At 41.5% G+C, this 141,533-nt stretch overlaps 11 protein-coding genes across 17 annotated transcripts; 5 read left to right on the forward strand and 6 right to left on the reverse strand.

Annotated features, from left to right (window-relative positions):
- Positions 1-4,437: 4,437 nt before the first annotated feature.
- Positions 4,438-5,739, reverse strand: kcnj12a (potassium inwardly rectifying channel subfamily J member 12a; the record flags this gene model as incomplete). The annotated part of the gene is made up of 1 exon (XM_083993858.1): positions 4,438-5,739. The coding sequence occupies one exon, from the start codon at positions 5,737-5,739 to the stop codon at positions 4,438-4,440; it is 1,302 nt and encodes a 433-aa protein (XP_083849984.1).
- Positions 5,740-40,676: 34,937 nt separating this feature from the next.
- On the reverse strand, positions 40,677-44,261 carry lyrm1 (LYR motif containing 1). The gene is made up of 5 exons (XM_083993781.1): positions 44,183-44,261; positions 42,643-42,814; positions 42,488-42,548; positions 41,219-41,250; positions 40,677-41,122 (listed from the first exon to the last, which is right to left on the reverse strand). The coding sequence occupies exons 2-5, from the start codon at positions 42,799-42,801 to the stop codon at positions 41,009-41,011; spliced, it is 366 nt and encodes a 121-aa protein (XP_083849907.1). The 5' UTR covers positions 42,802-42,814; positions 44,183-44,261; the 3' UTR covers positions 40,677-41,008.
- A 398-nt stretch (positions 44,262-44,659) lies between these two features.
- On the forward strand, positions 44,660-51,594 carry dcun1d3 (defective in cullin neddylation 1 domain containing 3). Its single transcript, XM_083993703.1, has 5 exons — positions 44,660-45,027; positions 46,135-46,215; positions 47,058-47,108; positions 47,259-47,811; positions 49,528-51,594. The coding sequence occupies exons 4-5, from the start codon at positions 47,372-47,374 to the stop codon at positions 50,069-50,071; spliced, it is 984 nt and encodes a 327-aa protein (XP_083849829.1). The 5' UTR covers positions 44,660-45,027; positions 46,135-46,215; positions 47,058-47,108; positions 47,259-47,371; the 3' UTR covers positions 50,072-51,594.
- A 233-nt stretch (positions 51,595-51,827) lies between these two features.
- Positions 51,828-67,470, forward strand: katnip (katanin interacting protein). Its single transcript, XM_083994722.1, has 28 exons — positions 51,828-51,922; positions 52,506-52,635; positions 53,676-53,764; positions 53,979-54,154; positions 54,584-54,696; positions 54,781-54,882; positions 55,050-55,199; positions 55,451-55,691; positions 56,007-56,138; positions 56,325-56,476; positions 56,790-56,896; positions 57,195-57,291; positions 57,393-57,602; positions 58,162-58,299; positions 59,267-60,131; positions 61,307-62,077; positions 62,188-62,396; positions 62,688-62,766; positions 62,846-63,023; positions 63,117-63,282; positions 63,578-63,744; positions 63,840-63,904; positions 64,333-64,443; positions 64,953-65,092; positions 65,182-65,283; positions 65,930-66,090; positions 66,699-66,784; positions 66,875-67,470. Exons 2-28 carry the CDS (start codon positions 52,612-52,614, stop codon positions 66,931-66,933), a joined length of 4,890 nt encoding a protein of 1,629 aa, XP_083850848.1. The 5' UTR covers positions 51,828-51,922; positions 52,506-52,611; the 3' UTR covers positions 66,934-67,470.
- Positions 67,471-68,811: 1,341 nt separating this feature from the next.
- Positions 68,812-71,117, reverse strand: cox6b1 (cytochrome c oxidase subunit 6B1). Its single transcript, XM_083993699.1, has 4 exons — positions 70,939-71,117; positions 70,036-70,149; positions 69,551-69,651; positions 68,812-69,076 (listed from the first exon to the last, which is right to left on the reverse strand). The coding sequence occupies exons 2-4, from the start codon at positions 70,139-70,141 to the stop codon at positions 69,023-69,025; spliced, it is 261 nt and encodes an 86-aa protein (XP_083849825.1). The 5' UTR covers positions 70,142-70,149; positions 70,939-71,117; the 3' UTR covers positions 68,812-69,022.
- A 1,537-nt stretch (positions 71,118-72,654) lies between these two features.
- Positions 72,655-78,607, reverse strand: fam234a (family with sequence similarity 234 member A). Of its 2 annotated transcripts, none has more exons than XM_083994359.1 (12): positions 78,385-78,607; positions 77,375-77,676; positions 77,167-77,277; positions 76,866-77,048; positions 76,361-76,485; positions 76,039-76,171; positions 75,416-75,548; positions 75,185-75,328; positions 74,899-74,980; positions 74,659-74,811; positions 74,462-74,564; positions 72,655-73,969 (listed from the first exon to the last, which is right to left on the reverse strand). In XM_083994359.1, the coding sequence occupies exons 2-12, from the start codon at positions 77,643-77,645 to the stop codon at positions 73,758-73,760; spliced, it is 1,650 nt and encodes a 549-aa protein (XP_083850485.1). In that variant the 5' UTR covers positions 77,646-77,676; positions 78,385-78,607; the 3' UTR covers positions 72,655-73,757. The 2 variants fall into 2 exon arrangements, with proteins under 2 accessions (XP_083850485.1, XP_083850486.1); XM_083994360.1 differs by having other exon boundaries at positions 77,375-77,679; positions 78,385-78,521.
- Positions 78,608-78,987: 380 nt separating this feature from the next.
- Positions 78,988-86,420, forward strand: luc7l (LUC7-like). 5 transcript variants are annotated; one of them, XM_083994672.1, is made up of 11 exons: positions 78,988-79,208; positions 80,611-81,390; positions 81,699-81,793; positions 81,956-82,054; positions 83,412-83,522; positions 83,658-83,801; positions 83,918-84,094; positions 84,239-84,327; positions 84,435-84,464; positions 84,557-84,718; positions 85,190-86,420. In XM_083994672.1, the coding sequence occupies exons 4-11, from the start codon at positions 81,959-81,961 to the stop codon at positions 85,308-85,310; spliced, it is 930 nt and encodes a 309-aa protein (XP_083850798.1). In that variant the 5' UTR covers positions 78,988-79,208; positions 80,611-81,390; positions 81,699-81,793; positions 81,956-81,958; the 3' UTR covers positions 85,311-86,420. The 5 variants fall into 5 exon arrangements, with proteins under 5 accessions (XP_083850798.1, XP_083850799.1, XP_083850800.1 ...); XM_083994673.1 differs by having other exon boundaries at positions 80,611-80,681; positions 80,992-81,793; XM_083994674.1 differs by having other exon boundaries at positions 80,611-80,681; positions 81,033-81,793.
- A 343-nt stretch (positions 86,421-86,763) lies between these two features.
- LOC311002636 (epidermal growth factor receptor kinase substrate 8-like protein 1) lies at positions 86,764-96,343 on the reverse strand (the record flags this gene model as incomplete). Its single annotated transcript, XM_083994051.1, has 19 exons — positions 96,232-96,343; positions 95,391-95,443; positions 95,118-95,276; positions 94,856-95,005; positions 94,638-94,714; positions 93,287-93,399; positions 92,931-92,986; positions 92,702-92,831; positions 92,514-92,602; positions 92,358-92,432; positions 91,075-91,223; positions 90,564-90,708; positions 89,844-89,908; positions 89,646-89,754; positions 89,313-89,438; positions 88,931-89,087; positions 87,871-88,036; positions 87,523-87,655; positions 86,764-86,850 (listed from the first exon to the last, which is right to left on the reverse strand). Exons 2-19 carry the CDS (start codon positions 95,418-95,420, stop codon positions 86,764-86,766), a joined length of 2,016 nt encoding a protein of 671 aa, XP_083850177.1. The 5' UTR covers positions 95,421-95,443; positions 96,232-96,343.
- Positions 96,344-99,569: 3,226 nt separating this feature from the next.
- LOC311002619 (sodium-dependent neutral amino acid transporter B(0)AT2-like) lies at positions 99,570-110,021 on the forward strand. Of its 2 annotated transcripts, XM_083994033.1 has the most exons (13): positions 99,570-99,805; positions 100,788-100,989; positions 101,487-101,644; positions 102,022-102,142; positions 102,261-102,436; positions 104,633-104,743; positions 104,838-105,079; positions 105,516-105,699; positions 105,801-106,002; positions 106,834-106,993; positions 107,095-107,257; positions 107,492-107,639; positions 108,492-110,021. In XM_083994033.1, exons 2-13 carry the CDS (start codon positions 100,788-100,790, stop codon positions 108,509-108,511), a joined length of 1,887 nt encoding a protein of 628 aa, XP_083850159.1. In that variant the 5' UTR covers positions 99,570-99,805; the 3' UTR covers positions 108,512-110,021. The 2 variants fall into 2 exon arrangements, with proteins under 2 accessions (XP_083850159.1, XP_083850158.1); XM_083994032.1 differs by having other exon boundaries at positions 107,492-110,021.
- A 5,997-nt stretch (positions 110,022-116,018) lies between these two features.
- On the forward strand, positions 116,019-125,850 carry LOC311003027 (vesicular glutamate transporter 1-like; the record flags this gene model as incomplete). The annotated part of the gene is made up of 13 exons (XM_083994689.1): positions 116,019-116,080; positions 121,037-121,289; positions 121,609-121,727; positions 121,829-121,943; positions 122,056-122,143; positions 122,382-122,468; positions 122,910-123,040; positions 123,511-123,660; positions 123,793-123,925; positions 124,432-124,542; positions 124,702-124,829; positions 125,295-125,364; positions 125,555-125,850. 13 exons carry the CDS (start codon positions 116,019-116,021, stop codon positions 125,848-125,850), a joined length of 1,743 nt encoding a protein of 580 aa, XP_083850815.1.
- A 2,896-nt stretch (positions 125,851-128,746) lies between these two features.
- Positions 128,747-133,045, reverse strand: LOC311002316 (uncharacterized protein). The gene is made up of 8 exons (XM_083993645.1): positions 132,949-133,045; positions 131,947-131,985; positions 131,575-131,802; positions 131,185-131,469; positions 130,772-131,053; positions 130,435-130,668; positions 130,142-130,261; positions 128,747-130,044 (listed from the first exon to the last, which is right to left on the reverse strand). Exons 1-8 carry the CDS (start codon positions 132,980-132,982, stop codon positions 129,518-129,520), a joined length of 1,749 nt encoding a protein of 582 aa, XP_083849771.1. The 5' UTR covers positions 132,983-133,045; the 3' UTR covers positions 128,747-129,517.
- Between the last annotated feature and the right edge of the window lie 8,488 nt (positions 133,046-141,533).

Here is a 141,533-nt window from a genome sequence, read left to right on the forward strand (position 1 = left end):
CCATAGTGCAGGCCCAAAATATCCAGTGTTGGTTAGGCTTTGGTGAACCATGTTACAAGAAGATCTAAAATACAGACACTATGCAATAGGGTTTTTGCACAGGAAATATTTGACTTGCCATGTCCGGAAACACACATGCCATTAATGACTCTCTCTATTCTGTTACTAAAATGTCTCAGTAAGACATGACACGATGCTCAATACCAGGACCCTGAAGATAAAGGAACTACATGGAATTCAGACATCTTTTTTTTTTTTTTTTTTACAGCTGTACTGTACATGTCAAAATGTCTTTGGTGAAAATACAGAGTGAGATTTAATACTGAAAAAAACTATCAAGGTTGCCTCAGGTCTGAGGTTGTAGGGAATAATGAGCACTCTGTGTTGTTTTCCCATTGATCTTACAAAGTCAGCTGCAGGCCCCAGTTCAGCAGGGCCAAAAGGCCCCTGGCCCTGCTCGTTGTTTGTGTGTCATAGTGATTAATTGATTAGCCTTCTTGAATAATTGGCCCAAGAATGGAGAATCATCTGACTGTGGTGACATGAATCTTGATCTCTCATCTCAGACAACTACTATGGTGATGTATTACCTCAGCTACCACCTCATCCATCGATTAGTCTACAGTTTGTATCGTATTTGCATTTCAATACAGCTCACGCTTGTGGACCACTTCCAACAAAAGAGAAAAACTCATATTTCTTCACAATTAGTTTTTAATTTAATAATTTAAATGACTTTAAATTAAACTCAAAAGCCCAGTAGACATTTTGCTGGACATAGGAAGACTTCTACAGAGGTCAAAGGTTTTTCCAATCATCCCTTTAAGAGAAATACCTGTTAAATCATGAGCATCTGTGCTGAAATGAAAATGAAACAACAGAAATTAAATCATTGAAAACTGAGACAAGAATCAAATTGTTGCCTCTCAAAAGTGATTTCATTGTAGTACTCTGATAAAAACAGATACATATTGATTGCTATATTCTATCAAAAAGAACTTTGTATAAAAATAAGCAGGTTTGTTCAGCCTGTCTGCTCGCTATTATAATTTTCACAATGTTACCATGTTTTTTACACTATGAACTTATTTGTCTAAAACTTTTATATGTGTTTCTTTTTAAGGGCTCAGGTGGGCAACATCAAAGCTAAAACAATCTCTGAAAAAAAAATCAAAAGAAAGTATTAAATTATGCAATTCAGTGATGCAGCATAGAAGCTTTTGACGCTTCACCTTTCTTTACCACTGAAATTTTGTGAGTAGGTGCAGAGGCTTCACACATCAGTGTATAGAACCTTCTCAGAAGGCAATGAGCATAATACATGTTTATGGTTGGTTAAAGAATGCTTCACTTATTAGACAATTTTTTCATTACACCCTACAATACTCTAAAAAAAGCAACATATAACCAAGGGAAATCATGGAGTCAAGCATACTGCTAGAGTTAAATGACTGTTAGGAAAATATTAGTCATTGTGACCAACAAAACAACCATTTTATGGTTCTCCTTTTTGTTTTCACCAAATCCTGTCGGTTGCAGTCTTTACACATATAGAAGATTTATGTGTGAAAGTTAACTGAAATTGTTTCAGAAGGGAATAAGGGATGCTTTTAAAATGCTATTGTCCATGCGAGAAAAAAAAAGTTGTCATGCATTACAGTTTTGTCTGATAAACTACTGTGTATAATGATAGCAAATGATTGAATCTACAAATACAGCTTTATGTTTTTGTGGATTTTCTTTTGACCTTTGATTGAACATGGATTTGTTTGAATTAATATATTTAATTAATTAGTAATGTTTTAAATCTGTAAAGAGACTGTTTACAAACATATTTTTTGGCATGTATCCGTTTTTCAAACTAAACTGTTTTTGGAAGAGGGAACAATCACTTGAAAACTTGAGTCTGAGCTACACTCTATTACTTTGGTATCAAATCTGAGTTAAACATCTGCACAGAGAAATCATATGCATACCAGTACAATAAACACTAAAAAACGTAGGATCCTTCTCCTCACACCCCTCCTTTTACTGGTTATCTGTGAATCGAGAATTATAAATATGCTTGTTCAGTATAGAAAATCATTAAGAATATGCTAGGTAAAATTATTCTGAAAGGTGTGCTTCAGTGTTTATTGCTTCCATTCAGACATTGGTCCAGTGTCGTAACTGATCATATTAGCATATTGCTAAATATGTGTGCAGATGTGGGTGATGTTTGTAGATGCAGAAGGATCAATATGAGGAGGGAAAAAACAGATGAGCTACTTTTTCTTTGTTGTGCTGCTGCTGGATGTTTGGACAGGAATGACAGTAATAACAGACTTTTAGCCAAAGATAGTCTTATACACATGAATAATTGTACTTACTTAAGTATGTGTTTGTCATAGATTTCTTATATTTTATGTTGTCTTGTCATTAATCTATAAACAAGGTAGAATTTGAGATACTTGCCCTGTTAGTGGTATAGAGTAACAGAGTAACTAAACTGTAGCCAACTGTTGATATAAAGGGAATAGGCCCAGCTAATGTAAATTGGCTATGCCTGGACAATTCTAACCTTATTACCATAACGTGCAAAGGGCTGTAGACACATTTGCTTTTATGAAGCTTGTTCTTTTAGTATTTTGAACGGATTTGTATTTGGTGGTTAATCGCACGTAGACCTGGCTTGGTGATAGGGCCGCTCTTATACCAAAGAAATGCATAAGAAAAAAAAATCATTCATGCTTTTTACATGTGCACATTAAAAAAAAAAGTTTAAATTTTTTTTTAGATATATTTGTTCAAATTATTGTGAAATATATTTAATTAACATTTTTCAAGCAGTTTTTCTAAGCATTAGGCATTGACTCAAGCAATGTCATCACATAATTTCATCTCACCTACAACTCAGTAGGATTTCTGTCCCCTGATACAGTTAACAATATGCATAGATTTATTTTTGAAGAGAACAAAAACAAATTGTGATCAGTTTGTGACAGACATTACTGTGCGTTCACACCAAAAGCTTCCAAAGCTTCAAAAATGCCAGAAGTCATTTATTTTCAATGAGAGCCCGGCGACCTGAGCGACCAAAGCGCCAACTGCCGTCAGCCGCGCTTCCAAAGCGTCACCCGACAAGAAGTTAAATCTCGGTTTATGGTAATTAGCTATGACGCGGTTCGGCCGCAACCAGTCAGAATAGAGGTTATCCTTGGGCTCCTTTAAATGACCACCATGATCAAACTTTGACATCAGTCACGTGAAGAGCAACCAAAGTGGTTAGAAATATTTTGCCACTTTGGAAGCTGTCTTGTCTGAAGTGCATCCTCGGGCGACTTTGCCTCATTGGAAGCTTTTGGTGTGAACGCACAGTTACAGCCTTAACTTCCACATAGAATGGAAGAAAACTTTTTAATACTCAACATTCAGGTTTTAGTTCAACAAGACTTTAAGGTGCATTTCTTCGTGGGGTTACAAAGTACAGATTGCTATTTTTCATGTATTAATTTGATCAATGCAGACCTTAATATTGCACCCTGTATCTTGAAAAAATGAAATCTTGTGAAACAAAAAAATGTTTATCATCGTTGGTTGTCCACTATTTGTGCTTTAGTTTTGTTTTACCTGACTTCTAACAATATTTATGGGACAGTGCAGCCAAATCATGATGTTAGCAGCAATGCTCATTTATGAGAGAGGGTTAAAACATTAGGCATTAAGAGATTTTATAAATAGTGTTTTCTATACAGTTATATTTCTGTTCGACATTCCTTTGTGTTCTTTCATAGTGCAATTCATTTCGCCTATTCTACCTTCATTGGTAGATTTTGGGATCAGAATGAAGGTGTTGATTTATGTTGTTCTCAGTGGCTCATGGTCAGATGTTTTATCATGGCTCATTGCATCTTAAATCTACAGTGCATGAATTTTCAATGTGTCACTGAACGCAGGTCCAGCAGATTACAGCAACGCAAGGAGAGCTTAAGAGAAGCCTTGTAACACTATTATTTGTGCCCAAGAACAAGTGGAAATAGCAACTTCTATCTCTGAGAGGTGCTTTTGGAAACTGATACTGCACACAAAACATAACTTACCTAAGTAATGTATTTACACCTAAAATTTGATTACAAGGTTCTTGTCATAATAGTTTTTGATGCTCTATCATTGAACACGCTTAACTCAAAATGACCATGTGAAAAAAGATTCAAGTTTACATGAAGGAAGAAGGTCTTTCTCTAGCCTTTTCCTTGATTGTAGACATTCCTCACCACAATTTCTAAGCTGTGTACTCCTGCTTTCCCCTTTTCTTCCAGTTAAGTCCCTTTATTGTTGTCCTATTTCTTTTCCAATCTTTCACAGTAGTCAGCTTTTTCCTATGGCACTTTGCATTGTTCTGCATTATTACCCTTGGATAAAGTTATTGAAAGTTGACCCTGGGTCAATGGGCAGAGGTCATATTTCCGACTCTCTACGATATGACCTTTGATCCAGTGCCCTGGTGGCCTGTAAGCGTTCAAACTCATGTCGGCTGTTCCGGTCTGGACTGAGATTCGCCAGTGCCCTGCTCCCACCACCTACATCCTCCTCCTCATCATCACGGTTTAGGAAGGCCAACTCATTTTCATAGCAGAAGGAGTTAGAGCTGGGGACTAGGAACTTGTTCTCCACCATGTCCTTGGCACTGCAGCGGGGGGTGGACGGCACCTCGTAGGTTTTGTGAAAGTGAGAGTAATCCACCTTGTACAGGTTCTTCTCCTCAAACAAGACTGGCTCGAACCGGTGTCCCCAAAGGATCTCAGAGGCCAAGTAGGAGCTGCGAGCTTGCGTGGTCATGGCAGTCGCTTCAACCATCCCCTCCAAGATGACGACAATCTCAAAGTCTGATGTTTCCAAGTCCTGTTTGCTGATCCCAAAAAGGGGACTCTCCTCATCTATCTCATGGAGAATAGTTATGGGTGAAACTAAGAAAATCCTGTCCAAGCCTTTATCAAAGCCCACATTAATGTCGATCTGGTCTAGAGGAATATATTCCCCCTCATCAGTGATCCGAGGTTTTATTAGCTGTGCCCTGACATGTGCTTCTACGATGTGGCTCTTGCGAAGATTCCCTACCCTCCACATGAGGCACAGCTTTCCATCCCGCATGGCAATGACAGCATTGTGGCTAAACAACAGTGTTTGTGCTCGCTTCTTAGGCCTTGCCATCTTGGCCATGATGGCGCCAATCATGAAACAGTCAATGATGCATCCCACTATGGACTGGAAGACCACCATAAAGACAGCCACTGGGCACTCCTCAGTCACACAGCGGTAGCCATAACCTATGGTCGACTGCGTTTCAATGGAGAATAGAAATGCAGCCACAAATCCATTGACTTGTAGGACACATGGAGTGAAGTTGTCATCTCCAGCTGGGTTATCCAGATCACCATGCAGCAAAGCAATGACCCAAAAAGCTAAGCCGAAAGCCAGCCAAGAGACAACAAACACAAGGGTGAAGACTACCAGCATCCATCGCCAGCGAATATCAACACAGGTGGTGAACATATCAGCCATGTAACGTTGTGACTTGTCGTCCATATTGGCAAACTGCACATTGCACTGGCCATTCTTTTTGACGAAGCGGTTGCGGCACTTGCGGCGTGTGTGGATCTTGCCATTGCCAAAGCCGTTCATGCCATGCATGGTAGTGAGGCGGAGGGCCTCTTCCTCAGATGACACAATGCTGTAGCGGTTTATCCTTCCCACACTCATGCTCCCGGCGCCACCTCCAGCTGCAGGGTCAGAGCAGAAGGGCAGGCCAGAGTCCCAGTGTGTGATCGTGGCCCCTCACAGCTTGATCACCGGCTGAGCTGCATTTTAGTGAGTCATTGACAAGGAGCTGGGTGGGAGCCTTGTGGTTTAATCCAATCCCTGTAGAGCATGTCAAGAGAGAACAATATGAGCATTTTTCTGTGACATAATGGTCAAACCACAACATACCTGCCAAACAGCCAAACATGAAAGCTTTTAAGGACTGAATGGCAAAACATTGTTACATACAGTAGGTAACACTCACACACAGATTTTTATAACTTTCTCAAAAAGAAGCCTCCTGATGTTAATGGGTTATTACACAGCATTAGATGTCCATATGTTAAAGCCAAAATGAAAAAATCACCATCGTCACTAATAGTTTTTATGCTCTTCTTATGTAATATACAGTAGTGACCGCATCAAAGAGCTAAAAATGCACCCAATTAACTTGATTTAGATTTTTGATATGTTCTGACCTCTAATTTTCAACAGTTCCTCTTGATTCCTGTCAAAGTAAAAATTATTTTAAAATTATTAGTATTAATACGATTATAAGTATTTTTATATTAACAGTACCATTGTTTATTATGAGTCCCTAATTAGCTATTATACATATTATATTTATAGTATTTTTACAGTTCATAGTTCTTTCCTTATTTTTGTCACCTCACATCCCCTCTCTCTGCCATCTTGGTCTCTTTAAACATCACGACTCAAAATCCAATTGGCCCTCACTGAAGGGTCCTCATGTCTTTTGATGTCGACTGGGTAAGTGAAGAGCTGGCCTCACAGCAATCCACTTCTGTCACATGGCATTTCCTGTGCTTTTCTCTTTCAAATTATAAAGAAGGTTGGCAGTAGAGACAACCTAAGTCATCACCTACCAGATGTTTATTATTATGTAATGGAAAAAACATGAACAAGAGTCTCTGCTCGTATCTAGTTAGGTGTTTAGTGCCTGTCATATTTTAGACCTACAAGTGATAGGAAGAGGTATCAAGTTAGTTTTCAGCATGTCTTGGTTGTATTTATAGTTTATCAGCAGCATGCCATGCAGTCATCATACATCAGCAGACAAGCTGCTCTCTGTCTGTTTCTTTGTGGCCTATGTTTGCCGTGGTCCTTTCAGTACAGTTCTTATAGAGGGTTATATATGTATTTAAACTCTTAAGGGAAGGAACTCGGTGCCACCGATTGCATGGACCTGCAATTCCATATGCTACATATAGGGATGGAGTGAGGACTGTTTATTTGACCTCATTCTGTACAAATTGCAGTACTATTAATCATGTCATAGGGTGCGGTAAATTTATTGTGCGTTCCCATGGTACTCCATACAAGTAGGTAACTGATTTCTCTCCTGTGTACTGCCATGAATGACATACTCATTGTAAATACATACTGGAAATTAAGTTTACAAGAATGTAACAAGATTAGACATACAATTCACTTTACAACATAAAGTACGCACTAATTGTGTATGTGTCAAAGTGTTACATGGCTGTACAGCTGACAAATGATTGTCTCAGTCAGGCGGCAGATAACATGGCCACTGTGCTGGATGTTGAGCCTCAGGGTCAAGGAGTTTTACCCATGGGAAGTGGACTGAGGCCCCTCTGGGTGCAGACAGCTTTTATCGCCTGGCCACATCCGTTCTGTGTCCGCCTGCCTGATTTGGGCCCTAAAGACTTGACGGTTCACTCATGTGCGCTCCCAAATCCCAGGTGCCCTGCCGTCTGCCACACACTCACACTAACTCCCTCATCACTCACACTCTTTCAGGTGGAAGTTCTCCTGATCTGCAGCCAGATTACCTCATGCACAATCCTAAATTTGTCCTTTAGGGGTCAAATGCATATCTGTGATCAGGAAAACATACTGTAGCTAATTGTTATGTTCTATTTTTATACCTCCAAAGTCTTTTTTTTCTCTTCCCTTTGACAATATATTCCCAAAAGAGCGTAGCCGATAATGCAAAAAATATTGTTCCTACCACTCCTGACCAGATATGTAAACATGTTATTATGTAAACAACACTAGATTCTGTCTGATCCTTTTCAATTATGTCTACCACTTGATTTTTACTTAGACAGTTTAATTAGCCAGGTTAGTGTTGGTTCATCTATGGAATGACAGGTGGGCTTTGCTGATTGACATGGTTACCACACTGAGTATGTTATGTAACTGAGATTCATCTTTCGCCTGACTGTCTTCTCTACATATCACATTATACATCTTTCTCTCCACAATTCATGCATGACCTGAGCAGCCCTACACGGTGCACAGTCTCCATATCACACTGTAGTCGTGCAGTGTCAGGTGTCAAGTGAATTGGTCAATTGAAAGTAAAAACGCTCCTGTGTCTTTGTAGTCATTAGTACTTGAGAGATTCAATAGAGAGCTTTTGCTGTAGGTGCATGGAATTTTTTTTTTAACGGAAGTTTAAAGACAGCTTGGTGCTTTAACATTAATCTTTGTCACCAGCTCTTTGGCAAGTACAGGTGAGAGGCGAATAGCTTTACATCTTAACTCTTAAGTTAGAACTTAAACAGGGGAGTATATTCACGTAATTGAAATGGTGTTTATATGGACAAACAAATAACCTTTTACTGGCACAATGTGTCTTTTTTTCAAATAAAAAAAAAGGGATTCAAAACAAGGGATTGGAACCAGCTATTACCCATAGGACCCACAGGATTTAACAAAAAAAACTACTAAACCTTTCTGCAGCTGTTAAAAAAGTGTAAATATAGTTGTTGTCACGCATTTGTCCTTGTATTGAGACAAGTGTCAACCTGCCTGAAGTGATAACACATTCTAATCCTGTGTTTTGAATTTGGTTTGACCTTTTTGTTTATATTGGGATCACAGATTATGCCTTTAAATTGTTAATTCCTGTAGCACTGCACCACTACCATGCAAATCTTACACTACGGGCAGCATTAAATGACAGCTCAAAGGGAGGTCTTTAATTGTGTATTGTTATTGTATTGCACTTGGAGTATAGAGTGCATCCATAACCAAAGAATAAGCATCTTTGATTCACAAGGCGGAACACAGGAAGTGATTTGCGTTACTGCCAATAATTTCTCAAATAACCTTTTGTGACCTAGTCTGCTGTGTGTCCTCTTGGGGAGTTGAGAGGAGCTACTAGGGGAGATGATAAGCTTTCAGCTGATTAGGATGAATAGAATGAATAATTGGATGTGCAAAATAATGGAGGGGATTGGGAGGAACAATGAGGTGGAGCGGGAGAGGGTACTTCATCTCAAGACAGGCATGCAGGAAACTGAGCTCAACCACTACGATCCCGGCCCACCTCCCAAGGCCATTGTGAAGGAAGAGTCGAGGCTCAGGTATCATTGTATTTTCCTATAGCTCACCGTGCGTAAACTCATCTCATCTCAAGTGACCTACAGGTATTTTCCTATAGAAAGGAACACCACTTGACCATGCAGAGATGCTGCGTGAGTGGCAGTGTCTTGTACAAGGTGTTTTTTTAATTGTTATCTACAAATGTAACACAACAATTGGTGACAATTTGCATTATTTCAAATCCTGTTAGACAAAGAGACAATGTAGAAATATAAGAACCAGACAGTAACCAACCCTGGGGCCTGATAGACTTGGTATGTAGGCCATCCCCTGTGCTGAGATGCCAGCTCAGGTGATTGTTGAGAGAAGTGGTAGAGAGAAGTGTTCATAAAAACCTGAGTCACCTTCTCACATTGTTAGAACAGCTGGTATAATCTATGCAAGTAGAACAAAATCTAGTTTTTTGCTAGCTGCACCTGTAGCTTTTCCACCGTTCAAACACCTGGTTCTCATTGATTGATCATTCCCACATGTGAGCTTCTCTCTGGGCTTTTTTGATCTTTATTTGTGCAGTTTTTTAATTACTTGTACCCATTCACAAAGGCTGAATCACCCATATTAAACCTGAACTCTGTAATTTCCAATTTTAAGCGACACCTGTTGGTCAAAGCACACAAGCTTAGATACAGTCTTGCTCTATGTTGTACATTAAATCATACGAGAGTATATATAAGATGTTTGCTGCGCGTTTCCTATGATATTGCATCTTTTTTTCTAAAAGATGTTATATTTTGTGTTTTCACTCAGTCCTCTTCATGGTAATATGCTCTTTGGATAATAAAAGTGAATCAAACTGAACTAAACTGAGATGAAAAGCAGGATGAGGTCATTGAACTGTCAGGCAATGTTGCATAATATTTATTCTCCTCGTCCTCTCCTCTCCTCTTTTGTACCTTCACATCAGTCATCTCTTTATACGCTGATAGAAACATGTCCTACTGTACCTGAAGCAATAATTTATCCATTAATACTTGCCCATATCTTTCCTCCAGTATTGTCATGCTAAATTAGATTCTATTCTTAGTTATCTGATATAACACCTGCTCAAAATTAGGTGCCTGAAAAGCGCTCAAGTGTTAACCAGCAGCTTTGCTACCAAGGTTGTTTGTTCAGTTCGAAATGCAAAGTTGTGCTGCAGAAAAGTGTTGGTTTCCATTGATCGGATTTGTGATTCTGCTGTCACCAGGAGATGAGGTGATATTTTCATTTTTAACAAGGAAACTATCATTGATTTGTCAATTAATTGTCAACAATGAAACTGCTGTCGACTGAATAATTGATTATTTGATCATTTCAGCAGCACAGCTGTTATGCAATGTGCTGTAAATCCCCTAACTCTGCTTTACTGTCTTAGTTAAAAAGCCGTGATATGGATCAAGATGACGTAGAGATGGAAGCCACGCTAATATTGTAGACTCAAATTTCATTAATTTCAAGATATCATTTTTGTTTTATCTAACTTGTAATCGATGCCTTTCTCTTCCTTCCACCTTGATTTCATCTGTTTTGTTTTAAACCTCCTGGGAGATGGCAGCCTGTCAGTATCAGTCCATGATATGAACAGGAAAGGCCTTCTTCTCCAGTCCAAAATCCAAGTTAAGTTAAAGACTTAAGGTGATTGACCTGCAAATCCACATCAGCTTTAAAATATTAAAGTTAGCTGTGTTCTACAAAGATGCTTTTCTGCCCTACAAAAGATATATCAGTAAACTTACTTCTTTTTTTCTTTTTTTAGCTCTGAACCCTGATGCAATCAATTAAAAAGCAATTAGTGAAGACTTGAACTTATGGTGTTTACATTAACATCAGGTGCAGAGGCAAGTAATTACAGCATTTTTAGAGACGTGCTTCGACAAAAAGATGAGGATGAGTAAGGTCATCAAATTTAATTTTGCTGCAACATTTGCAATTAGTTAACCACTCTAATCTCATTTCGAACGATTCTATGTGCTGTCTCTGAACAACTGGTTTAAAATGAATATATAAATTGATAACAATTAGACGTCTGATTGAATTTCAGTACAATGACTGAGTGTGCTCCACAGGGAATGCCTAAAAGTACACAGTCATCCACTGCCACTTTTGTAACACCACAGACCAATGACATCTGACGAATATTGATGTGACAATCATTCTGCAAGTTTGAAGTGAAGTTTTTCTGTCATTCTCTTACCTTTATTTCCACCTGTCCTCCACCAGCCTGCAGATGTAAAAGGTTTTATCTTTTTCTCTTTTTCTCTCCAAGTGTCCCTGTTAGCCAAACTGAGGCATTCTCTGCATCTGCCGCGGCAGCTGCTCCTGCTTTGTGTGTTACTCTAACACTGGAGAAAACCACTCCATCATCTTCAGCACAAGGCACAGACCCCCTTTGAATTTCTTCATCCTTGCTTGATCTCTTGTCTCTCTCTTTTTCAGGAGCTGTTGCGAGCGCAGATGAAATGCAGCTTTGACCAGGCTGAATCACAGCAGAACCTTGGGCCAAGCCGCCGCCGCTCAGTCAGCGCTGGATGTGCGAAACAGGTGTGACACGTTTAATGAGGACTATCCCAGTAGAAATTCAGGTTTTTGTAACTCCATCTTCTGAGGAAATTTCTTCAGCTCATCCTTTATCTCTACTAACATGAAGTCTACCCTTCAGATTTCCCATAAAACTGTACAATGCTACCTCACAGCTTATTAACTGAATAGCTCTCTTTATCAATCTTTTGCAATCTGATCTACTTGGACTGCTGTTCTCTCTCTCTCTTTCTCCCTCACACACACACACTCTCTCTCTCTGTCTTTCTCACTCTCGCACTCTCTCTCCCCCTGACTATTTCTTGATCGCTCTTTCCCTCCCTCTCTCCCTTCCTCTCTCCCGTGGTGTCACAGAAGCTGCCATTTGCAGCCTCCCTCCTTCCCTCCCCCTCCCTGTCTCTTTTCTCTCCTCCCCTCCTCTCTTTCTTTCTCTTGTTGTCTCTCTCTCTCCCTCCCTCCCACATCATGGCACTACCAGTTGACAGCAACTTGATGCACAGACGTATCATTGAGAAATCACAAGCATACAATCCTCTATTGTATTTGATCACATGTTAATCAAAAGTAAATGGAAACGACATTATGAGGATGAAAGGCTTTCACAATGACTTCCCACATAAAATTAACAACCCAGAATTTGCTGCCTTTTTGAGCCCATCTGCTCTGCCTTTACTCAGTCTTGTTATACCACCATTTACCCTAATAGAAAAAGGCTGTTTTATTAAAGATCCTCTGTTAATGCAGAGCAAATTCACCTGGCCTTTGCAGCATCAGGTGAGAATATTATATGTTGCACAGCTGCAACATGACCGGGCCAAATCTTTCTGTATCTTTTTGACCTGCAGTTGCTGTAATGAAAGACACTTATGTGTGCTGTGCAGTGTTTATCAATATATCATGCTGCTGGGTGCACTGTCTCAGTGCAGAGTGATGCCTTTCACACTTGTCACCAACAACTAATCAGCAACAATTGACCTGAGGATGTGGGTATATGTGCCCATATGCATGTGTGTTTGACAATATGACAGTCTAGCCACACCAGGACTCCTGTGTCAGATGAATTGAAATTGAAGTATGCCACTCACTGTATTAGTCAGCTCTCGTCTTTCATTATATTCAGTAGCACTGATCAACATAAAGTCTTGACGGAGAAACTGCTTCCAGTTTTTTGTAGAGGACTGTAGGTTTCACCACGCCTGCATCTCTGAAAAAATTCTTCCGTGTCTCTGGTTTTTGCCATCAGTTGTTTTTTTTTAAGAGCGAGCCATAGCTTTTTCCCCATCACCAACACTGTTGAGTACATTAGCGTTACCCTTGACAGCTTCGAAGTGTGACATTATCCTCAGAGCTGAGTGCCTACTCCCCTTTTCTCACGTCTTTTCAGGGAGCCGGTCATCAGTCAAACGCTAAAAGAGATGACAATTAGTAAGGGAGGGGGGCTGAAAGAGTGAGAAGTTTCTAAATACAGCCATACTGGCTCAGCCCCAGCTTTATCACTAATGATTCATCAGTGCAGGAACTCTCTCTTTTTTCTCTTTCTCTCTCTGTGCGCCTATTTTTTTCTCCCTTGCAGCCTCTGATTTCAGACTTCTAAGGGTGATTTGCAATAGCCTGTGTGTGATCATCACCAGGCTATTGTGTTTGGCCGAGGACGTCAACTAATGGAGCTCAAAGCGTCCTTTTAAAGCGCCTCTCGGTCTGTGTCGGCAACAGGCGCTGTACCGGTTCCTGCATAATGTAAGGCTGCGCCGCCATGGCACTGCGAGCCTGGAGAACAGTAGATCACAAGGTTCACACATCCAGACTGTAAACCTCATTATGTAACTGCACCATAATCACAGGTGGCAGCTCACATATCCTTTGCATGTCTGTGTCTAAATGAAAAGGTTTTGCCTCCCAGGGAGATGGCTAAGTGGGATTCGCTGTCGCTTCCATGGCTACAGGTATAACACATTTCACTATTTTCCGACCAATAAACACCGGCAGAAACGAAGCAAAGAGAGAGACAGATGAAGAAAGGGAGGAGGTTGTTGGTCAACTAGAGGCTGTGGCTTTGCCAAAGCCACTGTGAATATGACCCGCCAAAGACAGAGTGTTTTGGAAAAATAAAACTGAGATCATAAGCATTTAAAGACAAATTATAGGGATAGAATTTTTAAAAATTTAAATTTTATTTTGCTTAAATTGATAGATTTTAAAAGACAACCATTTTATAGTTTACCTCCATTCAGTACATCATATCAGGAGTGGGTTTTGATCTGCTCCAGTCACTAAACATTCACAAACATCTCTCTAATCCAGCCATTTTGCAGCACTTGAACTGAGAGGCCTCGGACAATGCAGTATTGTGACTCTTTTGCCTGTGCGGAAAAAGTAGTTCAAGTTTACTGACCAAATGGGAGCGCACCTGAAAACAGATTAACCTTTGAGATGAAAACCTCAAAGTGAAATTGGAAGCGAGAAATGACACACCCAGGTATTAAAACAGCAGCTGAGCAGAGACAGTGAAGACAATAGTTGGAGATCTGGCTCTGCTCTTGCCAGTTGTATTCAGTAAGGTGTAATTTGCATTAATCAGAAGGGCCCTAAGAATAAACTTTTCACAATCTTCCTGGTGATAGTGATTGTGGCATTTCATTTTTTACTGTGACGCTCGCCGAGGGCAGACACTGCACAGGAGCTCTATTGACTTATTGCTGCTGACAGCTCAATCTCTCTCCATCATAATCAAGATACATCTTCTACAGGGTTCTGACACACAAAGTGAAGTTTGTACCAAACGCGTGCTACTTAAGTTATGCTTGATACTTGAGGTTAATGAAATTAGCTTATGTATGTTCTTAATTAAGACAAAGATTAAGTTAGGGGGCTTTTGATAATGTGATAGATAAGACAAAGACTGGGTGCGACTTGACCAAATTAAATGACTCTCATTCATGACTCCTTATTAAAGATGGATAAATGAATCAGTAGTGAAGTATTTAAATAATGAAAACCTCTCTCTGTTTTGATACTTAAAAACCACAGTCACGCACTGTCACTGAACCTTTCTCCTTTCTGCCTCTTTACCTTTCATCTTAACGAATCATTTTGTCTCACACAAATGCGTCCTTATATTGAGTGGAAGCCCGGAAGAGCTCTGAACCCCCCCCACCCCCCTCCCTGCTCAGCTTGTCACTAAGAACCCCAATTACATTATTCTCTGAGACTCCTGTCTGATGCAGCTATTTCAGGCTTTGGAGCCATTCCTGTTCTGTTCATTTTTGCAACTTCATTTCTTGTCAGCAGGGATTAGGAATGTGATATTACTGTACTCACACTGGCTGAAATAGTTGTGAAAAGGCCTTCTTGTTCTTGGACCCAGCTGGTTGTTGGTTAGCGGGGTAATGGAGTGTGTATGTGCGTTGGACAGTGTAGAAATAACATCTTCCATAAACTTGAAAATTACCCTGGATATGAGCATAAAGCCTGGATTAGTCTGTGTTGGTTAGGGTTGCATATGTATATCTATTTTCTGCTATTTTTATTTGAATGATACACTACAGCCTCTTAAAAAAAAACATCACATTTTTGCGTGGTTCAGTTAGGACTGCATGATGTGCAACACTGTGGATATCCAGTTAAAAAGTAAAATGTTACATAAGAAGTGACAGATGATTGCTGGCTGTTGCGCAGGACTGTCATGACTCAGGATGGGTAACTGACGCTGTATATCTCCTGGTGAATCTAGAGATCGCATCTTTGGCAGGGACAGACTGAAAAAAGACCTGGGTTTGTAGAAGGTATGTTATCTCTGGCTAGAAGATGTGAGACTGTTCAAGTCAAGTGAACAGGATGTGAAATCTGCTTTATTTAGTCCGTCCCCGTCCCTGAGCAGACTCTCAGTTTCTGTCCCATCTCTGCGCATAGTTATAATTAAAGTGATCATCTCTACTTAGTGGAAACATCTGCCACTGACTTTCTGTGCGCAACTACTTTGTTATTATTCTTGTTCAACTGTTTTGTAAATGTAGCCATAATATTCTTTCGCATTTGTCAAGGATCTTGGTTTTAGTTTGTCTAGTTAGTTAGAAATGTAAGTCTCCAGAATTAATTCAGAGAAGCGCTTTGAAGATACAGGGAATGATTAGAAGTAGAAAAATGAACCTTTGGTATGTGTGTTAGCCCAAGTTCATTTCAGGGCAGCCTTCAGACTGTCAAATTTTTAAGTAAACAACATCACAGTAGACATTTCACAACACCTATTACTCTATTACAGTCACAGGAGCCACGACTGCATGTGAGGACAGAGACGGTTAATGCGTTTACATAATGTCTCCTACAGCTGCACTTAAAATCCCTCTGACTCTCAGCCTCATTCTTGGTGACTGGTGACACTTTGAGTTCATGAGATGGTTCACGATGACGGAGGTTTGATCCAATGGACGAGTAACTGAATTCATCTTCCACACTCTGTCACACAAATAGAATATTTTATATTTGATTGTTTATTCATTCATTTACATTATGTTTTTTAGCATTCCTATTAGGTTACACTGGCATTAACTATCCACTAACCTTATGCAAAGTTTTTGCCAATCTCCCTTGACTTTCCTAATTTGACATCTCTCATTGACTGACAGACTCACAGTTTTTCCTTTTTTCCCTTTAGAAAGGTGAAGCTGACCTGATAGTAGATAGTTTTCTTTAACTTTAATTAATACTGTCTTAGTTTTTAAAGTTTTAGGCAGTCATCTTGAAAGAATATCTTCTAGATTGGATAGACACAGTGACATTTGATTGTAATGACGTGTAGAATCAATCAATCAAATTAATGAAAAGTATGAATATCAGAATCTCTAGTTGATTTCCACTAACTCACTTCCTCATCATACAAGTCGTCTGTAGGCCTAAGATCAGAGAGGTCTCCTGAAATATGAACTATCAATACAAAGTTTTGAGCTCTCTGTTTATACAAGTGTCAGCATGTGGATTATAATGTTTTAAGCCTGAAGCCTGTCGTTTTGCTAAGACTCTTTATTCTGTACATTGTTGTTTGGACCACTAACAGTTGTCAAACTGATAACACATTATTAGTCAAGATGAATCTACTCTAAGATTTCATGTAGACGACCATGGTGAGTGACACATAAGTGTGTGTGACAGCAGATTAAGGCCTATTCTAGGGAAGGATTGAAGAGTTGCAATTTTCCACTTAAGATGCCACTCAGTGCAACTCAGAAGCTTTTACTCTCGGTACATATAACTCTTGTGCTTTAAGCATTTTCTGTTGATACCTGCTGCTCATAACCTATTGCCCCTTGTGGGATTAATAAAGTTGTTTGAATGTGAATTTGAATTACAAATGTACAAAGTTAATTGAAACTTCTTCCATATCAAAGAAGTCTCAATCTGGTTATGGAGCAGCACTGAATTTGAAAGTCAGTTTAGGAAAAAAAAAAAAGTTTCCATGTAGACTGAAACCTTGCATATACTGTTTACCATGCCTGAAACTTGTATCCTAGCTTTCACAAGAGGTTCATTACCTAATGTGCTGTGTGGTGCGACGCTGGGGGTGGCAGTGGGGTTCACCATGTCCTCACCTTGACAGCACACCGAGAAAAGCTCCTGTCTGCCTTTCCATCGACACCCAGGGGGTGAGAAAATTAATCGGCTCAGGATCCAGTGTCCTTGCAGCCACCCCTCCTTTTGACCCTGACCTCTGCCTCCACGGACCGTCCCTGTAGTGATCAAAGCCCCCCCATCTTCACTTGGGGAACCACAGGTGCATTTACATTAAATACTTATGTATATTTCAGTGCAGTTTTGCGGCACTAAGACTTTACTTTAGACATTCTGCTTTCCTGCCACTACCCTTCAAATTTAATATTGTGCTATTCACTCCTATATTCATGTTACAGTTATATATCTTGCCTACTTTGCAGAATAAGATATGGAAAACATAGGTTTCTAAGATTGTATGCATTACTATAACTTTCAAAAGAAGCAATAGTACAAAAGAGATTCTCAGCGAGCTACATTTAATGCTAATTGAACAATAATCATCAGTAATCATAATCCAAATTGTAATTAAATATACTTGTCTACTATAGACTGTTATAGAGTGCTTTAACATAGGTTAACTGAACTAATCTGAATGCTTCTTTTAGCTTTGTCTTTCCTCAAAATAATAAAACAAAATCATCATCTGTTAATCATCAGGCTTTTATTTTTACGCAGTCAACACCATTATGCAGAAAACACAGAGACTTTTTTTTAAAGACGTTCAATCAGAAGCAGGAATGACGTGTTCATTTGTAAAAAAAATAAATAAAAAAAAACACAAAAAACTATTGCTTATGGAGTCATGCATTGTTTATGTGTTGATTTGAGGTTTTTAGATTATATTTGTACTGTAAACAAATGTGACACATGATTCTTATCACTGTAATCATCTCTTCATGGGGTTTAAACCAATTAAATGAAAGGAGAGATTGTTTCTTCACCATTTTAGGATTTGAACCATTCAGGTGCTATTAATTTAGACACATAAAACTAAGGGGAAATGAGGTTCATGGTTTTTATTAAAGTCACAGTGAGCTCCAACAAAATGTTACGACTAAATGAGGTAATGTTTGGATGGAGGAATAGCCGCTCACCTGATGTTCCTGTTGTGCTCCTCTTTTCCACGTGACATTATGTCTTCGCAAGTTCATTATAACAGATATTGTCACTCATGACACATATTAAACCTCTCTGCTGAACTGATTATGTCTTCAGGCGCTCCGGACTCCCCCTCCGCCTCTATAGCAGATATTTTCCGGGCTGCTTTCGCACAGAAAAAAAATACCAGACACCCGTGTTATGTATTTTCTATTGGTACGACCACCTATATGAAGGACTGTTTGTCACTCATCCAGTTAATGACTAATAGATGGTGTTTTCATTATGGGTAAAGCTTTGTCCAACAAAGAAAATGGGTGAGGAATATACTAACAGGACATGCAATCCTCATTAAACTGTTTTATATTCAAAGTTTATACATTTATTGCAAATTAGCTCTCTTTACATGGCAGAACGGGGACAGTGAGCCGGTCAGCCGGCACAATGTGTCTTTATCAGAGCTACTGTATGTGTTCCCTCATTTCTCTGTTCCCCTAACCTTGATTGTTCAGCTGCAGCGTGATTGGACAGTTCCTGTGGATCCCTCAAAGTTAGTCCCAAGATAGGCACTGGGCACAATGTTGTGCTCGAGAAGTTCGACAAAACCAAGAGAAACCAGGCCAAGAGCCAGATTACATATAGCACAGAGAGATGACAACAAACATGGCAACTTTATGCCACACGTCTTATCTGAAAGCTTCGGAGTAAAATATTACAAGTGCTTGTTTTTGGCTCTGTCTGTGTGGGTGTGTGTACATCTGTTAGAACTTATCTTCTTATTCTGAGCTTTCTTCATATTAGTTTGTTTTTGCGCTCAGGAGAGTGTGTGCAACCAGAGCTATTTGTAGCAGGTCTGACTCCCTGGGAACCCATCCTCCATCTGTCGATTCCTCACAGCCGAGCCCAGAGAAGCCCTAATTTTACCCTAAATTTACCAGCAGCTGACCCTTTTTCTAAGTGGCATCATAGACCCCATTATTTCCAAGCATCAGTCTCTAATGCTTTCTTACTCTGTCCCTTTCTTTCCTACCAACACACACATTAGGACCAATCTTTACTCTCCGTATGCTCTTTCATACACTCAGGCACAGTCACTGTCACACCTACACACACTCATCTGTAACATTACCAGAATAGACACAAGACATAAACAGCAGATTTGCACAAGATGGCTGAGAGCATTTGAGAGTCAAAGTGAACTAAATGCCACGCAGAAACGGAGGTTGAAGAAAGGTTCACCAGTGTGTTGTGTTATGGCGAATGTGTTGAGGTGCTGAAACAAAGCCCTGTGGCCTTGGAAAAATGAATTAACCAGTGGGGCATATGGTGGTTTTTTGCAGGCATATGGTGGGCTGCCACTTGCCCCTTTAGCTTGGGGCCTTTTTGGAGAGATGCTACAAGATGCCATTCATAAGACTGGGATAAGAAACTCTTCTTTAGAGCTGGAATAAAGAGGACACGCCAGGGACTGTGAGCTGCAATTTTTTTTAAAGGTGATTTTACGTGTTTCAAACCTTAAAGGGATAGTTCAACATTTTGGCAAATTGGCCCATTGCCATAATCCCTATAGTCATAGCAGTAGGTTCGTTACCTTTAATTGCCGGTGCAAGCTATTTTTAGAACGGCAGAGCAGAGCCGTGAGCTGCTCAGAGCTACGCTACGGAGGCTAATGGGATTTCTTGGTTTCCCTCATCAAACTCATCAAATACACAATCCAACAACTCCAAAACGCTCTTGTGGACAAGTTGTGACCTGCACATTCACCACGCTATGAGACAGAGTTGTTTTCGAGGTAAATTCATGCAAAACCGCTGATGCGCATTCCTGTCGGGGGCAGTTTTTCGGCAAGCAGTCTCTGCATTTACCTCGCAAACAACTCTGTCTCGTATTGTTCCGTTACTATCTCATAGCGTGGTGACTTTAAAGTTTTTTTATGATTTGAAATGAATGGCATTTTGAGATGAATTCAATGCTGAAGTTTTGTTGTTTTTTTACGTAAATTTAGTTTGTTGACAATATCTTGATTTCAGCATCCTTTATACTTCTGATACAGTCCATGTCATCAAGTTCATGTAAAGACATATCCCTCAACGTCAGAGTGGTAGTATTAGTTGGTGCCGTCACTGGAGTTTTCCAGGTTGGGCCCAGTGTTGCGTGGCAGGAGCTGATAGCATGGCCATAGCGGTGCCGTTGCGTCAGCTTTATTCTCCACTGAGGCTTTACACTAATTCACTGCATCCGATCCCGCAGCAAGGCGCTCAATGGTCCCGCTCAGGGGCTCCAAAGGCCAAACATTTCTCCTATTGTTCCCTTGAGAGAGGCCGGATTTAAAGGGACGGCTGGGGAACAGGAGGATGTTCAGCAATTTTTTTTTCTTTTTTGAGGGGACTGCTAGTGTTTATATGGACGAACTCTACCAAAACGTTTAGTCAATTGTTAGTGAAATTTCTGATAGTAAAGTGCACGTACCTGTGCGTGCGTGCGTGCGTGCGTGCGTGCCTGTGTGGGTTTGGGTTTGGGTGTCACTGACCCAAGGTAACCCAGTGGGATTCGCTCTGGCTCTGTTGAAGATGAAGTTTTGAGTTGCCGTCCCTCTTTAACACCTCTCATCGTGGGCGTGTGGACGAGAAGTGAGAAATAGACTGAGGCTGTGTGAAATTATTAAAAGTCAGTCCTCATTTTAGTTGTGGGAGTCACAGTGTTGGGAGTGAGGATATAAAACACAGCTGAATTCATGATTAGGCAGCATTTTCCAGACCTGATTGGGAACATGTCACTAGGGCAGTGACATTAGCCCTTTTTAATTAAGCCTGTAAGTTGACACATTGGTGTTAAGTGTAAGGAATTTTCTTTAAAAAAACATGTGGCCATATGTATCACTATGATTTATAAACAACTGTCAATAGCATATGCATCAGAGAGCCTATGTATAATTTTCTCGCACTTTTCAAATTAATTTATTATTAAAATATATTAAACTATAAGGATACTGTAAATGTAACAAAGAAAATGATGCAGCAATAGAAAGTCATAATCCATATACATGGATTTAATAATCTAGTAATATTGAATTAATTTGTGCAGTAATGTGTCAAAACATGACCTAACATGGAATAGATTTTAAAAGTTTGTTCGACCCATGCTTCATTATACTAGACACTTCAGAGATGGAGGACCAAACTTATGTAACATTTAGCTTTAGTGCACCTAATCCTCTGGTATTAAAGCCTAAAGCTGAGCGCTCATAACATTATCCAACTCAGCAGACACTGGGATGGGGTGCTCTCATTACAGCAATGAGCCTCCTGAGTGAGCCCTCATGTCACCATTAGGTTCAGAGCTGCAGCAGCGTGAAAGAAGAGGTGCAAACTGACAGTCACCAGTCTTCTCTATTACACTGATGAGGAGAGCCTCTTATTAACCTGACAATACACTCGTCAGTGAGAATAGGGACAGAGAACACCCTCTGAGGTTTGTCTCACCTGTAACTCCATCTCAGCCTTTTTAAACTGTCATCCTCCTGTTGCATATCTGACAAAGTGATGTGATGCATATGTGTATCTCAGGTGCTGGTTTTAATGAATTACTGGGCCTACAGTATATCAGTCAGTCCCAAAGCCATGCTTTATTTCAGTTTTCATTGTCATTGTGGATTGTAGTTGATATACCATAGCTATTTCAAAGTTCTCATGTTGTAAAATGAAAAACAAGGATCTCTGTTCTTTAAATCAGGGTTAATGCATTATGCACATTTCTTTTCATCTATTTTTATATTTTTCTGCCACAGCACCATTACGTATCATTGTTATAAACATAGCTTTATTTTTGCATTAAGAAAAGGGCTATGTAATCTTTATTTAGTCCTAGTTATTTCTCTTTCTGAGTCCATTCTCATTTAAATCAACCATGTTGTATGGCCATGTTAGGATTTCATACAACATATAATCACAATAAAGAATATTATTAACCCTGCAGTGAATATGGTCCGATGATTGAACAGTAATGGTACCCACAAGCCTTTGCCAGAACGACATCTCCTGCTTATTATTATTATTTAAACCCTGAAGTGTTAATAGACAGCAGTAACATGAATGGGCCACATAACCCCGTCTAGGATGTGCGATATTGTATAGAATTTCTGAATGACTATAGTTCTGTTCTAGCTCATGTAGTAGTCTCTCCTCCTGATCGTTGTCTGAAACAAAAATCCAGACTTGCATGCAGCTCTTTTTCAAAACCTTTAGTTTTTGTGTTAGGGTGCTACTAAGCTGCTGCACAGTATCCAATCGCCGTGGGATTATTCACTGTGTTGCATCAGAGCTTCACAAGGCAATAACAGTAGAGGACAGGAAGATCCCAAGTGGTGATGCTTCATGCTCTCATTTTAGAGGACTTACTTTATTTTTGGCTCATTTGCCACACACAAGAGCTCAAGTGGCTGTGCCAATAGCACTGTACAGTAACCTCAGTGGCCTGGCCATTAATGCATGACAGATAGAGCTCGTTCTGCCGTGAAGTGTATGTCATTGTCATCCACAGTACTATCAGCTATGTTGACGTAGTACAGATAAGAAACCAACCTTAAGCTAAGGATCTTAAACACAAGATATAAACATATATAAATAGTGATCCAATCTATAACCAGTTCATTAAAGCTTTTGCTCTGATGCATTTTACCTCTCAAGTTACATGATTTTCTGTAATACCCAGAGGAAGAACTGACTGTGATCCACATAATCAGCAAATTCCCATACATTTGGTTTCACATCACATAAATATAGGCATGCTGCATGTGCCACTAGTTGTTTCAGGATTCTCACAGCTTTTTTTGGAAGCTGTTTTCATAACAATTTCACTTTTTATAACACTCACTGATGCTGAAACATGTCCAGCAAGAGCTATCTTAGCAGCCAGGAAATTGAGCGTTTAATCTTTCAGCAACTGGAAACGATCCTCTAATTACTGTAATTGGCTGGTGAGGAAGCGGGTGTGGTGGCATGGAGGAGCCACGGTGGCACCCTGATCACCGGCCTCTGCCTGTCCTCCGAGCGTCATCGCCTCGACTGCTTCATCACCTCCAACCATTCTATCCTCCTGGATTGTGTTTCACCGGTCTGTTCACCTCCATCCCCACTGACGACCTCACAGGGTTTCTGCATGTCTACAGCAGAAGACCCAGTTTTCTTTCGAAGCTTGATCCGTGGAAGTGATGTCACAAAAGTTAATAGGGTATAATAAAAATATGTATCCTTATATTTCAGGAGAAATTTCATTTATTTCAATGCTGTAGCTATTCAAGGTTGGATAACATTTTTACCTTTACCTATAGACTGAAGCTATACAGACTTGAAGAGCAGCAGAAATGCATGGATGATTGATTTTTGACTATCTCCTATGGGATTTGGAAAGGAGACCAAAAACACCAAAATCCAATTCATTAATCAATCACTTAATCAATACAAAACGAATACTCAGCTGTTGTCCCTTGCATTTCTATGATACTATTATAGTGCAGATGGATCAATAAAGGGAGGAGATTTATAGAGGTTAACAGTAAAAAAAAAATGTGAAGTAAAATTGGAACTATTTCTGTTCTGTTTCTCCATCATTATCTCTTAAAGGGACATTGTGTAACTTCTCCTGTTATCTGTTCACTAAAATCGATTATTTGGTTCAAAAGTATGTTTTTCATTAACCAGTAATCCCCCCCATCAACAAACTGAAGTGTTCCTTTCAGCTCTGAATTTGCCGTTCATATCATTCATATCTACATGGAGCGGGTAAGCTCGGTGCTGGCTGCCATGTGGTGTCTCCATGTTTTTACGTTCAGTGGCAGCGTGACGGTAGGAAACCACGGAAACTCAGCGGAGACACCGGAGCTGTCGGCTCAGGTCGAGGTGGCGTCTGTGAAAAGTCACCGCGGTAACGCAGTGAGGAGGAATGGAGCGTTACACTGATGCTGCATTCACCTGCAGTCGGACAGACGGCCGTCGGTAACAAACCAATTTCCACCATTTTAGTCACAGAAGTCGAGAGAAAGAAGGTAAAACGTGGGTCAGGTAAACAATACGACATCGCCATGACAACATATTGTCACGTGTATTGTTTTGCCTCGTGCTGACGGACCACTTGTTTACATAGAGGCTTGTTTATGCCGTCCGTCTGCCGTCTGCCCAATTTCACGTGAATGCAGCATGAAAAATACGATTGAGTTGCTTGCGATATACAACCGCAACGCTAGATGGGAGTAATTCCTACACAATGTCCCTTTAACTTTACAGTAATTTTGCCCCAGTTGTCACCAACTCTTTCCATTAGTCCACCAAAGCGGAGGAATAAAGCAATCACCTCTAGGCCTGTGTCATTCACTCCAAACTCCCTCATAACCCAAGAGTTTTTTTGTTGTTTTTTTTCTGGCGAGACAGGACAGTTTCGTTTAGCAGTAACTGAGGTAGGAGGAGTGCGAAGGAGAGCCGACAGTGTACGGAGCTGTCAGCCCGGCTTAGTGTCAGGTCCTGTACCGGCCGTGCTGAGCTGGTGTCACAGTGAGTCTTCGAGGCAGGGCACCAACAGAGCGCTGACACTCCCAGGACATGCGGCCTTTTCCCAACAGTCACCCCAGACTGCTCTCTCCACTGGACGTCGCATGAGTAGTCATTTACATTTTCTGTGTAAAGCAGTCAAGCATAGCGTCATGCAGTAGATCCTTACTGTAATATTCTTGTATTTTTCATCTTTTTGTTGGATTCTACATCATTGGCGTAGTCACTTTTCCTCAGCCTCTGCCTTGTTTTCCTACAGTAATTGTTATCCTCTGTACATCTCCCACAGTGTCTCTCAGTTTCCTCCTGTGGCCGGGTGTGAAGTCTGCGCATTCGTCTGAGGATTACATATGTACTGGAGTGAGAGATTTTTCAGTTGAGAAAAGCAGAGTGTAGCACCCCTCACTGAACGCTAAATGTCTTTTGGTTGCATTGCATCATGGTCTCCTGAGGCCTCTGTCTGTAGATAGTTTGGTAGCTTTAACACATCTGTGATGGATTTCCCCCCTCATGGGTGTGAACTTTGCTGAAACCGCCGCTCTCGACTGTTGCTCTCGCTCATTCATTCTGAGGGACTGACCTTTATGGCGGATGTTTGGATGGATGAGCTGGTGTCTGCTATCCAACAGGATGCCATGTTGTTTTTGTTTGGCCTGTAAAAGAAATATTTGTGATCCATAGCTTTTTTATCAGCCAAATATTAGCGAGGTGACTCAGGGTGACGGTCACTATACAGCACTTTACAGTAGTACAGTGTTATGCAGATATTCATGGTCTGCACTGGATGAAGCACACTGACTTCACTGACTGACTTATTCTATCTACCACCATGAGCTTGACATTTGTGGTTGTAATGTCTCTGCGTCTGTTGGCTAGATTGACATTCATGTTCCCCTCACGATCAACTGTAATAGATAGATAGATAGATAGATAGATAGATAGATAGATAGATAGATAGATAGATAGATAGATAGATAGATAGATAGATAGATAGATAGATAGATAGATAGATAGATAGATATACTTTATTGATCCCAAGCTGGGAAATTACAGTGCAGCAGCATTACACAGTGACGATAACATATAGGATAAGAATATAAAGAACAAACTATACATAATAAAATAGCAATAGCAAATACAATGTAATGTACAAAAGTATATACAACAAATTGGAAGTGTTGATTTTAGTGCAAAGTAAAAAGTGTAACTTTGTGTAGAAAATAAAGTGCGCAGTGACTGTAAGTTATGACCAGAGTTTTTTAGCTGTTATTATACAGTGTGATAGCATGTGGCAGGAAAGATTTCCTGTATCTGTCCCTTGGACAGCGGAGCTGGAGCAGCCTGTGGGGAAGGTGCTCCGCTGTCTGTCCACTGCGTGATGGAGAGGGTGCTGGTCATTGTCCATGATGGATAACAGTTTATTCAACGTCCTCCTCTCCACCACGGTCTCAAAAGACTCCAGCCCGAGTCCCAGTACAGAGCCACCCTTCTTGATGATCTTATCAGTGAGATTTGTGATCGTTTAACTTCTGGTTTGGTGCCATCATCGAGTCAGTTTAATTTGTCCACTGTATTGATTTGTGACCGCAGACCCACAAAGCTGATGACATTCCCATTGACTTGAGCTATACTTAGAATCTAGCACTATTTAGCATTGTAACACTATTTCATTGCACACTATGTCAAGATGGCGAGCATGATAAACACTTCACCCGCTAAACATCTGCATGTAAGCACTGTTACTGTTAGCTTTGTTAGCCTCACAGAACAACTAGCTCTAGACTCCTAATCTTGTCAGGTGCTCTGAGGACAGGTCATAAAATCATATCACCCACCTGTTAAGCCCGAGGGGCTGTATTGTTGCCAACTTTTATAACAAATGTTTTTTTATATTGTTTTAATACTATTTACATAATATTTTTGTGTGAGATTGTTGAGAGCCTTTTGATCACAGTATGATAACCCTAAAGTAACATGTGGCTGCTGGTTATTTCTAAATTGATTATAAACAGTGTATTTTGGCTGCAACCTGTTGGCCTGAGGGTTTAAAAAAAAACTTAAACTGCTAAATTGCTCTCATAATAATCAAAGTCACATTTTTTTGTGGTTCATTTGCCCGTCTGGGTCCTCTGTATTCCTCCCGGCCTTTTCTACAGGGAACATCTAATCAACTGCTGCGTAATTGGAGCTGTGTTAAGATGATCTGCAGGAGTAGGACGTTGGCTCTAATCACACACACACACACACGCACACGACTGAACTGTAGCGCCCTGGCAAGAGCAATTATCACTTCAACACTGGTACCTTTGGTTACAATGGAGAACAGCATGTCCACAGGGAGACGGGAACTCTAATAAGATACTGTACATTTTCTCACTTTTTCACCTCATAACCTTTAAAAGGAGCATAATTATCCAGATTTTGTGGTCTTTTCTTCTGTCCGGTGTAAAGTCCCCACTGTGGAGCTTCGTGCTTTGTCCCGTCAGACACTGGCTCTGCAAGTACTAACATTTATCAGTCTGGATTTGGGAGGACGGAAATATTTATGGTGCTCTATAGCTGAAAAAACCTTGGAAGAACTTTTAATTTTGTTTTCTATTTATCCTTTCCCATAGCAATCTTGCAGCCTATTTTTGAGGAAGAGCATTCATCATTCATCTGACCTGCTTTAAGCTTGTTTGGTTTGCTTGCCATCATTTTGGTGATAAAAACTAGAAACCAGTAAGAGCAGGTCAAACAACTTGTCGCAGTTATCTGCTGCTTTGAATGAAGTCTTTCAGGAGCGTTTGGATTCATAGCAGCAGTCAGCCATCATGAGACTCTGCAACTGTTGGGCAATTGACCATTTTCACTTCACTGTGTCAGACAGATGTCGTTTTCTTCCCAGTTTCCTTCCTTTCTTTAAATCCAAAATGGGGTGTCACTTTGTGTTTGTTCTTGTCTCCTCCCTGAGGAATGATAAAGTGCTCTGTGCTTTTGTAAACCTCAGCGCTGAGCATGCAACTGGCCAGCAAAGTAATACTGCACTGTCAAAGAAGTGAGAGTCCCAAAGTACAACAGGCCTTTCACTATTTTGCAGGGTCAGTGTGGAGTCCCCTCTTCTCCAGCTGCGCTGGCATTAAATGAAAGCTCGGTCAAATGCTATCAGGCTACATCTCTGAATCACAGTTGACCAGGATTGACTCCTGTGTCACCAGGAGGGATTTATTTAAAACTGCCTGATAGATGAGATTATAGAGCCAAAACAGGAAATTATAACCACAATATCAGTGGTGGAATTGAGCAAGATATGAAACGCCGAAGCAGATAAGACCTGCTTAAAGCACAGGTAAACATTCACACTCCTTTCCTTTTTTATTACAGATTGCCCACATTTGCCATCTGCTTCCTCAACGCCTGTTGTCTTTTTATGGACGCTGGTTACCTTAGCCAACGGCTAAATGCTGTTTGTCTCATCAAAATGCATGTAAATCTGGATACCGTCGCTGTAACACTGATGATGTGTTTCTGTCTGGCAGTTATAAAAAAGGACGGACTCAATTTCAGTTGTGAAAAAAATGAAGGTGATGTAAAAGATGTGTAGAGCTGAAGGAAATGAGATTTGCTCTGGCTGCTACAGCCACTTTGTACTTGTATTGTTGCCATGGATCTGATATTGAAATACTTCTCTCGTGTTGCTGTAAGATATTAAGATACACACTTTATCAACCTTTTTTTTCTACTGAATAAATCAAAACTCCATTACTGACGTGTATGGATCTGTGATTAGGCTCGCAGCTACTGAACAGGATTAGTCCTCTCCTACTCCAGCTCCTGTCCATTTCTTTCCAATCAAGCTATCTAATCTTATTACTTCACTAATTAACTGCAGCCGGTGATATTTTTAGTATCTAGGTCAGCCTGGTGTCCCTATGACCTGTGTGGACTGGCTGGATTTGTGAAGCTGAGTAATAATTTGTGACATTTTGATACAAATTAGTGTCCGATTTGCTTCTGTCTGCTGCTGATTAATGCAGTTCATTAGATATCAAACCGATCATCAGTTTAAAAAAAAAAAAATGAAAAGCTAAAAAAAGAAGTCCTATGGCATGCTGGAAGTGACGTGCTTAGTCACCTTGATTGACAAGTGATCTCTGGGGGGATGCTGGGGGGAAAAACACCACAACACTGAGCCACAGAAAACGTTTCCAGAATGAGATAAAAACTGATAGCTAAACAATTTGCATTATGTATTTGTTTAGACCTTGTTTCAGTGCTATTAAAACAAAGCATTGACCTTCAGGAGGACATGTCTTTTGTGTCAGCTAAGAGGCAGTCTTTCAAGGGTGATGTGAAGCGACAGGAAGGATCACCACTGACCTGCCCACACAGGAAAACATCCAGTCCAAAACCCTTCCTCTGAGAAATTCTACCAGTCTATGAAAGTCGCACTAAAATGAAAAAAGACAACTTTGTCTACTAACGACATACATTTTATGCAAGCATGTGATTCCCATGCTCTTTTATTTTTTTCTGCGCCTTTCCATATTAAGCACAATGTATTAAATAAGGGGTCATTCACTTCTTTTTCCACGACAGCTCAAACTCGTCTTGATGACATGTGCCTTGAATACATAGTGCTTTTTAAAACTGAATATGAATGAACCTATGCTGAGTGCCACATTCTCCCCCTATAATAAATCTTACACTGCCCCTTTGCACTGTGTGGGAAGCCATATTTCTGTTGTGTGTTTGTATATAGTCACTGTGAAACACTGACCTCATTTTCACACCAAAAGCTATATAATTAACAATTCACGTGTTTTGTTTTCCTCATCTGTTACACATACCTTACTTTATGACCACAGTAATAGTTTTACTAATGTTGAAAAAGACTGTTCAAAACCATATTATCCTGCCGTTTAATACGTTAATCTACACAGTACAACGTAGCTGTAATGAAGATGAATCTTCTGATTCTGATTTAAATGCCTAACCGTGAATTGTTAATCTTCCTACTCATGGTGAGTGTTTTCTCAACCACGCTCTCTTTGTCTGCTCTCTTAGCGCTGTGCAATCACACTCAAAATGAATCATCCGCCACTCCGAGTGCATTGTTTCTGACCAGGTCACCCGCTGCACCGGCACCCGCTCCATACCCAGCCTGAACCCTCCGACCGAACCTCGTCCCCGCCATCGTCATCCTCTGAGTTTGCACTAGCTGCCTTTCTCTCTCTATTTATAAAGAATTAATCCACAGGTGAAGAACAACAAAATGAGATTCCCTTTTCTTTCTAAAGACACACAAAAACACAGCGATGACAGAATAAAAAGGCTTTTGTATATGCAACACTCAAAAAAAGACAAAGCTCACAAGAGAAATAAGCAATGAAACAAGTGTGTGTCTACTTAGGAAAATGACTGTTTATGGGGTAATGAAATGTCTTTAATGATGTAATAGCAAACGATGTCCTACCTGATTACTATTTTTACATTACCCATTAAAATGTATTCATGTTTTAGCTGTTACCACTCAACCCTCTTAAATCGACTACATCCCAGTTCTACTGTGAGGACACCAATGTGACGGATGATTTACCAACAGCTATTTAGGTACTTTATAAATTTAGAAGAGCACATCATTGCCTTGTCCCTCGTAACAAGGCATATGTAAAGGATGTGCAGAAGATCACACTCTGAGACCTGTGATTATTAATTTTCACTTCCAGATGCTCCCTGACACCTTGGAGGGGGGAGGGAGCATGGCTAGTAAGGAGGAACGGCAGTACTGAGCATGGCTGACATTAATTTAGTGTGAGAGTGCGTATAGGAACACATGGAGCAACACATGTGATCTGTGTGTTTGTATTCTGTGTACCAGAGTGTGTGTGTGTGCCTTGTGTCCATGGTTTCCCACTCTGATCACAGAACATATCATAGACTGATCCAGATGGAGCCTGGACTCTTTATTCTCCAAGAGGAGATTCCAGCTCTTGTTACCACACTGACCATTCGACACTGGTCACTTGAAACCCGGCACCCTCAGCCACCTACAACCAGCCGGCTTCATTTGTCACTTTCACCACATTCACAGTAAACTCTACTACATATACTGCATATCCTGTACCTGCAGGCACAGCATGAAGCACAGTTTGCCTTCCTGAGTTACAATGACAATTTATTAATATTATTGTAAATAACTGCTGCAACTAAGATTCATTATTTCTCAGTGGCACCACAAATACACATTTTAGAATCACACTTAAAGGGATACGCCAACATATTTTTTTGTGTCTTGCCTCACTCCCGAGTCCATGACAAGCAGATAGACACCATCCTTTCGACTGTGCGTGCAGTAGGGGTGTAAAGGTATACCGTACTTCGGTATACCGCGGTATTGTAAAGCCACGGTGGTGACACCGTGAGATTTCCAAGCTCACGGTGACGGTAATTAGCCTAATTAATTATTTTAATATTATGCAGCGCTGCTGCATAATATTAAAATTTTGGGAACTCAAAACACACACTTAACTTTCACTGGAAATAGCTCGCTCCTTCGTTGGTTTCTCTTTTTTTTCCCCTCTCACTGTGACCGTAATTAATTAATTATTTTAATATTATGCTTCGCGGCCGGCGCAACCTACACGTTGGGAACTCAAAACATTTCACTTCATATTCACATGCAAGTCGGCCGGAAATAGCTCGCTCCTTCGTTGGTTTCTCTTTTTTTCCCCTCTCTGGAGCTCCCCCACAGTTCTGGCAGCCTCACCGGTCTCTCTGCACCGCGGCGCCGCGGAGCTCCAGGCCCCGGTCTTCCTGCTCCTCTCCCCCAGACACAGCACCCTGTGGCCGGTCACCCAGCGCGAGGAGTCTCCCTGTAGCATGAGGCTGTGCTAATGGCTGCTAATGGCGGCGCTGCTCGTACCAGCGGCCGCCCGCCGCGGTCCCGTTGCCGGGGACGACGACGACGGCAACTGGCATCGCCTCATCACCGGCAGCTGGTGCACAGCGGCGGCATCGGGGCTGGCGCCGCCGCTATTAGTAGGCTAGCGCCGAGCACAGCCTCATGCTACAGGGAGACTCCTCGCGCTGGGTGACCGGCCACATGGTGCTGTGTCTGGGGGAGAGGAGCAGGAAGACCGGGGCCTGGAGCTCCGCGGCGCCGCGGTGCAGAGAGACCCGGTCAGGCTGCTGCAGCAGCGGTGCTGAGTTTATGTTGAACAGGTTTTAGTGTGGAAGTTGTGACTGTGAATATGACATTTTACTCCACATTCAAAGCCGCGTTTGGTTTCTGCAGGCAGCAGCAGGCTTGTTGCTTGCTCCGCTCTGCTCTGTGAGGGGGGGGGGGGGTGGGGGGGGGGGGGTTTGTGTAACGAGGAGGGGGGGCGGGCCATACGAGCTCGGAGGGGGGGGGGGGGGGGGGGGGGGGGGGGGGGGGGTGAGAGGTGCTTTTTTTCAAAATTTTCTCATCCTCTTTCAAATCGTAGACCATAGTTTTAAGTATAAACCAAATATAAGTTGTATTACTTTACATAAAGCATGTACTTTAATTTTAATACCGTCACCGTGAAATACCGCGGTATACTGTACTAATACCGTTACCGTACCGTACTGTAAAATCCCATACCGTTACACCCCTAGCGTGCAGTAACAAACGCTGGAAGTGCATAGGTAGTGTTAGCCTGCCTCCTACCCGAGCCGAAATCAGCAGTCAGAAGCTGATTTAATTTTAGCTCTAAACTCTGTAAATATATCACTTTATCGACATTTCAAACATGTTTAGGTGAGAAAGTAGCCGTTTAGATCAGCAGTGTGTCGTTAATTTGTCTAAATACCAGCTGTTTACAATTTTGTTAGGACGAATTCGGCGCTACTCAAGCTAGCCGTTGTGACCAACGCACTTCCGGTTACTTTCACAAAATAAAACACCCGTTGCCCTTTACATACAGAAAACCATGACAATAGAATTTGTGCTTTTACTTTGAAATAGGAAGCTAACCTACCCTCGATGTAGCTAGCTTGAACCAAAATAAACCGTTTTTGCTTGAACCCTCCGTTTTCACCGATCTGGTCCCGTTACCGGCATTTGATCACTCAAGATGCCTTACCGGAGAGTTTTGTCAGCTCTGAGACAAAGATCAGCCCGTTTAGAGTTGCTGAGTGTCTCTGATGACTTTAGGTGGAGGCAGGCTAACATTACCTATACACTTCCAGTGTTTGAGCTAAGCTAATTACGGGCGATACGGGCTCTCCCTTGTTACTGCACGCACAGTCGAAAGGATGGTGTCTATCTGCTTGTCATGGACTCGGGAGTGAGGCAAGACACGAAAAAAAAAATGTTGGCGTAGCTATCCCTTTAATAAAAAGCACTTTCTTTACTATAAGCCAGAGCAAAGGGAAAATGCAGATTACACACCCCTCAATTAGACAGTGATGTACATGACACAGGATGTGACCTTCTGAATCAAAATGTGCATTAAACATGCATAATCACGCAGCCTATCACTCTGCACGAAGCAATCCCCACCCACAGCTTCTTTTCCACCAACTACAATGAGGAAGGTTGTGTTTCCTGCAACGGCTGCCAGTGGTCATGGCTCCTCTGCATCCCTGCAGCTCGCTGTCTGGCTGGCTACACTTTTTCCATTTTTGCCTGATGAGGTTGGTGCGAGCCGGGCCTTTCAGTGAAGCCGTCTCCTCACTTTCACTGCACGGTGCTGAGGCACTCTGGCTCTCTGCCCTGCCAGCCTCCTCCTCCTCCTCCTCCTCCTCCTCCTCCTCCTCCTCCCTCTGCAGCCTTGCTTTGTCTCTGACCACCCCACCTACCCCAAACCCAAACCCCACCCCGCCCCCCCCCTGAGGAGCCACAACAGCGCTCCATCCAGCGAAGATGTAAACTAAGCTAGCACAACACCAACACACCCTCCTCCATTATTCATCTGTCCCCTTTAATGAGTTTTCCATTCACCTTCATGCATCTACCACAATTAAAAGAAACAATTATTGTGTTTGATCACTTTAATTTGCTGCCTACAAATGCAACTATCCTCCATGAACTTCTCTCCCCTGTGTTTAGAACAGCATGGAGCGCGAAAGTAGTAAATAATGGGCCAGAAAATCCAAAATGAAGGAACATTTCTCAGCAGATAGGGTGCCCTAAGATCAACAGCAGCAACGTGCAGAAGACGGGTAGATTTTACTCTTATGTTCTCATTTATCTCTCAAACCTAATTTTACCTCGTAAGCAATTTATTCACTCTACAGAAACCAAGCTGTGTTCTTCAGCGCACCCCTGCAGAAGTGTAACATTCCTGCTACCCTGATCAAATCTTACGGAAATTAATTTGATAATTAATCCTCCTCTGTGACCCTCTTCCTTTTACACTAAAGGACTGTCTAAGCTTTCACTGTCGTGCCAGGCCAAAAGATCGCGTGTCAATCACACAGATAATATGTTTGTTTACATACCATGATCATGAAAAGGAGGCCAGCTAAATATTTGATGGCTTCTTCGAGTTACCCAGGAACAGTCACCCTGTGACCCAACACTCGAGTTGGACCTCAGCACATCCAGTCATTGTTAAACACCTCTACACAGCACTGGCTCACATTTGTGGGCACATGACTCTGTTTGGCAAATAATATAAAGCACTCTCAGGCTTTGTGCTCCCGCTGCTCTCTACGCTGGCCACAATTATGACTCTCAGCAACTAGTGGTCCTCAGCGCATCAAGTATAAACTCATTCTGCTGCTGCTGTGAGAGGTGTTTATTAAGAGAAAGAATAAGAACACAGAGGAGAAGCGCGTGGCAGCTTTCCATTAAATCCTCTCTTTAAATATTTAAAATAAGGTTGATATCTTAGGTGCTCAGTCTCGTTCATCATGAGCTAATCGACATCCCATCGCTCCTGACCTCACCTTGACTCCCTGACACACTTGCATACACTTCACACACTTTCCGTGTAGCATCCCAATGGACAGAGCTTAGCCAAGCATGCATCAGCACTTGTCTGCGCTCTCCACGCTGCGGGCACTCAGCAATAGTCGCTACACTACCCGAGGCAACTCGCACAACCACACACACACACACACACACACACACACACACACACACCTCAGTCCTCTTCTGATCTCAGAGCAGCTACTCTGTGAGCTGAGACAATGTGAAAACGTATAGTTCAAAAGAAGACAAAGAGAGAGTGGGACGAGAGCTGGAGATGTGACAAATGCCTGAGGCAACACAAAAGGGCAATTAACTGCTTAGTCATAACAGAACATCTCATCCTGTTATTGCTTATATTGTGTCAGTCCAAACATACCATATCAACTTTGTCTGGTCTGTTCTGTTGTCACTTGTCATTTGTCTAAATCATTGCCCTTTCTAGACTCTGTTTCTTTACCTCAAGTGGGGTCACAGAAAAAGTTATTTTCTTTGAAAATGCTACTAATGACTTAATTGTATCAGTGAGATATTGTATAATATAATGATATCATTTTTAATGTTTCCTAATGAATGAAATATGGAAAAGCTGTGGTTAGTGTTTGCTGTATTGTTTTCATTGGCTTGCTGCGTGCAAAAGAAGCCTATGAGTAAACACGGGTAATAGAATTAGCACTGACTACCATGTTGATATGGTCTGTTTAGGTTGAGTGTTTCATCTGTGCAGAGTTAAGACATAGAAAGAAACCAAAGAAATCACTCCATCACAGAAAAATCCCCATGAGCCTGCTGAGATGTATTCAAATCTCAGAGGCTTCAGAAAATCCCTGATTGCCTTTTTAGATTAATATATACCATGAGTCTGATGAGAATGATTGCTCGTAATTGAATCACTGGAGCACCGTTCTAATCAAGAACTGACAATTATTGAAATCAAATGTGCAACAAAGAGCTACAATCGTGCCTTTTACATCAGAAAGCATGAAAAGGCCATACAGGTCTTTACAGGCCGCAGAACAGCAGGAAGTGCTGCAATGTTGTGGCTGTGACACTGTTGAAGGTAACTTTCTGCACCAGATTAGAATACAAAAGGATTTAATTCATTGGCCTCCAGTAATATAATACTGTATGTTAAGGTCAGTACAGTCTGTTTGCTTTAAACCTGATTAGAAATGATATGCCGTGACAGCAGCACTATTATTTGCCTTATCTTGCGTGTTTTGACCACAGTGTAGAGTGAAAACAAGCTTGATATTTATTTAATGATGGCTCAAGCTGTGTCAAGACAGCCGATAATGTGATCTGCATCAAAGCATTAAGGCAAGTTGACCAGGTAAGACGAGGAGATGGATTTCCCCATTTACAAGCATCTAATTACCTTATCTTAGCTCCTTAAGTACAACATTAGATGTCTAGCTACTGCAGTATTCTTAAACCTATCCTTTTCCCTTTTTTTCTCCTACTTCCACTATTTCTTACACCATATATCCCCCAGGGTATCTCCAAACCCCCTAAATAATGCACACGGAGTGAAGGGCTTAAAGGGGCTATATGATGGATCACTTTGCTCCTTCTGGAGCTGTTGTATTCTTCTTGTACTGAAGCTTATTTATCATTTCCATAATGACACTGCTCTCAGGTGAATCTCTAAATATATATATTTACACCAGACAGCCTCTAAAAAGAACCTTTTTTTTTCCATGATCCAGTTTATAGCATGTGACATCACAGTGGAAATAGGTCACATGCCTGCTGTGAGACTTTCAGATGGAGGTGTGTAAGGCTTATCAATCACCAACAAATTGCCAAAGTTGTACAAGTTTTATTGTTGAACTGACTTTTATTGATCTATAATGAGTCATGATGCAGACAGAGACAACTTGAAATCATCAGGGGAAATACATATGTTTTAAGGAAGTAAGTCTAAATTAATTTGCGATTCAATCTGATCTTAAAACTCTTGTTTGATTTTTGAGTAAATATGGCAATCACCTTTTCTCATCCACATATTGATTTTGTTTCATTGTGTTTTGTTTCAACAGTATAGATAAAGATAAATATACACATACAAACACTTCATGAGGTTCATCCATTATTTTTGAATAAATCTTTGGCTTGCGAACAGAGAAAGCATGCCTGAAACAAACTGAATATCCTCATTACGTCTACTTATTACTTATTTTGACTCAATAAGCTTCTAGTGCAGCAGTATGGAACAAAACAGATAAGAACACAACCTATGTTTATAGAGTTTGCATATGTTGGAGGGCAGCTAGAGAGTGTTGCATCTACTGTGCCATGTTGATATTTTTACACATAGATTTTTTTCCTAATGCAACTTTTAATTTGCTTCATTAACACTTGTGCCTGTAAAATTTAGTAGTGAAATATATCACACCAGGTCTTGTACTCTCATGTGTCATAATCTAAAGCCTTAGTAGCATAAGGATCACAGTTCGCGAGCTGTAACATTTCACATTCAAATGAATCAGCAGGCTTCCACACAATGTGTACCAAGCACTTCTTACATGTCTCTCCACAGAAGCAGGTGACAGTGTGTGGTTAGTAACAGATGCTTCTGCTCCTAGCTGTCACACCCTTTATTTTACACCGTAAGACAATGGAAAATAAAGGTCTAGAAAGTTTATTTTTATATATTCTCTAGAGGCAGCTCTGTGAGGCTGTATATAGACACAGTGGTGCTTTTAGGTAGATGGCCATAACGATAATACTTACAGGCCAATGTTGCAGGTATAATGTTGACCTTGTTGCTACCCACACGGAAAGAACCTATAGGTTTTAATATAACCTATAGGTTTGAATATATGTGACATACATAAAATTTGCCATTTTCATATATATGCATATATGCTAAAATATATGGTGCATGCTGCATATATGCACAGATAAACTGCAAATAGGTTTCATATGCGCTTATATCCTCATGATGATATATTGCACATATAAATGAAACCTATATGCAGTTTATCTGTGCATATATGCTGCATATATGCACCATATATATAGCATATATGTGTATGAAAACGGCTAATTTTATGTATGTCACTATTCAAACCTAAAACCTATAGGTTCTTTCCGTGTGGGTAATTAGCACTGCATACATAGTGCAATGTGTCATCTAAATAAGTACAAATGTTCCTTGCTTATATGATTTAGTTTAGAGAGAAGTGACATATGTACTGTAATCTGTCCAGACATTCTGTTTGTACCAACAGAGCAAGGTTCTGTTCAAATTAATTAAATATCATCCTAGCAAGAAATAACTGAGTAAGAGAGGAGTCATTGTGAAACATGAAATGTTCTATATGAATGTATAGAGTGAGTCACTATTCAGCAGTAAGGTTAAGACAGTCTACTGCTGCAGCTGCTCTCCCATCAGTGGTCAATTATTATTGAGGACAGTCATTTATCACTGAGGCAATATAGTCTCTGGAGAGAGAACAGGGAGCAGCTACAACCCCACACTTAAACTGGGTGTATTTACTGTGCGTAAGACAATTATTTAAGTCTGGAGTGGTAATAAAATGTGACACAGTCCACAGAGGAGCAAACCGAGGGCTTGAAAGACTTTTTGAAGGCAGGTGGAAGTAAGTCATAATCATAGCTCAGTTTAGGATAAAGCTGGTGATTTTTTTTTAGGCCATTAGGCTTTTTTTTTTTTTTTTTTTTTTTACATTGCACCAAGTTCGTGTCATATTTAATGTCACCTGGTTTCGTTACAAGATACATCCTTCACAGAGCAAAGCCTGTGGTCCACTGACACTGGTAAAGCCCAGTCATCGCTCTAAGGAGTGAACTCACTGAACTACCACCGAAGGCCTGACTAAGTATGGTGTGACCCCTGCTGGATAAAGACTGTAGGGAGCGTTTGCGACACCTGTAGTGATGATGAACCTCTGTTTGCTCACTCTTACTGTCATAGCACACTTAACTGTTCCTCCTTGATCCGCCCTTTCTGGGTTTTCACACCATGTGAGACAAAAAGCACATTTCTGTATTTTATATATACGTATATTTTCACCCAGTCATGTTGGTGCTCAGAATTAAACACAATAGTCTGTCTTTGCACTGGTTCATAGGTCTCCTGTTTGTAGAAAGCCTACATTAGCCGGACCTGATGTTGTTGCAGGCTCGTCTTCCCTCCGTGTCTCCTCGTCTGACCCCTTGTCATTCAAGAGATTACTTTACAGACAATCTCCCGTGAGGATTCCTTTACAAACCTTATTTTCTCTGTGCGTCACTTATTAGGTCCTGTAGCACTGTGTGGGGCCTGTGACGGCATCACTGAAACAGGAGCCACCATATAGTTGGAGAAACTCATCAGTACTTCTTGATTTTATGTTTGCATAGGTGACAGATGACACACAATATTTTCCCTCTCTGTTGTCCTTTCTTATATCCACACTGCCCTCAGCAGTAAGAGGACAAACTATCATCTATATAGGACATGTTAGCTCCATGTTAACCAAGGCCATTTCATTCAAAAAGGGCTGTTCACTTGTGAAGACACCACAGTCCACACGCCTGAGGCTGGGGTCCAGTGTGTCAGCCCCTGCACTGACGTCACCCAGTGAAACATGCACCCTTCAGTGTTCATCGGGCTCCATCATGTGGCTGAATGCAGGTCAATGTGACGCTGGAGGACAAAGAAAATGCCCTCAAAAAGTCCTACAAGAGAGGAGGCTGTGCTTGTCAAGTTGACTCAGTCTGTGGTGTAGAAATGAAAACGATCTGATAAAGTCTACATGCAGCGCTGTATCACAGAGAGAGAACAATAATGAACTGTAAACTGTGTGCTCTGCTGAGATTATCAAAAATGTTTGCTGATCCACATTTTTGATTTTCCACTCACTGCTGGAAAGTGGAGCAGAACATAAAATATACTGTAGTCCCCACAGAGAACAGCAGCTACAGAGGGCTTTTCAAGTACAACTGGGATGTAGCCAACTCACTGAAATGTGCCAGTTGATTTAAATAGGATCCTATACATCATTCTGGCATTACCTGGCTGTTGAGACTCCTGACTTAACCTCTAGTTTGGTTTTCACTCTTTTACTAGTTTAGGGAACAACTTAAGATAAACAAATATACAAATTTAACTCTCTAGCAAAATCAGTTGGTTCTTTTTTAAGGGCAATTTGAATGCACATCTCATAAAACAGGAGGAAACATTATTTTGCACCAATATTCACTTGTATGCAAAATGTAGTGTCTCCTGTGGTAAATACTGAGCTCAGTATTTAGTAAAAACATGACTCCGACTGAATACGAAGCACAGTCTCCTCCTGCAGGTCAGTATCACTTTTTGATTATCATCTGAAAACCATTTCTGCTCTTGATTACCATCTGAACTGAACTAAGCTGAACTGTTTCATTTGATTGAAACAGAAAATGAAGGCCTTAAGTTTGAAACTAATTTACGATAAATTAACTAATAAAATTCCATGACAATTATGCAAATAATGATATGATCAAAACCTCCACAGCAGCTAATATATGGACTTAATATTAACAATAGCAATATTTTAGTTACATGTAGTATCACAGTTAATATCACAGGGTTTTTCTCTCCAGGTGTTTAACTTGTTTTTTCCTGTCTCTTATCACAAGATAAACACTTTCTTCTTTTTATTTCCGTCGTTCTTTCCTCTGTTCCTGTTTTGTTGCCTTGCTGCGCTGCACTTTAAAAGTCTGTTTCATGTTGCTGATGTTGCACATGCCGGGGGTGAATTACTTTCAGTGTATCCCAGAAAACCTCCATTTTTTTTATCAATTCACAGACTTGCTATTAGAGTACACTATGAAACTTTAAGACAAGTTTGTTTTTCAAGCAATTTATTTGATGCTAATGTTTGTGTTTTATACAGTTTGAACACTAACACTATCTCTCTGTGATTACATTTAATATACAAAGACTGTGAAGAACATTTTTTACATAGAAAATAAATAATTCATTTTATATTACAGGTCACACACTAACAGCCTTCCTGAGCTGAACATAAGCCGACACGCCTCAACTACAATGAGACTGTTTAAACATTTCACAGTAAAAAAAAAATGACAATGAAAATTGGCTCTTTCCTGAATGACAGATGTTCTTGCATCGGTGAGTGCTTGCAACAGCTCAACCCGTGAGATCAGCTTGTGACTGCACTCTAGTTTCCTGTCCTTGGTAACTTGAACTCTGGGAGAAGATCGGCGAGATCAAGCATCAGGTCTCGTCATGTGACTGTAAGTAAATTGGCTTGGCCTGCTTCCTCAGGCGCTGCTGTGCTCGCAGCTTCCTGCCCTTCTGAGTTGCCAGTCCCAGTGGTGGTAAGTAGGTCTACAGGAACATTCAGAGAACAAAAAGAGTCAACAAAATGTATCAACACACACAATAACCTGGAGAAAAAGGAAGTAATGGTGAATGGTAACTTACAGCTCTGGGATATGGGTTCCTGTAATGTAGACCTGCAGTAAACAATAATGTTGGAGGAAATTAAATACATGATATGAAACTTGAAAACATGTTATTCTTTCAGAGTAAATGCCATAGTTATGGCATGATACTAGGGGTGTCACAATTACTTGTTTTCACAATTAATCGCGGTATTAAACGCCACAATTAATTGATCGCAAAGATTCCTAAATACCGTCACTTAAAAAAAAAAGATCATGTATGAACCGTGTTGGCAGATGTGCGCCAAAGTAAAGGTAAATGCACAGATACTGGTCCATTTACCTAACGTAGCATTGAATTGGTAGGAATTTAAATGCTAGAGTGTCATTTGTAATTATAAAAAAAAAAAAGGTTAAAATTAACTTAAACATTTGGTATCGATGACACTTCCCCTGGCGGATTAATAATTGGTCATATTTTAATAGATATATTTTATAATTAGTAATGTACAGTATATTTTAACTATATTTGATCTTACACATTAATAGTGTTGTGAAAGTAATTAATGCATAATAATCGTGATAATCGTAATACCGTGATTATTTCTCTGACAATAATCGTACCAAGAAAATCTGTAATCGTGACATCCCTACATGATACCCAAGCTTCTGATTGCCTTGGTATATTGATTATTTTAGAGGTATTAATTAAATCTTATTTACTCCTTACAAAAACAGTTTCTAAATATTTAAGTACCCCTCTGGTCCAATTATAGCACCCATTAGATAAAAAGTTGTGCATGTGTTAAACTGAACCAAATGAAATGTTTTTTCTGACAAATAAGCATGCAAGAGGAAAAACCAGTGATTACAGAGGGCTGATATTTCACTGTTTACAAAATAAACCCTTAACATGTTGATGGCTCTGTTTGTTTTAGCTTTTCCTTTGTCAGCAACTATCAGATCAGGTCAGTGGTTTACTGTTTACCCACGCTCAGTGACGAATACGTTATCACCCTGTTATCAAATATTACTAAAGCAGAAACAGCACTTGGCTACACCCTCAGATTGAGATCTACACAGCAGCTTTGTTCACCTAATGAAAACGTTACAGCAACTGTGTCAGCTAGTTCATCACGTCAGCACCTGTCAGATGTTCTGCTGAATTTAGGCCACCATACTTTACACCAAACTTTAGATGTTTATCAAAAGCTGCAAGGCTAAACGAAACACAAATCATAAAAGATTCTGAAACATGCACAGGATAAAAGCTTAGTCCAGAGTTTTGTAAGGAAAAGTTATGTCTCACCTATTTCTATCCTTGCCTCACATTCTTCTAAACACTTCTTTATAGACTCTTGATCTGTGAGCTGAAAACAAGTTCACAGAAGAAAGGATGAGTAAAGCACACTGTCATAAAACCACTGTAAATTCATTTCTGTGAACAGATATTGTTGTTCAAACCTGCTGGTTTTGCCTGAATAGAGACCGGGCCTCCTGACGTATGTACTTTCTCTCGGTCTCTGTGTCACCTGCAGCTCTGCTCTCTGCCTGCCAGGTTCGGGCGATGCGAAACACCCGCATGTACAGTGACAGCACCGTCCTGCGAGTGGAGGCCGTCATCTGGGATCCAAATCTGAGAAAACAACACGTGCAAGTATGATAAACGAAATAAAGCTCAATGACATTACAACCCAACTTGTTAAAGGGATAGTAGCATTTTTTTAAAGTGGGGTTGTATGATCTACAAATAGCCCCCAAGTACTTTAATTGCAGTAGCAGACTCTCTGCACTCCTCCCGTTAGCAACGCCAGCCCATAGCCCTGCCCAGAGATTTACAACATACATTGTTGTGAATGGACCCAAAGAAACGGCCTATTATAGCGAACAATGGAACTGTGTAATTTTTTTCACGTAAAACCTCTTTTAGGCCGCGAAAATAGGCCGTTTCTTTGGGTCCATTCACAAAAAATGCTACTATCCCTTTAACAAGTTCAATTTTGTATGTAATGTACTCACTCAGTCCCAATGTCAGTTTATACCTCTCCAGTCAGACACTGTATCATACAACAGGCTTCAAGTTTGATACCACCTTGCTGGACAGCTCTGCCATGACACATGTATAACCTAACAAATAAGGTAAGTTATATTATGTTAAAAATATATTATTTTCTTATTAGCCTTCCCATTATGTTTGATACACGCACGGTAAACATGGCAGCATTATGATTTATTCTACAAATCACAAAACCACAAAACCAACCATTGCTCTGTTAGAATAATACCAGAAGGGCCCAGGTTTTCAGTCTTTGAGTTTGTAGGGATTTAATTAAACAGAGCATTAGTAAATATACACATTGTACACATTACAAACTAATATTTAATTAATTTAAACATTTCCTCTGTATGACAAAACCACAGCATTTAATAACAGAGGATGTGGTTTTGTTGAAACTGTGCTTTGAATGTGCAAATTCCCCAACGCATCTGCAAATGATCAAATTACCAACTCGACTTGACATGTGGTGAATCAAGGACATTTGGGGCCCCCTGGAAGTCTGGGGCCCAGGGTTCAATAATACTTTTACGGGGTAGTTATCCAAAGAGTTTCCATCATTCAACAGTAGATGTCACTAGAACCAACACAAGACTATTGCCCATACATAATTGACAGTTACATGATCGAGAGGCAGGTATTAATCGTATACGCCACAGTATATGTGGGTGAAACAGAAAGAGAGAAAGTTTAAAGGACGTTTAAAAAAAAAAAATGTTACTGAGTTTAGATCAATTACTGTTTCCCACACATCAGCATAAGTTGTTAGCATGAGGCTAGCTCTCCTTGAGCCCTCTCCCACTGGCAGCCACAGAAGAGTATCTGCAGCTTCACAAAACGGAATAAAACTAACCACGGGGTGAGAGGCTCGTTCACATGGACGACTTGAATCATCGTCACCGCTCAGTGTGTTTACAATTTGACTGACAGGACAAAATGTAGACCTACCGACAGTGTGTGAAGAAGAGGCTAATTCACCAGCAGCTTGCTAGGGCAGCAAAAACACACTTGTCGCCCAATGATGACGTCTTCAGATGTTGCAAGGAAGGGAGAAAAAAAACGAAAAATAAACTCATAAACATAAATTACTGAATTTACTCTTTGTTTTACACAAAGTTGCGGATGACACGGATGTTTTAATTACTATTATACGTTTATACAAATTAATATCCACAGAAGTTTGCGATTAGTTATAAAGGGGCTTTCACACATTTTCCAGTGTTCCGTATTATTCTCTAAAGGTTCAGTAAAATGTCATCGTCAATACACGTGCTTCAATAATTGATTCCGTTACAAGTCATCCATATCTGGGTGTACTGTTGTAATTACAACAACACATCTTAGGTAAAAAACGAAAAATATTTAGTTTTATCGTTGCCACCGCGGAGATGAAGATCAGCTGTTGGAGGAAGTGATGCAGGAAAATGCCCATAATGTAGCTGCTCCACTCAATGACTAAAAGGGGGAAGCACAAAGAGCCAGACTGCTGTGGTCCGAGGTGGTGGTTTAACTCTCTTCAAAGAGCCAACACGGTTCAGAGGCACACTCGGGCTGCTGGCTTTCTGTTTGTTTCTTTTACTCTAAATGCGGCGGCGAGAGAGATTTTGGATGTTGAAGTTTTTTTGTGAGCTGCTGCCAGCTACAGTGAAGCTAGCAGCCATCTGAGTTAACGCGACGAGTTTGCCTCAGTTCGCCTCTCCTCTTGGCCAACCCTACCAACAACAACTTAATTTTATACTGGCATCCCCGAGACGATGTACATCCAGCTTCACACGGGATATTTTCCCAGAAAGGTAAGTTTTCTTGACGGGTAAAAGTTGTGGTTTTCCCTGGGTGTCTGAGGCGAGAGCACCTAGCTTAGCTGATAGCTAACTTTTAGTTACCCGAGCTGATGCTAGCTAGCTATGGCGACGTCGCCAGGGCCAGACACTTTACATGTAAATGGCCCGGCGGCGATGATGATGATGTGTTGGTAATGATCGATAACAGCTTCACAACCAGGACCTTCTGGGTGAGTGAATGATTAAAATGGCAGGTGTGAATGATTTATTATATCACTGTTTACATGGCATTTTTCTAGTGTTGTCCAATGTACTCACTTGATTGTGTTTGTGATCGCCACTTACCAAAGAAACACAAGTTGACAAAAAAAATAACGTGAATCCTAGCTAACGTTAGTTGGTGTTAGATATCTGACTTAACTGAGACAGTGCACTGACAACAATGGTACAAATATCACACATCCGTATTCTGGCTAAACTTATCCCTGACTTCGGACTGGCATTTTAAACTTAATGAGCACTTAGGTGTTTGCTAACCTAGCATGTTAGCTTGCTGAGGACGATAATTAAAAAACACCCTAATTAACGAGCAGCAGGCCTTAGCACGACCATCAGATATTAGTAATGTGAAGTTCAGACTGATCGGCCCAGTGAGAGATTTGCCTCTACATGCCCAGTACAGATCAGTCATCCAGCCGATGATGAACATAGATTTTCTTTGTTAATGGCTTGACATGATCAGTTTAATGAAAATCATCCAACAATTAGTAGGTTTCAGAGGAAGGATACATGAGAAGCTCGAAAAGTTTTGGATTTTACAGCATAGCTCATAGAGGACAAAGCCACCCTGTGTCCTGTGTGAGGACATCTGGACACCTAGCTTTCCTGACCCCAGAATCACAGCTGTACAAAGCTGTACACAGGATGTTTTAGTATAAATTCTGTCTACTGAACTAGCCTCATCAGTGGTTAAAAATCTGTGGTTATATAATCATGTAATAAGGCAAACTGATGTATTGCTCAAATTACACATTCATAGCATGTTGTCTGAAATAGTCCTGCAGGTTGGGATGAGCTATCACTTTCTGCTTATGATGACAAGATAATGTGTCTTTTCAGCATTACAGATGTCAAGGTCACAATGATGGAGCCGAATAAAAAGACACTTTCGGCTGTGGCTAGTGCCATCTGAGGAACTGTGTAAGTAATCTCCCCAAGAGCCACTTCATTCATAAGCAAACACTTGATCAGCTTGTACGTTTAATGGGTGTAGATGTGACAGCATTATGACTAATTGTAACAATAGGCATCTTATTTTGAGCTGTGATTACTCACTTCTTGCCAGGCCAGTGATCAGTTTTGTATCCTCCCCTCCTTAAAAAGTAAATAATGTTATTACCTGCCTATTATGTGCTTTGCACATTAAGTTCCCATTCTTTCTTGTATTATTTCACTTACCAGACTTGACCTCAGTCACCGCTTTGGTGTTCATTATAGGACGGATTAGAGAAGATGTGCAATTTTACAGCAATGTTACTTCATCTTTTTCTCAGCATGCAAGAAATTGACTCATGTGGCAATGTAGTCATGTTTTTCTTAATTGGAAAGCTGTTTATTAACAGCCATAGTGTCCCCCTGCTGCACACTTGGCCACGCTTATCCACTGTTTTCACTGCTGGGATGTGGAAAGGGAGCAATACTATATGAACTGTTTATTGTAGGATTCAGTAAAACTCTTACTCTCAACATGGACTGAAAGATAGTTGTATAAACACTCTATGCAGATCTAGTACATATGGTGATTGTAATCTAAAAGACAATAAAGCAAATAAGTGAAGTAACAAAAAAAAGTAAAACCTCAAACGGTTCATACTAAAGTTATGTACTTTTCCACGTATCACAACACCATCTCTACCTCAGTGGGTTTCTGTGGTTACCAGTCCCGTTTCTCTTTTTATTTGTGGGAGTTTCTATGGTAATCTTCTGCATGTAAACACTGTGTATATACATATATCATTTTTTCTCTCTGCTCTTCTTTACAGGGGTTTTAAGTCTAGCAGAATAAGACTTGGATTGTGGCAGATTTGGCACAGGTAGCTTAATTTACAGACTTGTAAATGTTCAGAAATTCCTGTTGTTTCATTTCTGTATAATGAGAGCCACAAAAATGTGGATCTTGCCCTTTTGATTGTGTGCAGAGCTACACCTCATGATAATAAACATTATACTTTTCCTCACCTCAGGCCTGAGGGTATGTTGAGGCATCTTGCCAAACCAGAGCAGAGGTGTGTAGGTGGTTCGGACGGGGACTGAAGGCGGAAGGAGGAAAGAGAGACGAGGGACCAGGGAGGAAGACATGGGCCAGTGTGTCACCAAGTGTAAGAATCCAACGTCCTCACTCGGGAGTAAGAGTGGAGATAAGGAGAGCAGCTCCAAGTCCCACCACAAGAAAGGTGGCGGCGGTGGTGGGAGCCACAAAGAAGAGCCCAGTGCCCCATGTAGCAAAGCCACCAGCGAGCTGTCGAATGGCACCAAGGCCTTGGAAGTTACAGTGGAGACGCCTGTCATTCCAGCAGTGATGGGGGAACTACGCAAGGACGAGTTTCAGGATGGAGACGGGCTGTCATTGCCGCGCATCGAGGAGCTGTTCTGCTGCTACAAGGACGAACAGGAAGATGCCATCTTGGAAGAGGGCATGGAAAGGTTTTGTAATGACCTGTGTGTGGACCCAGCAGAGTTTCGCGTGCTTGTTCTTGCCTGGAAGTTTCAAGCAGCCACCATGTGCAAGTTTACAAGGTAAAGTGGAGTTTTGATGGATGGGTTTTAATTAGTATCAAGGCAAACCTGCATAAGCATGAAATAGTAACTGACTGGCCTGAATATTTTGACACCAATTCAAATATTTCTTTATTTCAGATTATTGAAAAACATAAGTTTGACACCTGATCATGTGCAAAGTGCAAACCACACATGAAGATGAGCACAAATGTATAAAACTTTTTGTCAGTGTAACCATGTGGCCTAATGATTCCGGCTTGATTGCTTTGTTGCATCTCTATCTTCACTGACACTAGAGCCAGTAAAGATGGTCTTTGACAAATTAAATTAAATTGTAGATTCCTCCCTTGAATCATTCCCTGAAAATGAAGAGAATTGTAGCATCACTGGTCACTGATGACATCCTTGACACAAAATTACATCTACTGTATTGTGTCCCTTGTGGCCCACTCACATCACCCACGCATGGATCTATGTGTGATCTTGATCTTCTCATTGAGATATTACAACCCTTACCTAATGCACAGCTCTGCAGCAACTGTTTGTGGTTTGAAAAGTCAATGTGTCTTTCATCCGTGAAGAAATTCAGGTTCACCACATCCCTAACGTCTGAGCTGTGAACTGTGATTGAACTTAAAGAAGACAGTCCAGTTTTCTTTTCACCAATATAAGACTGTTAGCACTGAAACACATAGTTTCGAAACTACATTGGCTCTACTACTTACAGTATATCTACACATCAGGGCAGCTGTAGACATGTTATGAAGTCAGATTGTTGCCACATTTCCACGAAACCAGCATCAGTCAAGTTCATTAGTCACTCCTGGATGCTGCCAGTAATCAACGAAGGGAAAAAAAAGTCATTTTTAGATCATCAAGAAAAGACACATTTTAAAATTGACCACATCTGTCGTAATTTGTTCCTGGTATAAAAAATTTTAAGCAACTATTCTCTGATGATGCTACCACTATACCATCATATCACTCTTACTCATCTGGCTGCTGTATAAAACCGCAGCAGCTGCACCTCTCTGACCTTCAAGCTCTTAGTCTTTCCACCTTCCACCCCACCTCACTAACTTAAGCTTTTCACCTTATGCCCACACTCGTATACACACACTGTCCCACTGCCAGGAGGGTCAGGTGGGGGGGTCAGAGGAAATGGATCCTGCCCTCCTCTCCCACTCAGATGAATAGAGCTAGCTGCTGGCTGGGGCACTTGTCACGGCTCCCCCTCTCTGATTTTTAACTCAGCACTTTTCTATCCAGAGGCTTTGGACAATACCACACTCCGGTAACCAACATGTTTCATTGTCAACCGATGCTTACTGAAGCTCTTTATATTACATTTGACTTTGAAAGCCTATATTGTTGTGGGGCTCAAATAACAAAGTATATTTGCATGGGTTGAGGCCCACAACACTGAAGCGGAAATAACATTTGTCAAAGTTAACATTAAAAGCAGGAACAGTTTTCACCACAGTTTGTAAATGTATTCCTTAAACGGTGATGTTTGTAGTGCTGTTCTAGACAGGCGGCCTTTTGTTTGTGTTTGAATGACTTCACAATGCCTTATTGTTGCTTGTGGTAAATTTAACGATTGGTTAGCTCTGGTGCTGCTCCTTTGGCTTTGTTGTACAGCGTAGCATGTCTTTTTGCCCCTGGGCCACATCGTCTTGAGGGAACTGATCAAATATATTTCTAATGTCCGGTTCTGTTTGGTTGCATCATCAGGAAGGAGTTTGTCGACGGCTGCAAGGCCATCCAGGCAGACAGCCTCACCGGCATCTGCTCGCGTTTCCCGTGCATGCTGCTGGACGCCCAGGGCGAGGAGAACTTCAAAGACCTGTACCGCTTCACCTTCCAGTTCGGCTTGGACGCCGACGAGGGCCAACGTTCTCTGCAGCGCGAAATAGCCATCGCCCTGTGGCGACTGGTTTTCACCCAGGACACACCTTCGATCCTGGAGCACTGGCTGGACTTCCTAGGGGAGAACCCCTCAGGTATTCGGGGCATCTCAAGGGACACGTGGAACATGTTCCTCAACTTCACCCAGGTGATCGGGCCTGACCTGACCAACTACAGCGAGGACGAGGCCTGGCCCAGCCTCTTTGACACCTTTGTGGAGTGGGAGTTGGAGCACAGAAAAAAAGAGGAGGAACAGGCACTGGTGGCAAAAGAGGAAGAGGGGAGGTGTACTGAGACAGAGTGTTCTCCTACCACAGATAGACTTGAAACAGAGGGAAGCCGCGGCTCACAGACATGGGGGGGCCACTGACCAGGAAACAAGAAATATTTGTAAGGGAGGGAAGGATATGACCTGTAAGTGAACTGTACATCTGTGAATCATTGGAAGAATATTAGTATTACCAATACAGCTGTTCATTTCGCTCTCCTCTTCTGTTGGGGTGGGGATTCCCGCTTTGCAACTTTTTTTTTTTTTGGTTTTTGAAAGGGCTCTAAGAACTGTTATGTTTTAAGCACTTCTATTTAAGTTATTGTTTTATTTTTTTTCTCCTCCCATGTGTGTTTTTAGTAATTGGACTCGTGGTCCATTTTAACCCACACCTACCTACCATAACATTGCACATTGCAGTAAGTAAAAGCTTGGTTTCAAAAGAAGAAAGCCATAACCCTTTCCCACAATTATCACTTAGATAATTCTGACCTGATAACACTGCTGATATGTTTTGTATAAAGAGATAGTTAATAATAAATAAGAAGGGAAATTTGGTCATCCTGTCTACAAATAATTTCTTACTACCAAAACATGAGATTTATCAGAAGGGGCAGGGTCATTGGAATCATCTCAATTGGACTAATTTAGTTGTGTATGCTTTTATCTTGCAGTGCTGTGAGGATGAATTGGTTGCACTTGTATTGCCTTCTCACCTGTTGGCCTGCAATTACCTGGCAAACAGTTATAGATTACAATTGTGTCTCAAGGGCATTTTATTTTTTGAAAATGAAACAAATTACGTTGACATTTATATCCTTAATTCAGGAAAGTTGCAATATCCATTGAAAATCCATGTTGATTTCCGTAGTAACAGACCCACCCTCTCTCCTGTGTTGAGTGTTTTTGAGTGCTACTGGCACAGTGAGCAGCTTAGCTTGTTTAAGCGGCCGGCTGTGTTCCCCTTGGACCTCTAGCATCTACCGTTTTTGATGTCCACCTATTTTCAAGAAGCGTACACACCACGATGATGCTGGTTTTTTCTCAAATGCCTCATGATCTCATTTTAGGAAGTCTGTAACATGACAAATTGGCTAAAGCAAGGTCTTGGTCATTTCTGCACAGAAGATGCTTTAACCTGCATTACATTCAGGAGCATTACACTGGGTGCCACACAGCTTATATTGTTTACCTTCAGGAGTTTAAAGAGTCTTCACATCCTTGAAATGCTATACAAAAAAAAAAGTGTGCACACACGAGTAATGTTGACTGCTACTGGCGATGGATGTTAGGATTGCACAAAAAAAACCAATGGCATACTAAGTCGCTATACTTGGCAACGCTTTGCAGAGAGATCGATGTCAACCACATTATTTCCATTTTAAACCTTTTCCAAACTGTAGAGTGATCTAAAGTATAGCCTAGGGTGTTGTAGGATGAGTGAGTGATAACTAGACATGCTGGCTAATAAGTGTCTGTGATATGGGTCCAGTGTGATAAGAGGCTTGCCATAACCGGATCTGTTTGGTTTACATCTACAATGATTTTATTTCAGACCCCCCCCCCCCCCCCCTTGTCCTTTTTTTTTATATAAAATGTATTGATTTATAATAATAAAAACAGTGTTGAACTTTGACTGTTGACCATGGAAATACGTGTGGTTACTTAAAAGGATGTTGCTATGCTCTTTCTGGCAAATGTGAGTTGCATACCATTGTTTCCAATGCTCCAGAAGTGTGGTTCATCAGCAAGGTCTGTGCAGACTTGTATGGAGGCAGCAGCAGCAGCAGCAGCTGGCTGAGGGGGCGTGGCCAACACCGATGCGACTCTGTGATTGGAGGAGAGCTATCCTGGTAACCAACCAACACAACACGCTGGGCGCATGAGAAAACAGAAAAAAAAACTCCTTCATTTTAAGGCTAATGGCTAACGGCGAACCATTTTACAGAGGTAGTAAGTATTTTTCTTATATTTCTGAGAGCTGGAGTAAAGATTTGACAAGAATAAGAGATGTAAAAGTCAGTTTTGGTGTCCTTTAACGTGAGCTAGTTGCATGCTAAGCCGTTAGCCTTTCAGTTTGTTGTTAGCGTCAATGCTAGCTCAACTGAACTGCTGGGTGGTTTGCTAGTTTTGCCTCTGTTGCTAACCCGAGGAGGTAAAAAAAAAAAAGTGTGTTAACCGATAATCGCAAAGGGAACGGCCAGAAAGCCTAAACTTGCTCTATAAAGATAACATTGCGAGCAGTTGCTATAAATTTTAGCTGCAAATGTTGTGCAATTGAATATGCCAAACGGTATGGACACATCTGTAATCTCCCTGCGCGAGTACTCGTGTCAACTGTGCATGTAGATGTTTTGAGCAAAACATGGCAGAAATAAGATGGATAACGTTTAGTTCTGAAAATACGAGATGTGCATTTGTGTTTTGAACCGTCCAGGAGGGTGGGATGACATTTTTTAAACGACCTGCATACAATGTGATGTAGGTGTCATGCTCTCAGTTAACCTTGGGGTTTCTCATCTGTGTCCCTCTGCAGTGGAAATCAAACGTAACACAGGTTTCAATGATATTTGCCAAGAACTGTCGACTCGCTCCAAAACATGGGATAGTGTTATGTGAACAGCATCATCTGCAGCCACACAATGGATGACGAGGTATCGCTTTATGTAAGCTGCCCCGGCCAGCAGTTTTAATTTCACATCATCTGTCATTTTACTTGATATGAGGCACTACAGTATCAAGTAGCTCTCTTTTAATTTCCACGTCATACAACGCAACCTGCGCACACCACATTTTCCAGCAGTGTCTCGGCTGTCACTCTGTTTCTCTGTACCCTCCCTGTCACTAACAACTATTTTCTATTTCCCCCCTTGGATTTCTTTTCTTTGCTTCTCCTCTGCCCTCTGACACTGACAGATGCTGTAGCCTAGTTGACTTATAGGCACTAAGTAAGGGCTTTGTTATTACTTTGTTCTCTTGCATGGTGATTTCACTTGGTTTAAATGGAATGGCATGAGCTGTAAGTGAACATGCTGTGCAACCAACTGATGCCCCCTCCAAGACACAGTTATCTGTCCAATTTATCACGGATGAGGGTCAAGACTAACACTGTTAGACTGGAGCAGGCAGACATCTAATTTTAGTTTTTATCTAGTGATGTCTGAACAAAGACTGGCTGTTGTGATAGATGTATTTTTACATTAAATAAATGAATGCTAATATTAAGCTTTTTCTCACTGGAATGATGGTTGATATCATAGATGTATTATTGTGGAGTGCACTCCATATATTAGGCTATACAAAGGCACAATAATGCAAGATCTAATAGCTCTTCACTCTGTATGAGTGAGAATGAGCCTGAATTTGACAGGGCATGTGTCCGATTCTGCAAAGTCTTTATAAAACTAAGAATCATAGACTGCATCCACAAAGGCATGCATCTGCATCCCAACATCATTTAGGTTTGTAGTGGCGTTCTCAACTTCTGATCTGATTAGTTCTCCATAGATGCACCAATGCTTCATCTGTTCACAATTGGAGGAGAAAAGTTGTTTGCATACATTTTGTAATGCACTGGATAAAGTGATTGTAGTTTGTGAATGTGATTATATGTGCAAGAATTAGATGTATTGTGACTGTCTTGTCCAAACAGCTGATGTGGACTTTCCTGCTTTGGGTGTGTGTGTGTATGTGTGTGTTCTTGAAGGAGAGCAAGGCGTGCCGAGGAGAGAAGCTTGCCTCTGCTGTGGATGACACTCTGGATGAATATTTAATCGCCCTCCAGCACAAAAACAGGTGAAGTGTGAGCACAGGCTGGGGAAGGACAGATTAGATTTCACAGAGGAGGCACACAGCTCCTCCATGACTTTCCATGCTACGTTACAAGAGCACTGATTGGTTGTTTTTTAAAATGTGGGACAGCGTTAGAGTTACAGTAGCCTCAAGCATGAGACACACCACCTTTTATATTCACGATTGTTTGAGGTAGTCACCAGTTTTCCTTCCTCAGGATCCTTAAGCGCCTTAAAGTCAAAGATCCCAGGGAGATTGAGTTGGAACGGCTTGAGCAAGGTTTTTCCATTTATCTGAACGGAGCCAATGCTGAGGCCAATAGGAAACAGCCTAAGGTCTCCATCCACAAGCCTGTCGCCTCCACACCTACATGGAGGCCTTCACGTACAGCAGGTACATGTATATTCTTCCCGGACCAAAATAAACCCACTGACACTCAAAAGTAAAAATGCTTATGTAAGACATCATCATTTTTTTACTACTGTTGTGCAGAGGGGACATACTACATATTTCTCCTGACTGTTTAGTCATTTTTACAATAAAATACTCTACGCTTCTGTCATCCCAGGACCATATGGAAACCAACTAATAGCCACCACTCTTCAGCTTGTAGTTCACATGGCATGTTCCCATGCTGAGTCCCAGTGAATAATGATAGTGACAGTTGTAGCTGGCAGCCAGGTTTTTTTTTTTTTTCCTTTTTTGCTCTTCCTCTATGTGCTGTGGACCATCTGCGTCTGTGAGTGTGCGTTTCTTCTCCTCTGAGGCAGTAGTCTGCTGCACGCCGCTCATGTTCCTTTCTGTGCTGTGACTCATCGGCAGATGTCTGTAGAAGTGCCCACCAGTTAACTGATGATAGCCGTAATCTGGAGCAAACACACAGAAAGAGGAGCCACACTGCCCCAGGAAAGGTCCAGAGGAAAGAATGGGTGCAGGTAAAGGCTTTTGTTTTCTTCATGTTTTTAACCCTTGACTGTGTAAATCTTGTATTGTGTTAATACTTTTTGTTTTTTATGCAGAAATCTGTCAAAATACGAACAGAGGAAGGACCAAGTTTGCAGATATCTCCAGAAAAGCACTACTCTGAGGATTTTGAGTGCTATGAAAGCGTAGACATGGAGGTAGAGTGAAGACATAACAATGCCTACTAAGCCTGTATGTGTGTGTGTGTGTGTGTGTGGGTGTTTTTTTAGAGGAGGGGCTATTTGTCAGATGCAGCTGTCTGTACTACTTAGCATCTCTCTATTTCTGCAATTTCCCCTTTATCCAATCACTGTGTTCCATGCAGAGCTCCAGCCCGCGCTCCCCTCGTAGTCCCTGCTCCCCGAGGGACACACGCAAGGTGTCGCGCTCTTTCAGCTGCAGGCCTGAGAGCCAAGGAGGCCAAGCAAGCCAGGAGCACAGTGAGAAGGTGCTTCTCAACCTTGAGGAAGTGAAGGTGAGCGCATATAGGAATACACACACCGTTTCATTTCATCTTGTCAAGGTGGCATGTGGTGAAGTGAATCATGTAAATTAGTTTGAGTCTCCTGGCTGTTAATTTATGATGGTTTTTCAGTGGTTGTCTCACAAATCAAGGGAATACTTAAAGTGTCTGCATGCGTGCGATCTTGAGTGTGCGTGTGTTTGCTGCCACAGATGACTGTGTGCATGGATGGCTGCGTAAACGCTGACCTTTTTGCAAACTAGGTTCTGCGCCGGAGCCTGGAGGTCAGCATGCGGCGGAGCAACCGCGGCTCAGCGGGGGAGGAGTCAGATGAAGAGTGGGTGGAGGAGCAGATTGAGAGGGACGAGAGCACCGAGAGTCTGGACGAACTGGGACTGCCTCTTTCATCCTCCAAGTCCTCCTCTAACCCTCGACCCAGCAGCTCCCACAGTCCTTTCGACTCATCGAACCTCATTGTCCTCGACTTTGGACCCTCCCCTAAAGGTAGGTTTCAGCATCTGCTTTCATGTGTAAATCTGTTATTGATTTTTTGAGTTGAGTCTTAATGGTCCATAGTGGTTCCGTCTTCACCTTATCTGCTTCATCAGCACTGACCGGTACACAAGGAGAATAAGCAAGTACATGGCTTTTATTGAACTGTAATACTACAATACATCATGTGCAAAGCAGAAATAGTGCAACACTTTTAGCCTCTTAACTGTCTCCTGGTAATAACACACACGCAAATGTATGATATATAAAATGGTCAACACTTTCCTTAAGACATATCATAGTTGCTCACTTTCCCCATTCCTGCAGGTCGCAAGATTGAACGTTCTCTATCTGCAAAAAGGAAAGAAAATACAGACAACTTTATACCCACCAAGCCCATGTTGGTGAAGAGCAAGACACTGGATCAGCCCCCTTCAGATGAGAGCTGGGATATTCAGAGTACGTCTTTTAACATGATTAGAATATAGACAAGGCAAAATAATCACATTTAAAAAGTATAACCTGAGAGCTGAGCTCTAAAATCCAAAGACTGCCAATTTGAAATATAAGATCTTTGAAATACGTGTCTATAAAGATTGCATAGATGCATAGCTGTTGCTCAGAGATGTGTGTCTCTTGCTTAAGGGCCAAGAAGTCGAGTGGAAAGACCCTTGTCAGCGGCCAGAAAGGCTTCTGTTGAGGAGCGAGATACAGAGGAGATGGCGTGCAGGGTGCGCCAAGCCATCCAGAGAGAAAACGACCCTGTGCAGAGTCCTGAGCTCTTCAGCCGCAGCACGGTCTGTCTCCCTTTGCCTTAATACACAAACAAACATTTTACTCCATGATGAGATATTCTACTGTATATCTACCACCAGACTTTGAAATTGCTTTTGACAGTGAGGGTTAGGGTTAGGGGTGATCCAAAACATGAGAGACTCAAGGGTATTTTTCACCAGATTTCTCTTTTCACTGTTTTCACCAATAACTCTACACATGCACTCTATGTGCTTTTGATTTTAATACAACAATGTCCTGGATTTGGCTTCCATGTAAACCCTGCCCTATAAGCTTATTTATCTTTCTGATCTATTCTGTTTTCTCTTCATCCAGGGCAGGGCACACCACATAATAAATGGCTTAGTGCACCACAACACCCACGACAAGAACGAGAGCAGTGTCACGCTGGCCATGCAGAGAATCACTCTGATGGGGCCCAGGTATGTTGACAGGCACTCGTACACACACACACACACACACAGGTGTTGTAGATACATAGGTACACTCTGTCCTCTGGGCAGAAGGACACCTGGTACTCTTGGTAATCTTGTACATCCTGGCAGAACAAACATCATAATGCGTGCAACGCAACAGATGTATCCTGTGTACGCTCTCTGACCTTGAAGATTTATTCATCAGTGTGTCTATCACAGCGGTCAGCCATCCTTCACCTATAACATAAATGTCAGGGACGACGGGCGAAGCAACGCGCCTGAGGTTGTCATCCTTGTGTCCCAGGCAACAACAGAAACTGCTGACAGCCTTGGAGAAACTGGAGGTTGGACCCGGCTACAACATTTCTCAGAGTGTCAAAACAGACTACAGCAAGCAGCCGGTGAGTCAATAACACTCTGGCACAGTTGAGTGAATAATCCTGATGCAGCTGGGTGTCATACAGACAGAAACACATGTTAATCTTTTGTGTTGACATTGCAGAGAAGGCAGCCCTCGGCGGAGGTCACCCCTGCATTGTATGTTACCATGGAGATTCTCTCAAACTGGGGGAACGCTCTGCAGGTCGGCCTGACTGAGCTGCAGTTCTTCTGTCCCCGAAACAAGAAGCTCTATGTGTCGCCTCACGACCTAGACATCAGGAACACAGACTACCCCGGGAATCTGGGGGTGCTGGTCAATGGAAAGATGAAGGTGAGTCTCTGCTGCCTCAGCAGAGAGTCTGATAGTTGAATTACTTGTAACCTATAAAGGCGTAAATTAAATCTGTATAGAAAATTAAACCAATTCAACTCTGACCTTGTGAAAATCCACACCTTGTCTAGCACAATGTCTTTTCTGAGTGCCTCTCATTGCCCTGCATTCTTACATATTTGCAAAATTTTATTTTGTAGTTTGATCATGTAGATTGGCTTCACTTAGTAATGTGATGATTTCACATTGTTACATGTAATTCATAATTTTACAAATATTTACAGTCTTTTTTATTTTGGTTTGCAATAGATACTTTTCCCAGAATTCTATATTTAAATTTCTCTTTAGATGATATTAAAACATGTCACAACAGATGTTTTCATGATTCCTCATTATGGCAACAGGAGAGGCATTAATGCTAATAACATTAATGAAGGCTCTGCTCTATTTAATCATCCCTTTAGGCCATGACAGTAAACATGCAAGCTCAATAACTCAAGCTGAAACATCTAAAGGGGTTGCACTTGTCTTTGCTCTGTCTGTTTTCTATGGTTGACAGACCACCAAAGAGCGTCACATGTGGACGTGTCCATTCCACCCTCCTATCCAGCTCTACTTCATTATCAGAAACACGGAGCGCTCCCCAGAGTTTGGAATATCCCGCATCAAAATCTGGAACTACAACAGAAGCCTCAATGTATGTGGTTTTAAAATATATAATTTTCTATATGTTTTTTTTCATACTTATAAAATGCTGTATTGTGAAATGACAGTTGTTAAACACAAGTTCCATCTGTCGCAAACACCCTTTGATTTACCCCTCCCTTTGAGATCAGGTAGTTCATTTCCATGTCTGTGGCGAGCTCATAAATCCTTCATCCTTGAGCATTGTCAGTAATATACCGGATGAGTGTTTTGGCGTGGCTACGGCAGGGGTGTGGTTCTCTTTAAGCAGTGGCTGGCTGAGCTGCCAGTCAGTGTGTCCAAATGTGGAGCAGGAGGAGATTAGCCCCAGAGGATTAGTGTTGGTGGGGGGGGGGGACGTGGGCTTCTGCCTCTCAACCTCAGTCCCATTCATAGTGGGGTACAAAAACCCCATCGGCTCTGGTTCTGTGTTACTTCTGTGTGTCTAGAATGACATGATGACTTGAACCTTGAAGGTAAGGAGCTGTTGGTGGGAAGTAGGTTCTAGTTGGTTCTCTGTCTGGAGGATCAAGCAGATTTGAGTTGGTTGGGCGTCAGCCATTCCTTCATGGCAGCCATGACTTGGGATCTGTGAGTGTGCTAATTACTGCTAGCTTGGAGAGCTCTTAGTCTGTATTTAAGAAATATAGGTTAGTAAATCATTGTGTGCTTGACTGTATTTGTATATTTATCTATTTATTTATGCTTATGCTTTTGGTAGTTATGGTTTGTTTTACTTTTATCATAATTGTAATCAGTCTATACTAAATACATTGTTCAGTGTACAAAAGATGTTAAATTTATTTGCATCCTGAATTGGTTAAATACAGTATGTAGAATGTTTTTTTTGTGTGGATTTCAGACATTGAAATCTGATTTATTTGAGTATTTAGTAACATTAATGTCCAGACAGTGTGCAAGTTGTTATATGAGGCTATAAGTTCAAGGAACAGGTGATTAATGCCCTGTTTCTTTTCCAGGAGCTTGACATCGGTGCACGGCACATTAAGCTGTACCTCAACAGCACGTTGGTGTTTGAGGGCGAGCTGGAGAAGGGCTGCGGCAACCAGGTCTTCGACTACAGCACCACCATCGATCTGCAGGATTTCCAGGTCTCAGACTCGGTGTTCTCCAGCCCCGTGTCTTCAGGGCACAACCTGCGGGGTGTCAGCCCCCAACGCCATGAGGACAGGAACGGTGGAGAGGGCGGCGGCACCCAGCGACACCACAGTTCACATCTGCAGCAGTCGGATGCAGCAGGCCAGGCTCTCATAGACATGCAGGAGAAATCACATACACCGCTACCACCGATCGCTCCTTCGCAAGTGGGGGTTTCATCCTCTTCCCGCCGCTTGTCTTCACAAATGAACTCTTTCGACCTGTCTGCCTCAGAAGAGCCCCTCTCTCTCAGGCAGGAGGTGGTGCAGCCCGGGCCCATGGAGCAAACCGTCACCACCCAGCCGTCCTCCTCGCGGGTGGCCCCCCAGTGGCTGCAGCCCCTGAACAGAGGCGCTCCAGAGGGCTGCGAGGTCAACAGGGAGAGGCCCCGATGGTTAGTGCCTCAGCATTCTGCCGAGCCCAAATCGCTTTCGGCCTCGTCCTCTTCGATGCTCCCGGAGCTGCCTTGTAACCCCGGCCGGGTCTGCAGAGGGACGGAGAGGCCGGTGAACGGGGGTCAGTGGAAAGCTGACTCTCTGGAGCTGGGCTGCGACCTGCTGGATGAACTCGGTGAGCAAAAGACCGACAGACCAATCAGCGGACGGAGGAGCTCATTCCGAAGCAGTGGAGTCACCTCTAGGCTGATGGATGACCAGCACCTCAGAGCTGCAGCACTGTCCAACACAGGTAACCAGTGCCACTATCTATATATGAGGATGAAATACTGAAAAAAACAAGAGATTGAACCTTTACAAAGGTTAAATAATCACACCTTTTATATGTGATCATTCATATGTGATTCTTTAACCCAGTGGTTCTCAACGTAGGGTCCAGGGTCCTTGAGAGGGTTCAAGGGGGTCCCCAACTTTTTCTTGAAATTCTACCACTTTATTTTTTTTGTAGAAAATCTTTAACTTTTTTTTTAGAATCTTTTTTAACCACTTCTTCCTACAAATGTTTAAACATTTTTGGAGAAATTGTACCACTTTTTTCCAGAAATGTCTCTATAATATTTCCAAAAATTCACGCCATTGGCCCTAATTTGAATGTACAAAAAACGTTATTCAGTCTCAGAACAAATATTTGTGTATTTCTGGTGTTTGCTTGAATATTTTGTCCAGTGGCGGTCCGTAGTCTAATTTGTGTCAATTAAGGGGTCCTTGATGTAAAAAAAAAAAAGGTTGCTTTAACCTTTTTGGTTATTTGTGTATTTTCCTTTATAATAGCAACCAATCAAATTATTTACATGCTGTCACACTTTGAAAGTCTATATTAGAATGATTATTCATTCATTACGTACTATCAAACCTTTTTTTAGTAATTCCTTCATGAGAAATCAGAAGATACACTAATCAAAAAGTCTATTGTAATTCTTCAGTATTGCTGTAAGATTGAGGCTTTGGTGTTTGCTCTCTGGGTCATGTGGTTTTACACGTCACCAGTGGGGCCCTGCATGAAGTGCTGCTTTCTCCGTCTCTTTTAGATGTTGATTTGTTTGTTTTGAGACAGTCACCACATAGAGCATGCAGCTGTGGGATGAGGGTGGAGCATTATGTGATTCCTGTCTTTGGCCTGGTTGACAGTCTTATCTAAGGGCCGGGTGTAGGCTGACATAGGGCTCACACGTCCAGGGTGTATCCTAGCAATATGTTCCATGTGAAAACGCTTTATAGCAAGTGAAATGGTTATAGTGAGGTTTATTCAAAATGGGTTCTCGTGTGAAGCTTTTACTGCTAAGGGATGAGTGTTTTTCAGATGCACAGAGCAAGTTGTGTCCATTGTCTGATGATACGATCAGAAGGACTGTCTTATTTCATTCGGCTTGAATGTAATTAATTTGCTCATGTTTGTGTATTCTCCAGAAGAGCCGCTGTCACTGGTGAACACTAGCAGAAGGCAGAGTTGCTCCCGGGCCCAGCTGCACAGCCAGCAGGATGACACCCTCATGGAGTCCTGGGACTCTCTTGTTAAATTCAACCAATGCCAGCGTGGACGCATCTCCAACATGGGCTTCGAAGGCGACATCTTTGATGAGTTCCTCCAGCGTCAGGGCCGCGGTCCGCCCACCGTCCCGGCCAACTCCTCCCCCATGGCGCCCAGGAGCCCCCTTTCATCCTTGGCCGCTCAGGGGTCTCTGTGCGAAGGCCCCGATGATGATCTGACCATGGAGCGGGAAGATGAGTTTGAAATCCCAGTCCTGCCGCAGGGTCAAAGACTGGTCATTAACATCTTGTCCACATGGGGCGATCGCCACTACGTGGGGCTCAACGGCCTGGAGGTGTTCAGCTCCAGCGGAGAGCCTCTTCGACCCGCTCACATCCGCGCCGATCCTCCAGACATCAACATTCTCCCTGCGTACGGCAAAGACCCGCGTGTCGTTACCAACCTGATCGATGGCGTTAATCTCACTCAGGATGACATGCACCTTTGGTTAGCCCCATTCACCCCTGGTCGGAGCCACACCATCTTCCTGGACTTTGGAGCTCCATACCAAGTGGCCATGATCCGCGTGTGGAACTATAACAAGTCACGCATCCACTCTTTCCGAGGGGTGAAAGAGGTGGAGATGCTCCTGGATGGCAGGTGCATCTTCAGAGGAGAGATTGCCAAAGCCTCAGGGACCCTGTCTGGAGGTACGTGAACACAACAGCCTCACTGTTTTTAATGCTGCTGCTGCTGCTGCTGCTGGAGTGTGTTTTCATCAACTTTTCCCCTTTTTTTTCTACTGCCATGGTCTTTTCAGGGCTGGACCAGTTTGGGGACACTATCCTATTCACCACTGATGATGACATCCTGGAGGCCATGTCTCGTTATGATGAAACCTTCTTCAGTGAGGGAGAGGGTCCAGAGAGCCTGGTATCCGAGGAGGAGCTGCAGAGACCACGCACCGCTGACGGAGAGGGAGAAGAAAGACCCTTCACACAGGCCGGTTTCCGAGAGGAAGACCTCGCTGTAAGAATATGCTTTTACAGAATTTATTTTTATCATCTTTAATGGATTTTAAATGCATACAGCACTGCGCTAATTTAGGCTCTATTCTTCACTGTGGTGTGTGGCTACCAACCAAGACCCAGGACATTAAAACCATGTATTCAACTAAACATTTCGTTGTGTAACAATAGGAACTATTTCCATAATGCTTGGGAATAGCAGCTGACAGTCTAACAGGCAACAAGAGTAGATTAACTGGCACACCAGCATCAGGAAAGTGAAGTTTAAATGTATCTCTTTGCTTATTTTTAGTTGAAACTCCACCTGAATCCCACTGTGAGCCAGTCTGAGGAGAACATGGAACATATTCCCGGGATGTACACGGGAAAGTGTGAGTGCATTAACAACATGCTGTCATCACATGCTCTGCGTCTTTTGATAGTTCCAGTAACCATCTCTCTTCCTTTCAGGCCTTAGACTAGAGCTGCTGTTGACTTGGGGCGACTCCCACTACATGGGCCTGACTGGACTGGAGGTTGTGGGGAAAGAGGGCGAGAGTTTGCCTTTAGACCTCAGTATGGTCGCTGCCTCACCCAGGGACCTCAACGACCTGCCGGACTGTGGACATGACGTGCGAACAATTGATAAGTATGTCTAACACTAAATCAACGATGCACTCTCTTGATAAATCTAATATTACAATCAAAAGCCAGACTCTTTAACGTCTAACTTCATTATCAGGCTCATAGATGGCCATAACATTACCACTGAGGACCAGCACATGTGGATGATCCCTTTCACCTATGGAGAACCCCACACCCTGAACATCACTTTCAACAAGGCCCAGACCATCGCTGGACTCCGTATCTGGAACTACAATAAGTCTCCTGAGGATTCTTACAGAGGGGTGAGACACTTCAGACAGTTTTTGTGAACATACTGCAGTTTTTAAAAAAAGGCTAAAGATTCCCTCAAAATAAAACTAATAATAATATGAGTGAACAATGTGCACACTAAACTGTAAAACAAGAAAGTATCACACAGTTTTTGTTGTCTCATGTGGTTCCAGAGATTAATGTATGATCTTGAATGAACCTGCTTGGCATGGATTAGTGATTACCTCAGGTTTTTAGATTTGAAAGATGAAACGTTCTATTCAGAGGGAAATACACAATAAAAAGAAATCTCTGTTTTTTATTCAGGTGAAAGTCATTCATTTGTTTGTGGACGACGTTGCCATCTCCCCATCGGAGGGATTCCTGATCAGGAAAGGACCGGGCAACTGCCACTTTGATTTTGCACAGGAGATCCTCTTTGTAGACTACCTCCAGACGCCCACAGACAGCAAGAGCGTCGAAGACTACCACAAGTACGAGACGCAATTTGCATTCACCCGTGCTCCCGTTTCAGGAGAAAGTTTAGAATTTCATTTACTAATTTATGATTTTGTTGTTTCTGATCCAGAGGAAGCTCGAAGAAACAAGAGCAGGCCAGCATGGACTATGAAGCTCCCATCATGCCTTGTGGGTGTATCCTTCTTGTAGATGGATCAGATTTGTGGGTTCAGGCAACATTAACCCATCTGTATCAGTTGCTCTGGCAACAGCACATGCATGGTCTTTTTTAGCTGTGAAAACAAACAACAGGCTGCAAGCTGGAGGAGGAAGATAAGTAACAGAGCTGCACCCTGTCCTTTCAGAGCACAGTAATATGAAGTCAAAGTGCAAAACTCCTCTAAAATACCAGATAAGTTTATAATAGTGTTGGGTAATACTGTGAATAATGGATATGCAGCCATATTTAATATTACTGTCACAGTTGGCTGACAGGTTAATGGTGCTGTGGTTGTAATGTTGTGTATGTATGTGCAGTGTGTCACAAACTGATGAAAAATAGAATACCAGGTCTTCTATGTCCTATACTACATGTTGTTTATTCCTTGATCTTAACCCATCAGTCATTTTTCAGCTGCAGCTTTTAACAACCTGGGGAGACCCGTACTACATCGGTCTCAACGGCCTTGAGTTTTACGACCAGAACCATGAGAAAATCCGTCTGAGTGACAACAGTATCCTTGTTTACGTGTTCACGTTGACCTCCATGCATCTCTCCTCACACACTTGAGCTGTCCTCTCTATAAAACAATATCTATAGCATCAGTGGCTTTTGGCATAGTATGGCTTGTTAAGCTATGGTAAAATGACTGCAAATTTCAAAGTCACAATTTATGAATATTGCTCTCTACATTTACAGGCATTCAAATAGAACTCATAGGAACTGGTATTATTAGTTACACCTGAGCTTTGACAACTGAAACTGTTCCTCAGAAGCTACTTTATTCATCATTTAGCAAAGAATGATTAACGTTTCCACTATAAATCCATGAGGGAAGGCTTTACTCCAAACAGCAGAGGAGACCTAAAGAAGAGAGACATGAATGGTAAAAAGAACCTGCTACACAACCAGTCCTGTTCTGATGGACTGCAGAGGGTGGATGCATATAGTTAATGTATGGAATTGGTGGTAAATTAATAACAGCACTGGAAGGAGTCTGTTCCTTAACATCATGTCCACCAGACATTGCTGCTTTCCCAGACAGTGTGAATGTACTGGACAGCGTGAGTGGTGATGTGAGGACTCCAGATAAATTAATAGATGAAGTCAACAGTACCCATGATGGACGACACACGTGGTTGGCACCTGTTCTCCCCGGACTGGTGAGCAAGTGTGAAAGGGAGATAAAAACGAGCGGCCAGTTAACATACACACATTAAAGTTAACAGCTGCCGTGCGTGTTTCCGTGTAGGTGAACCGTGTGTACGTCATCTTTGATCAGCCAGTGACGGTGTCCATGATCAAACTGTGGAACTACTCCAAGACCCCACATAGAGGGGTGAAGGAGTTTGGGGTAAGCCTCTATCTGTCTGCCTGTCTGTCTGTCTGCCTGCCTATCTATCTGGGATCTGTCTGGGATTCATTTGTATTCATGTAGGGTTGCAAAATTCTGGGAATTTTCAAAGTTGGAAACTTTCCATGGGAATTAACGGGAATATATGGGAACTAACAGGAAAATATGGGAATTAACAGGAAAATATGGGAATAAACGGGAATAAATCCGAAATTTACAAAATTGAAGGTTGGCCTTTAACAGGGAACTTTTGGGGGTCATATTATTTTTTGATTGGGTGGGGAAGGGGGAGGGGGGAGTAATATTTTACTCAACATTCATGTTTTTGTTGTTCAGTAAAATAATTGATTGTTCATACAAGAATTAAAACTTGATAAAGTTCTACTCACAAATAAATCTGTTGAAGATTATTTTGTATGGATGCCTGCTTATGATAAAAAAAATATTTACATGATGCAGTTTGTTTAAATTACCCCCAATTCCCAGTTAATTCCCATAAATTCCCATAATTCCCATGGAAAGTTTCCAATTTGGAATATTTCCAAAATTCCCCAGCTTAACTTCCCATGGAAAGTTTCGGGAAATTTACTGGAAATTTTCCGCCCCTTTGCAACCCTATATTCATGTAGTTATCTTAATTTTTTAGCTGCTGGTGGACGACCTCCTGGTGTACAACGGCATCTTGGACAGCGTGAGCCACGTGGCGCGAGGCATTCTGCCCACATGTGATCCGGTGGTGCCATACCACACCATCCTGTTCACAGACAATGCCTACATTGCACACCGTGAGAGGAACACTGTTATCAGGTACCCACATTTTATCAGGCATGGATGTGCACTGATGGTTTAGTTTCATTTCTCTCTGCTGGTCACCCCTGCATCTTTTCCAAAGCATTCAATATCAAATGGTCATAGACGGATCACTTGCTACCTGTGAATGAATTCATCAATAGAAGCTGGCAGTCTGATGCAGAGACACTAATGGGTTGAGAAAAAGGGCCACATTCAGTCCCATTGTCCCAAGTAGTGGGTGTTTTGAACAGAGATGTGCTTTTCTCCACTTCAGCCCCCGAGGCAGCCGACACCACCAACAGTGAGTAACAGAGCCCCCTACAGTCCCGTGTCAGCACCTCCCTGTGGTCAATCCCTGTATTGAAGAGTCCTCCAGTGCCCTCAAATGTCCCCCAGACATCCCACACCCTCCGTACCACATGCTTGACTTGTGACGCCTCAGTCCCTCCTCTCTCCTCTGTAGCCTCATCTTTGGTCTCAAGGCCTGGACCTGCCGGCTTCAAGCTTTGCTAATCAGTCCTCCCTCCATTTTGTGTCGTTTCTCCGTTCCAGTTTCCGCACACACTCGACAAATTGATTTACACTCAACTGCGCTCTTTTTTTCATTTCTTGCTGTGTTGCAGTAATTATGTGGAGGATCAGGATGTGAAGATGACCAATGAGAATCAGATAGTCCATCACAACAAGAAGAAGCAGACGGCAGATCCAGGTGAGTCCAGGAAGCAACTAGAGGTAAATACATATATATATATATATGAATATATCAGTGTTGAAGCTTGTTTGCTTTCTCTCAACGCAGCTCTTCGACCTAAGACCTGCATGACTGACGGTGGGAAACATGGAAAGAGGAGGTACTGACTGACAAGTAAACACACGCGGAGTCTGTGTTTATACAAAGTGAGTAGAAACCTAACGGGAGGAACTATGGCTGAGTTTTTATACCCACTTTCTGGTGGGTGACTGCTCCCACATTAAGACCCCAATCAGCCACCCAGCTGTGGATTGTAACGGCAGCTCCACAGTGGCTCACGCGGTCCATGCTGAAGAGGAGAGAGGCTGCACGGAGAACACTGGGTTTGCAGTTGCACACACACACACACACACACATACAGGATTCCACGTTGTGGTTGGATTACTCCCTTTTCCGTTGCTGTGAAACACACCCACACTTGCATATTATCTTGGAACATGTACTATGTCGTTGCCCCGGTTGTCCATCCCAGTGCCAGGATAAACCTGTGAGGCTGCATTTTATCAGCCCTATTATTGTGCCTAGTACGATACACTATATCTGTGGCTGCTACTTGTGACTTTTGTGCTGCATATTTAAATGCTGCTTGTGGCGTGCAAATACTCAAAAAAAGAAAAAAGACAGAAAGAGCTCCGAAGCCACACAAACACAGACGATGTAACATTTCTTAACGACTTCTATCCACTGATGAGCCTAAACGATCAGCTCTTTGCCCAGTGGCTATGAGAACTGACCACCACTCCCACCAGTGCACCAACTAACCATAATGCTATGCAGACACTAATTTATATCCTATCAATACTTTCTATCTGCCGGCTGATATATTTCAAAGCCTAATGGTTTTACTTTGGGAAGTGCTTCCAGAGATGTTTTGACCTCTGGAACATTTATATTGATGGTTGAAAATGGTCAGTGAAAATACAGTAGTGAGTTTTTTCTACATTTCAAGTAAACCACAGTAAGAAAAAAGAAAAACTGAGGATGTACAACAACTTCAGACTATGTTAGCAAACTCCACACTTGAATTTTCAGCTCTGTTTGGCTCTTTACATCGAGGTCAGTTTTTCTCTGCTTTACATCAGGTAGAAAAAACTGGTTTGCAAACCAAGTGACCTTTATTGAAGTTACTATGAGGTAGTTTTTTGGAGGCAAACATTTCTTGAGCCAGTAAAGCTGTTTTAGGAAATTTGGTTGGAAGTTTAAAAAAAATAAAATCTACATTTTACAGATTAGATTTTGAGTTGATACAGTGACAGGTAACTTCTTATATGCAAATACTATAAACTTACCTCACATTGAGAAGAATAATCTTTAAAAAGGGATAAATATGCTTCTACTTTCACTATAATACTTGGTTGTTGGTGTTGTACTATTCATTCATTCAATATTTACTCTGTTCACTTGTTGCATGACATGTTCCTCAGCATTAGCCGTCTTAAAATATTAGATTTTTTTTGTTTTGTTTGGAGGACTTTTTACTGCTTCATTGAGCCCCAATATAAACTATTTCATACTCCTTACACTTGATGGGAGTAATTGTATATCAAATGCAGTTTTATGTATTTAATTTCTCTATGTCCAACAGCAACAGTAGCCATTACTCTGTATCTCAGTCCTGCTCTGTGGGGTGGTGGCTGTTGTATGTGTAACGTTTAGTGTTTTGAAATATTTAATTATTTTTCTAATCTTGATTAAATATGTATATTTGATGTAGGTTTATTTGAATGAATAAAATTTAAATAATATATCTTAAAAGATGAACTCTTGGTTTCTGGTTTACAAACCCTCTATCTTGCTGTGGGTGAATGACTTCTGCTTGCTCTCTACAACAGGCCTGCATGTACAGATTTAACTGTCCTCAGTTGACCTCACCACCACCGTTTCATTTAAGCCCACTCGGAGTATCTAAATAATGCTCCGGTTGGATGAACAGCACACTGTAAAGGACAAAAAGAAACATATGCAACAACTGAAGACCATAAATATATCCTTATATCCTGAGATATTTTAATGCAGAATTCACTGTACATTTCTTGATAGTTGTAGGGAATGACCATTCAGTTGCAGTGTGCTCCTGGGACAGAGCACTAGTAGAGGAAAGGTGGTGATAGAGCCACATGATCTCCCACCACAAACACAAACATTTAGCTGGAAAGATTACATCTTTGCAGTTCGCCAGCTTTAGAGATGACAAGCTCAGATTTTTCCCGGAAAGGTTCCCTCTTCCATCTGATCATCCCATTTCTGGACCTAGAAGGACAAATTTCAGAGTGAAACTTTGCTTTGTAACATAATCATGTACCGGTAATTATATATATTAAACTCACAAAGACGTAGAACATTTGGTAATGATTTAAGACTCAAAAATACAGAAAAAATAGCATTTTAGTGCATAATTTGGGGAAAGGTGGTGGTGATATCTGTGAATATTTTCCAGGACTTTGCTTAAAGTAAGTAATTCCAAATATGCTGTGTTTTTTCAAAAGGAGAAATCTGCAATCTCTAAATTTGGATTGAAGGTCCTCACATTGTTTTGATTCTCACTACAGAGCAGAGACTCGCAGGAATGCATGGAACGATAAAGTTGTTTGACCCCTGCTAAACAAACTCAGCCTTTATAGGGGAGAACACCACGTATATTCTGTCTTTACTATTCAACTTGTCTCAGTGTTTCTTGTAAGACAATTTATCTTATGGAAAAGTCATGAGAAAAGGAGTATTTACCCAGGACATTGGGCAGATTGATTTGTAGACCCTCTTGTACCAATCACATGGCATAGTGTCTTCTCCTTTGGCGTTCAGAGCTTTCTGGCAGCGATGATAGTCTATTAATAGAGAAACAACAACAATGAATATTAAAAAAAGGCGCATGGGCTGGGATTCTTTTTTTTAAGGGGAAGGGTCATGTTATTACACAAGAAAATCTCTAAATGGATTACCTCCAGCCTAGAGGTCAGAGGTCAACAACTTTAAGGACCTTAGATGAGCAGTATTAAATGTAAACATGGGCATGTTTCACCAAACTCAGATTTAGTGCATTTTTAGTCAAAATATAATAACACTACATTTGTTACATGTTATTATATTTTGATATCTAATTAGTATAACATGTCTACAGCAGTAAAATGTTCTTAGATCAGTATATCATCGTTGGCTACAAGTGTCTTTGACCCCAGCTGACTGCTTTGACCTTGACGTGCACTATTCACCCAGGTAGTTGGACCAGCAGTTCCTGGTCTGGTTCTGGTTGGGGAATCTGGCATCAAATGGAGCTGTTCGGTAGTTGGCAAGCTTGGCCTTAATGTCCTCTGCCATTTTCACCTCTGTCAAAAAAAACAGCAGATCAGTGGATCAATGTAAAGACCCGAGGCGAAATTAACCATCTACGCGAAGGCTCGTTTTAAACATCGGTCACCCGCTGTGTCAGGTGCATGTTTACCATACAGACACCGACCGTGAATGCAGCTACAGCTGTAACTCAGGTGTGTGAGGGCTGACTTCATGTCATAGCCGCTGCAGAGGCTTATTTTGGGGGAGATTTAAGGGGGAGCTGAGCTGCATGCGGCACCTGAAGGATCTTTCTAGAGGCGCAGAGTCTCCTTTAAAATACTCCTCTCATACAGCACATCCATAGAAGAACATGCAACTATGTGCTATAGTCTATATGTCGATTTGTTTCCTGTCAAACAAGCATCGAATTATCTATACCCCCCTCAAAAAGGGCGAAAAGAAAATACGTGTTGACCGATATTGACAAACAGCTTATCAATAGCTTCGTCTACCAGGCCTCTATGCATTTCCCTAACATAACCTAGTTTCTCTTTCTGTTCCACACAAATACATAATAATACCAAGATTCGTTTGTTTAAAAAGGTGATAAATCAAAAATTAAAAGTCAGATGAATCTGGTGTTTATTCAAAAAAAAAAAAAAAAAAAAAAAAAAAAAAAAGTCTTTACGCGGAACTTTAACATTACTGTGTCATTTCCAGCCTCGGCAGTGCAGCCTGCAATTTTTTGATGACTAATCCTCATTAAACACACCCGCAGCCTGTAAAACACCAGTGAGGTGAAGTAGTTGAAGGAAAATTGAACATACGCAGGTAAACGTTACCTTTTTTAGTCGCAGTCGCTGGCCCGAGCTCAAAGTGACTTTTATACCGGACGGTGAAAGCTCGTGTCTTTCCTCTTGATAAAAAACTGTGTATGCGCCCCACGCGCGCGCGCTCCCCGCTCTGAAGATATCGCAGCCGTGCAGTCCTATCATAACGGTATGGCGGACCAGGTCCAGGTCACATTGAGGTGGCAGACACACGCTCCACTCTCACGGTTTTCACACTTTATATACACACACATACGTCTGCTTTTGTGAGAGGCGGCTGGGATGAGGCGGAGAAACCCCGGGGTGATTCATTATTTTTTTTTATCGGGGTTTATTTTTCATGTGAGTTTTGCCTGTGAACTCCTGTGAAGGCGGAAGTATTCTGCCATTTACTGTTTTTTGTTAATCATTAACATTGGTGTATTTTAGCTAAGTATTACAGCTGAATGTAATGGTGTCGTTTGAGTCTTATGAATGAAAGGAAGCAGCGCGGTTGATTCCATCACTGTGCACCGGTCCTGTTAAAGCTAAAGAAGCGCAATTTCTCCAAGGCAAAAAGTCACTGTCTAGGAATTAGCAGCTGCAGGTCATGTGAGGGCGCAGCGGTGATATTTGTATAGGAGTCCTATCTACTGTAGTGTGTTGGCGGTGCTGTTGCATGGCGACAGTACCGTGGCTGCCTGGTTACACAGGGAAAACAGACCCATCCTGTTTTAGCAGCACCGACTTAAAAATGTAAAATCATTGATCTGAGAGTAATAGACGCTGAGGTGAGCTGCGAGAAATTAATCCCGCTTTACTCATGGGATGCTGCCAACACGCGTCCTGTTCGAATCCCCATCATGACTCCAGTGTGTGTGTATGTGGGCGCGCCCCTCCTCTCCTCCAGTCTGTGCCCCCCCGCGCCTTTAGTGAGTAAAACAGGTAGACTACGGTGAGCGTAAAAGGGTCCAGCTGTTTCCACGCGGCAACCGGCTTTTTCATTCCTCCAGACTGGCTCCGGAGAAGAGGAGCCTGACAGCATGCGTGTGCGTCACGGTGAAGATATGACGCGCTGCAATTAGAAACGTACGTGACCAGCTCCGCGTGTGCTTCATTGCGCATGGCAGCTGCTTGTGATTCGTTTATGAAGTGCCCATGTTTCAACACATGAGAGCAGCAAAGGGTCAGGATCGGAATACACGGACTAAACTGGGCTTTATTTCATTTTAAACAGGGCAAATGTATGAAATGGTTCTATAAATTATTGCTACTTTAGACTGGCCCTACAATTTGAGACAAATTTTCATCTACTTGCGCATTTGCAACCACTAAATTTGCCTTTTATTTTTAACACTGGTGGAAGAGGCACCTCAGAATCTGGACTGTCATTACAGGTGTCAGGCCAATGTGTGTGAGGATCATGAAGGTTAGGGGCCACTGTGCTCCTAGTAAAAGTTAGTCTGGAGCCCTGTTACATTATCTACAGTATTATTGCAAAATTAGATTTTAACAATGCATGACCTAAAATCAATGAGGTGCCCCCTTTTATAAAATAGTAGCTACAGAATCTTCCTAAAGGCAACTGGTGGTGAAATCCATGCAAGATAAATTGTCATAATTAAATCGTACAGAACTAAAAATGTTATTTTTGGAAAGAAGCCAACAATTGCTACAATCCCGTTATTTTGTACTTTCCTTGCACTTACTCCTATGAGAACAAATAAAGGCTGAATAAAAGCAGCTATTTTAAAATTGTTTAATATTGCTCAAGTTCAAGCATATCAAGTCTGAAAGAAAAGCCAGCTCCACCAAATGCCTGTACCACAGGTTCAATATATTAATGTACAGCAAAAACAAAACAGAAACTCTTTCCCTTATTTAACTAATATAAATCAGTAAGAAAAGAAACCTCTTCACAAGGAGCTGTAAACCCACAGCAATAACTCAATAATATGATGATCCTTTGAGAATCAGCGTCAAGTGCCTCAAAGGATTGTATGCATGTGTGCATCAGCATCACCAGTTACAGCATCTTGGATTAAGTAAGGAACACACATGTTTTGATTATCAACAGCAATACCAAATAACGTCATGTACAGAGTACGTAACAAAACATGTAACCATATTTGTATTTTATAGTTGGTGGTGTGTCTGCTGTATTTCAAATTCATCTGTCTTTTACTTAACAGCTTGATACAATGTCATGAGACAAAAGTAGCCCTATTGTTGTATGATCGTAAATGGATAGTTCAACATTTTGGCAAATTGGCCCATTGCTATAATCCCTATAATTTTATGAGTAGGTTCATTACCTTGAAATTAAAGGTAATGGGGCAATTTGCCAAAATGTTGAACTATCCCTTTAAGGATGTTGTCATTTGAAATACATAGGAAGTACCACCTGTGGTAGTGTGTGTCTGCTTCCTTTTAAAGCACAGTGCCACATAAAGTTGCATAGATCCAGAAACAACAATCCAGCCACTGCATCTTAAAAATAAAAGGAGCATTGCATTGATGCATGAAAGTGCTAGAAAGTTCATGTGGATTCGTCAGCAGGAGAAACAACATCTGTGCAGAGATTGTCGCGGGACAAGTAGCTCTTTGGACACTAGATGAACTTAACTACAGCCAAGGCCGAGGACAGACAATGCCCAGTTTGTCCAAAGAAGAGCGATGGAAGAACCCTGTCAATCAAGTCATCATGATTCTAAATATAAAGGTTTTTTTTTTTTTTTTTTGGCCGTCAGCAGTTGATGAGTCATAACTAGTTTACACACTTTGGTTTTTTAAAGTCAGCATAGTCAAGCTGTGTCAAACCGCTTTTAACACTACATTTTCAGTTGGTCCATTCACGAGTCGCTGAAGCGGAGTCGGTTGAAGGCCTCTTTGATGTCCTCATTGGTCTCTGAGCTTCCTCCGGTGCCAATGCGGAGCACTTTGCTGAAGGGAACGTCTTGCTTCAGCTTTCGCTTGCTGAGGACCACGGTGCCCTCTTCCCCCTCTGTCTTAGGCCCCGTCAGTAGGAAGTAGGCAGCGTGGCGCCCCCGCTCCAATAGTGTGGCTGAGATAAAAACACAAACATAGATTATTATTGAATCACACATTGTTGTGAAATGATAGTATAATTTTGTTAGACAGGGTTCCTACACATTTGAAATTTCAAAATTCCATACTTTTTCCAGACCCTAATTTCCAGACTTCTCGGTAAAAAAAAAATCCAAATAATTTGTGACATTTGAGTAATTAGATGTGTATCATATAAATAAATTATGCAATTATTTTTATTTTATTTTATTCATTGATTTTCATTATTCTAAATTTGTATGCCATTATGTCACCCAATAATTTCCAGGAGATTGTATAGTGTAAAATAATTAATCCAAATAACTTTAGATAAGACCAAACCAAGAACAAGAAAAATATATTTCCATACAATAGTTTCCATTTTCCATACTTTCCCAGACCTGGAAATGTATAAAATCAAATTCCATACTTTTCCATACTTTCCATACTTAGGTAGGAACCCTGGTTAGATCACAGGGAAAAAGAGCACCTTTAAATGTAATGATGTGGTCCATGACATTGGTGGACTCCAGCAGGACTTTTGAATAGAGTGGATGCAGCATGTAAGAGCGTCGGTCGCTGGTTAAAGGTACCTAGAAGAAAATGTGGCGTCGTCATCAGCATTTGGTGAATCTGAAGTTTCATCTGTAACTTGTGATATACATCTCAATAAATTAGTGTACTTACAGAGGAGTTGGCCTCTATGGTCATTGCGCCCCAAAACACGAAGACTGAAACAGAGTTAGTCGTGTGTATGGAGGCAGGCCTCGGTGAATTTGGACTGGCTAGAAGGTCGACTTCCCACAGCACACCACCGGACTTCCCATCAAGAATGACTATCTACATAGGCAGAGAGCAGCAAATATGAGGATTGGTCTATAAAATGTAGCTGTAGTGTAGTGTTTTCATGTGTTAAACTCTGCTTACCCTCTTTGTGTAGTTGCCAATGTCCTCCTCAACCACAACGTCAAGTAAATCATCTTTGTTGAAGTGGCCAAAGGAAGGTTCACTAAGAACACAGAGGAGAACATGCATTTGACGCATGAGGGCAGTAGATGGTTTACTTTGATACTTATTTTCCACTGCACACAGGTAAGTGTTATTCCAAATTATCACTATCAACTGTGCATGAAAAATATGAATCATCAAATTACATCCAGTTGTTTTTCCTTGTACTTTTCAGCTAATTGCAGTTCTAATGAACAAGAACTACCTGAGGACTGAGCTGGTGTTGAATCTCCAGAGTACGTGTAGATTTTTTCCATCAACTAATGCCACCTCGCTCCCGGTAACAAGCAGCAGGTTGGATGGGTCCTTAGTTTCGTCTGTTTTGAGCACTTGTCTCACTGAGTCAGATCTATAAAGTAGAAATAAACATGAGTCAGAGTCGCTGGAAAAAGCCACAATGATCACAAGTGAAATAATAATAAAAGGTTCTTCTTACTCATAGATGGGTACGAGGCCAGATGTCTCACTAGCACTTTTCTCCCAGGCTTTATCCTGTTTGAGGTTGACCTCCAAATCTGCTTTAGCCTGGGCAGCAATCCTCCACAGTGCCAGTCCATACAGGCCAGTGTCTATGAATTAATGTACAAGATTAAGACTGAAGTTCATCCAAGTATGTCTATTTACTTTTGCCCTGTTCCAATACCAACACTGCGAAACCAAAACTGTCATAGTAAATCAATACAAGTTAAAACTGTGTGAAGACAAGACATAATGAAGAGCCACTTATTATAATAATGCAGTTTAGAAAAATTATAGTTTATAACACATCATCAGAAATAAAAAAAAAAGTGGTCTTTCAAGGGCCACATAAATGTGTCTTGCGCAACAGCTACAAGATTAGTACAATCCCACTCAAGTCACATTGTTTTCCAGATATGTAACACTGGCTTTGAACTTGTTTATAACTTTCAGTTCTTTTCTGAAAAGCACCTGACCTGCAAAGCTAATTTCTGATGCTTAAGACATTACAACAGTCGTCCATTAGGACAGACTCAGCTGGCCTGAGAGCAGATGTACAGTAACCTGTTGGGACTGCTAGAGCTGGTTTCAGATTCTCACCTTTTTGGAGCAGTACATAGTGAGAACCTGCTGTAGTGCGATGGAGAAGATGTTTGGGTGTCTGTGCAGAGTCCAGATCCACTGTAGAACCGATCTGGACACCCGTCTTCCCCGAGAGGAAAACTAGCTGAGTCTGTAGACATGATGGGAGACATTAACATTGGGTGAATTATATTCTGCTGCAACATCCATAGATGATTACACTAACACAGTGTTTTATTTGCCTGTTAATAAGCAAGGAAGGAAAATGCAAAAGAAACATTTTCAAACTTCGGGAATCATAATGTAACTTAACATAGCAAATCATATCACTGATGTTTACCTGTGTGCTGTCAGATGATACAATAGCCACATCATTGACCTGATCCCCATCCAGATCTGGGATGCTGAGAACCGGAGCGGTACCATGCAGACTAGGGGGCTGAGGCTGCTTCCACTTAATTTCACCTGCACACAAACCACCACACAGGAACAAAACACGTCAGCACCTGACTGAGTTTATCAGATTACATTGCAACAAGTACAACTTTACTTATGCATGGAACTTTGGCAACAATAGTTTTATAAAATAATCATAACTCAGGGTCCACCTATTAACTTTTCTATGACCTTTTAACAGCATCTTGTAGGTGTAGTTCACTCAGTTTACATTACTACAACTCATTTCATAATGTGCTAAATCCTGAGGGAATTTTACACATGATTCTTGACCTTAAAGTTGTACTATATAAAATTTCTATTGGCCTAAACATGTTATGGTTGTCTAGAGAAAAAACGAAATATTTAGTAAAAATAAAAGTGACAAGAAAGTGTTGAAAGTTACAAACCGGAGTGTTTGTCAACAGCTGTGATTTGGTCAGAGTGAGACAGCAGACAGTCCCAGTTTCTGCCCGTGTCTTTCTCCAGACCGCACTGGGCCCAGTGGAACTCTGGTTCCAGTGGACGCTCCCACAGGGTCTCTCCATCCGTCCCATCCACCGCGACCACAAACACACATGGCGAAGACAGACCTAGAAAACACACAGAGTGCAACTGGATTAAACCATCATCATACAGAGCCATTTACTTGTCACTACCACTTTATTGTTTCTCCATGATTAAATTAAAATTAAGGAATATTTTTTTTACCTTCGGAAGCACATGAGTTGTTCTGACTGCCTTCTTTCATTTTCAGGACAAACAGCACATCCATAACCTTGTCGCTGCTTGCAGCTTCAACTGCTAAGAAGTCATAGGTTGCTGTGGCAGAAAGAGAGAGAATCGAAATGAGTCTCACATTTAAAATGCCTCTAAGCAGTAAAAAAAAAAGAAAAATCACACAACTTGCTGTACACACCTGCTTCGGGGAAAGTCCTGTTCCAAGAAACGAGATACTGCGGTCTGACAGGACAGTGGATGATGAAGGAGAAGGCAAACACCACGGTGAGGCAGATGAACAAGAAGAGGAAGAAGGCCGCAGTTCGCCAGTGAGTCAATTTGGCAAAACCCAGAGCATCCTTACAACTCTTCTTCTTCAGCTCGGTTGCCGATGGTGCTGTTCCCGTCTCCACCCCATCCTCTCCCCTCTTCAGAGGGTCGTCCTCAGTGGCATGGTCTGTGGCCTCCATGGTCGCCTCAATGCATCACTGACCCACTGACCTGCTTGACAGAGGAAAGAGATCTTGGTAAATAAATCTTAAATTAAAGTGTTTTAGGATCACACATTAATCACACTGACGGTGCTGCACAGTTTCCCTCTTGTATCTGTTGTTGAATGGAGTAAACCACAAACCTGCATGTGCCAATAGTAACCAGCCATAATAAAAGACCAAACTCTGGCATTGATAGATATAGTAGATGAAAAAATACTGAAGACAGCAGTGTGTGTGTTTGTCCAGCTATTTCTGCTGCATCAACCTTTGTGGATCTGAGCCTATTCAGAGGTGCCAGCTCTGACTCCAGAGATTTCTCAGCACAAAAACAACTAACGCATAATGACCCAGCATCAACAACCAGACTAGCACAACCTGTTATGTGTCGTAGCCTCAGGTGTGATTCACCGTTTGAAAGCATTAGGACATTTAGTGAGCATGTGTTTATGTCAGAAAGCGCATTTGCTGCCAATATTATTTAAAAAATGTATTGTTAACTAAGTTACGTAGTCCAAGTAAATAACCCACTGTCATGTAGCTACCTTTGTTAGCGAGCTTTGGTGCTGAAAGTTTACGGTAAACATCTGGTTAATTAACTAACTTGTTGAGCAAAAGCCAGCCTGCGCACAGTGACAAGGAACAGCGGCCTCGCTACAAGTCCTACTATCTGAGGTTCAAAGAGAAAATGCAGCCGCTCGAGAAAGGTTTGTCTTACTTTAACTGTCCACTGTCGCTTCCTGTGGTCAGTTGTGAGGCTCAGTCAGTAGTAGGCCTGACAAACACCAACAACGCTGTCTGTCAACTTCGTCTTTTTCCTCCTCCTCCTGTGGTTTGTCTGGCGGCTGGCGACCAGCTTTTCCGGGTGCATTACCACCACCTACCGGACCGGAGTGTGGAGCGTTATAGAGTGGCAAGAAAATAAATATACAGTACAATAAGAATTATAAAAACAACTTAAAACGGAATTAAAGAGGTTTGTTTCATAGCCTGGTCGTATTAGCTTGAACTCTCTCAATCTATGGTGATTTTTCAGACCATAATTGTATGAAAACACCCAACTACGACACCAACTTTAAGATGAACCATTTATAATCTAAATCTAGATATAACTCGTGGTTATGTGAGCTGCCAAGAGAGAGCAGCCTATAAGTAGATGTAGCCTGACAAATTAAGCACAGGGCATAAAGTTGCGACAGAAATGAGTTGAAACAGCTCTGATTGGTTAATTCACTTGTGCCCAAGCGTTCTGATTGGTCCAGCGCAGGCCCTTTTAGCATTAGCTAACCGGAAGTTTGAAACAACGGGCTCTGTCGTCACTTCCGTTCTGTGAAACGGAAACTGTCGAGTGCAAGAAATAGAGAAAAGCTGCGAGAGGTGATGCTCGGACGAATAAATTATCAACGAACCTAACAAAAATACTAAGGAGCTGTGTTCAGTTGCCTACTTTTTATAACGCCCTATCGACGGAAGAGCCGACCATGTCTGCCCAGGCTCAAATGAGAGCTCTGCTCGACCAGCTGATGGGAACAGCGAGGGATGGTGAGTTGCCGTAGCATGCTAGCTGAGCTAGCTAGCCAAGATGGAGCCAGTGCTGAGGCTGGCTGCTGTTGGCGTGTGATGGCCAGACCTGCATGAATGGATAGACTGCCGAGGGCTGTGTGAAATTATGTAACGTTACACTTGAGAGGCATTTATGGAGTAAAGTCAGGATTTAATGTTTGCATTCAATTGGGCAAATTCTAAATTAAGATTTTGTTTCGCTTTTACTTCACGCAACGTTAACCAACTTCCCAGCTCGTAGCTAAGTTAGCTGGCGCTAATGTTTATTGTGAAGCAACGTAATTATTACGCGCTTTTCTGCCTACCACCGGACAGCGCATGATGCAAGTTGCTATTTAGTAATCATTTCAAGTGTAACAGGATGATGATGTCAACTCTGTGGCACATCATTCATAATACTTGATGCACTTAACGGACACACAGGCGTGTTGGGCCTAGCAGCCGTGTCCCAGTGAACGGTACGGGTGCTCATAGGGCGTTCAACTGATTGTTTGATAGACTGGAAATCTTTTCATACGAGAAGTTTATTTGGTAAATGCAGATGTATGAATGATATTTACTTCAGCCATGCAATTAAACGTCATCAGGCGAGAACGAAGATTCAAGTAAAACTGGTTAAGTTGGTTAAGCCGAGGCTGCTCAACCAGCTATTTTGTTGACTGTTGAGTTCATCATCTCACAACAGAGCATCATCTGATGTCCTAAATCGGTTTAGTGTTTTTATTTATAAATATCTTTATGTCACAATTGAATAACACGTAACTGTGTCAAGCTTCACAAAATGAAAATGCTGAAATAAAACTAAAGTACTTTAAATCTGTACTTCACAAAGCAATCTAATGACAGGTTGTAAATCTGTCTGAGATTTGCTGTTCAGGAGTCTGTATGGACTAGAGCAACGTGTGTATCAGCACAATTGCTTAGTATTTACATAAATTACACAATTTAACAGTGATCTCTATGTGAATTGGGTCTTTTGGGTGAACCGTCTAATGCAAATCTGTTTTTAAAGTAAACTAATGTTGATTTGATCATGTAAATATAATCGTCAATGGCCTTCATGGGTGCTAAGACTTGATCAAATACAATTTTATGGTTCACTTAATGCCATTTTGATGCAAACATTAAATATTAGTGTCACTGGCAGGAAATGACAGTTAACTACTGTCCTGCCATTTTATAAATCAGTCATAATGACACATGGTTGAATAAACCTAAAGCCCTGTGGATTGTCTATAAAGTTAAGTCCATCTGTGCAGTAAGAGTGAATTTGTGTTGTGAGTTTGTGGGTGTATGTGTGATGAGATTGATATCAAATTCTTCCCGTACATTTGTTGCATACAAACTGAACAATTGTGGCCCCTTTATTTTATTCATTAAGGTTCAGTGTATCTTTGCCAGCCTACATCAATCTGCAAAGGAGTTGCAGAAAAGCCTCATGTTCATCGAGCCGTGAGTCACACATAATTTTTAAAGCTGTTATGATGAATATCCAAACAATTTGTTTGCCTTCCGGAAGTTATTGTAGCGTTTTTTTAATCACACAAATGGGTAAATCTTCAGTGGCACTAGATTTGCAATTTGGAGTACTATTGTGCAACTAGCTAAGACGTCTGATCGCGCTGAATCCAAACGAACACTTCTCAGTTTTCCATTAGACGTCTGTTTTTCAGAAGGCAATTTTAGCAAACAGTCGAAGCAAAAACTTTGCACACATCATTTACAATCTGACTTGTGTATGACTCCCAACTTCTTACTACAGGTATGGGCAAGAAAACTGTTCCCATTTATACTTTTCTGCAGCGGGTTTAAAATTCTGCAGCTGAGGTCTTGAAGATGCAGAAGGGTACAGTATGTGGTGCAGATCGCAGTGTGTATAAACTAAATTTTTTTCCCTTGGATTTCTGTTGTATTTTATTTTCAATTTTTCATTGTTTTGTATTTGTAAAGGGCTTGGCTGGAACATTTGTCTGAAATGTTTACATTTCTTATCAAATCACATTAGACTAAACAACAATTTATCTTTTGCCTTTGTTGTGTCAGTCCTAGCTTAATCCTTTGCTCCACTGTACAGAGTGGATGTTGAGCCCGATCAACTGTAAAACTGATTTGAGGCTCTAATATTGAACGGTTGCCACATTTTAAAGGAGGTTTGGGTAAGGTAAGCACCAAGGATAACAGGTAGAACCACATACATGCAGAGCCACATGTAACTTCCAATGCTGACACATAAGTAAAGCTTGTTTGTTACCGGTAAATATTTTACACCAAGAAACCATGTGGAAAACCATGACAATTAAAATACCAGAATTGGTTTTCTCAATGACATGGAGTCCTTGAATTTCTGTAGAGACACATGTCTCCTCAAATATTTTTGTGTAATTGCTATATGTTGAAACACTGGATACCTCGCACCTGCTATCAAGTATGTGAGGTCTTTCTGACTGGTTGTGTTTTCAATTGTTTCAGGGGATGAGACGCGGCAGAGGGTCAAGTTCACTGATGAGCGGGTCTGCAAAAGTCATCTTCTGAACTGCTGTCCACATGACATCCTGTCTGGAACTGTAAGTTGAGGACTTAAACCTAACTCAATTTTAACATGCTCAAATGTATGAATCCTCACAGGATATAAGTGCTTTTGTTAGTAAACTGTAACTGAATATGCACAGTATGTTACCGTGAATTCTGCAGCATCACTCACTGACCTTTTTGTGTTTTGGTGACAGCGTATGGACCTGGGAGAGTGCACCAAGATCCATGACCTGGCGCTTCGGGCCGATTATGAAATTGCCTCTAAGGAGAGAGATCTGTTCTTTGAGCTTGATGTAAGTGTTGACCTACTATAACTAATACTAGTGTGCAATGTTTCCATATCCCAGAGTAAATTCTTAAATGTTGTGATTTTGTGTTAACGCTCAAAGTAAAAAGGCCAAATCCCTGTTCTCACTCGAGACATGTGGGATCAACAGACATATGTTGCCAACGAACAGCATTAGTGTTTCCTTGAATCACTGTAAGTTAGGCCTAAAAATATTAGACCATTGTCTGTCTCAAGGGTAGCTATGAAGACACTGATAGTGAAGCTGGCCCTGTACCAAACAGCAGTTGCTGAGCAACCAATGTTGTAAAAGAGATGATAAACTGAGCTTCTTGTTGAGGGAGTGAACAGTCATAATGCTTCAAGGCCATAAGATATTCAGTCTTATCTTGGGGAGAATATAGGCATTGCATGAAATATACAATGTGACTTGGATTCATTTGATTACATGAATTTAATGTTAATATTTTGGTACATGGATCAGTTTTGAGCTGGTTTATATCCACCCTGGATTAAGCGGCCATCATAAATAGCTGTGACCTCGAATAGTGGACTATTCAATGATTCAACTTGGAGAGGTCTGATTCGACTTTCAACCTCATCGTCTCAAAATGTGGTTATGAAAAAAAAATTGGACCATTCTGAATATCCAGGGGTGCTCCCAGCTGCTGAACATCTGATTTTACATAGAATTTATTTGTTTTCTTATAATATAGGCGAGCCTATTAACAAATATCACAGTGAGTGCTCGAGCACCGGTGCACTCGTCTCTCACTCATTCACTCTCTCTCTAAATTCGGGCCGAAAGTGTTACTTACAATATTAAACTAAGCACCTATATACTCACACACACCAAAAAAAGCACTGATCATGGTGCTGTGACACTCGGCCTCTAAACCGTCTATATGAGCACTGATGCACATATCATGGCCACACAACGATGGGACTTTACTTTTCATTCCCCGTACACACTCGTTAATCCACAGCACTAACTCATACTTGTCATCGCGACCCAAAAGAGAGACTGTGATATTAATGAGTGACATCAGGAAAAGGATGGATGGAGAATGTCCTGTTATCTAATGCCAACTAAAGAATTAGTTAAAACTGGTGTTTTAACTCTTTTCTCTGGAGTGGAAAAAAGATGCCAATGAGATCCTGAATCAATGACGGAAAAAACAACACGATTCGACGATTAGTCAACAAAAGGCAAAATCTGACAAATCAAATTCGACTATGAAAATCCTTAGTTGAGGACGCCACTAATCATAAGTAAAGCAGCTCACAGGATTTCCAGCATGTGTTTGATATACATTATAAGCAGTTAACTCTACAACTCTTTTCTGTGAACATGTTTTTTTAAGGCGGTGGATCACCTGGAGTCATTCATTGCTGACTGTGACCGGAGGACAGAACTGGCCAAGAAGCGCCTGGCTGAGACCCAAGAAGAGATCAGTGCTGAGGTGGCAGCAAAGGTGAGCAAACATGTTTTTATAGACATTATGAAATGCATTCAATCTTTTGTTTCATATAAACAGATTCTTCAACTTTCTAATGTACCATCTAGTTTTCTAAGGTGTACGTTGTTGTTTTTTTCTGGATTGTTGTAGGCAGAGAAGGTTCATGAGCTGAATGAGGAAATAGGGAAGCTCCTGGCCAAGGCTGAACAGCTGGGAGCTGAGGGAAATGTGGATGAGGCCCAGAAGGTTCTGCAGGAAGTGGAGAAGGTCCGCACCAGGAAGAAGGATGCAGAGGTATGGGAGGAGAACTGAGGAGAAACCTGCAGCTTAGTGCAATGTGACACTTTCTTCTATCAGTAGTTGGATCTTCTGATCCCTCAACATCTCTCTTTTCTTCGGTGTCTCCTCAGGAGGAGTACAGAAACTCGATGCCGGCCTCCAGCTTCCAGCAGCAGAAGCTTCGGGTGTGTGAGGTGTGCTCCGCTTACCTCGGCCTCCATGACAACGACCGCCGTTTGGCTGACCATTTTGGTGGGAAGCTTCACCTGGGCTTCATCCAGATCAGAGAGAAACTGGACCAATTAAAGGTACATGTCATCTTGTCTTACCATGTAGACCTTCTAATTGAATGCAAGTATATGTGGGAATGATTAATAGAAAACATGCAGGAAAGAAAAGGCCAATAAGTATGAATGTAAGTTGACCTCATGTCTAATTGTTGTTCTGAATAGAAAACTGTGGTGGACAAGCAGGAGAAAAGGAATCAGGAGCGCCTAAAGAGACGAGAAGAGAGGGAGAAGGAGGAAAGGATGAAGAAGAGGTGGGTGCAGACGTTTAACGTCCTAATGACATTCCTGGAAGTTCAATTGTTGTTTGATGTGCGTCTGTTACTGTCTCTAACTGTTTTGTCATTTGTTCATCTTGTAGGACCAGATCTCGGAGCAGAGAGCATAGAAGGTAAGAACATCGCATCATCCGTCCACCTGCATTTTAAATCAGTTCACCTCATGAAGGAGATTATCTAACATCCTATCCGTCTCATCGATCAGGTCCCGTTCTCGTGACCGCAGGAGGAGACGCTCGCGCTCCACATCACGAGACAGGCGCCGCTCACGCTCGCGCTCCAGGGAGAGGAGGAGGCGGCATCGCAGCCGCAGCCGCTCCCGCAGCCGAGGCCACCGTCACAGCCACGAGCAGAGCTCCAGACACAAGTACGCAAAACAAACCCACACACCAAATGCAAACAGGATTTTATCTCCTGTCCACTTCTCCTTTGTCGCTGTTGCACTTTCAGAGATTACGTGTCTTTTACTTTATGCACTGTAATATTTTTAGCTGTGCTTAGTCAGTCCTGTCCCTGTTTAGACTGTTTAAAAAGGACAGGAGACAGACATGTTGTGACAAGAAATGGAGGACGTAGGTGTGGGTGTGGGAACTTGTTTCATATTTGATTACGTCACCAGCAGTCGATGCCAAAATAATTACTACTATTACTTACACCAGGCGCATGTTTTGACAGAAGAGTCTGTTCTCTTTTGGTAAAAGTATTGCACTTGACTGGTCGTGAATCTGAAACCGACCGCTTTAGGCCGACGATCTTCATCTGCTAGAGGTTGTAATTCACACTTGTTTTTCTACTGTATGCTTGGATTTGTCTCAACCTCACTATATCTGTCCCCCAGGTCGTCCAGGGACCGAGAGCGCTCATCCAGAGACAGGTCACGGGAGCGGGACAGGAGGGACGGCATGAACGGCAGGTCGGACTCCCGCCGGGCAGACGACAGAGACACCGGGGATCTCTGAAGACCAAACTCCATCCACCGCCGACACACAAATCTCCTCCTGTCTCCCTCACCTGTCCTGTCTGTTTATAGTAACCTAATGTTACACACAGTCCTTGCCTTGACCCCTCTGTTCTCCCGCCTGCCTCCTTTCTTTGCTTTTCCAGTTAATGCAGCCGGCCCAGAGTGTACACACACCTGAAATATTGTATGGAGTCACTTGTCTAGCATCCAGATATATCAGATTGCATTTGGATGGCAGGAATAGTTATTGATCAGTAGTGGAGTGTATTGTAATATCCACATCTGTAATTTGGTGGCTGTCTGTCCAACACATCCCATGTCTTGTTCTAAACTACCCTACAATGATTCCAACAAACAAGAAAAGCAAACATGGACTGATGTTCTGCTGGACTAAAGCATAAAATGGATTTCATGCATATACTTTTGTTATCAACCGATGGTCTTTTTGATACAGAATCTGTCTGTAAATATGTTTGGGCCTACTGATTGTCATGGTCTGAAGAGCCTCGTCCCATTTAAGAAGTTGTTTTTTGTTCTTTCTCCCCTGCTTGAGTGCAGCAGTTCTTGAATGTCTGCCCATATACGTCTCCAGTACTTAGTTTGCTGACGCTCCAGGTGAAGATTTAGGAAGTCAATTCAAAACCACAAGGTTTTGACATTGATAGCATTAGTAACAATCTTGTGTCCCTTATTGCCCACTTTTTTTAAAAACCAACTTCTATGTTCAGTCGAGACTTTGGCCAGTTTAAGTAAATGTTTGGTTTGAGTTTGTATTGGTCGCAGGTCTCCTGTTTTTATTTGTTGTAGTTTGATTTTTTTTTTTTTTCTATTTTAAACGGTAAATGGTAACTTCAGAGTTAGCGTTGGCATGTGATGCAGTAGGCTCAGAAGGTCAATTGTGAGATTCACTGCTAAAGCTGTGTACACCTTTTTTGTGTCAAGCCAAATGGAAATTTTGGCCCAATTTGAGCAAATCCCCTCATGAGTAGATTTATACTGAAATGCTAACAGATTTTAATGAATGCATTGCTTTACCTAATGTGTGAAGTCATATCTGTTTATGTTCTGCTGGAAATCTTTCTTTAAAGTCTGAATTAAACAATCCCACCATTTTAATTTTTATTGTGTCCAGACATGTTAATCATGGTATTTTACAAAGATAAATACATTTCATTTAAGTTAGTCTGAGATTATAAGGCAGAAATGGGACAGTGACAAGCTGTTCACATTAAAACAACAGAATTTACAAGTGGCGTTCTTTAATGTTCAGATATCCAGTCTGCACAGCACCTGCTTGTATAAACACTTGAAGTAGTGATGTGATAATGTATATGATGGTCAACTAACACATATTTGTTCTTGGGTAAATATAATTCATTTGAGTTCACTCCCCAGTGACGATCGGCCCAGATGAGCACAGTCCTTCACCTGAAACTCTCCATGATGTGGAATCACAATGTGCTGCTCTCTAGTTTCAGATCAACCTTCAGTTTCTGTTTCTCCATGACTGCCTCCAACTCCGTGGCCCTCCTGGCATCCTGTAAGAAAAAAGAGAAAGGGAGTCAGTGTCTTTGGTCTTTTAAATACCAAATATCCTCATGATGGAGCATAAACAGTTATTAATATGTGTGAATAGAGACCTTGGTGTTTAATACTTTTTTCACTCATCTACACAATCCAAAACCTTTTAAGATAAAGCCATGTTACATCAGCAATATGGCCAGGCCCATTAGCTATTAAATGTTACATGTGATATTGGCCTATTAACAACTAACTTCTAATAGTTAATACTACTATCTGTCTACTACTACTACTATATACTATCTTTTTTAAGTGATCAAGAAATACAACTTTACATGATTTTTGTTAAAATAAAGCATATAACACTATAATTGGTGTTTTTCTCAGGCAGGATGAACAGGTGCATTTTCTCTTATTGTGACTACAGATGAGAGGAGGAAAAGCTGTAAAGCTTCATGGGTGGACTGAGTTTTGCTGTGGTCGTTGTGTGTATTTGAGTATTTTAAAGAAGACTTTAAATCTCTACAGTGGCTTCGCTGACAAAAATACTTCAAACTGCATCTTCCTGTCCAGCTTGAATGGACCGGTGACTCAAACAATGGCTTCTTTAATGGCAAGCAATTTTTTTCCCCTGCACACACTTGCATTGTGTTCACGCTGAAATTAAGATCCTTTTTCCTCATATTTACCTCCAGCAGTGCTTTCTGCACAGCCAGCTGACTGTACACTCTGGCGCCCTCGTCTGGAATCACAGCTCGCAGCTCGTCCTTGTTGAGGGAGAAGAGCTGGGCGCCGGTCAGCACCCCCAAACATGACACCGTCCTGAGGGAAACAAAACAGAGTTGACTCCACACAGTAACCTCTCACCTGGAGTTCACTCCATGTCCATTAACACTTATTAACCACAGTCGGTATGAAGGGAATGCGGTCATTTGTCTTGACCTCTTAATGAATAAACGAAGCACGTTGGCAGAGCTCCAGTGTTTACACAGTATGTGGATAATCTGGTGTGTGGTCAGAAGCTGAGGTCCACTCACGGTTCACTGAAGCCTTTTCCTCTGAGCCACTCGGCCACCTCGTCTGGAGGAGAGTGGTAGTTCAGAGGCACGGTGGTCTCTGCGGAGCGGGGGATGACCAGGGGTTTGTTCAGACCGGCCTTTCCATTGGTCAGCCTCTGGAGCAGCTCGTCATTCACCAGCATCACTGAAAAGATGGAGGGTGATAGAAGCTGTTCATGCTCAGGTGATAACATCTCTGCATAATGGTATTTGTACCATGTTGTGCTTTGTTTTTGTTCCCGTCCTTGTCTAATGTTGTTTTTGTGTGAGGACTGCAGATGGAAATTAGCCTTAGAGCTAAATCTGGTGTTTTTACATATTGTAGCTATGTTCATGAATACACAGTCCCATTACAAATAAAGAAATTAATGAAATAAGCGGTGGCAAAAAAAACACATGCGCACTTAGTTCTGCTTCACACAACTTAAAAACATACAGTTAAACCTGAAATGAAAGTTGTTTATGTGCCAGATTTCATTTTTACCTACTAATGAAATCACATTTTGATTTGAAGTCGACTTTGTTTTAACCATAAGCCTCTAAATTGCTCTTGTAAACATGAATATTCTGCTTTTATTTCATTTTGGTCTGTTATAGCTCAAATTAAAGTTTGAACATCATCAAATTGTAACAACTAGGCAAATTCTATCTGTGGGGGAAGATGGTGCGATATGTTTAAATGATCCAGAACAGCTTGTTGGCCTCACATTTGAGACCTTCATCATAAAGTTTTACCGTTTTTTTTTTTAAAGTTAGAATTTTGGTTTTGTCCTCTTATTGTTGAGATGGGACCATTTAATATTATTTTAAGTCTGTAGCGCTACGTCTGTTTATCATAGAAATCAAGTCTTTATTTAGTTAAGTTTAAAAAATACAAGTAATAGTATTTTTTTAGCCATCTATTATTCCTTTCAATCACACACACAGTAACTGTGAAGTAGGACACAGTAGTTACCTGTACCCTCTGTTCTAACCCTCTTATCAGAGCCTGTATGTGGCACACCCAGGTCTCCCACACAGAACCCATGTAGCTTCCTACCTTTATCAGTGTCCTCTGCGCCCGGTATATGTTGGCTGTACGGCGGTAAGCTGCGTGGACGCTGCGGTGAGTGGGTGGAGGCCTGGGGCAGAGCAGGGGGAGGAGGGCTGGGTGGTACCGAGGAGGAAGTCACAACCAGGGGAGGCGCAGCGGGGACCTGCAGGAATGTGGAGAGAATGTTACACTGGAATTCACTCAGGTATGCACAGGTGAGAGCGATGCCTCTGCACCTGCGAGGTTCAGGTGTGTGTGTGTGTGTGTGTGTGTGTGTGTGTGTGTGTGTGTGTGTGTGTGTGTGTGTGTGTGTGTGTGTGTGTGTGTGTGTGTGTGTGTGTGTGTGTGTGTGTGTGTGTGTGTGTGTGTGTGTGTGTTTGTGTCTCACATTGGGGGGTTTGTTGGTGACAGGGCTGTCTATGTGAGCTACAGGCTCCAGGATGTTGAAGGGGACAAAGCCGATCTGGTTGAACCGATTACGACACTTCCACCAGCGCTTAGAGGATTCAATCACCTGTCAGGCAGAAGAGCTGCTGTCAGTCACTCAACAACTGTATGTTTACTAAAAACACTTAATCTAAACTATTAACATTAATCACAGTAGGCCTATGTGTCTGTATCTACAGAGCATGTCTGATTCTAACATCCTGATATCACTTGGTGAATGCACCATGAGCACATTTAACTGTGTAACTGTGCATGAATTACTTGACTTTATTACCTCGAGCGTTTCCCCCTGCTGCACTGAGAGCTCGCTGCTGTTCCTGGCTATGAAGTCGTAACTGCATCTGTAGATTCTTTCATTCTCTGGTGGGAGTGAGCCGCCATCTCTGAGAGAGAAAGGAGACAGATAGGCTGTTACCGTGGAGTTGAGGTAAGTGAACAGAGGTGATAAATTTGCTTCGTTAAGTCGACTTACGTTTCATCTTTGACTCGGGTGTCAAGAGAGACGACTGGCTGAGGAGGCTGTTGTGGCTGTTGCTGCTGTGGATGAAAAGAGACAGACATTCATGACGACAAAACACACACACAAGAGTATAAACAGGGAGAGAATAAGAAGACAAGGTACTAAAGGATGAGTGTGGTTGACAAAATAAAAGTACGAAAAGTCTTACAGCATTTTCCATAAGATGATAAATTCATATTCATAAGTACAAGTCCATATACTGGTTTACAGCCAATGACAGGACAAACAGCAGCTAAGGGAAAGTGCCATGAGGGCCAGACAGGTCTTTTTTCACAAGGGTTCAAACAGGTTTGTAAATGGAGTGTCAGCATGTATTTTAATACCACTGAAAACAACACACACCCAGTTCAAAATTTGAATGAACTAATGCACCTAACACTGCACAAAAAGAAAGCAGAGAAAATCCCCATGTTAATTGCATGAATCCTATTGTCAAGACTGGATTATTAAGCAATGGCCACTTTCCATGTTAAAGAAAATCCATTCTCCACTATACTTCAGTTTTAAGCACTTTAAAGAAAAATACTTCAGTTTTAAGTACTTTAAAGGAAAATTATTTTAGTACATGAACTTGTACCTTTTTATTTTTATTTTTATTTTATTTTATTTTGTGTAGTTTTCTCTTTTGACACAGACCTTGTCTAACCTACATCATGTGCAGGTATTCCATACCTCTTGTTTGACTCGGAGGTCTTCATGTTTGTGCTGTGACTCGACCGGATCCTCCCAAACCTGCCCGTCTGCCCTCAAGGCTTCTGGCTTCCAACCGTCCAAGAAGACGGGGGTGTACGGAGCCACGGGTCCTCTGAGCTGAGACCTGAGAGACAGAGAAGAGCCGCTGCATTCAATCACAGTTAAAGAGTTCATCGCATTTTTAGCAAGCTTATACCAATGGTTACATTTTGTACCAATGCAAAACACCTCCAATGAGTGGGAAATAAGGAGATGGATACATTGGGGTATTGAACAGTGATCAGTGGAGAACCGCCATCGATCGGGATGTGAATGAGTGGTCAAAATGTGATAATATGCCTCCATAAAGCTCCATAAACAATGAGAACAAATAAAGAAAAATTAGTCCAAACATCCAATAGGATAAGACAAAATTACCATGGCAACTACTTCCTCTTTCTAACCCTAACACTTATATCTGTGTTAGTTGGTGGTCCTGGTTGCTACTGACCGAGGGAGTGTCCAGTTGGGTCCCAGAGACGTCCACAACTGCCTCTCCTCCTCGTTCAGGTTGTCTTGTAGAAGGGACACGGCCGAGTTGGTCAGGGCGGGGCTGGACACCGAGGCTCCGAGACTTGGTCCCCCTGTCGTTTTCACCATCTGTCCGACACCCAGACGAGACAAAAACCTGTGTTAGTGCCCCGAGTCTGCAAAAACAAAAGCCTGAAGCCAACACTGTGACTGATTTCTCTTGGTTGAGCACCGACAATTGAAACACAGAGACACAAAAGCCTGATGGATACAACCACAATACATGAGAGGAGACATACACAGTCCCAGTATGAGGTTGCATGTTTCCTTTCAGGTGCGCCAAAATACACAAATCAAACACACCCATTCCACCCTTTGACTGTCTTTAAACTGATTCATGCATGAATGGAAAAACCAATGCTATTAATGTTATGTCACTAACATCAGCTGAGACACTCCTTTTTTTGAGCTTGGTTAAATATTCCTTGGATTAAAATTTCTCTGTGCTGACAGAATTTCAAAATAAGGCTAAGTTATTGTTATGGCTTTGCTGTGAAAGTCTATGAATCCTACTTGAAACACAAATAAGTAAATGCCATTAGAACTAATATCTTATCATTCAAGTATATAAATCAGTAATTCCCATTGTTTTTAAAGGAAGCCAGGACAGAGACGACTGGAATACAGAAATCCTATAATTCAAAGCAGCAGTCAGGGGACAGCGGTGGTGAGGCCAGTTTGGCAACACAAATCTGAACCAAATGTGTTCGGAAGTCTGCAATAAAAAGGCAGAGAGCAACCACTGCCACGCAAACAAGAGCAAATACTTAACAAGTGCTGCATTTATTAAGTGTTTGGGGTTTGAATTAGGTTATCACAGAGGGAGCCTCCCTGTGTAAACACTGAGAGAACTTCAAGTTTCTGGCAACAGTGCTCAGCAACACTGATGACTTGTCCATTATTTTGACTTGACACATGCCAACACCTTTGCGCCCAGTGACATGTGTTAGATCATGACGTGATCGCTTCGACACTCTCTCTCCACCTTTATCTTCTTTTTTTATCTGCACCCATATAGTAAATGACGTGTCACCGTGAGACACGTGGATGCTGGATTTATTTTTAAGACGTTGGTCATGTCCCACTCTGACTTTTCTGTCTGCGCTGCTATAAAAGACAAGACCTTGTGTTTACAGCAATAGCAACAACAGGTGTTGTCCCCACAAGCCTGGCTGGGGGACACGGAGAGGTTAGGACACTCACCATGTCCAAAGGTTTGAACACATGATGAACCAGCTCCTCTGATGAAGGGTTGGAGATGATTGATTTCAGACGACCCTATGAAGAAAAAAATCTGTGAAGTTAACACAACGTGGTGCAGGGAGACAAAACAGAAATGTGACCTGAGTGAATACGCACCAGTAGGCTGAAAGAATATTTGAATTTCTGGAAGATGTCTATGAATTCCTCTTCTGGTGGGGGCTGGGCCTTTGCAGCAAGTAAATCTTCTGTTGTTCGGTGTCAGAGATGTGCAAAATAGAAATGGGTTATCATGACAGAAAGTTGCATTTAATCAAATTGAAACTGAGAATCTTTTTTTTTTTTACCTTCAGCAGTTTGCTTTTTACTTTTCCTCTTTTTCTTCTTCCTCTGGCTCAGCACCGTGGCAGCCTCCGCCGTCTGCTGCAGCCTGGCCATGAAGTTCTCGATGTCGTCAAAACAGTGGTTGAGGATCGCCTGGGGGAGGAAGAGGAGGAAGAGACAGAGCCGGTCTGAGAAGTCGTCCAGAGGTGAGACACTGAGGAGGCGTGAAGGTGATGACGAGACCTTACTTACCACTTCTCTCTCTGCTCGCAGGAAAGACACATCGGGCTCGCCGTTCACAGCGCTCGCTGCCGGGGGAGAGAGGAGAGGATTGAGTGGATCCATTTTCATTCACGGCCCTTGGTGTTTGCTGCATTTGGAATTCCTGCCCCGTTTTCTTACCCCTGAAACCCACCCCCTCTTTACAAACACAAACACACAAAGCAATCTCTGTGCTCCAGAGCCTTTAACTTTAAATACCTCTGTGTCTCTCACTTCTTTCCCTTCTTCTCGCCCTCTCATCCTCTCAAATCTCACCCAATACTTTAACAGTGAATGTTACTCTCACATGTCATTCACGTGAAAAAAAAAAACTCTTTGTTTCTCACCTCTGGGTCCAGGGTAAGGTGGAGGGTTTACTGGTGGGGGGTTGGGGGCTTGTGCGATGGGGTGATGTGGGATCTCATAGGGGTCGATCATCTCTCCACCACTCTGAGGAAGCCTGGAGGAAGAGAGGAGAGTTTGCATCCTTCCTTGCTGATGATGTTCACTCTGCACTATTACAGGTAACACGCCTCAGGGAGTCAAACACACTTTCAGGAAACCCCCATTTGGACCGTCAGACGAGCTCATCCTTATTCCAAGAGCCTCTGAGAGTGGATACAGCCTCCGAGAGCAGTCACAGCACAGACAAAGCTCTCCTTCATCAGCAAACACATAATGTGGTGTCACTGAAATTCAATCCTGCAGCCCTTATCCCACTATCAAAGACTGTAAACAGTAAACCTGTGCTAACTCATGACTCTGCCTCACACTGACACACAACACTTTGCTTCAATCTAAACTCCTCTAATTTAACGACAGGTCGGTTTAAAATGCAAAATACAAGAATGTAGGTGGAAAAAAAAAACTTGTGTATGTTTTCCCACCCACAGCACACACATAAACTTTACGCAAATACCTCGGAGTGCTGACTCAGACTTCCGCCACCGCATCACTGAATCTGCGCTTAAACAACCTGTCTGTCTGTCTGTCTGTCTGTCTGTCTGTCTGTCTGTCTGTCTGTCTGTCTGTCAGACTCTTACCACATTAGTTTGTCCTTCACTCGTCCTTTAGAAAGAAACAGTTTTAAAAGCAGGTGATCTGTTCAGGCGGCGATCAGGCACTCTGTCTCCGTCATCCCTCTGCTCGCTCTCCCTCTCCGCGCTCCGTCACAATGGCCTTGTTATCTCTGTCACACCTTCTTAAGTTATGTAGAAACTGGTAAAACTAGTCTCTCTCTCTCTCTCTCCCTCTCCCTCAGCTGTTTACACCTGCCTCTCTCCCTCCCTCCCTCCCTCCCTCCCTCTCTCTCTCTGTTTCTCTTTCAGACAGGTGGATGACTGCTATGATTCAGTGGAAAATGAAACATAATGGAAAAGAAAGCAAACAGTTTAATGGGAGATGGTTGAATTATCACCATTATCATCCGTGTTTGTCCTTTATTTGGCTGTATGTCTGTTTCTAATTTGGCTGTCCACCATCCTCATCCAATACAATATGGCGGCACAAAGACAGGAACGTACTTTCTTCCATTGAAACCAACAAGAATTGTTATCTAATCTAATCTAATCTAATTATAATAATGAGACAAAGGAACTGAGCTCATAAAAGATAGGATTCATTAGAGAACCAACATCATCAGATCAATGGTTTCCAGGTGAAAAGTGCGTGTTGGTGTTACTCCAGTGTAGGGTATACCTGAGAGTATCTGGCAGTTTCTTAGTCCTAGATGAATCTGCAACCGCGTGTGTGATGTCGTCACAGATTTCTTCTGCCTGTGAGAATAAAAGAAATAAAATTTTAAAAAATGTGGAAGTGGCATCACTTGTAAAACCTGAACCCTGTTGACGATACAGACTGACACTGTGAGTCAGGCAGGAAGGAGGCTGGGAGGCTGCCCAGCTGTTATTACTCACCTTCACCATCTCACAGTTGAAGAAGAGAATGTCAGGTTTCATCTGGTCCTCACTTTGGCAGATTAACATGAGGAGGGATGGGAAGTGTTTGTCTGAGTTGACGGCGTCACATCTGTAGATGGATTTGAAGGAGTATTTCTCCAGCTCGTCCTGCAGGGGTGGATCACAGTTAGGATTATTATAGCCTACATGCAAATCTAAAACCACAGGAACTCTGTGTTGTAACTGCCCCCCCTGCAGGCCCCACATCAACACCACTTACCTGGCTCTGTATGTCTCGGAGATGAAGGGCCACTTCTCCAACATCCAGGTACATCTGTTGACTCCACAGCTTTTTGTTCTGAGCCAGGAAGGAGAGACGGGACTTGGCCTCCTCCACGCCCTGCACATCCCCGTCCTGGAGCGAGAACGTCAGCAGGTGCTGGAAGGAGAGAGTAGAGCGTTAGGATGAGGCAGCGATAAAAACATAAATCATAGTGTGATTGATGTTGACCAACAGAGGAAACAGGTTGACTCAAGGTGTAGCGTGACTCACGTTAACCAGATATCGGGAGATGTTTGTCATCCTTTGTCCACTGTGCCAGCTTCCTACGAGTAGACCGATGGAGAGGATGAGAAAACGTTTTCAGGTGCAGCCACAAAGGGTGTCACAGTATCTTGACCCACTTAGACATTTAGATGGACCATTCGATACTGACGGCGTTGTTTCAAGACGGGAACTTTCATCTTAGCCAGTCTCTCCGAGCCAACACGTTCCCATGAAAACAACATTTCCATTCAAATTTTTCCCTCCCCCTGTTTCAGTCTACGTCAGCCTGTGCCTGCCTCCGCTTCACTGGCCTGGGATTACGCTGTGTGAGTGAGCCGCCCAACCAGTCTGACGACAGTACAGTATCTCACACTCAATCTCTCTGTAGCTCAGTGGCCATCAATACTGGGATCAATGATACCGAGACAGTAAACGTTCAGTATCACTTACTTAAGAGTAAGTAAAAGTTGACCAAAGTGTGTTTCCATTTTATTCCTTCATACAGTCAGAGCCAAACTGGTGAGATTGGAGTTATACTTACATCATCAAGGCCTAATAGGTTGAAGTGTCCAAAAATAGAGTGGTAATAGGTGGACACTATTCATTAAGTTAGAAAGGAAACACTTTAAAAATGTTGACAAAAGTCCTAAATCAGCAACTAAAAGTTCATGCCATATATTTTTAAAGTTGGAAAGCAATGAACCTGAACACATCACCCTGATAAAAACCCTTCAAAAACCACCTTATCAGCCAAATGTAGACAAAAAAAGATAAAATAGAAAACAGAGGTTTTAAGTGTTACCAGTTACCAGATGGATGACTGGAAATTGACTTTTAATCAACTTACCAGTGCTGGAAGGCTTCCAATGCTGTATTCCTGATGTTAACAGCTGTGTGTGTGTGTGTCTGTGTGTCTCTGTGTGTCTTTGTCCTGAGTAAAACCTGTCCTGCCTCTCTGTGGAGTCCCCTGCTCCACTGAGAGCTTTTACAGAGCACAGTTGTGTCACCTTGTGCAGTCCCGCCCATGTGTCCCAGCCCAGGTTACAGATAAAAGGTATTTACTCTTTCCCCTTCCTGCACACTCTCACATTAACAAGTATGTATGGTATTTTTAGAGAATGGGGAGCACATCATTAAACTACATTTACTGTAGAGAGTTAGGGTGTGTTATAAGCCGGTTCCAATTTGTCCAATATTTTCATACTTTGCCTAATGTGTCAGTCAGTAATGTTAGGAATGTGGTGTACGGTGGCCTTGAGAGCTCAGTGCACTGCAACCTTAAAAAAAAAAAACACCTGCAAATACACAAATGTGCTACAGTTTCATCAATTTGACAATGCAAAAGCTGCAAAAATTCAAAACATAGCAGACATGTTTCTAACAACACAAAAAAGTGATGGACCCGGCAGTTTGTTTTGTTATAATAATATCGCTGTATGTACTGTACTTTAATTCTGACACGTATGTTATTATCTCACAGGGCCCCACCCAGGTCCATCACTTTGTACATTGTATTGTGAGATAAAGTTGAATGTGTAGCATGTTTGTGTCTTTGCAAGTGTTGCCTTAAATTCCAGTGCATTGAGCTCTCAGAGCCACTGTAGTTGTTATCAGCTGCGGGAGAAGGGTAACTTAACAGCTCTGGGGGCAGGCCGAGGAATTGATTAGATGGACCCTGGGCTGGTGGGAAAATCTGAGATTGTTGCAGCAACAGAGCTATGGAAGTGTGTGAGCAGACAGTGGTTTAACAGCTGGAGTTGCAGGGAGTGATACCCGAGGCACAGGAAAACAGCAGGAAAGCAGAATGAGGGTGGAACTAGGAAGTTGTGTTTAATTGCCCTGATAAAGAGAACAATGTGGTGAAGACTAGAGGGAGGGAAGGAGGGAGGGAGGGGCCGGGGTTCATATAGCCTACTAATGACACGGCTGGTGGAGGTGATGAGGTGATGAGGTGATTAGACTCACCTGTGCAGATAAGTTGGCGGGAGATGAACCAGGTAACAACACCCAGCTCTTGACAGATTCACTTTCAGGGAGAAAGAGGACAAAGAAAGGGGGGAAAGAGCTGCAGCGCAGAGAAAAGTGCAGGAAACATTACTAGTCTTATTATTGGTAAACCTAAAGAAAATGTACCTGAGAGTTTCCTCGCTACATCTTCTCGAAGCACAAGCACGCGCACGCAGATAGGCTGGTACACGCGCTTGAGGGGGTGGAGTGGAGTGGATGGTCCATGCATGGCGTTCACCAGGACGGGACAGCTGGGTGTCACATTTCACAACAGTCCTTATTTATAGGTAGCAAGGTTTCGATTCTGTCCTCCAATAGAGGAGATAGGTGGAGTGGTCCCCGACCGAGACAGAGCGCGAGCTTCCCACTTGACTTTGACTTGAGGACATTTGGATACTTTTTTCAACTATTTCTGCTATTTTGATAGGCTACCACAAGGTATTTGTCTTATTGATAAGCATGTGCAGTTTGTCCCCAACATATAGGCTATATCATGTGCTGTAGTGTTTGAGTCTGCAGTGTTGGTGTTGGTAGGCTATTTGCCTACAAAACAGGCATACGTGGCAGGCAGCGTGCATGCGTGTGTGTGTGTAGCTATTTGTGCGGCAGCGCATAAAATTGCCAAATGCACTATAGAGAATATGTCGTGAAACCAGCGGGACTGATGAGTTTGATGAAGTTTGTAGATAATTACATGATAGCCTGCCAAGTTTTGAGCCAAAACAATTTTAGTTGACCAAGAACGTGTCTCATTTTGGGTTTCATCAATCAAATGCGTAAATGTTCAGCAGCAGTAAACAAAAAACCATCAAAAATAAGTTGCAATGGGAAATGGCTACTAATTTGCGGCACAATCGGGGGCGTTATTTCAAAGTAAACTAGTGCATCTTTCCTTTTCCTATCCACTTGGCAACGCACTTGAACATCTTATAGGGTAGGCTCGAAATAAGCAGCGCAGTCAAGAACAGCAGTAGTAAAATACTGCTGGCCTCCATTTGCACTGTGAAATAAACACATGTTTATGTGGAATCATACATTCACGTGTGTTGGAATAAAATCTAACATAATCAGCGTTTATGCCCATCCTCTCACAAGTTCTGTGTGTGAGCATGTGACGCCGCCTTGCGGATCACTGAAATATGTAGCTAAAAGTTGCAAATTATTAAGTTGGCCGATGTCATCAGCAGTTGCATCTCATTCCAACATCAGTAGAAAGTGTATTTAGGGTAGCCTACTTTAGAACAGTAGCCTACACATTTAGGTGTGGAAGTTTTTGTTGATTTTGTTTAAAGCCTGGAATAGGTTGCTACCAATAAACATCCAAAAAATGTTTATGGTCAGAGAAAGCATATGATTTAAGAGGGAACTGTAACTTTAAACAATCCACCATCCATTCTACCCTGAAAAGTTTTAGCATCTATTTTTGTGGTGTAAAAATGTGGAATAGACTTGATGAGGATATAAAAATGTGCAATAACTTAAAACAATTTAAAAGTAAGTACAAACATACACTCTTGGACAGCTATAAAGAACTTGACAGCCAATTTTACTCTTTTTATTTATAGCCTAATCATGGTCTTATTTCATATTAAAGCAATATGTTTTTAATTTTCTGAATTGTATGGAACTACAGATGTAGCCTACTGTATGACATGAATCACAATGTAAGGGGGGGCTGAACTTGATAAGCTTTGCTTCCCCCTTCTCAAACTTGCACAGTATCATTATTGTTTTGTTTCTTGTTAGATAGATTGTTTGTCTTTTGATGTGCTTGTTTGAGACAAATAAAAATCAAATCAAATCAAGTATCAAGTTGACTAGGCTAGTTGAAATTAGTTTCACCTGGAAGTTGCCTGTAGCCTAGGCCTACACTTAGTTGGATAGCGGTAATTCAACCATATGGTGCCAACGTAGTAAAAAAAAAAAAAAGAGAGAGAGGAGAGGAAGATTACATTTTGATGAATAAAACGATAAATCAGATGCACAGACTCCCAACAGCGATGGATGCATCCTGCTCCTTGAAGGGGCTTCTTTCCTGCGGCCCTTGAACGCATCCTTGTGGTTATAGTATTGCATCACGCGGAAGAAACCCACTACTACACCAATAGAAAGCGGGAAGCCTCAGGCGGTCTAGTGAGTAACAACACGGATGTGCATTAGATTTTATGTTTTCCTAAACAAATGGTCAACGTTGGTGTCGGGGCAACCTGTGGGCACGTGTCGTGGTTAAATTGATAAACACGAGAAATACTCGGCTCGCGACTCTGTTGGAGAACGTTACCAGTCTAAACCGCTGCTGCACGTGTTCGTCGCCTTCTAAACGGATAAACGGTTAAATCTCCCCGACGTCTACTCCCTTTTGTCTTCGGCGTTTCCTCGACCTGTTCACAAAACTACGTGTTGTCTGTCTCCAGGTCAGTATAGTGAGAAATGAGAAACGTCTGTTGTGTGAGTGCGTTTACAGTGAGCACAAAGACACGCTGCCTGTCGGGGGTTTGTGCTGTGCCACGTTGTAGCTGCGTGGTTTGTTTAAGTTAACTTCGGGGTGACGCGCTGTAATAACTGCGTGTGATGTGTTATGACAGTAGTCACACAAGAGCCCTAAAATAATGTCCTGCATTTTGGTAAATTAACTTGTTGCTTCTTCAGATTAGAGTTACATCTGATAAGAGACCGCTTGGTTAAAAACATTAGTTGTAGCTTATCTTGAGTCTTGTTGTCAGTGATGTAAATATGGTGGATGAAAGCAGGACAGTGTGGCACATTTTCACAAAAGCCCTAAAATAATATCCTGTATTTTGGTAAATTAGCTTGTTGGATCCATCTCGTCTAATCAGTGATAGTTTACACCTGTGTTAGCACGTGTATTTAATTAGCGTCATAAACTACCTGTCTAGTGATGGGATAGGCGGCTGCTTCTTCAGATTACAGTTAATTTACGTCTGATAAGAGACCGCTTGGTTAAAAACATCAGTTGTAGCTTATCTTGAGTATTGTTATCAGTGATGTAAATATGGTAGATGAAAGCAGTCCACGTTGTGGCACATATTCACAAAGTTTCCTCAGAAACTTGTCTGAGCATAGGTTTGGAGATAAAACCTAACCCTTACATTAACTTTAACCACTGGCCTCAGCTTTTTCTAAGTTTGAGACACAACCACCGTCTTGGACATGTTATCCCCACTGAGCTACTTCTCAGATTTATGCCTCCAAAGGGAGCCTATGACAGGAACACACACACACATATAGGCCTGCACACACACTTCTAAAGGTAATCTTTGAGACTTTATCTTTGACCTTGTATTGCAGCGTCAGTGCACAACCCTGACACCACTGTTCAACTGCATTGCATAGCTGGGTAGTTACGTCTTCCTTCTTTTTCTCCTCCTGTCGTAGATGGAGAAGGAGCCCCTGCCAACTGAAGATTGCAAGACTGAGGTCAACGGATACCCTGTTGAGAGCCAGCAGCCTCTGTCGGAGCCTCCAGCTCGAGCAGGATGGAACAGTAAAATAGAGTACTTCTTGGCTCAAGTCGGATTCAGTGTTGGGCTTGGCAATGTGTGGAGGTTCCCATATCTGTGCCATCAGAATGGAGGAGGTGCGTTTGCAATTATTTTCATCCATGTTAGATGGTTATCCCAGGGTAGACCTGTTAATAGAGTGCAGTGCATTAACTTCCAACTTTGTGCCTCCAAATCTGAATGGTACACAACACAATCTAACATTTTGTGCACAGATATATATGTAATGATGTGATGTAAATGATCAAAACTTAGCTCTGTTTGAAGTCCGATGTTGCAACATCTGGTTCATATCTGTCACCAGAAACAGTGTAAGCTCTCAGAAAATTGGAGAGTCGGTCTGGTTTCAGTGGTTCTTTTTAAACATTTTTTTCTCATTGCCAAAAGTTGAAGTTGATTCAGTACATTACTGTGTTGCAGAGAGCAGTAATCAAAATGACTGAATATTCTGTTGATGTGGAATTGAAAAAAATAGTCAAGCACATTATATCTGTTTCTCTTTTACACCATTTTTGTTGTGATTATCAATTTAAACTGCTCATTTACTAACTTAATACTGCTCTCCTTTCCTCAGGAGCTTTTCTCCTCCTGTACATATTGCTCATGCTGATTGTGGGCATTCCTTTATTCTTCCTGGAGTTGGCAGCCGGTCAGGCCATTCGACAAGGCAGCATCGGAGTGTGGAGGTACATTTCCCCCAGGCTCGCTGGGATCGGCTATTCCAGCTGTGTGGTAAGATAACAGTTGCTGTATGATTGACACATCGACTTGTATATAGTTTTTGTAGGAGCACCGCATGTAATTTTGAGTTGTACTCTGGTGCACCAGAGAGACTTTTCCTTTTTTGCTGGTGTCGTATTATGTGTAGGGAGCAAGAGTGCAATTACCCATTTTTTTTATTGTTTTATTATTCTGTGTTGAGGTACCAGTTACTCAAATTGCAAAAACTGATGAAGTGAACTGCAGCTAGATGTCAGGACTGATTCCTTGAATCAGTTTTGTTTAACAAAATTGAAGTTCTTTCTTGATAATTCTTTCATATCAGACAAATACTGTATCAATGTTCCCATTTCTTTTGACGAAATATAATATTCCTATTTTGTTCACAGGTGTGTTTCTTTGTGGCTCTCTACTACAATGTGATCCTTGCCTGGAGTCTTTTTTACCTTGGGAACTCGTTCCAGAGCCCTCTACCTTGGAATCAGTGTCCAGAGCAAGATAATGTAACAGGTAAACACTTATGAGTTCAATACTGACAAGTCATAAGCAGTTGTTAGATTGTCAATGTACTTACTAAGTGTTATATGTAGGACTACTAAATAATTGTCTTTTCTTCTTTTTACAACAGTGAAAGAATGTGAAAAGAGTTCCCCCACATCGTACTTCTGGTACCGCAAAGCTCTGGATATCACGGACTCAATTGATGACACAGGCTCTTTCAACCCATACATGATCTGCTGTCTTCTGGCAGCATGGACCATTGTTTGTCTGGGAATGTTCAAGGGCATCAAGAGCTCTGTCAAGGTAACTGATCTGTTGCAGCAGCCGGCTTTTCAAACGTGATGATTTGGCTATCAAGGAAGCAGCGCCATAATTTTTTTCTCTGTTAATGTTTAACTCATTTCAGACAATAGAGTTGTGGTTATCAGTAGCTTTAAACACTGGAACTGCTGGACTTGAGGGTTTTCCAGTCAATGGCTAGATGAGACGTCATGTTTTTAATGACCAATGGGTATAAGTTAAAGCATCTGCATGGTATAATGCATGTGAACCTTGCATGACTCATATTTGCAGAACGTCTTGGGATAGTGCAGGGGAAGCTCAGTGTGACAGCTCTGTGAGAAATGTCCATTCATTTTGGTTACAAATCTAAATTGGCAATAAGTGAATTTTGATTACTGTGACAGTGTTGACTTTGGAACAAACGCAACACTGAGCACTGACCAACTAAACTGAAGGAGCTCTTTAGAAAAGCCCTCAATTTGTTGTGCTGAAAATGACTGACTCTCTTACAAAATTACATGCCCCCTTTAAGTTGTTTGGATATTTTTAGTTTGCTCAAATCCCATTCATGTGCTTGGCTCTCTGGGTTACTGTGGGTGATGGAATCTCTGGAATGTGCGGCTTAAGTGTTGACCAACCTCAAACAGCCAAATCCACTTTATATGATGATGGTCAGCCAATTCAGTCACTGTAGTTATACAGTATAATGGACAGCACAGCTTTTGGGACAGAAATTCCCAGATTTTTCTATTATGATGACATTTGTATCCAGGTTTACACAACATATTCAAAAATACTCACTGAAATAGACCCCGAGAAGTTTGCTTTTGGTTATGAAAGAGTCTCATATAATGTGGATGAATCTACATTACCCCACACTTGTTAATGGGTCCATTTTCGATAAATATATCGTTTTGTCTTTATAGTTATTTTGTTATGATTATTTAGTGGTCGGCTCCTAGTTTAGGTTTCCCAGACGCTGCCCGGCGGCCGGCGGGTCATGGGAATAACACCGCCAGATCGCTAGTTGCCATCGTTTATGGTCGGAACTACGATGGTATCTGATCGTCTTTGAGCCTCCAACTTTCATTCTTGATTAATGAAAACATTCTTGGCAAATGCTTTCGCTTTTGTCCATCTTGTGCTGGTCCAAGAATTTCACTGTGCGTGCGGAGGCTCATGGGAAATGTAGTGTGAAAACACTTTGCTTTCCGAAACTCCTCATAGTCCCTTTAAGGATTTTATCCTCAGTAGACCGTTTAATTGTTTTGTTGTTTTTTTATTGTTAAAGCAGAAGTAAGCAATATTTTTGTGTTAATATAAGTCTTAAATAGTTATATCTTCCGACAGCAATCACTTACATAGAGTGTTTGGACCGAAACACGGGTCTCCCAGTCCCTCTGCTCTGCTCTGAGCCGAGGAGAAAACTTTTCTTGTATCCTACAATTTTTATCCAATGAGGAGAGAGAACGGCATAAAGGGGCGGTCCTCTCTGTGTGTGCAGCCAAGGGATGCGCGTGAATGTGGTGACGTAGGGACGAGGACCAATAGAGCCATGACGAGGGCGGGGGCTGCTAACTCCGTCGGCTGACAAGAAGTTATGGTGCGTTCAGGGCAGCCTGTAACTCGTGTTTTTCCGACCTGTGAAGTCGTACCAGTTCGATCTGGTGCGAGTTCACGGGTAGGAAGTTACGAGTGGCCGTTATAGTGACTTTCACAGGCAACAGGTCGGAGAAAAGCGAGTTGCGGGTTGCCTGGAACGCTACTAAGTCGTGACTTGAAGCCGTAATTTACGGTTTCAGAAGTCTGCCTGGAACGCAGCATTAGCCAAAACGACCGGATCGCTTACTTCTGCTTTAATATTTTTGTGTTAAATCTAAGTGGGAAAATCTAACCCCACTCAGGCTTTCATAGTGTTTCATGCAATTACTGGCCTGGGAGCAGCTGGCTTACAGGGACCACATGTTCAATGTGCAACAAGCAGCCGGCTTAGACTTAAGAGATGAGTTAAAACAGTCATGTATATACATACAGTATATGTTTATCTAAGATAATTATCAATCTTGCTCACATATTTTCATCTCTATATTAATTTTGGAGCTGCAACATTCTCAGCTATTAGAAGAGTTTGAAGCTTATGAACTAGAAACTAACTGACCACTGCTAATGCTGTTTGAATTTACTTGTTAATATAAATGTTTCTTTCACACCTCCTAGGTGATGTATTTCTCTTCCATCTTCCCCTACGTTGTCCTGATCTGCTTCCTTGTCCGAGGACTCATGCTGGATGGGGCCTTCGAGGGAATAGCCTACATGTTCTACCCCAAGGTATCCACAGATTAAATGTCTGATTTAGATCAGGAATGTCAGTCTCGGGTGCATGTTTCCTGGATTCACCTGTTCTTTCCTCTGTACCTTTTAGCTGGAAATTTTGGCAGATCTGCAGGTGTGGCGGCAGGCAGCCACACAGGTTTTCTTCGCGCTAGGGCTCGGCTTCGGATCCATTATTGCCTACTCATCCTATAATCCCAAAAATAATAACTGCCACCGTGATGCCTTCACTGTCTCTGCTATTAACTTCATGACATCCGTGCTGGCCACTCTGGTGGTTTTTGCAGTGCTCGGCTTCCGTGCCAAAGGCAAAGTCATGGAATGTATAGCCAGGTATGTTTTCGTGAAAAGATCAGTCTGTGCATTTGTTATGTCTGTTTTTGACATTACTGTGGGTTAATGCATGGTGTGAAATGAGTAATTGTTTGGCCTATGAGGGCCTATGTAATGTAAAATATTTTTGCATCTTGTTTTGTATAAATGATGAGGATGTGATTTAAGATGGGATCACTGCCTAACCAGCATGCTTCCTAAATCTAGAGAATATGACGTAGGCTGAGGCCTTCTCTTCGTATAGGATGTTCACACACTGTACATTTTGTCAAAAAATAGATGCTAACATTAAATGTTTGCAATTTTGATAATACATTTTGATAATAAATTGCTTAATTGTGCCGCCATACTTGTCAGTATATGATCAGATAAATAATGTAGTAATGCATGTTATTGAATGATTATGTTCATGATTGTTCTTGTGTCTTGTTCTCAGTAATGTAAAGGAGCTGTCGGTGCAGTTTCACAGTGGTTATGTGGAGGAAAACCTGATGCCAAACTTCAACTACTCAGATCCCAGTTCTGTGCTTGTAGAGGATTACAGAGCCTGGTTTAAACAGTATGGAAAAATCATCCCAGGAAATTTGACAGACTGTGACCAAGAAAAAGAGATGCAGAAGGTAAGGACTGACTTTTTGGACTAATGTGAATAAAATGTATGCACTTATTTTGTGTGCAGCTGTACGTGTAAACTAAAGCTGCTTCTCTTGTTTGTGTTCAGGGTGTGGAGGGCACAGGCCTGGCTTTTATTGCCTTCACAGAGGCCATGTCACTTCTACCTGGCAGCCCTTTTTGGTCAGCGCTTTTCTTCCTCATGTTGCTCAACTTGGGACTTAGCACCATGTTTGGCACCATGGAGGGCATCCTGGCTCCCCTTACAGACCGCTTCAAGACTCTGGCCAACAACAAGACCAAACTCACAAGTAAATTCCTGTTCTGCCTTGAATCATTTTTTGTTGAGTAGTGTTGATTACAATATGGCATACAGATACATATTATCAGAGCAATTTTTATATTTCCCAGTTAATGCAACTAAACAGCATGGCCTGACCTCACCACCCTCTTGAGATGGATTACCCCAGTATTAAACTGAACCCAGTGCTAAATTATTACAATGCAATACGTTTGGTCATTATCTGCTCTCTGTCCTGGAAAAATAAAAGGAAATTGATTTCGCTACATAAGTATCCCAACAACTAGATTAAGACATGAATGTATGATGCATTTTTGTCATTCCCAACCTAGAAGAGGGTCAGAGCCAGTGTGTGTGAGGGACTCTATCATGCTACAACGCACACACACACAGAGAGACCTTGCTATTGGTGATATTAGAAGAGAGAACTAAATGTTTAAAATTGTGACATTTTGTCACTACATGTGCAACAGGTCTTTTGGGTAGAAGGGTAGAAACATCAGCAATCTAACACATCTAGTTGCAGAAATTCATTGCTCCTGGAACATTTTGCATGTAAGCAGCCTGGAGCACACATATTAAATTATACAGATGTGGGTGAATGATTAGGAATAACCATTAGAAATCTGTTCAAAACAGTCTGCTTCTCCAGAATGTTAATCTTAATGGTCTTTAACAAAATAACAAAACAAACTGAGAGCACAGTTAAAATGTCAATGATACCCATTCCAACTACGCGCCAACTACTACTAAAGATTATTGTTGCCGATTATCTCTCCCTTGTGATTACATAATGGTTCTTTGAGAAACGTGTTTGTCTGACTCGTCTGCTCTGTTTCAGTTTTCAGTTCGATCATTGGCTTCGTGATTGGCCTGCTCTTCACTCAGCGTTGTGGAAACTACTTTGTGATGATGTTTGATGATTACTCTGCCACCCTTCCCCTCATTATTGTGGTGGTTTTTGAGACCTTCAGTGTGGCTTGGCTTTATGGAGCAGATAGGTGAGGCCTATTTAAGGCTGTGGGTATTACTCCATGTAAATGTAAACTAATCAATTATGTTCACTCATACTCTGGAAGTTAACCACTCTCTGTTTCTGAAGGTTCCTTGACGACATTGAGGTAATGCTGGGCTGGCGCCCCAGTGTGGTGTACAAGTACCTATGGAAATACATTTGCCTTATTGCAATGCTGGTGTTACTCTTAGCCACCGCTATTCGCATGCTCATCAAACGTCCCACTTACATGGCATGGAACCAAGAATTGGTAAGGAGAGCTCTATTAAAGAGAAACAGTACTACACTGACACAGATCTGTTTGAGATGGGATGTTGCATTGTTGCATTATGTTTCTGTTAGTGGGTTTGTTTATTTTTCACAGCTACCCCAAAGTACAAGAGCTTTATGAAGTGCAGCTCTGTTTTTGCCTGCATGTAAACAATATGAAAGGGATTCAAATAAAATAATTCCTAATGAATGATCCTGATTTTTTCTTTTTCAGGCCTCAGAGGAGCACCTGCCGTACCCTGGCTGGGCTCTGGCTGTTCTGGCTGCATTGATCATATTTGCCATGATGCCCGTCCCAGTGGCCTTTGTCCATGCCATTCTGCAAGAAAGGACAAAGCAAACATCCAGAGATACAGAAAATGGTCAGTACAGCATAGTTAGCACTGATGACAAGTGTGATACTCCCATGACTGATATGACAGACCTGGATGTAAGGAACGGGATCTCTGCCTAAACGCTGGAGTTGTGATATTACAGTGTGGGCAATGTCCTGCAATTACCAAAATTTCAGTTGGCCATTTCGAGAGACAGTTTTCTCATTTCCCTCATTAGTGCTGATCAGGCACACAGAGCAAAAGCAGCATTCACTTTTTTAAATATTTAAAAACTTTTATACCTAACTTAAGTGCAAACTAGGCCACATGATATTGTTTTTTAATACCACTGTTACAACTTTTATAAAGTGTGTATTATAGGAAAATATGGAACAAATGATTTATTTCAATATGATTATGAATTTCCAACAAATTTGTTCTAGAGTCCAAATGAGCAAAAACAATACAAACAGTATTGAAATCATGACAAATCTAAGCATGTGAATGTGTGATGAAGTGAATTTCCTATTTATCAGCATAAACCAGCAACCTTCACTCCTCTTTTTATCATAGATAGACTTGGACATTAAATGGTATAAAGATTTAGTATCATGGTTTAAGTGACCAAAACAATCATGGTTATCAAAATTATCAGTGTTGAAATGCACTGAAAGTGTTAAAAAAACAGAACACAAAATTTAATCATTTACACAGTGAATGTTTGCATGTAAACATTGTCATAAGGGACCAGTATTTTTACTGTTTTCATGCTCCATGCCCCAAGTTCATTCTTTTCTGCGTGCTGCAACCTGTCTCCTTCCCACCATGTTGCTGTTAAGTCAGAAACACTGTCTACACTATGCTTTGGGATGAAACCATACTCCAACCCTAAAAAAGCAGTACTAAAGTTTGTACTCTGAGTGTGAGCTCTGTCATGCGGCATCGCTCCCAACAGGTAGACAAAGTTGACTGAAGGAGTCAGTCGCTCTACCACTCAGTAGGTTTATTCACTATTATAAATCTGCTACTCATCAACTTTTGTTAAAAAAGGGCAATGGAAGACATATTTCCAGAGTGCCATCTATGTCACATCTGACATGTGGACTTGTATGTATTGATATTCTTTTCTCAACATCTCTTTTCACAATTGTCTGATTTAGGTAGAATAAAAAAGATGAGCAGGAATTAAAGCAGGACAGCCATGGCATCACTGTACTTGTATGAGTGCACATGGCCCCGACAGACACAGGGCCAACACTGCACCAGTAGCTGTTTCTGATGTCAAGTCCAGGAATAATGAGGAGTACCAGGGAGTGAGGGAAAATTGTGCTAAAGGTAATACAGCTTTTATACTAATTCGCAACACATTTGCCTCAAAACTAAGAAACTTTAGTTACTTCTGCTACTTCTGCGACTTAAAGGTTTGTGAGACTGTTACACCACAACGAAAGAAGGAAGTCGGGTATGTCGAAAAAGTACAACTGTTAGGTACAGTATCAATGCTGCACACAACCCAGAGGCTATCTGACAACGTTTACAGCTCAACACAACTGAGCCCTGACTCACTGTCAGTCCTACAGTTTCAGGTTATAACTAAACATATTCAGGTGGAATTTATAGCTATTCATGTCACACTACAAATGTTTGTCAGCATTATATTTTCAAACTTGAAATGCAACAGCTGGTGTACAGTATCTAAGCATTGGAAGTTTTTCTTTTTAAAACAGTGATTGTCAAAAAAAAAAGTGTCAAGTTAGAGTCTGAATATCATTGTTTATTTCTGTGATGTCAAACATCATCAGCAAATAGTGCTGTAAAAATACAGGAGCAAGGACTGTTGGCAACCTGCAGCTTTTTGTTGTTTGCATCTTGCTGAACTGGTTGGTTAACAGCACAGTACAAATCTTGAGGGGAAGTCAAAGTTGTCATGTATATATGTAAATAGCACATGGTAATTGTGAACAAATGTTTTAGAAATTTGCACACCAGTTTGTACATCAAATTTGCATGAACTGTTATGTTTTTCCGTTAAGCTTGGCTTCAGGAGGAGAATTAGGTGCATGTTTAAAGGGCTTTACAAAGTCTGTGACCAGACAAAGTACTACTTCATCTAAGATGTATCAGTGGTCTTTGCTTTTGTATAAGCAAGTCCTCGATATCATCTGTTTGTAGTAGCCATGTTTCTGAAGTTTAAGGTGTGGGTTTTTACATTCTCAGAGAGTTACTATCAAAGTCAATTGATCTTATGAACTTGAATGCTGTTGAATGTAACTTTATCAATTCTAAGTGGCCTTCAGATGTCGTGTGGCTGAACAAAATGTTAAAAGCATTCCAGCATCTGTTGTTAATGAAAAACATTGCTTTTGTCCGATTCATTTTTATTTTTTAATGTAAGTAGTTTGTCTGTATACATTTTTTAAGAAAATGTAATATAATGCTGTTTGTATGTAATATATTGCCATCCTTTTATTAAAAAATTACAGTACAGTCCAATCCTTTTGTGTTTGAGGTTAAAACTGAAACTTTGATGCTGCCGGAAGAAAGTCATGACCACTGACCTAGGACACACTTTACATGATTTATTTATTTTGCACATTGAACCCAAACTGAACTGTAATTCATGCAAGCACTTAGTTTTACAATAACTCACACCTGTAGAAATTGTAGTGAACTTTTGAAATGAGCCTGGTTGTTTCTTAATTGGTTGTTTCAATTCAGTGACTTGAGAGGATAAAGGTTGTGTGTATTGGCTCTCTTTTTCTATAAGGCCTGCTCAAAAGCCTCCAGTATATACGGTGATCCACCATACGCTCTGACTGCCCAGTGTTGTGAAGGTGCTACTTTTGCTGCCAAAACATTTCTCACAGTTCTTGTTGAGGCATGCACTCAAGAAGACAAACATAGGATGTGCTGCGAGGTCTGACACTGAGATGTCAGTGGTAGATTCGTAATGTCTTGTATGTTGTGAGATGGGTGGGTTCTACAGATCAGACTTGTTTGTGCAGCACATCCCACAGATGTTTGATTGGATTGAGATCAGGGGAATTTGGAGGCCTCTTGAACTTTGTGTGCTCCTCAGACTTTCCCTCAACTACTTTTCCGGTATAGCAGGTTGCATGACTGCAGGAAGACGCCTCTACCATCAGGGAGTACTGTTTCCATGAAAGCGTTGTACCTGAACTCCAGCCATTTTTAGGTAGGTAGTGTGTGTCAACCAGTAACATCAACCATAATCCATTTTCCTATAGGGCTCCCTGATGCCATCTTTTTCCCTGGTAAGCGACACACACCCCAGTGCTGCATAAGGTGTTTATTGTACAGGTTGTAACTTGATTAGCTCTCATGGCTGGAAGCTGATATTAGTTTCAGTCTTGATGTGTCTGTAAAAGGTTGTTTGTGGAACCAGTGCAGGTGGCCTGATATATAATGTCCAAGGCTATCACAACCCAAAACAGCTGATCTAATGTGGCTCTAAAACAGTTTGACTGCTTTCTACAGTGCATCTGTTTTCCTCATCTCAGACCTTGAACAGTGTGAGTGTCCTTGCAGACCATGGGAGCAGAGCACACACGCCTCTTACTCAACAAGTTTCAAAGCAGCCAACTCAAATATCAGACTCTTGGTGTTTAAACAATGTGTTTCTCCTGCCAGATTGTTCATTAACATTTAAGAACTGAGAGTATATTTAATTATAGTTCAACTACAATGTAAATTCTGGCGACAGAGCACTCCAACACAAACTTCTGTCTACATAAGATTGAAGCAGCAGTAGATTTGTGTTGGCAGGGAGCTCTGCTGCTCTTGTGTTAGCACACCTAGAGGCAGAAAAAGCTACCACAGTAGGTGTCGGACATTTCATTCTTGTCATTTTTACATCAGATATTTTTCCCCTTATGTCACATCTCTTATTGTCCTTTAGAAGACCTAAATGATTTTATCAGAAAACAACCAGTTCTTTTTTTTTACTCCAGTTTCAAGGTCAGATTTGTCTGTTATTTAAATTAAAAAAAATACACAAACAGTATTAACATCAGTGGTTACATTGATAGTCAAAGGCCAATGAACAACTGTTCTAAGACCCCTCTACTTTTCACCTTTATCACTAACTTCAGGTCAGCTGACATGTTCATATTATACTATGTTTATTATAATTATATTTTTTAATTGCATGTAAAACATTTTCTGTTTCTCTTATATTTGAATGTCTAAAATTATTGATCAAGAAACAAATCCAAGGTCAAAAAACTTTCAGAACATCGTTCCAGAGCAGCACATGTCAAAGGAAAGTCTTTCTCCTTTGTTAAGATGACATTGTCCGTTGTAAGACAGTCACCTTCACCAGCTTGTGTGTTTGTGTGGAAGACTACTCAAAGGTGTCCCATAGGAAATGCATTGTGTCAGGGGAGTTTAGTTGTCTTGGATGCGGTATCATTTCACTCAGCCAGAGGCAGAGAGCACAGGACCAACACCCGGCAGAAAGACAAAATCCTCGCTTCGACCTCAGGTAAACACAACTGATAAAATCTTTTAAATGTTGCAACTTGTTTAATATGAATATGTTTGTTTATGTATGATAGCAAGGTTGTTTAATGGTCTCAACAGGGGCCTCATTTTAGAGCAGGACTATGTTCAGGTCACATACTGTACATCTGTACACTTACATAGTCTTATAGACTGTACAGTATGAAACTGCTATATTGATTTGACGCTGACCCAGTTTGATATTCACATGTGGTGGCCTCAATACATTAGTAATGAGTTCTGTTAACAAACTGCAGAAAGTGTAAGTTACTGTCTAAATATGCTAAGAACAGATAAGAGATTAATTTTTTGTTTTCATGTTTTCTTCTGGTTACTTTTTTTTTTTTTAATTACAGGTGCAGCGGTGGATGAGCCACATGGCAGGTCTGGCGGCTCTGTGCCTGCTGCTGGTGTTTCCACTGAGCAGCTCCCAGAGCACCCTGCAGTCTGAGCAGGAGATCAATGCCCATCAGGCCCCGGCAGCACCGGCTCCTCCTCCTGCTCCTCCTGCTGCTGCACACATCAGGGACCTTTTCAGCCAGGAGGAGAGCACTCACTTAAATGCAATGCGAAAATGTAAGTAATTACATGCAAAGTGTGCAGATTGAATCTTAGACGGGCTTTAAAACAACAGGGTTGCTCCATAAAGATACTTGTGAGTTACAAGTTGAAAGTTGTGGAGGAACAGTGATGAATCTCATGCTACTTGTGTTAGTCATTTGTTTGTGCTTCCACAGACGGCCATGTTGACAAAGATAATGCCAAAGTTGGCCTGTTCATCGCTGCTGCCATGGGAACCTTTGCTCTGATGGCTGCAGTTTATTGTATCTACAACAAGTTCTACACCAAACAGCAGTACCTGCACACCCAGCTGAACAATGACCCAGGTATATTCATTTATTTTTTATGAAAAATGCTGAGTCAGTTTTACACTTGAGGAAATTGTGTGGTAGGCTTCTGTCAGACGTCTGTTTTTGAATGGACATGAACAGTATAAGAATTATTTTCTGTTTTTATATAATGTAAAATCACATGTGCCTACTCCATTCATTGGCAACGCAATAGAGAAAGTTATCAACTGAAAGAAAACTGAAAAAAAATCACAAACTTCTCTCACTGAGTGACTAATGAAGCTGCAATGAAATACAAGTGGGGCTGAAACAGTTGACTGCCATATTTTTATTTGAAATATTTGAAAGTACATTGTCCATACTAAAGCAGCAGAATTATATTGTTAGGTAACAAGTCACAATATATCATCATAAATAAAGTGTTGCTCAGCCTGCAAATCCTATCCTCCCAATGGAAGGAAACATGTCTGTTTAGTTCCCAAAATACCAAACAGGCAAAAATTACAATATCATCATTTTTCTGAGAAAATGTAATGCCAAAATTTCTTCTGCTGCTAAAATCATGATTCATATGTCTCGCAATATGATTTTCTTTGCATATCATTCAGCCCTAGATAGAAACTCTTTGCTGATGCACAAACAGACTTCCACCCAGAGAAAAGTGAACTCATCAACATTTCAGCTTTCTCCTCTCTTGTCTCCTGGGCATCATTTATTGTAAAGCAACACAGGCCCAGTCGGGTTATTAAACACACCTCCTATACTGTGCTTATTGGCCTTGTGCAGCATGATTTCTCAGGACTGGAGCACTGTCGGCAGGCTGCCATTTGAAGGCACTAATAAATGATGTTGCGTGCTGTGATTTTAATAACACACCAGCTAAGGTGTGTACACAGTAGAGACGTATGAGTGATGTCTTGTGCTCTTTCCTGTGAGTTAATGTTTTGCATCGACAGGAAACATTGACAGGTTTGAAATGAATTTTCTCCCCTTTCTGTCTGCAGACTTGACCACAGACCCCATGGACCCTCCTCCTGTGTTTTTTCACGCCTCTGCCGACTCCAGCGCAGTAGATGTGAGGAGAGCTGGTTATGGCTCACTGTCAGACACTCCATCCATCATCTCTGTCCCACCCAGCCTGTCCCCCCCTCCCTCTGCCATGCCCTTCCCTCCCCTCTTCCTCTCCTCTCACTCTCTGAGAACCATATCAGCTAAGGATTTGGAGAAGAGCTACATCTGATGCTGAAAGCTTGGTTATTAGCCTGACACTTTTGATCAACATCAAGCAGAAGTAGTTGATATTTGAACATGCATGTTGTTTATTGTTTTCTATCATTTTGGTGGGCAGGTTTAAACCTGATGAATGGGCACAAACATAGGCTACATTCTGGAGGAGAGTAGAAGAGACTTTTAGCAATAGTATCACATCCACCTACTGCAACTGTTCCGTCAGTTACTGTCGCTGACCTCCTGACCTAAAGCCCTCTCACTGCCCACAAACACCACAGTTTTCCACCACTGTATGTATGAGCTGTAGTCATTTTTACTGTATGTTTGTACAGTCACAATTTAAATCTCCACACTTTATCTAATCCTGTCTGTCCTGTCGTTAGTCATCCAGCGTGGTATCACAAAATAAAACAGTCCAGTGACTAAATAAATGCTAATTTATGCTTTACACTATCAAAGTACAGTTCAAATTGAGGTGTAACTGATTATTTTGGCAAAACTCACTGTCCAAATCCAACATCTTGCTCCATGTACCTTAACACACTGACAATATAGACAAAAGTAGAGTCATTTCCTCTGAAGTTTGAAAATAACTATGTTGCCTGAGAACTTCAGGAAGCATCTTTTTTCAAAAGGACTCTGACAGTCTTTGATCTGCATTTGCGCCTCTTCAGATCGATGCCCGTGCTGCCAAAAATAAAACACTGCAGTGGTTTTACACACGTATCCCTACACCTCTGGTTTGGATGAGAAAAGCAGTGACTGGGATTTTACACCACAAAGAAAACCAAGTTAATGTGACGGCTTTTTCCACTAAAACAGCAGTAGATGAAATGACCCTGGTGTCAAGAGCTGACAGCTGTTTGTCAGTGTATCTTTTAATATCACAAGCTCCAATCACCTGAGTTCTGCAGCTCAGGTTTGCTCATATTTTTGTTAAAGATAACATGTTTCAAAATGGTATGAATGCATTCAGAGTATTTTGGAGTCATTCACAGCAGAGTGAGTTGCAGTGGGCAGCTCTGAACAGGACACAGGAGACTCTAATAAGAGCAATTCTAAGATATTAGATTTTTATATATAGATTTTTACTGTCGGACTAACATAACCTTTTAGTGTGGATCCATAGGTTTTGCTTTTTTCTTTTTTAATAAGAGCGCAAATAACCCGCAGTCCAATCATTCCCACCCTCCTGGGAGTAGCCTGCCCCTCCCATGTTACAAATACCTGGGAACTCTGACTGTTAATATGCTTCGATCGGACAGTGTTTACTCTAATTCTCTCCATTCAAGGCTTGTGTGGTCCGAGAATAGCCTCTGCTTGGATAGTCAGTGCTTAAAACGCCGGGGCTGCGGGGAAGGAAGTGACATGCTACCTTCCACTCACTACACAGACTTGAAGAGATTAGCGCGCAGGCAGCAGTATAATCTGGTTTCAGGACCACGGCCAGCGACAACTGTTTGGCCATGAATCCTGTCGAAAGTTGCCTCCGGCTCGCTGCGGACCCCGCCGGACACCACCGGGTGTGAAGAAGTTCACTTGGACCTCAAGGACTCTGACAAAGTGGAGCTGGAAAAAATGTTTGTTCAGTTGATTTTACCTCAAGGAGGTTGAAGCAAAGTCAAATCTCAGTGTCGCTGACTTCAGATTCCGCTGCACAGGAACCCTCGGGGTCAAGGAGTCCTTTAATCAAATACAATCAAGTTGTTTCTTTTATGTGTGAGTAAGAAACACGAGGCGGAGGGAGTAGAGGAGAGGAGACGGCTGTGCGCTCAGGCGGGAGCGCGCAAACACTGCACTTTGGTCGGATCCTGGAGTCGTGAGGATGGAGATCCGGCCGGACAGGTTTAAGGCCGTGGCAGCCAAGACTCTGGGGAAGATCTACGGGTATGTAAAGTCTCTCTGGGACACATTACTACCACAACATGCTGGGACGCACAAATGGCTGCGAGTGTGACTCCCCTCTCGAGTTGAAAACAAGAATAAAGTTAATTTCTAGTAATCACAAGAGGCCACTGAAGGGCAGTGTTTACCCGCGATTTTAAACTGTTTCTCACAAAAGAGAAGCAAACGGCTCCTTTTGAGATCAGCATGACTAGTGTAGGGCTGGGTGACCGGGCACAACATCTGTCTCCACAGGCTGCTGAATCGGTCTCATAAGAAACTGTCATACATAATTTATCACTTTATATGCAGCTGATGCAAAAATAAAAAATATACCATTTCTTTCTCTCAGCGCACAAAATGAAGCCTAAAATTTGCCTTTTCACATATGGAGATAAGTGAATCACCCTCATTTGCTTCTGAGGCACAAAGACAGAATTAAGTTTCATTTCAGGGCCTGGGTTGCTCTTTCAGTGTAAGATGAAGCGCTGGATCAATAACCAGATTCATTTCTCACATGCTTTTTTTTCTGTCTGTCTCAGTGCTGTCCCAGTGTCAAACTGCAGACGCCTCCACTCTCTCGGTGGAGGCTTCATGTCTGAGCCATCAAGCAAAACGTGTTTTTCAGTTTCCAACGCGCACCAAGGGCGATTTCTAACACAACTGCGCTGCTGTGTGTTTGGTGTAGTGGAGGCCTGGGCGGGTTGTCTCTGCGGCCTGTTATCCTGCTGCTGTGCCACAGTGTAATCTTACAGGGTGACCCTCACTGTAGTGGAGGGCACATATTGGTAGAGCACGTTGTGATGATGGTGGACTGGATATATATCCAAACTCGTGGATGTGGGTGCTGAGAAATGTGTTAGGCTATATTTCACAAGATGTGATGCGGTTTAAGACCTGCACAAATAATTTCTGTGCGACTTTTGTCACCCTCCACACATCAAGTCTGGTCCTATCTGCTAAAAGCTGCAAAAAAAACAAAAAACAAAAGATGTAGTCAGGACTGTCTCGGTGATGGTTCTACCTGAAAGCAGGCAGGTATTGATGGACTCCCCTTCCTCTCTGTCGGGATTTGATGTAGCGTCTAAACACTTAAATCCTCTCCATAAATAGCCTCTGCTCGTCCAAGCTGTCGGCCCGTGTAAATCCCTGCAGGCCGTACACCTTGGCCACATCTCTGCCTTCACCTAAGTAGCCCGGTGGCTCGTCATCGCGCCCCCGCTCCCCCCTCCCCTCCACTCAGGGCACCTCGCAGCCAGGATTAGGCCACGGTACACAGCCCGCATGCAGCTGCCTTCACTTCCGTGGAGCGCACGTGCACTCAGGTACTTCCCCTTGGTACCTGGCTGTCGTGCGTAACGCGCGCGTACGCGGCCCGCTCTGCACGCAACTTCAACCCACACACGGGCAAACTCAGACAGACAGATCACAGTGTATTATTTATCTGCTGAGTGTTTTATTGAAGCGGTGGAGATGTCTCCGGGTCTATTTTTATTCCGTTTCTATTCTCAGCGAATCTTTGCGATCCTCGATGAATTCAGCCTCAGATCAGTTTTCACCTGCAGCTGCGAAGAAACAAGAAACATGCAGCTGACAGCCCGTTATTCGTCTTATAACCATCACATAGTGTCTCCTCTGTTTATCAGCATCTTAGTAATTAGATGAACAAGTGTTTGACAATGACATCTTAATATTTATTTATGCACAGTATCAGTCAGAGGACTGAAATATGACTAAGCATTGTTAAGAGGAAAAAATATTTTTTCTCTGACACTGCTGAACTTTTTATACGCTCAATTAAATTTGCAATATCTAATGAGAATGGAATCAAAAGATTTACTCAGTGTGTGTGTGTGTGTGTGTGTGTGTGTGTGTGTTTTTAGTGCTTTCACACACTACTGTATGTGTTATTAGTGTGGGTTCAGTAGATCCTGTCATGACAAACTTTCCAGCCCCTCAAACAATCTGCACTAGTTATTCGACTCTCTCTTATCCAATCAATGATTCCAAGCTGTTGACTCAACCCTGAAACCAAGCTGCTGAACTGCCCTGACATTTGTCCTTGACGTATGAATTAAGAGATTAACATGGAGAGAGAAACCCTGCAGAATATTCACCCAAGCACTACAGCTCATGTAAATTTAGCTTTCTCGCACATTATCAAGATTGAAAACGGTGCTTTTCTCTTACTGAGTTGAACAGCTTCTCAGAGGCACCCAGGCCTTTTTCTTCGTGGTGTGACGAGAGCACCGGGGAGAAGGTCAGGTAGCTTGTGAGGATTACGACGGATTTTCCTTAACTCAGGGTCAGTCATGAAAAGTCACTGCAACAGATACAGTATGTAGTAAAAGAAAAAAAAAGAAAAATGAACAACAAAAGACAGACCATCACTGTATTTCTTGCAGAGAAATAGAACGACATGTGGACACACCCTGGATGCTGGGAAAATAAATTGGTGTTGGATGAGGAGCTGATGTTGTGAATTGTGTGCGAGACTGTGCGTGAGTCAGGGGAGCTGATGGTAAAAGGCAGGGTTAAAGATAAAGAGGAGACAGGAGGAGTGAAGACAGAGGCCCGCCCAGATAAAAATAGTCCAAGAGAGCCAGAGATATTAATAATTCAAGATGGAGAATCATTAATACTTGATCAGTGTCGAAGACTGTTAGATTCCCTGCTTACAGTAACTAATAGAGCAACTGTGTTTTTTATTGTTTTTTATTGTTGCATCTACTTACTGTTGGAGTTTTTTGCTGACTGCTCTAAACAGGTTTATTGGCAGGAACATAACATCTTCCTGTCATTCAATATGTCCATGTCCTTTCACGTCTTTGCAGAAAGTACAACCAGATTATAATAAGATGTGATGGCTGAGATCAGCTGGTGGCCTTTTCCTGCTGTTCTCAGAAATGTGATTGTAATTTAACAGAGCCATAACATTTTAGCTTGAGCTTTTTAGGTTGACATTGTTAGAGCTATTATGCCAGTTAAGTTAAACATGCTCCTAATGTTAAATTCAAGGAAGTCTGGACTATGTGACCCAGTGGTCCACAGTGGTTAAATTACACCTGCTTTTATCCTCTTTCATACAATACACAGTACATGATAATACAGTTCTGATATGTCACTAGTAAGACTTGTGAGAAGGATTAAAGCCATGTTAGCACTGATAAATTTAACTAAGCTTTGAATGCAATCATTCACTTATCTCCATCATTGTGTGCTGTTACTGTTAGTTTATGGTTTCAACACCTCATTCACACATGTAGTTCCACTGCAGCTACATAAACCACAGCGGATGTATGCAATATAGTTACGCAGTGAGTTCAGTTGAGGACATAAACCAAAGAAGTTATCTACATCTTTATCATGTTCCCCTCCAGTATTGTAATTATTATTGCTGGGTCTACAGTAACTGCTTCCTAGTATTAGGGTTAATAGTTAACTGTGATTAGAGATTTGTATGGATGGCTTTGTCAATTTTATTTCATTAATGACATACTATGGTGGAGTTAACATGATCTGAATGAGACAAAAAAATACTTGTCATATACTATACATTTACATCATGTTAAATATAAAGCAGAGTAACATGAAGTATCCAGGCTGCACTTTCTCTGCCAGACATTTTCATCCACTGGCCACTGTGGCTATATGCTGTTATTAATGGACTGCCCTGGTGGCACAGTCAGCTAATATAATAATAAATAAATAATAAATAATACACTTAAAATGTAGTTCTAGCCAGTGATCTCTGTCCCATTTCATCTCCTACTGTCCCCTACAACCAGCTCTAGAATAAAGCCATTTATAAAAGACAACCCCATCCCTCAACGCTTTATTCATACTCTCAACTGTTGGGTGTTTTATTTTGGAAAACAACAGACCTGACCTGAGTTATGTTTTTCTTAACCACTTTTTAAATGAGACACAGAGGGAATAGGGATAATATGCTCCATCTTCTGGACCTGCTGTTCCCGAAGCTGATCTGAGAACTCACCACTGCTCATTTCATGTTTAATAGATTATCCGCTGAGTTTAGATACATATTTGATGCCTGTTAGACTGGAGGCTCACAGAGGTCATGGTTTCTCAAGGTTTCTCTGCAAGCTATATGAACACAGTTTACAGAGCAGTTAACCCTGTTTGGAAGGAGGAGACGAGCATGGACAAACCAGGAGGAGACATGTTTCTGTGAACACTGTTGTTTTTTATTCACACTGTATTCTTATTCAGGCAGTTCAGTCAGGACATGAACAGCAGGAAACACAAAGAAAATATCTGATATATTAACACCTTGAGAAGACAGGATAAGTCAGAGTTGTAGCAGGCTCCCGTGGCAGTGGGCTGACAGACAACTGTGCTGACTGTGTCTTGTTAAGATGCTGGAGTTACCGAGCAAACTGACAGAACAGAAAAATCATCTGAACACCGAGATCCAAGCCAAACTGTCAGAGCAGGATCTGTTGTTTCTGTGGCAACCAGGGTTTAGAAAACCTGGGGCAGATCACTGACCCACGGACTGTTTCATCACAATAAAACCCCAGTAGGCTATAGAAATCTAGGAATAGATTACAGGGTTTTCTTACGTTGTGCTTTGGGTTTTTTTTTTCACATTTTTGAACAGTTACACTGACTATATGATTATTTCAAAAAAATATATCTATTTTTACATCAAGGAACCTTTTGGTGTGAAATGTCAAAGTCAGTCTCTGCAAAGCTATACAGAGAGGTACACAGGGTCGCTATTCAGCTGATAGGTCTCCTTGACAACCACATCACACCATCATTAGCTGATGGAACTGAAATTCAGATGATTTAGGTGCTGTGAAAATGTTATTCTGCTATTTACTTCTTGAAAAACAGATTGACTCGTGGACCTTTTTATAAACTAACTAACAGCAAATAAAGTTAAGGTGCAACATGTTTAATTTCCCCGCTTCTCCAAAATCCTCCCCACAGAGCTCTTGAGAAGAAGCAGGAAAATGGCGAGACCATTGAGCTGTCGGCCGAGGGTCGGCCGGAGCTGGTGGAGGAGAAGGAAATGCCGGTGGTGGACTGCACGTGCTTTGGACTCCCCAGGCGCTACATCATCGCCATCCTCTCCGGTATTGGTTTCTGCATCTCCTTTGGGATCCGATGCAACTTAGGTGTGGCCATCGTAAGCATGGTCAACAGCCACACCGTCTACAGAGACAACAAGGAGGTCATAGTGGTAAGTGGCAAAGGTCATGGGTTCCTCCAAGTTCCCAGTCTTAAAGCTTTATTATCTAACAAGCAGGGTAAACAGAGGACTGACTCATCACAAAGCACATCTGTCGGTGCTGCTGTTTGACGTGGCTTAGTGATGTGAAGGAATATTGATGATGGGTCAATGTGTTTAAGCCACAGATCAATCACATCCCCTCAGAGGACCACAAATCGATCACATTAATTGTCTTGTTTGGATGGTTATGTGGCTCTCTGTGCCCTGCGGTGATCAAACTCTCACGATAAGTCGTCTCATCTGGTTGTCTCCCCGTCTGTCCCAACAGAAAGCTCAATTCGACTGGGATCCAGAGACGGTGGGGATGATCCACGGTTCATTCTTCTGGGGGTACATCGTCACTCAAATCCCAGGAGGGTTCATTTGTCAAAAGTTTGCAGCAAACAGGTCTGTCAGTCACTCCACTGCTTATTGTATGCAAGAGATAACTGCACTTTCTTCCACACATACTGAATGCCTTTTCCTTTCTCTATTCTTTCCTCCTTCAGAGTGTTTGGCTTTGCTATAGTGGCCACATCTTGCCTGAACATGCTTATTCCTGCGGCAGCTCGGATGCATTTTGGCTGTGTTATCATTGTCAGGGTGTTTCAAGGACTTGTTGAGGTGCTTGAGTCTTTTCTATAGCTTTCTCTTAAAACATGAAATGGGAAAAACATAAAGATTAACATGATACATTATGACAGTCAAATAGTGTAACTTCTTCTCTGCTCTACAGGGGGTTTCATATCCTGCCTGTCATGGTATCTGGGCAAAATGGGCTCCACCACTTGAGAGAAGTCGGTTGGCGACAACAGCATTTTGTGGTGAGTCACTCGTCTTGAATATATTATATAACGTAGTTATATGGAAATTCACTCCCCTGTACAATTTATATGAAAGAAGACGTATCTGTAAAGGCTAAACTTGTATTTTGTTGGACATGGGAGTCTATGGGAGTTGACTCCAAAGAGCTGCTAAAACAGTTTTTTGACACTTCAGTGTTGCCTTCAGCTGTTCGTCCTCAGAGGTTTAACACTCACTAAATATTTCTGTGTTTCCCAGGTTCTTATGCTGGCGCCGTGATAGCCATGCCCTTAGCTGGAATCCTAGTCCAGTATTCAGGATGGTCATCAGTCTTCTACGTATACGGTAATGACCTTTAACCTTCGGACTGACCAGAAACAAAATGAAACATTCAGCTTTTACACAAATCTTGCTTTTCAAAGTGTGGACTGAGAATGTAGACTTTCCTGGGGGAAAGTACACGATAAATTGTGGCACTTGTCGCATGATAAGCAGTTCATATAAACTGTATGCATCACATCTGTGTGTTGTGCAGGCACACCCATGACTCTGCAGAGCATTCAGTAGATGCTGACACATAATGAAACTGAAAGAACAAAATGACCACAAAGCACCAACAACACATTCATTCGAGTCATTAGATATGAATTACATTTAATCCCAGTCTGTACATAAGTAGCAGTTAGTCAATGCCTCATTTCCCACTTGGTCTTTTTAACCTTTCCTCACTGTGTGTGACTTACAGTACCCTTTTCATTCCCCCTACCTGTCTTTCCTCCTCCCCAGGGACTTTTGGGATCATGTGGTACTGCTTCTGGATCCTGGTGTCCTATCAAAGTCCAGCAGCCCATCCCACCATCACTGAGGAGGAGAGGAAATATATTGAGGACAGCATCGGCGAGACTGCCCAGTTTACAGTAACGGTCAGTGCACCGAGTATAGACTTCCTCTGGTACAATATGACTCTGTATCATAATGTGTCACGCTGACAGTAATTAGTGTGGTCCACTCTATTATTAACATTTCAAATCAGCGTGAAGAGTTTGCAGTATGACTGTGCTGGTACTTTTTTTGTACTAGAAAGCAAAACAAAAATTTTAACACAAAGTTAAAGTTACAAGATGGCTCATTCTAAAGTACCAGAGACACTATATCAAGATAAAAGATTAAGAAACACCCTATTAGCTGTAACACCTGCTGATTTGTATACACATTCATGCATTCAAGCAAAACTATCACTTTACACTGCTCAACTTCTTATTCATGGCAATGTGAACCTCAATTACAGAGAAACTGGTGATGAATTCAGGCGAACAATGCATATACATTTATGTTAATAAAATGGTTCACAGAATCAGTACAATATAACACATTTCCTGTGTTACAGAAATTCAACACACCATGGAGGGCGTTTTTCACATCCATGCCGGTCTATGCCATCATTGTGGCTAATTTCTGCAGAAGCTGGACTTTCTACTTGCTTCTCATCAGCCAACCTGCATACTTTGAGGAGGTGTTTGGATTCGAGATCAGCAAGGTAACTGTAATCAGATGTAGGCAGTGGGAGAAGGTGTTCCCATAGGTACAATATCACAATATCACAGCTCTACAATTAAAGTGAAAATCCTAAGAGATCTAAAACAAATTTTGAACTGTCCTCTCTGGTTAGGTCGGCATTGTTTCTGCACTCCCCCATCTGGTTATGACCATCATCGTGCCCATTGGTGGTCAGCTGGCCGACTATCTGCGCTGCAACCATATCATGACTACCACTAATGTTAGGAAACTTATGAACTGTGGAGGTAAGAGGGGACCAGACTGAAGGGAATGCAAAATGATACAATAGACCAGATATTGATGTAGTATAAAAGAAAAAAGACTGGCATTAGCATTTAGCATTTGACGGCCTTTCCAGTAAGACGGCTCTGTGCTGTGAACCTGTGAACCTAAACAACAACGCACTAACTCAATGGCCCGTTCTGCAGTTTAATCAAGCACATTAATTCTTCTTCTGTGGTTTTATCAAGAAAATGATGAGTCATCACAAAGCAGAAGCTCTGTCGCAATTTTTAAACTTTGAAAGCGAAGTGAAATGTGGAAGCATAAAGTGTCTGTATCAAGTTTTTGGTCGCTGTGTCCGCACAGAAGTCTGAGAAACTGCTCAATCAACAGACTTTCATGGGGAAAAGCCAAAATGCACAACTAAAAGTGACTTTCAATTGACCTAAACATACACCTCACATTGAGAACACAATTATTAACACATTAAAACTCTTTTTTTTCTTGTTGGTTTCTTTCACTCCATCAGGGTTTGGGATGGAGGCCACTCTGCTGCTGGTAGTGGGCTTCTCTCATACAAAAGTTGTTGCCATTACATTCCTGGTTCTGGCTGTGGGTTTCTCTGGCTTTGCCATTTCAGGTAAAAGCATGAGTAGAGTTATTCTTAATCCCCCCTCCACTGTGGAGTTCTATGTTTTCCTTAAAGCCTTTTGGCCACAAATATTTATAGAGTTTGGACATCTTTTGTTATTTATGAGTAAAATATATGATTATAATAATATTTATTCTCCCTCATAAGGTTTCAATGTCAACCATCTGGACATTGCACCCCGATATGCTAGCATCCTCATGGGCATCTCCAACGGTGTGGGCACTTTATCTGGTATGGTTTGCCCACTTATTGTTGGTGCCATGACGAAGCACAAGGTGGGAACTGCTTCTAAATATCTACAATTCTCTAAAGCATGTAGTGTGTGTTTGTATGGACAGGTAGCAGCAATGTTGAATTGTAGAAAGAAGCGCTGTATGTATGAAAATGTATATTAACACAACAAACTCAAAACTTGTTTTATAAATATCACCCCCAATGACAAGACGATAAAAACAGAAATGCAAGACAAGGGTAGAAGTGTCACTTCCTCCTCATTGCTTCCTATTGCATTCACTTGAGATGAGACATCTATCAGCGATATAAGATAGATCATCAGATAGATAAGATAGATATATAATTCAGTTTTGCACAAAGTATTCAGTAAACCTCAGTGAGCATATTCAGGCTAAATGTAGCTCCGATCGGGTCTAAGATCTTCTTTACAGTTCCTTCAAGTCTTCGTTTTAATTTGACCATTTCACATTTGCATCTCTGTTCCTCTTCTCGCCCTACTTTGGTAGACGAGAGAAGAGTGGCAGGGCGTGTTCCTTATTGCCTCGCTAGTTCATTATGGAGGTGTTATCTTCTATGGTATGTATATTAATTAATCTCAAAATGTTCCACTCAGTCTTCATCAGATCATTACAGTATTTCAAAATGCACCAGTCTGTGTGTTGTTCTTAATGCAATCAAATTAAAATTCAGTTGAACATATTTTATATATTTGTTTGTCAGCTTTGTTGCAAGAAATATTAAACCATAATCCTGATTTTGTCTGCAGGCCTTTTTGCATCTGGAGAAAAACAGGCTTGGGCCGAGCCAGAGCAAATTAGTGATGAGAAATGTGGCATCTTGGATGAGGATGAGCTCGCGAACGAGACAGAGGAGCTTTATCGCACAAGCGGTGGAGGAGGTTACGGGGCGATGAACCAGGGAGCAGATCCCAATGGAGGCGGAGGCGTGGGAGGAGGAGGTGGAGGCTGGGTCTCAGACTGGGACAAAACTGAGGAGTATGTACAACCAGCTGGAACCAATAATTATCTTTACGGAGAACAGGAGGACCGAGAGTTAACATAAAAAAAAGCAGCAGATCGTCTGCATATAACCTGTGCAGACTGGCAGAAACAAGCGCATCAACAAGTTGAAGTTTCACCTGATGGCGTGAAGAACTTAAAAAAAAAAGAAAAAAAAGTGCGGATTTAAAAAGGAAGGCGAGAAGGGACAATTTTCCAGCAAGTCTGACTTTATTCATATAAGTGAACTGAATTCAAAGAGACTGCACAGTGGAGGTGAAGACATTAGTAGATGTAAAAAGTGTGTTTGTGTGTGATTGCAGTTGTGTACCCTGTGTGACAATGTAAGTAAGCGTGTTTTAGGACCAAACCGGTCAGTCACCACTGTAATATCAGTTGGGCTGTGTTTCAGGCCTGCTGTGGCTTTCTGTGATCATCATTCATTCATTGCAATAACTGTAGAAGTTTCTATATCAACTGACAGGGTTTGGATTTCATTAGTACGCCTCATTTATATTTGATTCAATCCAGATTACAAATCATAAGGTGCAGATTGGACAAAGGTGCACCTCAGTTGTTTAACTGGTTTAAAAAATAAAGTTCAACAACAGCTGTAGAGTTTTTTGCAACCCATAGCAGAGTATGCACCTCCATTGAAGTTTAAGTTTTGTCCTTAATGTGCACACTTTGAAGAAAAAAAAGCATGTTACTTGTGCCAATACAACAAAAATACTTTGCTCTGTAGTATTGGTTTACTTATCCACTGAGAAAGTAATTGAACACTGACAAATATTACTGTTTTCTGTTAAGTCTAAATAGCCCAATACTGATGTTTTTAGATGCAGCATTATGATTTCCTTGTGTAAAAATATTTCATGTGCAAGGCCTCTTACCTGTCTGCCTGCTGACAAACTGGGGAATACAAATGCCTCATATAGGACTGACATATTATCCAGGGTAGTAACAACCCTATATTTAATTAGTTTCTTAGTTTGGAGTCATTTTTTAGTTCTACCTGCTCTCTTTTTTCTTCAAAACCTTGCTTTACATGCGATATCTGCTTCATTATTGTTACTCTGTTATGTAACTATAGCGTACAGTTTGTGCTGTACGTTTTACCAGCTAAGGCCCTGTGCCGCCACTGTATTAATAATCTAAGAACACTAACACATGCCAGTCTCTCTCTCTGTCGCAGTTTCAAAGCTGCGGTGCTGCGGCTGTGGTTGTGTGATGAACAAAAAGGGACTGTCATTCTTGTAAAGCAACATGCAACAGATCAGTCAGTCTCATTATAAGGTGTCATTTCCCTTTGCTTTTCCTCGCTAGCACAGCAAGCTGAAGATATGTGAAATGATCAGTAAACTAAAAATACAACTAAACACAATCGGCCGATAATGGGCAAAAACAAAACAAAGACATTTCACTGTACATGAAGAGTTAGTTTTACTTTTTGTTCATAGATGTTGTAATGTATGTAGCCAGCCCCAAAGTTCAAGTTTTAAGTAAAAGAACATCCCTCTGTTAGGTCATGGGATGGTATCGCTTTGGTGGATACTGTTGCAATGAGTTTACTCATAGATTAGATATTAAATGTTAGGGTTTTTACTGTCATTTTTCATTCATTTATTCTTAAATGTTTTGTTCTGGGTTGTAAACTAAAAGTGTTAATGTAAAAAAAAGAAAAAAATCATGTACATGTGGAACATTGTATAATAAAACCTAGAGGTGATCATTCCTGTATAGATATTCTTTACAATTTATCTACTGGATGTTTAAGTGGCACATAAACATAAACTATCTTGCTCTACATAGATGACTGCAGCTTAGTGTTACAGCAACTGTTTTTTTTTCTCGTTCGAGCCAACTTTCGTCTGCCTCACCGAATTTCTGGCACTAACAGGAGGTTTCATGTTTCCCGTAATGCAGCACTCCAGGCTGCGTATCGATCACTGAGCTAAAGTATAAGAGCATGGAAATGAAGAGGAACAAAAAGAAGATTTTGATAGCACCAGAACAAAGGGCTCGTCGGTTTCAACCTGTAATAAGCACCGAGGTTCAGGGACTCACCCTCACTGTCCTGCTCTGCTCTCTGAAATCAATGGGATTATCCTGTATCCATCTGTCAATGAGAGAACAAGCGAGAGAGGCAGGGAGAACCATATTCAGCGCTGATATCTAATAATACTGCAGCACTTTGCTTCCTTACTCCCTGCAATTTGTTTGCACCAGCATCATGTTGCATGATATGTACACACAAACACACACACTCTCTCTCTCTCTTACACACACACACATACACACACACACAGGGCAGAGAAAGGGACAGAGGAGAGCAGGATGAGCAGGGAAAGGAGGGTAGAAGAGGGATTAGAGCAAACTGTGGTCTTAATGGGCCAACATTAGCTTTCTATAATATAATATACAGGGCCGTAAGGTGATGATAATTGGGGCCCAGCGCCCAGTAGGGCCCAACCCCCCCAGTAATCTTTGTATGACTGAATTATTCTGCATATGACCCTGACTAATACTCATAGTAATGCTGCATTAGCATCAAAACAAAGTAGGCTAAATAAAAAATGATAATATATACGTAGTCTAAGAAAAAAAGTGGAAAAGTCAGGGGCCCATTTTAGTATTCTTTCAGGGGGCCCAGAATTCCTAGCAACGGCCCTGATAATACGTATAATGCAATATACAATAATGCGGTTTCTTCTACTCTGATGTACAAATATAATGATAAAAGTCCTTATAGGTAGTAACTACAAGGAAGCAATGTTAGCTCATTTAAAGTTGGCAGTGTTAAGATTGTTTTGAAAATGTTTATGTCGCTAGTTGACTCATCCTCACCCCACCCCACCCCCCAACCTCACCAAACCTTTATGATATTGGAAAAAACAACAACAGCAAGAACAACTGAAATCAAAATAACTTTATTTAAGCACAGAGAAATACAACACTTCCCATTTTAAGGTGCAACAGTTAGCAGAACTAAGTTATCTACGAGTTGACGCATATACTGGAATATAATGCACTTACCCCAAAAAGGAAACTTATAAACTACAATGTACAATGCAATTACTTATTTGTACAAATGACACATTAAACAATACTTTGGTAATGTAAATACGTTTCAACATACAAACATCAGATCATGAGATTATAAATGACAGAACTTAACTTCATTATATACACTATATACATGATGGAAGTCAGCATCACATCAGGCCAGGTGAGATGAGCTGAATGCTGCTTATTGCAGGGTGTTCCAATATTGTGTCAAAAAAATAGTATTTTCTGCTCTTGTCAACTGTGATGGTGTTTTGCTTTCTTTTTGTGATTATTGTGATTAGCAATGGCAACAATTGTTATAATATCCAACATATATGATCTTCCTTATTGTGTTATTGGTATTTTTGTTCAGTCAGATTTGGTTTCAAACTTTTCTCCCTGTGTATCACATGTTTGACATAAAAACCTCACTTAGAAATATTGCAGAAGTACAATGAAATATTACAAACCCCTGTGCTTTTCCTTACAGTCTGGCATCGATTTGCTTTTAGCTCTTTAACCAATCATCACCATAGTTACATAACGTGGACTTAAAATTCACATACAGTTCTAACATATACTGTACTTGTGTCTAATTTGGACCTCAGGACTAAGACGTCACCTGAGAAATGTTATTTTTCTTTCGCACGCTCTTTACTGAGAACTATCTCTCCTCTAATCTCTCACTTTTTTTGCTCCTCTGTCTTGCCCCCTTCTTCTACTTCACCTGCCTTCCCCTCTCCCATCTTCTCTGCTCCGAGAGTGTGGTATACCCCCTCTTTCATCCCCTCTTTTTTCAGAGCCTCATATCCTCCATCTCCTCCTTCTGTTGCTACTACCTCCGCTTTCAGAGTGTGATACACCTCCTCTTTCACCCCCTGCTTCTTCAGAGCCTCATATCCTCCATCTCCTCCCTCTGCTGCTGCTCCCTCCGCTTTCAGAGTGTGGTACACCTCCTCTTTCACCCCCTGCTTCTTCAGTGCCTCATATCCTCCATCTCCTCCTGCTGCTCCCCCCTCTTCTCCCAGGGTGTGGTATACCTCATCTTTTGCTCCATCTTTCTTCAGTGCTTCATATTCACCAGTTGTCTTATCCTTGTCCGCTGCTTGTGGATGGAGGGTGTCGTACTCGCCCTCTGTTTTGGCACCAGATCCCTTCTGCAGGACATCGTATTCCCGTTCACGCATCGGCATATCCTCGTAGATCTGGTCTAAAAGAACAAAAGAACAGGTGATATGTGATGCTTTGTGTTATGTGTGACTTTCACTGTGTGCACAAAGAACAAAAAACAAAAAGGAGTTACTTACTTTGGGCACTTTGGGTCTTCTTGTATTTATAAAAACCTATACCAAAACATATCAGGGCGGCCATCACCAGGAAAATGATGATGGTGATAATTAGGCCTGGGTTGGTGGGTGGTCCTGAAACTGAGATAAATGTATCTATAAATTTCATGACCCCTGGATTATTATTCGCAGAAGTCATAGAAGACATTTTACAGCAGATTCTCACGGGTTGAAGGGAGCTGCTCACAACAAATTAACTGCTGTCATTGTACACATCAAGATGTCTATTAGGAAGAAGAAAAGCAGAAACTCACCAGAATGAACTTCACTGAGCTCAGACCTCTTGTTATCCCACACAGCTCTACATGCATAACTACCAGCCTTTTGTGGTGTCATGTCACATGACTTCGATTGCTTCAGATGTTCCCATGGACCTCCGTTAGTCTTGTGGTACCAGTAACAGAGAGCATTATCCTTACATGAAGGCATACTGCAAGAACACGACATCGACCCTTTGTTTTCAGAGAGAACGGCTTTGATTGGACGATCTGAAAAAGGACAAATGATGGAGAGAAAACACTTGAGTAGCTTAATCAAATGGCAGAAGAAAAGGTCTGCAGTCAACGGGTTGTTTAAACTGGGTTTACATACCTTGGATAATCACATATTGACCCTCAGAGACCCTCCGATATGCGGGGCCATGAGTGCGACCATTGAATGTGTAGGTGGCATTACACTTGTAATTCCCCCGTGTAGATTCTGTCACCTCAGGGATCACGTAGTCAGTGCCTTTGTCATTTCTAGCTATTATTTTATTGTCTTTGTAGAAAACTGCTTCTGTAATTTGATCAGTGCCCCAGACAAGGCACCTCAGAGCCAGCTTCTCCCCAAGTACAGCAGGGTAGGGATACATTTCCAGCGATATATCCTCAGCTGAAAGAAGAAGATACAGATGGATGATAGATTGAAGGTAAACTATTTTTCCTATGAAGGTTAAATGACAAAAAAGGTGATATAATACATAAGTATGTATGTCTTTAGCTGTAATAAATGAATGCATATACCTGAGGCCCTGAGTATGATCTGGTTACTTCTAGTATTTTCATCTCGATCAGTACACCAGTATATGGTCTCTGGGACTTTTAATTGTGTGCTTTGAAAGATCACAGTGTTGTTGTTCCCACGCAGCCTTAATTTCACTTTCTTCTTTTCATTTGTTGCCTCCCTGTAGACATGGCACATCCATCCCTCCAGACCATCGTCACTGTGAAGCTTCAGGACCGCCGAATGTCCCAACTGCATCACGGGATGACCGGTCTCGATGGTGAGTGAAGCTCTGGGAGCTAAATCTGAGTGGTAAATGAATAATTTTTAATATTATATCTATGGATGGTGTATCACTTTACATTTTGGTGATTTGAAGTGTAATATTTATGATCGTGTGTTATATTTACGCAGGACTTTAATGCTCAAATCATCACTCCTCTGTCCATCGCTCTCACACCGGTAAGAGCCTGAGTCCTTGGGGGAGGCAACTGCAATCTTCCAGATTTCATTCATTCCAAGTTTTTCTGCGCCATTGAAGTACCACGTTACTCCACTCTGGTTATGGTCACGGTTAGTGCAGTTCAAATAGAATAAGTCTCCAGAGAAGATCTCTTTGAGTTGGGGTGACATGGTAACTAAGGGGACAGAGGGACAAAGGAAAAGTGTTATTTCTATATGAACCTACAAAGGGCAGTTATGCATAGTTATAGCTGCAAAATGTAGATATCACACCTCTAAGAAAAGTATTTATGGCAAATGTATGAACAGTTTTTTTTTACCTTGTGGCTTTGGCTGACATGTTTCCAGGAGCAAGAACACTAAACAAAAAGAAAAAGAAAAGTTAAGTCCTCTTAGCATCTAAAAACATTTTGTCACATGATGAAATAGTTATAATAGATTATATTTTCAGTATCAGTGTTAAATATTACTATGTATAATTCAATTCTAATTAATGTTTTACATGCACCACACTTCATATCATCATCATCATCATTATTATTATTTAATTTTGCTGAAAATATTGTAAATTCCTAACCATGCCAATTAGTGCAATTGTCAATTCTGTATCTTTATAAGTGCGCACATGTCAACTTCTAACTGTTCAGGGATTTATTTATTTGTAATTTGAGCTTCTCTTTGTAAGATGTCATTTTTTTTATCCTCTGGCAAACAGAAGAACATAATGTTGACTAGCACAAAATTCACACAGCTTCATGAATACATTTGGCTTAATACCCAGGGGGCAAAATCCCAGTTTTTTGAAAAACGGACACTCCGTGTCCGTTTTTTTGCTTTGCCCCCTGGGTATAACACGGATGTTTTCATGTTGGATGGTAATCTTACCCCAGACACGCCCCACACATCCCCGCACCAAATGCTAGAAACTGACTGCACTGGAAATTCTGAAATCACGCTGTCAAATTTATTTCTGTCAATCAATACTTTTTAATTTATTTTGATTGTTTGTTTGATGTGTTTTATTAAAAAAAAATTTTTTTTTACTCTTCAATGCCCATTCTCCACTCCTACACTGACCCTTGATCCAGTAAATGAGAATGGCTTCATGCCTAAAAAGGGCAGCTCGGCAACTTTTTAAAAATCATCAAATCAAATTCAACAAAATTTCACACAGTTGCATGTTTGTTGCAACTTGTTCACTTTTGTGAAAATATGATGTTTTATAACATTAATGCAAAAAACTAAAATGTTAATGTTAAATGTCAGTGTATTACTAACAAAAAAATGAATTGCAGCTCTGTGTTTCATAGAAATCATCCTACCTGCGAACAGCAACAGATGTTTTCTTCCACTCATCTCACTGGCAGGAGAACACACACCACTGAAACAACACTGTGACTATACTAGTGTCCTGACAAGTGACCAGACACCGCAGCTGTTTCAACTAGTCGATCGTGTTGAGGAAGTTGGGGAGGGAGGCGAGAACACTTCCCCTAGCTGGTCAAGGAAGGACTGAACAATTCAAGGAAATACATTTTGCAGTGGGTGTGGTTAACACTTGACCACAGCATGAACCCAAATCATTGAGAAAGAGACTGACAGAAAATGTATTATAGAAGACAAAGAGAGAAAAGAGAAACACTAAAAGGCTATTAAAAGTTCTTATTAATTTATTTAATTATTGAAAACCTGTTGTAATCCTTTCCCTCGAAAAAGTTTAATTCTTCATTACAATTCAAATTATAATCATACTGATGTCCAATACTGTCTTCATTTAGTCTCCTTATGATGTGAGATTAAATGAGAGAATAAAAGCAGGTCCACTTCTGTAATGAAAACTACATCAACTCCTTCACTCAGCAGAATAACAGGACAAGTTTAGAAATGAGGCACCCATGGGCCGACATGCGCCCTGAGTATCTTTTTAGACTTCCTAAATGCAAAACTTGAGAGGTACTTCATAATCATTTACAAAGGAGCTGAAGTACAGTAGTGGTGTGTTCAGGTGCTCAATACCAAAATAAAAGCCTCCAACATATCCAGGCCTGCAAAAAGATAAACCTTTATCACATTCATGTTTGGCTGTACATCTGTAACAGAACGTATTGCAAGCTGAACAGAAATAAATATGAACTGTAATATGATGTCATTGCATTACGGTGTGACACATCTTTTATTAATGGTGTCGGCGTGAAGTGAGGCCCACCTTGTTGATTTACTTGCATTATTTGCATGCAACAGCTTATGGGATACTGAAAAGAAAATAGGACAAAGGGGATATTTGTGAGGAGTCACATTTAGACTTTTTGTTCATGAGGATGCACAGTGGTTTAGACTTGAAATAAGTTTTGTTGACATGAATATTTTATTATTCTTTGCAGTGTATTTTATAATTTCTTTGCGATCTGTTCTAATTCTGAACTTTTGTACAAATGACTAACCTTCTGTTTATTGTTTGTTTGTGAGAAATGAAGGAGAAACTGGTACAGCTGTTTATCAGATCAAATGATGAACAGCTGAAACTAGACGAGCTGTTTTGAGTTGTCGCCCACTGACCACAGAGTGACAACAGGGGTGTGAACCGCGCTGACAGCGGCTCTCAGGCTAAGACAGGAAAACTGACGATGAATTTGAAAATAATGAGCAGGTTAAAAAAATAATAATAAGACAGAGACTAAACGACTGCAAGCAATTTCTGCTTTTTTGTAAATTCATTTGACTCATTGAAATAAAGGGAAATGATGGTGGCCCAGCTCTTTTCCTGCAACCGCAAGTCATGTTTGCAGTCTACGTGTCTGAAGTGCAGCTATCTCTCAGCAGAACTGCATGCAAATAAGTCTGAGAAACAGACACGTGACAAGAAAAAAGTTGTTTCTGTCCATGTGGTTTCTAAGTATTCAGCCAGTGGACAGTTGCACAGTGGAAAATGTCAGACCTACTGATGTCTGCAAATCCTTTTTTAGAGGAAGTTCTTTTGTTACACATGATACTTAGAATGTTCTCAGAAAAACAGTAGGCTATATCAGTTGAGACACACATCTTGGGGAACTAGACTGAAAAGGAAACCAAGAAAAGAGATGAAGGGTTGTGTGAGGATCGGTCTAAGAACCGTCTTTTATTGCTCCTGTTTTATATATTGTTTGATCTCTGCTCTCAGTTACTTAAAATGGCCACCAGAGTCCAGCACTGCATCGCTTTTCCTACAGGAAAAAAATGTGTAAATGAGGCCTGAGAGCCGGTTGGAGCCTGTGTGTGACTGTTACTGTACAGTAACGTCTATGGCAGTGGTCACAGGTTGTGAATCTTGAAATGATTGCATTGTTCAAGGGTCATTAATATGAATTTGCTTCACAATAATGGGAACTTTCCAAAGTGAAAATGAAGGGACGTTGTTTTATGTTTCAAGTCATTGATTTAAAGAAACACTGTGTCTGTGCTACGCAGCTTCGGTTTCATGAATCAATAATTTCACCCTCAGTCTTTGTTATTGCTTTTTGTTTTCCACTTCGTTCTGACTCCGCATCACCCAAAGCAAAATAACCGCACTCACTGAAACACAACAAAAATAAAAACCGAGCCAGCATATTCTTACTACTGAGTGCTCCATCTGCCCGTGACCCACTTTTCTCTCCTTGCCTTTGGCATGAGAGGGGTTAACGCAGAAAGCAGGAGGAAAGCTGGTTTCTCAGAATAAGGACATTGGGCAGTGGAAGCACCGGAGTGGGATGAAAGAGTGGTGAATATACACGCTGGAGTGGTGCACCATTAAAGGAGAGCACCCACTACAGCTCTCGTCCAGGGTTTCAGTGCAGGTGTCATGTCGTCCTTAAGAGGCCGGATGTGTTAGGATTCATCTCCATCTCCTCTTAACAGTGCGTGCATTAGAGCGTTTCACCCGAGCTCACCTTCCTCCGTCTTCTATCTTTCTGTTGATTCTGATGTTGATGGGCTCTAAAAGCAGCTACAGAGCACGAGGACAGCTTTGCACTCAAACACTCCAGCTGCATGAGCCCTATTCACTGACACAGAGTTATATACTGGATAGTCCAAACTCACTTATTATCATCACATTAACGTAATGATTATGTTGTTTCCTTTTTTTGGATCTAGAGTTGAGATCATTTGTTAAAATGAGGAAGTGATACAAGGCCTAGATCTGTCCTTCTGTAAATCAAGTAGAGCTGTGCTGAGATAATATTTTGAGGTTAAAATCATATATATTATTTTGTATGCTGTGATAGTTTGTCTTACTCTAAGGATGTGGTTACATGTACAAAAGAGTGCACACCCACGCTCACACCAACCCAGACCTTCAGGGATGCTTGGTGTGGTCAGAGTTGAAACAGGTCGCTATAGAAAGCCTGCTGGGTTAGGCTCTTTAAATTACTCCTGCTCACAACCATAACTCTCAACACTCTGATACACAAATTGATAAGATGAAGTAGGCTAAGTTATCAATCTGTTAATCTACATTTCTATATTTTTTTTTGGGGGGGGGGGGGGGCTTTTTTTTGCCTTTATTGGACAGGAAAGTCAAGAGAGAGACAGGGGGAATGACACGCAGGATAGGGCCGCCCGGTGCGGGATTCGAACCGGGGTCACCTGCAGTGAGGACTTTAGCCTCAACACATGGGGTGGGTGCTCTACCAACTGAGCTAAAATGCTAGTGTTTAAGTTAAAGCAGAAGTAAGTGGAATGTTTGTCTTAATATAAATAGTTCTATCTTCCGACTGCAGTCACTTATATGGAGTGTTTGGTCTGAAACACAGGTCTGTCAGTCACTCTGCTCTGCTGTAAGCCGAGGAGAAAACTTTCCTTGTATCCTACAACCTTTATCCAATGAGGAGAGAGAACGGCATAAAGGGGCGGTCCTCTCTGTGTGTGCAGCCAAGGGATGCGCGTGAATGTGGTGACGTAGGGACGAGGGCGTAGGGCGGGGACTGCTAACTCCATCGGCTGACAGAAAGTTAGCCAAAACCACCAGATCGCTTACTTCTGCTTTAATCTACATTTCTAAATGTTAATGTTTAAGTTAACTTTACCATCTAATGAATCCAGTGTTAGTTTTGAAGTTGCACTTCTCTGGCTAAACTAAAGTGGAAGTGGTGATGGATAATTCAGTTTACTTTTCAAGCCTATCAGCCAAAATGCGGAAGAAAAAAAATACATGCATTGTCTAAAAACTGTGCTGAATTTGTAGTGGATTCACTGACTCCATAGCAACATGATTGTGTTTAGTGCTGAGTTTTACCAAATGTAATTTTCAGAGCGATGAGCATAGCAAACACAATGTTACTCAGCTCCACTGCGCTGGGACTGAGGCTGAGGTCCCAGCAGCAGACATCTCACAGCTCAGCCAATAAATCCTATAGGCTGCTTTATTTATTTGGATGATAAGACATTTTAAAATAAGAGACAGCAACTCAATACATCAGTCCTCCAGGTTTGTGTCAGAGCAGCAATTCTCTCGACAGACATGTACCTGTCATAGTCTTTTTTATTTCTACACTGCGGCCGCATAATAAAGTCACATTTTATCAATGGAGGAAGTCAAAGCAATTTTTCCTCATTTCTGTGACGACATCTCGGGAACAAAGACACAAAAGGGGGGAACAGTGGGGTGGCCTGAATCCATCTACTGTACATGAGAGACGGGGAATGATAGAGGGGAGGGAATCATATCATGGGACGAGCCTGAGTGTGTCTGATTGATAGAATGACAGAGATAATGAGCAAGAAAGAGAGAGAGGAATGTTGTGGAACAGTGAACGATAAAAAGGCAGAGAGAGAGTGAGAGTGAGAGAGTAATGAAGAAAATTGGGGATAATTGAATAGAAGAGCACTTGGGTGCAGAAAAAAGAGCGGGGAGAGCAACTGACAGATGGATGGTGAAGAGTCTGCACAGTGGAAGTACAAAGAAAGGAGGATGGAGGAGAGAGATCAATCTAACAGCTGAAGTAAGAGAGAGGGAGAGAGAGGGAGTACGCCACGTTGGAGATAGCGTGCGTGATTGTGTGTGCAATATGGTGAGAGGGAGAGGGAGAGGGAGAGAGAGAGATGGCTATGCCGGGGCACAGAGTAGGTGAAAGTGTGTGCGTGTGTGTGAATGAAAAAGAGAAAGGGAAGGCTGCACAATACAATGGCTCAGGCTGTCTCACACCGATGCACGTTTAAAGACTAGAAGGCATGAAAATGTGATTTTGAAAGAGAAAAAGCAAATCACTTTTTCTAATTTTTCCTCATCTGTTTTTTTTTTTTGTTTTTTTTTTTCTTATCAGTTGGATCTTTGTCTCATTTTCTAATCCCGGTCCCTTCTTCTTCTTTTTTTACTCTCTTTGTGGTTTATCAAGGAGGTCACTGCGGATACAACGAGGAGCAACACAACCTGAACTGCAGACTATAAGGTATTTACTTTTTTTTTTTTTTTTTTTTAATCTTCACTGATACTCTCTTTTAAATTGGAATTAACCTAAACCAGAGAAATCACTGTTTATCTCATGATCAAAGTAATGCAAAGTGTTCATAATGCAAAAACCAAAAAACTCTGATGATAAAACATAGTGTTTCAAACTGAATGCAGTATGGAGGGCACTCAAGAGGACATAACATTTAGCAGCAAAGGTTTGTGAGGGTGAAAGTCACAGCAGTTCACAAAAAGAAGTGGGTGCTGCTGAAATTGTGGCAGAGAGACGGAGAAGGGGGGGTAAACATCCTCTGAGGTCTGATTCACATGTTTTATGTAGGTGGGGAGGAAGAGCAAAGTAGGACAGAAAAAAGAATTACAAAGATCACAGAGCCTTCAAAGGAAACTCCATAGTAATTGGACGTATCACTCCAGAACAGCTTTAGGACTGATTTATGAGAGCATGTAAGCTTTATTGGCTACGGCAAGCAGCGTAAGGCAGCTGTAATGACGACTAAGTCCATTTGTTTGCTTGTAGTTAATGTGAATGACGGAGGCTTTATCGCAAAAATACACATTAAGGTAACATAGAACTAAAAGGACTGCTGACAGGCGTTTTTCTACTGGACACAGTGGGCAGTGATGGTGGAAAGGTTCGTTTCTCTAAATGAGGCGTTCAGGCCGAATCCAACTTTATGGCCATAATTGAATCCCTTGTGACTAGTTAAGCCTCTGTTTCATGTAGATTACTCCGTGTTCATTATGAATTATAATTGTACATTGCCGTATTTTACAACTGCTCCCCCGCAGTTACAAAGTAGATTATGACCTGTTGTGTTACTTTGGTTCAGGCACAGAGGAAAATGAGGAAATAATTGATGTAGATAATATAAACTAGAAATCAGTCTGGGAGTTTGTTTGGAAATTCTTTTGAATACTTTTGCTTATGTAACACATATTAATACCGCCCAGACACTTAGAGGATTGCATTACATTTTAGTGGATCAGTTCAAAGAGAAAAGGAGTTAAAATGGAAAGGTTAGCAGAATCAAATGAGAGCTCATCAACACCCACATTTCACATCCTGCTTTAGCTGGGACTTGTCAAAATCATTACCTGCTCACAGTATTTATGGTGCCGGCAGGTGGAAAGGTGTAAACCCAGAGGACCCCAGAGAACTCACACTCACTCACACACACACAACACACTCATTTATTTAAGGTCAGGATGTAACAATGTGTTGTGGTATCACTTTGTGCTGTACACCAGCAACTCTGTTAATTTCCAGCCTATAGATACAACATAATTGACTTTTCACAGCCTCCGAAGACCTGCCCTACATGGTGTAATGCATAACAAGCAATACTGGCCTTAAAAGCATATTTTCCTATTGGAGAAGTGCACCCAGGGGAATTCATTTGGTAACGAAAGAAAAAACAAACTGGGCAATTTAGAGCGGAGTGGGTGCACGAAGATTAATGGCTCCCTCACAAACACAGAACAATTGATCATAATGGAACAAAGGAGGGCAGGTGACGTTATCAATGGCAGAGAGGGACTCTGTGATTACCAGTAATGTGTGGGTAATGTGGAAAGTGGATGTGATTATGAAACGAGTGAGTATAAACACATGAGATGCAGTGGATTTGGCACAGAAAGTTTGATGTGCATCCCTGTGATTCAGAAAATTTCAGCCACCACTGCCCACTCATCTCCACCACATCCTGTCCTTACCTCCTGCTGTTCTCTCCTGCCTGGTCCTGTTCTCTCCTCCCCGGGAGCAGGAGTTGATGAGCAGCCTGGTCAGTGTAGCAGATGTGACAGGGCTATATGCTCTAGTAATCCTCCTGGGTTCGGTATGGAGAGAGTGTAAGACAAAAGATGGACACGCTGAGAGAATATTTCCAGTGACAGCTCACTGCTGTGGAGGAAGAGAGCGAGGCCCCATTAGCTGGGAGCTGCTGGTGTATCTGCGAGGAAGAAATGCAAAACCCCCAACAAAATGCTCTTTAAATCAGTCCCATAGGTGCTTAAAACTGGGCCACTGCTGTAAAACATACATACACACATATAAGCAATTCAAATGCATACACTTCTATATGTATATATAAATATATACACACACTCACATTTTAATTAGCTTATAATTCAAGGACAAACAATCTGAGCTCAGAAACTCCATAGACCATCTTCTTCTGTTTGACATTTACAGAGGAATCATCAAATAACCTGAAGAAGCAATTTCATGTGTAAACAAGATTTATAATCGTATATGCTTTTTAATGAACTTCTAATTGTTATTTGTGGAACTGACACAGTCTCATTGTTGTACTCATTAAGATGGAACGCAAGAGAAGAGCTGTTTCCCCTGACTCTGCAGGCTTTTCATTATTACATACAGGGAGATTTCCCCCAGGGGAAAGATCTGGAGGATTGCCGTAAGCCATGAAAACAGAAGCCAGCAAACTGCAACACATCCACCATTATGAAGAACTCAAATAGCTCCAGCTTTACACTTTTTGAACACAACTTCACATTAATGACTGAAAAATATAGTCAGACTCTCCTTGCACAGATGGCTCAGACAGCCAACTGCTGGATTTCAGATGCACTGATTCCATGGACTTTACTTCGTACATAGTTAGCCTCACTGTTTGCTGATGTAATCCAGCTTCTGGTCTGCTGAGCAGCCTGTTTCAAACCACCAGAGTCTGATGGCCCCCTTCGCCTGCTGTTTTTCACTCATTTCTGGGGTGTGACAAGCTATTGTAGATCTGATTTGTGTTGAGAGGAAATGTAAAAAAAAACAAAACACACTTTGAGCAAAAATGTACATTTAATACCCTAATACTTTTTCTATCTGCCATCCAGGCTCAATTTCGATTCCTCACACTGTCTCCATCCCTCTTTGTACGAAGTTTTAAGTGTCAAAGTACATTATAGCGTCAACAGTAGTTTATCAGACATAAGTAAGTGAAGAATGAAAGCTCTTCCTATTTGTAGAACCAATCAGATCCCATTACACGGTGGGTGGACGGATCGTAATGGGGCCTGACAGGCGTGGACATGGTCCTCACTTTGTCAGCCATGTCTAACAGCATTTATTAGTATCTTGTTGACTTTTATCTCTCAGTGTTACCTTTTATGTCAATGGACGTGCAAGGTAAGTGAAACTGTCACTGCTGGACAGTCTATTTGTGGCTGTTTATCTGACATGAAACCCACCCAAAAGCCTTAAACCTGCGCTCATCTCCGTGTGTCTGACTAGTTTGTCTGTGGCCTGCTTTCATTGCATCAAGGCCTGAGGTCTTCACTCAGGAGCTCTGGGACATGTGTAAAAAGTAGAGGATGCCCTTGAAAAAGTTACTCGATACCAGTATTTCTATAGATGGTCTGTTTTATTGGAAACCTTTGGACTCTGCATCTGCACCTTCCTTACGTTTTTTTTTTGTTTTGTTTTGTTGTTGTGATTGTGTAACAGAAGGCAACCAGCTGCACAGTTGC

Source organism: Trachurus trachurus, assembly GCF_905171665.1.
Source record: "Trachurus trachurus genome assembly, chromosome: 19".
NCBI classification, from domain to species: Eukaryota; Metazoa; Chordata; class Actinopteri; order Carangiformes; family Carangidae; genus Trachurus; species Trachurus trachurus.

Coding starts and splice junctions, on each gene's coding strand:
- lyrm1 (XM_083993781.1), bottom strand. CDS start 42,801: ATGACGGCCTCCACTCGCAGGACGGTGCTGTCACTGTACATGCGGGTG. Junction 42,549..42,642: donor TATTCAGGCAAAACCAGCAG/GTTTGAACAACA, acceptor ACTTGTTTTCAG/CTCACAGATCAAGAGTCTAT. Junction 41,123..41,218: donor GGAACCCATATCCCAGAGCT/GTAAGTTACCAT, acceptor ATGTTCCTGTAG/ACCTACTTACCACCACTGGG.
- dcun1d3 (XM_083993703.1), top strand. CDS start 47,372: ATGGGCCAGTGTGTCACCAAGTGTAAGAATCCAACGTCCTCACTCGGG. Junction 47,812..49,527: donor ACCATGTGCAAGTTTACAAG/GTAAAGTGGAGT, acceptor TTGCATCATCAG/GAAGGAGTTTGTCGACGGCT.
- katnip (XM_083994722.1), top strand. CDS start 52,612: ATGGATGACGAGGTATCGCTTTAT. Junction 64,444..64,952: donor AATCCGTCTGAGTGACAACA/GTATCCTTGTTT, acceptor CATGTCCACCAG/ACATTGCTGCTTTCCCAGAC. Junction 66,785..66,874: donor GAAGCAGACGGCAGATCCAG/GTGAGTCCAGGA, acceptor CTCTCAACGCAG/CTCTTCGACCTAAGACCTGC.
- cox6b1 (XM_083993699.1), bottom strand. CDS start 70,141: ATGGCAGAGGACATTAAGGCCAAGCTTGCCAACTACCGAACAGCTCCA. Junction 69,652..70,035: donor CTGCTGGTCCAACTACCTGG/GTGAATAGTGCA, acceptor CTCTATTAATAG/ACTATCATCGCTGCCAGAAA. Junction 69,077..69,550: donor CAATCTGCCCAATGTCCTGG/GTAAATACTCCT, acceptor TTGTCCTTCTAG/GTCCAGAAATGGGATGATCA.
- fam234a (XM_083994359.1), bottom strand. CDS start 77,645: ATGGAGGCCACAGACCATGCCACTGAGGACGACCCTCTGAAGAGGGGA. Junction 76,172..76,360: donor TATCATCTGACAGCACACAG/GTAAACATCAGT, acceptor TCATGTCTACAG/ACTCAGCTAGTTTTCCTCTC. Junction 75,329..75,415: donor GGCCTCGTACCCATCTATGA/GTAAGAAGAACC, acceptor TCTACTTTATAG/ATCTGACTCAGTGAGACAAG.
- luc7l (XM_083994670.1), top strand. CDS start 79,148: ATGTCTGCCCAGGCTCAAATGAGAGCTCTGCTCGACCAGCTGATGGGA. Junction 79,209..81,698: donor GATGGGAACAGCGAGGGATG/GTGAGTTGCCGT, acceptor CAATTGTTTCAG/GGGATGAGACGCGGCAGAGG. Junction 83,523..83,657: donor GTGCTGAGGTGGCAGCAAAG/GTGAGCAAACAT, acceptor GGATTGTTGTAG/GCAGAGAAGGTTCATGAGCT.
- LOC311002619 (XM_083994032.1), top strand. CDS start 100,788: ATGGAGAAGGAGCCCCTGCCAACTGAAGATTGCAAGACTGAGGTCAAC. Junction 104,744..104,837: donor CCTACATGTTCTACCCCAAG/GTATCCACAGAT, acceptor TGTACCTTTTAG/CTGGAAATTTTGGCAGATCT. Junction 106,003..106,833: donor CAACAAGACCAAACTCACAA/GTAAATTCCTGT, acceptor GCTCTGTTTCAG/TTTTCAGTTCGATCATTGGC.
- LOC311002316 (XM_083993645.1), bottom strand. CDS start 132,982: ATGAGTGGAAGAAAACATCTGTTGCTGTTCGCAG. Junction 131,803..131,946: donor ATGTCAGCCAAAGCCACAAG/GTAAAAAAAAAC, acceptor CTGTCCCCTTAG/TTACCATGTCACCCCAACTC. Junction 130,262..130,434: donor GCTCAGTGAAGTTCATTCTG/GTGAGTTTCTGC, acceptor CATTTATCTCAG/TTTCAGGACCACCCACCAAC.